This window comes from Adiantum capillus-veneris, chromosome 9, assembly GCF_014529385.1.
Source record: "Adiantum capillus-veneris isolate H3 chromosome 9, ASM1452938v2, whole genome shotgun sequence".
NCBI classification, from domain to species: domain Eukaryota; kingdom Viridiplantae; phylum Streptophyta; class Polypodiopsida; order Polypodiales; family Pteridaceae; genus Adiantum; species Adiantum capillus-veneris.
This window is the reverse complement of record NC_140939.1, coordinates 26,979,018-27,123,196: the sequence shown is the minus strand read 5'-3', so window position 1 is coordinate 27,123,196 and position 144,179 is coordinate 26,979,018. Positions and strand designations below refer to the sequence as shown.

Below are 144,179 nucleotides of genomic sequence, written 5' to 3'. Positions count from 1 at the left end.
GCAACGTATGAGTTGGCAGTGGAAGTAGCCCGCCTTAAACACAAGAAGTTGCACATGAAAGCAAGAGTCAACGAGTCAGAGGAATCGAATTCAGTTCGACTAACCCTAGTGACTGCAACAGCTATTCATAGATCCCAAAGGAATCAGAAGAGCAGCAAGACCTACTGAGCCATCTGTGAGGGTCGTGTGTGAGGTTTTTTGAAGCCAAGCACTGGGGGCTGGGTTACCCAGTGTGAGGTGGATTAGGTTGCTGGAGTTCCCCTCTACACGCATCCTCTTCGGCGACTTTTATCACATAGGATGTATGACTTTGTGTAGACACTGGATTGCATCTTATGCATCAGGCCGTTGAGGCATTGTTTAGGGTTCAATCTTGAGACAAATACAGGTTCTGTCATTGCCCAGACAGGAGATAGTGCATGCTTACAGGATAGCATATTACAGAGATTTTCAAATTTGTCACTGGTCAGCTATTTATGATTGTTTTTTGAGCTATCTTTTGGTTCCCAAAGCTCAGTTTACAGGGGAGACCGCTGAGTCGCATCACTACCGACCTCGAGAGTTTATCCGTGCATCTGGTGCAGCAAGGGCATGCACCTGTTAGAAATCCAGAGCAAGGGAGAGGACAACGAAGGAAAAACCAAGAGTACCACTGCTATAATTGTGCGAAAGACGGCCATGGCATGTACTAATGCCCACATCCAAGAAGGAAAAACTTCAATAGAGGAGGAAGGCAGAATCATATTTCTCCAGCAAGGGCAAGACCACCGCCACACCCAGGCAACCAATCCCACCTATTCAAACCCCACCACCATCCGTGCAACCACAGCTAGCCCCACCAATTTAATTCCCACAACCACCGATGCAACCACTGCCATAATCACCACTTACACTCATCCTACGCCCACCACCAATAGGTACCCGCACACCAAGTGTCATCGGTCTTGCAAAAGAGGTCAAGATGAGGATAACAGAAGAAGGATCAAGCGAGAAGTTTGTTCAAAGGACTGAAGCAGTGGAACAAGAGGTTAAAGAATCAAAAGATGTTACCAGAGTACACCTCTAACCTTGGATGAAATAGGCACCAAAGCATTCAATCGACAGCATTGGGTAGTAAGGGTAAGAAGGTGTAAAGTGTTGATTAGGCCTCGTCAGAGAAAGAGGAATGCAAAGAGCATGGAAGATACAAGAGAAGAGGAAGACCAGCTTGCTAGCAAGGCTTTGCACCAGCATGGACTAAGAATAGTGTAGCGAGCTGAACGAATCTTGCATCAAGAAAGTTTCACCAGAGGACCATAACAAAGAGGTAAGTATGACTAAAGGTTTAGAGTTGGATATTGTTTCAAAGTCTTGGCAGTCGGGCAAGACTTTATTGTGTAGTGTCATAGACTTAGAGATGGGTAATGTCGCTAGTCTACTGAAAGGTGTTATGAACTTGGAGATGGATAATGCCTCCAAGGGTGTTCAAAGTAAGTTTGATGATCAACATGTTGCCAACCTTTTAAGGATGTTCCAAACTCCTCCACAACATAGCATTGTGTTTGCATGGGATGCATCAGACCTATGGTTATGGTTAACCGCTAGAACATACAGAGGTAAGATCAGCATGGAGATAAAAGTTAAGGAGCCATGGATAGACAAATGGTTTATAGGGTGCAAGAATGAAGGCCTCATTCCCAATTTGGTGCAATTTTTTACAAATAGTGCATCCTCTCTTTGGAGAGAGGTAAGAGGATTACGCTTGTGTTTAAGCCGCAAGGTAGGTGGCTTACTATCAACATCAAAAAAGACAGCTGGACATGTTTGAGCACATCGAAGAGGAGCATGATATGCAGGATGGATTTTCCAGTCGTGGCAGTAAGCAAGATTCTAAAGACAACTGGAGCTCACCACACCAACAAGGTGTCCATATATGGTGGATTCTTGGCACATTCTTCAGAATCATAATTTTTAGTTCTGTCTTTGCAGGAGCCAAGATGCTCATTTCTCCTCTCGCTGCTTATGGTTACAAATCTGGTCCCATTTGGAATGCAAATTTTATTGTTCAGACACTGCAGATAATGATCATATTCTTCACTTGGGACCCAAGAGGACATTGGCAAAAAGTTCTAGAAGCCATGGGCTTCCAATTTTATCAACCCGCACTATTCCAAGGAATAGGGTATCACCCGGACCTGTTGCAGATTCATGAAATCCTAGAAATCTCACCAACGGCCAAATGGAATGGCTAGTTCAGAAGGCAACTCGATATTAGCTCCTACAAATCAACTGAAGAAGGATCAAAGTCAGGGCTAGAGACATGAATGCCTCTAGCCAAAAAGGGCAGGGCTCATGATAGCCGATTTTTGGAAATCAAGAAAAAAAAAGAAAAAAAGGTTTATCTTTCCTCTGCCTGAAGCACGACAACACCACCAGAAGGCTCAACAAATCCCCGGTCAATTGGTGAGCCGCAAATTCTCTCTCTCTTTTCCCTGCCCCCACCACGGCTCATGCGGCCCAGCTCTCGTGGCACCCCTAGCCATAGCGCGTCACTATCCATCATTGGTCCTGGCTTTTGGATCCGCGGCTGCAATAACCAACCCCAAGTAGGGGAGAGCACATTACCAAGAAAAAACAATAAAAAAATAGTTTTTAACATTCACCACCCCCTATATGCTTAACCACCGGTGGGCTGCCACCAATGGGCTGCCACCAATTTGGCCACACCTCTCTCCATGATCGCCAGAAGACAGAGGCCTCTCTCTGTCTCCTCCTCGGCTCCGCCAACTCTCTCTCTCACTTACTTACCATGCCTCTGCATCGCCTGGCCCAATGGGCGCATAAAAAGAACACACTGCACACTGTCTATATTCCACCGACTGGCCGCCATGCATGGACAAGATTTCCCTCTCTCTCTTGCATTATTTATACATAGACACTTTCGTATTTTTTTTATCATCTCTCTCTCACCTCCTCGCTTGTCTTTCTTCCATTGGCGGGCCTCCATACGTCACCCCTCCCTCTTCCCTCTCGTCCACACCCCCTTGATTTCACTCTCCCCTCGCTCTCTCTCCCTCTTGTTTTCTTCCCACTAGTGGGCCGCCATCATTCTCTCTCTTCTTCACTATCTCTCTCTCTCACCATCTCTCTCTCCATCCATCAGCTTACTCTCTCCCTCTTTCAGTAAGTGGCCCCACAGGCATGGAATAGAATATCTTACTCTCTCTCTCTCTCTCTCTCTCTCTCTCTCTCTCTCTCTCTCTCTCTCTCTCTCTCTCTCTCTCTCTCTCTCTCTCTCTCTCTCTCTCTCTCTCTCTCTCTCTCTCTCATTTTCCCTACAGAACTCCCTCTCTCTCCCTCTTCCCCTCTCTCCCCTCTCGGCCATCTACAACTCCCTCACTCTCTGTGGAGACCACAGCCCATGGGGGTGCAAGAAACTCTCTCTCCCTCTACAACCACACACACACACACCCTTACACTCTCACCCACCACCCCTCACCCCTTCAATCTCTCCCTGGCCCGCTGCTCGTCCTCACCCCCTCCCCATCCCGTTGACCTTACCCCCCCTTCCCTCGCTCTCTGTCGGCAATAAGCTGGCCCGTCGAGCTCTCTCTCTCTCTCTCTCTTTCTCTCTCCCACTCCCGGTTCAAGCCCGAAGGCACATTGCGCAGCGTTCTCTCTCTCTCTCGCGTATCCACACACACCCTCACATCCCCTCCCCCTCACACTCTCAACTCTCCCTCTCGCTTTCTGTGTAGCCGCCGAGCGCAGTGCATCTCAAGCGTTCTCTCTCTCTCTCTCTCTCTCTCTCTCTCTCTCTCTCTCTCTCTCTCTCTCTCTCTCTCTCTCTCTCTCTCTCTCTCTCTCTCTCTCTCTCTCTCATTCACACAACACATGCTCACACCACCCCCCTCACCCCCGAGCCCGCCCTCTGAGTCAGACCACTGTCTCGCGAGCCCATCTCACTCTCGCTCTCGCTCTCGCGCGTGCTTTCAGTTGGTGCAGGCACCGTGTAGTAGAAACAGTGCCGCTCTCACGTGTTATACACACACGCAGTACATCCACCACACACACCTACCCCATGCCCCTCCACCCCCTCTCATAGCCTCACGCGCACACTCTCCCACCCCTCACGTCTATGTGCCAGAGCGTTATTAAAAAAAAACATATATATATTATATATGTAATTACACCCTTTCCATCATTCCCACGTACCCATTTTTGTTTACACACACCACCACACACTCACTTAACCCCACATACATACACCCATACATATACGCAGTCACAAGCACAGACACATACATACCCAACTACACGGCATGTGCACCCACACAATCAAATAACATGCACGGATATACGCATACACTGAAAAATAAAAAACACGAAGGACATCAATGTCATCAAAAAAAAGAAGGAGAGGCCAAGTCGCACGCTCCCGACACCGAAACAAGAAAAGACGCCGAAGGCATGCCCTGGCCGACCCCGAAAATGACGAATGCGCTACATTGATGCACCAACTAAGGCCACCGTTTACCGGCATCGCATCCACAACTCCCTCTTCAGTAAAATCCGTAGGCTGTCATCATTTTTTCCTAGTTTTAAACCAAATCTTGTAAAAATATCCCAATTTGTAAATTATCACCTCTCTCTAGGTGATGGCCACAAAGGCCCACCTAGGAGTTTTCCTTTACAACAATTCCCAAGACAAAGCAAGGGTCAACCATCCAGGGCCCACTGCCTTGCTTTGTTTCCCCTGATTAGAACCCCTAATCTAATCAGATTACCCTAATCTAAAGCAGCCAACACCTATAAAAAGGCATTGAGAGGTCACTATCAGGGGGGGTATGCAATTTCATCAGAGGTCAGCACTTGGTAGTATTTTGGTGGGAGGGATTGGCAACATTTGCATCACGAGAGAGGGGACTTAGTGTAGCGACTTTCTTTGGGAACTTGCACTATGTAAAGAAGCTATGTCTACATTTCGACTCCAATGGTCGACAGACACACACTCATGTTAGCAAGGTCTCCGTGTTTGTGAGTCATCTCTAGAGAACTTACTAGTAGGCTCACTATCTCTCCCTCTATCTCTCTATCACCATGATTGCCACCTCACCGAAAATAAGGTTGTTGTAAATAGTGCAAGAAAATAGTTTTCCCTCACACCTCGAGGGTTTTCATCACCTGTCCTATTCTCTCTCTCTCTCTCTCTCTCTCTCTCTCTCTCTCTCTCTCTCTCTCTCTCTCTCTCTCTCTCTCTCTCTCTCTCTCTCTCTCTCTCTCTCTCTCTCTCTCTCTCTCTATGTGTAGAGTCTATGATATTTCCAATAACCGTTGTCTGCTTTCTAGCCGCTCAAAGCTAGGTGGTGCCCCCCCGTGTTCGCTTCCCCGTGGCCGGCTTGCGGTGTACATCGGCTCCTAGCGTTTTCGAGGCCATCGGGGTCCGTGTCGTGCTTTGCGCTCGTGACTGTCACTCCTGATTGTTGAGACAATTACCTATAATGCCAAAAGTTTGTAGGATAGGATTAAGGTGCTTTCCCCATCCTTGCAAATTTTCATGGCCACCCGTTTCTATCTCGTAGGTGTGGCGTTGCACAATCGTCGAATTTTTTCCATTGGGTTTGTTGAGGACGCAACGATAAAAAATTGGCTTTTGAGGCATCCATGATCGTTGATACGGTTAACGATAGCCATGATATGGTTAGCGATTAGGTTCTTTCTCGATCGGTCCAAAGTGTCATGGCAATCTATTACAGTCTCGAAGATTAGGCACTGCACAATTGTCAATTTTTTGGCATTGGGCTCACCTAGGGTCCAACGATAAAAGATTGACGTTTGTGCCATCCTTGATAGTTTAGAAGGCTAGCGATGGCCATGAGACTTTGCAAGGGTTGTGAGTAGGGTGCTTTTCCCACCCCTAAAAATTTTCATGGCCATCCGTTGATGTCTACATGTTCATGCTTTACACAATCGTCCATTTCTTGCCATTGGGCTCGCCAAGGGTCTAACAATAGAGAAAAATCGGCATTTGAGATCCTTGTGTAAAGTTTCATGGCCATCTATTGTAGTTTTGATGGTCAAGTGCTACACAACTGCCATTTTTTTTTCCATTGGCCTCGCTTAGGGCGTAATGGCAAAAAAATTTCATTCATGTCGCCCTGACGGGGTCGAGACGGTCTGGGATGGAAATGAAACTTTGCATAGGTAGTGAGTAGGGTTATTTTATCACCCCTACAAAGTTTCATGACGATCCATTACCATCTTGTCAGTGTGGCATTGCACAATGGCCCATGTTTTGTCCTTGGGCTCCAACTTCAAAAGATTGGCATTCGTGCAACCCCTGACCCTTGAGACGATTAGTGATGGCCATGAAACTTTGTAGGGGAGAGAAATAGGATTATTTTTCTACCCTCGCAAAGTTTCATGGACATCCATTGGCATCTCAATGATTTAGTGCTCCACAATTGCCCATTTTTTGCCATTCGGCTCATCAAGGACCCAACGATAGTAAATTAACGTTCGAGGTGCCCCTGACCGTCAAGATGGTTTAGTGATGTCCATGAAAATTTGTAGGGTTGGGGGGTAGAGTTATTTTTCTATCCTTGCAAAGTTTCATGTCCATCCGTTGTTGTCTCGATGGTCAAGTATTGTACGATTCCCAATTTTTTTCCATTGGGTCAACAACAAAAAATTGGCGTTCATGCCGTCCCAAACCATCAAGACAGTTAGCGATGGCCATGAAACTTTGCAAGGGTGGATGTTATGATTCTTTCCTTACCTCTATAAAGTTTCATGGCCATGCCTTACTGTCTCATTGGTGTGGCATTATACAATCACCCATTTTTTTCCATTGTGCTCGCTTAGGGCCCAATGACAAAAGATATGGCATTCAAGCCACCCGTGACAGTCAGAGGGTTAGTGATAAACATGAAACTTTGCAACAGTGGGGAGTAGGTTGCTTTCCTCATCCTCAAAAAGTTTCATGGCCATCCGTCACCATCTTGCAGGTGTGGCATTGCATAATCGCCCCTTCTTTCCCATTGGACTCGCAAAGCGCCCAATGACAAAAGATTGGTGTTCGCGGTGTCCTTGCCCATCTACATGGTTAGCAACGGCCATGAGACTTTTTATGGGTGGAGCATAGGGTGCTACAAAGATTGATGGCTATCTGTTACCATCTTGAGGGCGTGGAATCGCAAAATCACCCTTTTCTTTGCGTGAAGTATTCTCACACATTTCAAAGAACTTTCCAAGAAGCTAGATCCCAAGTTAGACAAGTTCATCTTCATTGGTTATGGTGCAGATGGAGAGATGGTAATATCGTCTCTAGCACCCGAAATCTATAAAGTTTATTCGCAACTCACAAGTGATATTCAATGAGTCTAAAATGCATAGACAGCCTGTTAAAGAGGTTGAATATCAAAAAGTCAAATTTGAGGATGTAGCCTCAACAAATTTGGGAAAACCAACTCAGTCTACTAGTGATATTCCTACCACTAGTAATGCTCCATAGAGAGCGAAATCCAGCAGTCAGGTAGCCAGGACATTTATGCGTGTATCTCGTGTCCCTAAGCGGTTTGAGCCAGGATTAGACTATGTGTTAGTCATTGACTGCGATGATCCCACGTGTTAAAAAGTAGCTATTCAAATGGAAGATAGCGTGAAGTGGGAGCAAGCTATGCAATTAGCGAATGAGACTTGGGAGTTGATAGAATTACCAAAGGGTAAATAGGCAGTGACTTGCAAATGGGTGTACAAGTAAATGGGTGTACAAGCAAATGTACACGACAGAAGATCCCGAGACTAAGTATAAGGCTAGATTGGTTTCTAAAGGCTTCAAGCAGAATAAAGGCATAGATTTCAACAAGATTTTTTCTCTAGTATTCAAGATGACTACACTACATCTGTGCTTGGTTTAATAGCCATTGAGGACATGGAATTGGACCAAATGGATGTTAAGACGGTGTTTCTTCGCGGGGATCTTAAAGAAGTTGTCTACATGAAGCATCCATAAGGTTTTGAGATAAGGCCTCAGAAGCCAACAAGGGAAGACTTGGTGTGTAGAATCAAGAAAGCCTTGTATTGTCTAAAGCAAGGTTCAAGGTAATGGTACATCAAGTTTGATAAGTACATTCAATCCCAAGGTTATGTACGGAGCCAAGAGGACCATTGCTTATACACAAAGAGGTTGAATGATGGTTCCCTCATCGTTCTCATCTTGTACGTGGATGATATGCTTATAGCTGGGAAGTCCAAAGATGAGATTGAATTTCTCAAGGATGTCTTAAGCAAGCAGTTTTTCATGAAAGATTTGGGTGATGCACATCATTTTCTTGGTATGTGTATCAAGAGAGATTGCAAGCGTGGAATACTTGAACGCCACATGAAGAGTATATTCACAAGGTCTTGCAATGTTTTAACATGCAAGGGGGAAAATGATTGAGTACCCCAATGGCTGTAGATGTAAAACTTAGCAAGAATGATTGTCCCAAATCCGATGCTGAAAAGGAAGAGATGGTAAAGGTGCCATATTCTTTGGCAGTTGGCAATCTCATGCTCACCATGGCTAGCACCTGTCCTGATATTGCATTTATAGTGGGAGTGGTCAGCAGATATATGGAAAATCTGGGCAGAAAGCATCGGGAAGTAGTGAAGATATCTTGAGATACATCAAGGGTTTAGTCATCTAGTTCTTACGCTTTGGGAACAATGATGCATCCATAGTTGAATACCCTGATTCGGATTATGCGAGTTGTGTGGACACTAGGAGATTTACATCTAGCTATGTGTTCTTGTTTGTTAACACGGCAGTCTCTTGGAGATCATGTCTCCTAGATTGCACTTCGTCTTCCACCACTGAGGCTGAGTATGTTGCAATTTCTAGTGCTAGCAAGGAAGTTGTATTGTTATCTCATCTAGTGGGAGACCTTGGTATGCACAAGACTCCAATGTCACATTGCGACAACCAGAGTGCAATTGCATTAACAAAGAACCCTGTGATTCAAAGCCAAAACACATGGAGGTCATGTATCATGTGATACGGGATATTTTGGCTAGTAAACGCATTGAGCTAGCCAAAGTTCACGCGGATGACAACCACCAGATGCTCTTATGAAGAGCTTAGTCATAGAGCGGTTTGCACATTCCATTGAGATGATGGACGTAGGGTGAAGCCTCATGATGCTTCACATTTGTATAGGTTTGTACTAACATAGGCCACATGGGCCACTATGGCCTTCAAGTGGGAGATTGTAAGGGTGCAAGCCATACTAGCCGAGCGCCAAGCACCACGCATCTTTTTATCTAACCTTATTCTTTAATTCATAAAGCAATAAAGAGTAGTGGTGTATTATCCACTATAGCTCCACCCACACTGAGCGTACACTCTCTAGGACAACGCACTCCTACACTCACACTCGCACACATTCGCTCTGCCTCACAAAAGATAAGACACTTTGGTGCCAATGTCGTTGCTTACTAGTGAAGTCGCTGACTGCAAAGTGTAAGCTATGTGTAGCAGGTAGCCGAGAGCATGTGGACTCAAATGAGCTCCAAATGGGGCATGGTTGGGCTCATTTGAAAGCTATGACAAAGGACTATTAGAGGCAAACAAAAATTGCAATAGATTGAGGTTATGATGGGCTTAAAATTGAAGTGCAAAACAAGGTTTATAGCTCACCCACACAATAATCAATCCAAATTTATTATGCAAAAGAACCTAAAATGCAATGCAAGAGTTATGAGTGGCTCCCAATTCAAGAAAAGAGAGGATTTGAATGGACGAGCTCAGGGGTGAATGATGCATCTACACAAGCCTACATGATCCACACCTAGACTAATGGAGATAGTCTAGTTTTAAGCTTTGATACCACATCTAAAGTAGAGGGATTATGGAGGGTAGATTAGGGTTGCATTCATGATAATAAGGAGAATCATGTGTATCCAAGCTAAGCACAATTAGAAGACTCAATACACAAATAAAATGCGTACAGAATGGACTAATTATTCAACTAGCAAAGAAAGTACATAGTGAACCATTATATAGGCATTTAGAGAGAGCTTTGGATGGCATGAAGGATGATAGAATGAGTAGGGATCAGCCCAAATGGCCTCTATGTCATGCATGCTCCTCTATGTGTGTGTGTGCGTGTGTGCATCGTGGAACGTCAATGAAAGCATCAATTAAAATTGGTAGGCCACCTCCACACAGTAACTACTGAGGCCCCAAAGGTGGGCAAGTGTTGCTTTTAGTGGATCCAAGTTGTGAGCATCAATGGGAGGACCTATGTGATAGGAAAGACCCGTCAGCTCTTGAGGCAGGACATTGGTGGTTATGGGCTTGGGAGAGCCACCCCCTGGTGCGATTGCAATGGGACTCGAGGAGTGGTTTTGGCGAGATACTTTTACTCCATCCGATCACGTGAGGACTCCATTTGTTTAGTACATAGCATGGCTGAGACGTCACATACTAGAAGCACAGAGAGATGTAGCAAACCATTGGTAGGAGGAGGATCTGAAGTGAGTTCTTGGAAGATTTCTGGGGACTCCTGTGGGACAATAGACAGCTAGGGGAGTCATGATGTTCTAGTGGTCGATTGCCCAATAAGCTAGTCTAAGTGGGAGGTGAGTGGGAGTTCGTTGATTCGCAATGGTCACTCAATGGTATGTACCACATGTGGCCATACAATTGAGGCACAACACCGCTATCAGTGGGACTAGCCCATGACACAATAAGTTTGGCCTCAAATTCTTTGACCAATGCCCCCACATTTGCTAGTACACTTGGGGTGCTACAACATGGTCCACCCTCATGTGCCCGATACTTCATTTTGAGATTATTACAATGTAATGGGTCCTATTTATAGCTCCCAGGATTTACTGCAGTAACTGCCTATGGTAATTACTACTGGTGGGACTGATCCGATGTTCGGCCTTCTAAGGGACAGTTCCCACCAGCAGGATAGTCCTCGCCTTTAGTTCCCGCCTGCAGGATAGTCCTTGCCTTCTACATCCTTTCCTCCTTTCTTGAATTTTGGTATAACTCCAAAATTTCAGAAAAAACTCCACCACCTGAGTCTGATTTGGTGTTGAGGAAACCATCTGGTGTTCAGGTTGATCCAAACCCTAAACCCTAAACCCTTCTGGTTGCTGATTTGGCCGATGTTCCTCGTGGTAATACTCTTTTGGTATTTCTAGCTTTATACCATACTTCATGCTTGGTGAGTGCTTGACACCCCTATAGTTGTAATTCCAAGGGTGCCCAGCCAAAGAAATGCCAGTGCCTTACTGGGAAAATCCACTGCCTGATTTTGAGATGGAACTACCCAGTATCCTTCCACTATACCCGCTTCCTCTTGCCCTTCTTTTGTGTTGGTTCCTCAGAAGTCCCAGTGCCAGCATTGTCCTTCTGGATAAGTCTGTAAATGGCCTCCTGCTCAAGCTGATCCAAACTTTCAATGGACATCTCAAATTCATAAGGCGTGAGAGGATTGTAGGTTTTGATGTCGGGATCATACAGAGTGGGTTCTGGCCAATTTATGACAATGCAAGGCTGTGTGGATCCATCCCTGCGGAAGAGGCTGATTTGTTTTAATTCTTGCTTCAAAGAGAATCTCAACCATCTCTTTGTACTGTGGCCCCAGTCCTGGTTTAGTAGTGATATCCTTTTCAAGGATCTTGGAAGACTCCACAGTCAGTTGAAGCGACTGATTTGTGATCTTCGTTAAGCCACAAAGTTGGATCTTCCACTGTCCCATACACCCTTTGCATTCTCCTTGTAGTTCCATGACATCATTCACTTTGAGAGGTCATTGATCAATGATTTCCACGTTTTCCATTCCACAGTGGCTCGCTCATACCAGCCCTGAAGTTCATCACTGATACGGAAGTAGGTGAGCCGATCCATTGGTTCTGGATGCTGAGGATACAAAGCTCGGAAAAATTTGGGTAGTTCAGATTCTTTAGTAGGCAATGCATACAGGAGAACTAGTGAATTGGGCACAAATTCCAAAAAATTAAGAGCAGCTTGGTTCTCTTGCAGCATCATCTTCCTAGTAACTCGCAATAGCTGAAAGAGTCTTCGGAGAGCAGTTGCATGTTCTCCTAATTTCATGTGATTCCGAGGTCCTTTACTGCTGGAAGTATGATCTTCAATGATAGCCTGCACCCTCTAGTCCAAAACTCTTCAAGCAATTTGCATCTGAAGTAAAATTTCTTTCATTTGATTTCTAACTTCCTTCATGCACTTGTAGGTAGACCGGTTTCCAAGCAGTAGATCTAGTTCAAGAGCTAAAGAGTGCCGATCTGCAATGGATTGTTGCTGCTAGTGTGGATTGACTAACTTATCATCAAAAGTCAGCGCCCACTCAGGTACCCTCTTTAGCAGACAGCTGGATTCTGCTGAGATGCACATGCAATTGGCACAATTCTTGATCATAGAAGGCAACTGATTTTCAATGCTGAATCATTTCTCTGGCTCCAACATATAGCCTTTGAAAGCATTCCAGATCTAAGATAAGAGTATCATCCTCCAAATAGATCCTAGTAATAGGAGCTTGCTGATGTTTCAATCTCTTGTTCAACAGCGCGTTGTAATCTACCCTCTTCATTCTCAGCATAGTCTAAAATCTGTCAGCATTTCTCACAGCTTCTACCTTGTCTTTAGTTAACTGCCTATTCTCTATTTTGAGCTTGGGCAGCTTTGCTTGTAGCTCCTTAATTGTCATGACTGACTGGTTTTCAGCAATACTATGCCTCAAGGATTGTGCCTCGATATCCTGCTTCAGTTTCTGGACTTGCTACTTAGTGCTTCCCAGTTCATCTTTTAGCTTAGACACTTCATCAGTGGAAGCTGATGCATCCATCATTTGTCCCAAAGCATTGACAATTGTGTTCCATGATGACTGGATAAGCACCAAGAAACCATCTACTACTGTTGCCGGGTCAAAGTGGATTGGCTCATAAACCGTAACAGGAGCCATGTATGGTAATGTTGTGAAGTCAGGTTTCTGAAGAATTAGTTGTCCATTGAGACGGTGATTCTGTAACTGCTGCAGCTGTCCTTTTTGGCTAAGGATAAATCCAATTTACTGAAAGGAATTTTTTTGGCTGGACTATCAGGTTCTAAACCCTTTCCCTTGTCAGCGTGAACTGCTATCTACTCAGGACTACTGGTCGTTTCTTGCTGGTCTTTTCCAGGACTGGTATATGCTGGAGTCTGCTCTTCTTGATGGCCCTTCCTAGCACTGGTCTGTGTTGGAGTCTGTTCTTCAGGTGTGGCTGATGTCTGGCATGCTGAAAGTTTCTGAGGAGGCAAAGACTTAACCTGACTCTCTAGTTGCTTTAATAAAGAAGTGCTTTTGGCCAATGTAATTCTTGGTTTCTTGGAACCACTGGCTTCCACTTGAGAGGCCTTCCTCTTTTGTCCAGCTGGGGCCAACTGATTACCTGGAGTCTCTGGAATTGGCTTCTGACTCCAAGCCATCCGTACCTGTTAATGAACATCTAGAGCATTTGTCCAATATAAAAATTTACAGACATACCAAGCTTTGAATACATTCTGAGATTTCAGCTTGGCAGTCTGCTGAAGCACATTATGAGATAAGATCTGACATAAGTTGATTTTAGCTGTAGCATCTAATCGTTTTTCAAGCATCATAGCAAACAGCTTTTCTGACACATAAGTGGGATTATTCTTCAGGCTAACAGCCTCAACAACAAACATGTAGAATGAGGGGACGTTCAATCCTGCTACTGGAACCCCTTGTGCACTAGCCTTTCGTTTTTTCTTGGTTGCTTCATGTTCTTTCAGAACCAAAATTATCTGTTCTGCAGACATTGTGGTCGGCTTTGGCTCATTGGGCATTTTGAAAGCATAAGCAATATCGTCAGAAGTTGTTGTGACTTTTACATCGTTGACAACAGCACTGCCATCCTCGGCATTGAAAGAATTAAGAACCTGCTTGATTATGGCCGTGTCAAAATCTATTCTTGTAGCTTGTACCACCACATACAAGTCACATATTCGCAGCAGCGCTTCGGCGTGCTCAATGAACACGTACCTTTGTATCTTGCTATGCAGGATAAGTGGTAGAGAAGCTTTAAGAGAGGTGATGATTGCCGAAGTTTCATCTATGGTATCCTGCATCTTCTTCGATATTTTCCTTCTACCCATACAGTGTGAAGACGATAAGTCTGTAGAGGAAGAAGACTTACTTGGATAGTCAAAGCCATAGCCTAGGCGTGTCGGGTAGGGACAGGCAGTGATCGACAGATTCGTCAGTCGAGGAAGTTTGTGGTTGTAGTGAAGAAGCCTCAGAGCTTGGGGATGGCGAGTGTGTAACAACAGACAGGAATCGCGCAGAATATTTGTGAGGAAGAATACCGACGCCTTACTGTTATATGCGTTCGCGCCATAAAAGCTCCACTACTTACCATTCCTAGAGTTTTGTGCACCGTCAGCGACGTTGCACACATGTATTGGCTAATACTCCCCATGTTCTCTTTAATGATTATCATATGCATTCCCACTGGCCCTTTTCCCCATAAAATCTGGTACTCGCTCTTACACTTTACTAACTCTGCTACTGGCACCACTTTAACACGCTGAGAGTTTTCGGTCTCACCATGACTGGTTCTGGTACTGGTTGTACATGAAAAAGGTTTAGAATGGCTGTTTATGAAATTCCCTGGCCATCAGTACCCAAAATACTAGTATCTTCTTCTCTGGGAGTCTCTTTCTCATTAGAATAATATAGCTTGATCTTGGCCCCATTATAAACACCTGGTACCAGTAATCCAGATAAATCCTTCAACCTTACTGTGTTGTTGGAAAACACCCAGTTGACCTTATACGGACCGGCCCAAGCTATCTTTAAATTTGGTTTCTTAGGGCCCAATTTGGATTGATAAAGCAAGACCAAGTCGCCCTTCTGGAACTCCTTTACTTTGATTCTCATACCATGCCATTGTTTGCTTCTTTGCTGAACAATTTCCTCTTCCAACATAGCTTGCTGTCTTAACTCATCTAACTGTGCTAATTCCTTCAGTCTATTTTTAAGATTGTGATTGAAATCCAATCCATACTCAACCACCATCCTGAGACTAGGAATCATGAATTCCATAGGCACTACAGCTTCAATACCATACACCATTCTGAACGGTGTCAGTCCAGTGGCGACTTTATAAGTTGTCTTGTAGGCCCATAGAGTAGTCTGGAGCTTAAGGTCCCACTGATGTGGCTCCTTCTGCACAATCTTGGTGAGAATGGTCTTGATGGTTTTATTACTGCTCTTTGCTTGCCCATTACACCTGGGATAATATGGTCTTGACTTCCTGTGCTTCACTGAGAGCATTTCCATCAAAATATCCATAGTATCATTAATAAAATGTGTCCCCTGATCAGACACAATCTCCACATGGCATCCATAACGGCAGATAATATTTTCAAATAAGAATACAGCAATGGACTTCGCGGTGTCATCTGGAAGAGCCTTGGCCTCTACCCATTTTGTGATATAACAAGTGGCCATCAATGTATACCGGTTCTTCCTTGGAGTGATTTTCTTGAATGGACCCATGAAGTCCAGACCCCATTTCATAAATACGCCCGATGGTTGAACTGGAGTAAGTGGTCATATCAACTGTTGTTGGTCTACCCATCCTTTGGCATATATCACATGTTTTGCAAAAACTTCTAACATCAGATATTAGAGTTTGCCACCACAATCCAGCCTGCAAAATCTTCTTGTAAGTAATATCAGTGGAGAAATATCCTCCAAAATCCCCATCGTGTGCTTCAGAAATAACTTACATTCTTCCTTCCATTGGCACACACCTTCGAAGAACCCCATCTACTCCCAGTCTATAGAGCAATCCTCCTATGATGGTGAACTGCAGCCTCTTAATAATTAGAGCCTTCTTCTGATTCTGAGTCCAGTTTTCAAGGAATCCTTTTTTGAAAAGGAACTGATATATATCATACCATTCTGGATCTGTGTTTTCCTCAATTGTTACCTGAAACAGCTTTGTGTCCACTGGCTCATCTCTCAAGGATACTTTAGAGTAGCCATCAGTACTTCTGGACAGGGAATCAACACCACAATGGGATTTACGGGCTTGTGAAATATGCGGAATTCAAACTCCATCAAGAAAAACATCATCCATCTGATCAATCTTCCTTGAATAATAACTTTGTTAATAAAAAATAATAATGCCCGATGATCCACATAAAAATGAAATAGCTTGCCCAACAAATAATGGTGAAACTTGGTAGCACTGAAAACATTCCCAAGGCTTCTCTCTTCGTAGTAGTATACCCTTGTTCAGCCTGACTAAATCGCCTCTACTGGCAAAATATAATGGATAGTCAATCCGCCCTTCTGGTTGAGCTAGTATTGCTCCCATTGCCAGTCCTGAAGCATCGACATGCACATGAAAAATAACATGCCAATCCGGTTGTCGAAGTACTGGCTTACTGATAATGGGATTCTTTAAACAGTGAAAACCCTCCTCACATTCAACACTCCAAATGAACTTGTTGTTTTTCTTTGTGAGCTCATATAAGGGTAATGCCTTGGAAGCAAACATATGAACAAATCTTCTATAAAAATTGAGATATCCCAAGAATGAACTTAACTCTGATGCTGTGTGGGATGCCTTGGCCTACTGGACACACTAGATCTTATCATTGGCCATCTCTATGCCATTCCTTGACACTATATGTCCCAGTAGTTGTCCCTTCCAGACCAAGAAAATAGATTTGAATGGGTTCAAACAGATCCACTTTTCCTTACAACGCTGAAAAACTATTTCCAGAAAGAGAAAATGCTTCTTCTCAATTGAATATATAGTGAAAGTCATCCATAAATATGGCGATAAATCGGTGGAGGAATTCACTGAATATTTCCATCATACATCTTTGGAAGGTTGCTGGAGCATTGCAAAGACCAAATGGCATAACCATATACATGAATGCTCCCCATTCAGTAATAAAAGTAGTTTTACTCCAATCTTCAGGAGCGATCTGTAGCTGATTATAACCACTATAGCCATCCATAAAGCTATACATCTCATGGCCTGCAATCTCATCGAGAAGCATATCCGTAAAAGGTAATGGAAAAGGATCCTTGATGGTTTGAGCATTCAACTTCCGATAATCCACACAAACTCTGAGCTTTCCATTTTTCTTGGGCACTACCACAATAGGAAACAACGAGTCACTACTGGTGACTTCAGTGATAAATCCACCCTTCAGAAGGTTGTCGATTTCTTATTTGACCTTCTTAGCATAATTTGGATTCATTATGTACCGTTGTAGTCGCATTGGTCTGGCATCCGGTTTCAAAGGTATTCTATGTTGACAGACCTCTGGATCGACTCCTTTTAGATCAGTATGTTCCCATGTGAATACGTCTTTGTACTTCTGGAACATGAGTCAGGATATTTCTTTCATTCCTGGGTTCAGATACTTGTTAACTTTGATCAATCTAGGATTTTCCTCAGAACCCAGGTTCCATTCTTCGATTTCTTGATCATCTACAAGCAACCAATTAGGCCCACCTCCCTTCCTTTTGGTTGACTCCTCAGCATAATCCTAGGATGGACCTCTTAGTTTTGGACTGTCATTATGGACTTCAGTAACTTTTGCAGAGTGTACTTGTTCAGAGGTTGTTGGTGTATTGGAATCTGAGAAATCTCTTTTAGAGTCAACTGGTTTCTCTGGCCATCCAGTTAGCTAAACTGGTCATTCTCCAGAATTCAGTTCAAATTAACTCTTATCTTCTGGTTGCAGTGCCTTCCTCCAGCTCCTAGTGTTGTTTGTTTGGATTTGAATTCTTCTACTGGTGCCCTGTATTATCAGAGTCTAATTGGCATAGTCGTGAACAGCCAGTGCCGTTCGCAACCATGGGCGCCCCAGTAGCATCCCATATGCGCCTTGCACATCCAGTACTAGGAAGCTGGTCTTGAGCTTTTCTTTTCCCACCTATATCTGCATACTTTCAATCATCCCAGTTGCCTGCACAACTTTGTGATCGGCCATTTGAACTTTGAAGGGTGTTGGTTTCAAGTTTGTGATACCCATTCTTTGTTGAAGGTGTGCCCCCATGATGTTTACTCCTGCCCCTCCATCCAATATGACACCGGATAGTGGCTCCCACTGTTTTCTAACTTTGTAATATACCTGGATCACTAGCACTTCATCATCTCTGACAGCTGCTAAGTCAACTGCTCTAGCATCTGCTTCAGCTTTCCTTCGCTGTCTGATGAATTTTGTTGCTTTAGGCAAAGTTTTTCTGATGTCGTCTAATTCAACTGTCAGCTTTTGAATTCTTTTACAGATCTTAACATGAATTTCTTCTCTCTCTTGATCAGAGTTATTATTAGAGCTTGAGGAATTTGGACTATCTGTACATTGTCACTCCTCTGTTTTGGTACCTATTGTGCCCCCTTCAGTGTTTTCCATTGCAGTTATATCCGATTTAATGTTCCCTAGTTCTTCCACCAGTCCCTGAATTGTAGCCAACATAGTCTCAGGAGTCCCAGAGCCTGATTGATCTGGTTGTGTATTCTCAGAAGACTGGGCTGGTATCTTTTGAATGACCCGAGCATTAGAACTTTCTGGCTACTCTAGTAGCTTCTTGGCTAGATCTTCTATGATCTTAGCTGCCAGTTCTCTCTGCTCCTGCTATGCATAGACTACCTTGTCTTTGCCCTTTGCCTTCCATACCTCTCTCTGCTGAGCCAATTTGCTAGTTTCAAAACTAACTGGTTTTGCTGGCTCATCTGGGTTTTTGTCAATGACTACCCCTTTTCTGCATGTAACTGCTCCTAATGGAACTGGCTTTGGGGCTTTCGCCTCAGTAGCCGCAGTGCTAGGTGCTTCTGAGAACTGAGCCGCAAAATGCCCATACTTACCACAAGTATAACAGTTAAGGCTTCGATTTTGAAAGTTACCACGACCCCGGCCAGTACCTCTCTGGTATGTGTTGCGCCCAGTACCAGTACCACTGGATAACTGATTTCTCCTCTTAGGGTACACTGGTTATCTCTACTCTGGCTGGTTCAGCATTGGTAAATGCCACTACAGACAAACCCTTTCCCTTCTTGAAGTGATGAATGCAAATGCCACAATTGTTCCATTAACGACCATATGCTTTGCAATAGGTATAGTCTGGGCATTCATTGGAAACATGATCTTTAGATTTGCACCTTGAGCACCAAGTTTCCTTGTCCGAACTAGTTGTTTGGTCTAGCTGATTTCAACAATCTGCCGGGCCATTTCATTAATCTTTATGGACCAAGACCCCTTCTTGGCCTTGTCTGACCAAGACCCCTTCTTTTCATCTGAACTGCTTTCAGAGCTGTTGGAGGTCTCACTAGAATCAGAATTCTCGGGAAAAACTGCTATTGTTGGACCTCCTCTTCTTGTGAATTCTCTCCTTCTTAGCCTATTGTTCAAGCTTCAGAGCTCGTTGCACCAAATCACTAAATTTCTTTGTCGGTGCATGCACCTCCTGTTCTCTGAGCTTCTTACTGCGGAACCCATATAAGAACCATGCACGTAACTGCTTTTCTGATGGTGGTTCCTGCAACTGCCTGGTTAACTCCTTGATCTTTTCAAGAACATAACTTCTCACTGACAATTTCCCTTGCTTTATCTTATCTAGCTTGCAGAGGATGTCTTCATCAGCCCTCTTGTCTGAATATTCCACTCTAAAATCCTTGAGCAATTTGTTGTATAATTTGAGTTGGCAAGCCGGATAATGGTAATACCATTTTCTTGCTACATCTTTCAGTGTCTGAGGAAAATATTCTCCCAGTCATCTTCAAATCAGCATACTATTCAAAAGCTTGGATATGAACATCTGGATCATCTTTCTTTCCTCCTTTGAACACTGGGAAAGAGATTTTCAATGAAGAAGTATAATCATGGCTGTCAGCATTGTCTCTGCTTCTTGTGACCTTGGGAGCCTAACTTCGTCTTGAAGACTTCCTGTAGTGGTTTGTGTCAGCATCCCAGTCAACGTCTTCTTCAGTTTAAGTTTCTGCCTCTTCTCTGACTTTTTTGCTGGAAATGTGACGACTACCCTTGCTTCGCTTGGCCCCAACGTCCTTGTGTGTAGACTGAGAACTCCTGATTTTGCGTTCTTCCCGCTCAGCCCTTCTCCTCCGAGAATGATTGGAGTGCTGAGAGTCCTTGGCCTCATCAGCATGACTGTGCTCCTCTCGAGCCTCAGTCTCAGTCACCGGGTCCTTCTTAGGATCATCAGACTCTCTTTTTGATTCCTTAGGAATAGGGTCAACGCGGTTGGAATCAATGCCTAACCGGGTTGATGGTTTGTGACCACGACTGGTTTTGGGCGCCATCAATACAATTGAAAAATTCTAACTAGGAGATAAGAGTTTTCTGGTCGAAGAGCGAACAACTCTAACCACCGTGATCGCCAAAATGGAATTGGAGCTAGTCTCTTCAGATAGTTGATTCCAGTGTTAGAATTTAAAGCTACTGGTTATGTCGTCGGTTCAGCTAGTGAGACTGAAACAGAGAATTGAATGGACTGAAATAGATAACTGATTGGAACGTTATACTGAAACGAGACATACTGGAAGACTGCAAAGAGTATTTGGAGATTCATATTAATAGCTCATGAATAACCAGTACAGTGTGTAATGGGTTTAAGCTCAAATGATTATAGAGGCAATGATTACAGAGTGAAGCTAGAGGTAAAGAGCTCGTAAACCCGAAAATGCTTAGAAAGCTAAAGCCGAAAGACAAGCAGCTTAGCCAAGAAGCGAGGAGGCTCAGAACAACTTAGAAGCCCAATTACATTGTAATGGGTCCTATTTATAGCTCCCAAGAGTTACTGCAGTAACTTCCTGTGGTAATTATTGCTGGTGTGACTGATCCGATGTTCGGCCTTCTAAGGGACAGTTCTTGCCTGCAGGATCGTCCTCGCCTTCTACAAATCTCAAGAGCACACAACATGGTAAGTTGTATAAGTGAGGGTGCTAATATAAAGATAAGGCTTTCCCTAGAGTGATGGGCATATTTACAAGCTGAGGGAAAATAATCTCCTAAAAAAGGCAAAGAGTAGCCCAACGGTCCTAAATTGTGTGTTCACATACATCAATACCATAACATGGTAACAATGCCAAGGCATAAGTTGGTTGCTTGAGAGGGTTTGAAAAGAGAGAGAAAAATTGATCAAACTCAATCACATACAATTGGCATGAAATGAAAATGTGTCTCTTACTTTTAATGCTACAATGAACACAGTTGCATATGTGTGAAAACGGTTACAATCGTGTACATGCCTTATTAGGAAGCCGAGGCCTTTGATGTGGCATTGTCGTGTATTTTATCACTTAAGAACGTGCCTGTTTTGGTTTAACATTGTATATAGGGAAGGTGCATCATGGTCGCATACTCGTTTCACCTAGAAACTTCAATACAAGTGAACGAAGTAAAGAAAAAAAAGCAATTGATATACACAAGTAGCAGTGTGGTCATAAGAGGTCATCAAAAGTGGAAACATATGATTTTAACCAGGAAATTGAGCTCAAGAAAATTTTCCACAAATCTAGGGATTTTTCCCATCTCATTTGGGCTTTTTATGATCAATAGGATCAATTTTGGGTGAAAATGGCCCAAAAAAAAGGTTAAAAAATCATCCATACTTTGTCAAGATTGACTCAAAATGCCAGCTCACTCATAGTGGCATGGTTGTAAGCAAGGGGGCTACTTGCTTATGGTTGAATCTCAACATTTTCCTGAAACTGTTTGACATATTTTTTGTTGAACCCAATACGAAATACGTTAGGGAAAATGTCCAAAATCTTTTTAAAGGTTTTACTACAAAGCTTATAAGACATGGATCAAGAAGAGAAACAAGGTATGCGCTTTGATGCAAATATGATACAAATATTTCATGCACATAAGAGTACTTGATGGGATGCTAGAGATGGAAGTGCTATGGATGATACTAAGAATGAGGTTATACTTCTGAAAGAGGCTTATGTATGTCCAATTTTTTACGACAATCAAATTAAACAAACTTCTTTTCATGGTGCTTGTGGTGGCATAGATATATAAAAAATTTATATGCATGAAACAAAGAGTGCAATAGTGCTTCAAAATTAGGGTAAGTCATTGACATAAATTTGGATATACATGAGAGTTTGATTGTAATATAATGGGAATTGCCATTTGGAGAAATATTTCTTCTTGGACCATCTTTTTAAGGAGCCAAATGAACCATGTTTGACGCTATGGTCTTCTATTGTTGGTGGAGATTCTGAAGATACCATTGTGTGCAAAAAAGAGAGAAGCAAAGCATTGCTTGATAAGATGGCAAGGTGGATTTTTTAATAAGGATACTTTTGGGGATATTTATGATGTGCATGAGTCAAATTTTATTTTTGCTACCATGTCTCATTACTTTAATCAAAATATTGAGGGATATATGAATGGTGATATGTTTACCAAAGATGATGGTACTATCTTAAACATGTGGAATGACAAGATACCTTTGGAACAAGCAAGCAAGTTTTCCAAAGGTCATGTTTACGGATTCAAATGTTATAGAATCCAAATTCAATGGAATGCATGAAGATTTGGTGCAAGCCTGTCTCCATCAGGTTTTGATTAATGATGCTGATTTTTCTTCACATGCTTGTAATTGATATATTATGACCATTTGGTCCAAGTGGATGAACACTTATGAATTTGGGTATAGTGGGTATCACAATGATTTCTCTATTTTGTAGAGAAAGGCTCACAAACCCTTTGTGTGAAAAAATTCATCAGGGTGAATATCAAAGATGTGACACATGCCAAAGGATGTGTAAGTTTAGAGGGAGTTAATGTCGTATCATGGCACACACATAATGCAAAATGCAAATCTTCGCCTCAATGATTTTTGATAAGTGGAAGCAAATTCTATAATGTCCGTAGTGTGAATTTTCCAGAGTTGTAGACGAGTACATACCTTATCGAAGGTTGAGGCCCTAGATGTGGCACCGTTGCATGCTTGTCAGTTTAGAACAACCTTAATTTGGGTTAATAATGTACATATGGCAAGTGAATCATGATATCATCCTTGTTTCGCCTAGAAAATTCAATGCGAAGAAACATCGTCCAAAATTAGCAATTGGCGTACACAACTGTCAATGGTACAATTAGAGGTCATGAAAAGTGGGAAAAATAAATATGTCCACCATAAAATTTGATGCAATTAGAGGTCATGAAAGAGGGAAAAAGCAATATGTCCACCATAAAATTTGATGTCAAGGGAGTTATTTCACAAATGTAGGATTTATTCACAACTCATATTGGCTTCCTAAACTTAAAAGGATAATTTTTTAGAAAAAATGGCCAAAAAAGAAAGGCCGTTAAATGGTGAAAAATTACTCATTTTGGATCCAACATGGCTCAAAATTCCACATCACCCACGGTGACTTGATTGTAACGATGGGGGATGCTTGATTATGGCTGGATGTCAGTATTTTTTCCCTCTTCCAGAAGAGTTGCATACACTTCACCTTTGTGCATTGATGTAGTCCCCCTTGCTTCGACCTTATATTCAAGTGTATGAGGGATCCAATGAGGGTTTTATCTCTTCAAAAAGGTGTGCATGCTTGTATATGGAGGTGCTTAAGCTTACATGAAATCACCTAGACGAAGAATTGAGAAAAGAAGCTAGAGTTTTCTACATGGCAAACAAGCATTGTACAAGTGTGATTGGGATTAGGGCTACATGAAATCATCACATACACGACTTTGAGTTTTTTTCCGCATTGTGTATGGGTGAAGCATCTATGACCGAGCTGAAGTTTTTCTTCTTTGATTTTCACATTTGAATAAGTAGTTTTTGTCATCAATTAAGCTGTGAACTCTCATCATCATGGCCCTTTCGCCTTCCTAGCCCTACCGCAAACTCTTGGACCGGCTTGCTTTAAGCTCTTTAGATATTTAAACGTTAGCTGCAAGAGAAAGATGGGAATGGTCGAAGCTGCAATTTAATGGAAGCTTGAATGTGATCAAAAGCCAAGCACCCAAGTAGGGTCTAGAGATGCATCATGAAGCAAATATGTTGCATTCCATGTTTGGAACCACTTCTTGACGTCTTGTATCTATCATTAGGAAGAGAATGGGGTCTAAGGGGGCATCTTTATTTGGCAATCTAAGGGAGTAAAACCTTTAGTATTAAGAAAGCAATCAAAAGATAGCTTTTGAATTCAAGCAGGCAACATGGTTAGTTTAATTGAATACGAATTTCCCCCCAAAATGAAATTTAAAAGCTAATGAATAAAACCATATCATGACACTAATGCAAACCCCTCAAGTTCAACTCCATAAAGAAGTACATGTATTTTTCTTGTAAAATCTAGTTCTATCATGAAAACAATCCTTGAAGAAAACATAAATGGTGCTTTATTAATGCTAATAATGGCTATCTCCTACATAGCTCTACTTTAGAAAACATGAATGAATTGTTAATGATTCCTCTAGGGAATGGCTAAGGATATTACACCCAACACTTAAGAGGTGTGACTATCTTTGTGTGTGTGTGTGTGTGTGTGTGTGTGTGTGTGTGTGAGAGAGAGAGAGAGAGAGAGAGAGAGAGAGAGAGAGAGAACACTCACATGCAAGGTTTCTCTTTTATAGGCCAATGAGACTCCTCATTTCATCACCTCCAGACTACCTACCTTTCCATATCCTGGATCAGCTTTTCACTTTTCATCTCTTCCACACACATCACTTTCCGCATCCTCCAGCCCATTCATTTTTCATAAGAGATCTCACATTTTCTGGCAAGGTTTCTAACCTTTTTTCATTCTTTTTCAAAGAAATCTTCAATACATAATAGATTTAGTTTGCTAGACGATGCCTCCAAGAAATTGCTACGGACATTACACCCAGCACGAATGTGACGATTGAGAAGGGGTGGGGAGGAAAGTTTCTGTTTTATAAGCAAGTGATTCTCTTCATTTCATCTCTTCTATAATGATTTGACTTTCCATATCCTTGAACAACTTTTCAACTTTCCACACAAGTTTAACCGTTTTCCATATGAAATCTTCAATCAAATCTTCATTTAACATGCTTAAACATATGCATATGTATTTTATATGTGAATGTGCTAAATAAGTCAAACCAAGGTTGATCGAAAGGCATGGATTGATTGCTTTCTTGACCAAACAGGAAATGATTGCACTGTATTGCTCGACACAAGAAGTCTTGTTATCCCTACACATGGAAAGGGATCGAACACCATCTTAATCAATGGATTGGTGGTAGGATCTTCCCTAATCTGGAGCAAAGTAGTCTCGAGGATGGTCATCAATAACTTGTATGTACATTGAAGTCCGGGAGCTTGACATGAAGCTATCCCCTTTCTACCACAAGTTTTCAAATGTACTGTTGGGCTCTCTTCCTAGGTTCAAGATGACGAAGAGGAAATTCACGTCATTGCGATTGATTGGATATTCCTTTAATGAGCATAGCTACACACACACACACACACACACACACACACACACACACACACAGAGAGAGTATTTTAATGTCATTGGAAAGTATCCCAAAAGACCTTAAAGATCTATCTGATGAGGAGGGTTGAACTCAAGACCTGTTATGAGAGAGAGAGAGAGAGAGAGAGAGAGAGAGAGAGAGAGAGAGTCTACATTCTCTCTTGATGTTATTCATGGCTTTAGCAAGAGTTTAAGAAAGAATATATCTTTCCAAAATCTATCAAACTCTGGACTCCAAAAATGCCATTTAATCCTCTTCGCTGGGTGCAACTGCTACAACTTGCGATGTAGTACCCCTTCCCCTAAAACTAGGGAACTCTTGTAAAAGTTCAGAGTACAAAAAAGTAGAATCATCTGATGTCATCTTTTAGGGAGAATTGAACCATCACATCCTTTTTATGTATGTTCATACAACTCTGTACATGACTCATGACACCCTTGCTTGCTGTTGCTGCTATAACACATTCGACTCCAAACTCGGACGTCTCCTTCAAGACCTTGCCTCTTAGAAAGTTTCTTTAGGCCTCAGAGCTACATGGTATAATTGCAGCAGCGACTGATCTTCCTTCATCATTCAAGAAGTTGAATGTTGAAGCCGCATTGCGCTGGCCCAAAAAAACATAAATCAGCCAAGCACACAACACATGGACACTAAAATATTTAGGTGTTAAGGGTTGTGTTTACAGAATCAATAGCCTCCAACTTGATTTTATTGGAATCCAAAAAGTCTTCGACTTCCTTGCCAAAAAATTGCACACTTCTTCCACAACCAACAAGCAATAGGTCTAAAAAGACAAGCACAAATCAAAGGACAAAAGTTACATTTGCCTAATTGAGCCGACAAAAGACATAACAATGTATCATATTCACACGTGGAAACACAGACAAACCACCCCAAACAGATATTGATATTGAAGGCTACAGCATATAAAAAAACAAGGCGATTAAGAGATGATGGAACTGCCGAAGGAGAGATGGCGATCAACAAAACTATCGTGCAAGAAAGCACCAGAGACGAAGAGACTCTATTCACAGGAATTCCTCTGATATAGCATGAGAAGGCCCCATAGAAGAAGAAAAACAAGCTTTGAGAGCAGACCCAAAGACCCCTTTCGCAATGTGGCAAACTCCGGAGAGGAGAGACGGGACGTGGGTTTGAATGATTACAGCGTAGGCTTTAAGTTTAGATTTTCGACATGTAAAGCGAGGACAAAAGCTTTTGCAGATTCAGCAAGAAGGTCCATTCATGCATCTGCTGTGCAAGCTGTTAGGCTAGGCAAGGGTATGGTGAACGACAGCTGCATGTTTTTGGATGACTTGCGCTCCAGTGTTTCTATTCAAAAAGATAGGTGCATCATCATATCCTTGCGAAAAGCGAGCATCTGATTTCATTCTCCCTAACAAAGTAATTTCCACGCGATAATCAAGGCCACATTCTTGTAGTAAAACATCGAATCGTTACATTAGCAACTGCTTCTGACAGTGCCAACAATGCATTCAGAGCAATAATGCAGAGAAAGTAGCTCTGCCATGAAGAAATCAACGCACTAGTAAGTTGTAACAGTGTAAAACTTTAGAGCAATCAAAATAGAGTGCAAAGCTCTGAGCTGAGAGCTCAGCTAAGTAAACGCTAAAATTCATGTTTATTGTCGAAGGGAATGTTTGAGAAGGCAAAGCAATCAGCACCATCTTGTGGAGACTACAAAATCATCAAACTGACCAAGCATCCAGGACCGAACACCCACCTTATATCCAGTTCCCCACTATAGGCCCTTATTTTATAGGGTGCCCTCATTTATTATTGACGGGTCGCGGGCGTCACACACACACAGAGAGAGAGAGAGAGAGAGAGAGAGAGAGAGAGAGAGAGAGAGAGAGAGAGAGAGAGAGAGAGAGAGAGAGAGATGAAATGTAATATTAACGTCTTCAAAAGGCCAAAATGACCTATGAGACCAAATGGTTACATGTGGTGAATCTAATACCAGGTCTGGGTACAAAAAGTACAAAGAACTGAAAAGAAAATAGTGGGTAGGGGTGGGGTGAAAGCTGATACAAGGGGAATACAAAGGGTGAGCTGATACAATGGAGCTCTTTGATATTCGAGGCATCATATACATATACATGAGTATCCAAAAGGCTATATAGATTTAATGTCCTCCAAGGTAGGCACTCTGTCAGGACGGCTCCTATGTCGCGCCAGTATGGTATGGATCCTCTGTCGCAGTCTGCGTCGATGTCAAGAGGGCCCCCTCATCCGTAGGCGACGGGACCGCCCCAACTCTATCGCCCGATCAAGCAGTATGCCTCTGGTGTTGTTATGTTGTTGGGGCTGCTCGGACTCCTTTGTCTGTGACTGAAAGCAATTTGTAATCTTCCGCTGTTGATGGATCTCTCTCATTCTGCCCCTCTTCAAGAGGTCCTCTCTGTGTTTGCATCTCTGAGGCATCTCTGATCCTGGTATCTCATGACTCTAGAAAGTGGCCCAAAATTCTCTCTGAATAGACAGTGAAAGTAGCCTCGTATCTCATAGTATACTGGGCACTGACATATGTAATGTAGCTCTGTCTCTGGCTCTATCTGGCACACCTGACAAATCCTGGACTCAACGGGTACTCCTCTAAATCTGCATGTCTCGATCTCTAGCTGATGTGAGGATGTGCGTATCTGACCAATAGCACATCGTATCCCGTGGGATAGATGAGTGTCCATGTATCCTGGTCTGATCACAAAACCATCCTTCGTGAGTTGGAGAAGATGCTCTCTATAGAAAGTCATCTTCGTACCTAGCTCATGTGTAGGTTGTATCCATGTCCTCTTCGTATCCAGCTGAATCAAGTCTTGTCTGATGAGCCTGGTAATCTCTGCCCTAGTGAGGGAGATGGAGGGTGCATCCAAAGAGTACTGAAATGGGGGTAGCCGATCCATCCTAAAGCCATGTAACTGAAACCAAGATGCCATCCCTGCATACCAACATGATCTATCTCCCTGCAATGCCAGCTGTTGCGAAGACTCTAGTGCTAATCGAGCATATCTGTCTGTAGGGAGAGCCCAAGTACTATGCGTAAATGAAACTGATCGAGTGAGTGCCTCCACTACCAATGGAGGAGCAGCGAGCTCCGCCCTAATAATGTCACGTGAAACTGAGGCCTTGGCCCTAATCATCCGAGAAAATCATAGACACCAAGGGCTTCTCCATACATCAGTACTGCCAGCTCTGCTATGATGATCAACTGAGGGGCCCCATATCTCCACTCCATACAGCATGGGCGAAGTGACCAAAGTGTCAAAGAGCCAAAGCTTTGTCCAAGGTTCCTAGAACTGAACTTGCGAACATATCCTCTCAAGTCTCCCCAATGCTGCATAGGCTCTGGTCAATCGCGTATCTGTTGCACGCCTCAAGGAAAATACTAGACCACTGAAAACTGCCCCAAGATAAGTGTATGTATCTGCATACTCCACAGTCTCTCGACCATATGTAAAAGTGGGGGCGGACCTCCTTACCCACTGTGCCGTGGTGTTAAACACCATTACCTTGGTCTTACCAAGGTTCACACACAATCCACTGTCCCGTGCAAATACATGCAATGCATCCAAATGACGTTGCATCCCCTCTTGAGAATCTGAGATCAACACAATATCATCAGCATATAATAGCAACGGAATCCATGTCCCTGCAAGCTGAGCACCTCTATCACCCTCTGCCTGTACATAATCTGAAAACTCATCTATATATACCCCAAAGAGAGTCGGAGATAGGGGACAACCCTGCTTCACCCCAATGGTGGAGTGAACCATGTCGGACATGCCTTGAGTAGTGCGTACCTGTCCTACCACTGTCCTGTATAAAGCTAAGATCCCCCATATCAACTCTGTGGGCACCCCCATGTCTTGCAATCTACGTACGAGTCTGGCTCGTAGCACTGTATCAAAGGCTTTGCGGAAATCCACAAAGCTACAATATATCCTCCTGCCATGGTGACTACCTCCTCAATAATGGCTCTGAGTGTCAAAATCTGGTCAAGAGTAGAGAAACCTCTCCTAAACGCTGCTTGTCCTGCTGCCCATATGCCCTCTCTCTCTGCCCATCCACTCAACTCATGCTCAAGAATTGATGCATATAGCCTAGCCAGAGTGTGACCAACCATGATGGTTCGGTAATTCCCGGGAAGCATAGGATCTCCCGACTTGAAGATAGGCACAATAGTGGACATACTCCGAGTCTCAGGGAAACCCTCCTACATGGATCTATTAAACATCATAGCAAGAGGCTCTGCAAGCATATCTCGGGCATGGATAAAGTGCTTTGCTACCAGACCATCATGATCCTGTGCTCTTCTTGTCTTCATCTTGTCAATGGCTTTCCTTACCCTCCTAGAAGTAAAGAAAGTACATGTTTCTGGGCATGCCTCTGGAGGGTTAGGCAAAGGTGGCTGCCCCGATGCTGTATAGAGAGATGTAGCATATTCCCCCCATGTATCTGTGTAAGTGATGGCTGGCGGTGGAGAGTGCTCATTGAAAAGCCTAGAGTTCTAACTCATAAACAGTTGATACAGATCACGCTCTAGTTGAGATAGGTAAGCCCTCTTCTTTCGTCGCACTAGGCGGCGAAAGATAATCCATGCCTGTCTATGTGTAGTGGAACACATGAGCACCTCTCTCTGTAATCTGATCCTCGGGGGGGGGGGGGGGGCTTTCCAGGCATGTTTTAGTACAGTTTGACAATGTACAACAGATGCGATCATTGCGATGACCCAAGCCTCCCACGTACCCTACATCCATGGAGGTGAGAGGTCACGTCTACGAGGGTGACCACGACATCGACGGAGGCTCCATTAGAGGATCAGGACCATTCTAGCACAACATGAGAGACGTCCAGTACGACTATTTACAGAGGTGGACATTGACGATGCTCTTCAGCGACGACCGATGCAATACTTTCTCAGACAACGACCGATGCCGGGCATCCTTGAGCATTGATGATGATGATGACGATTTTAGTTTTTCACAGTACTTCATTTTTATTTTGTAGCAAGACATTGTAGTAGATCCACCAAGATTGTATTAGTTTGGTCTCGTATGTCATTTTGGCCTTGTGAAGACGTTTAATATAACAATTCGTTTTCATCTCTCTCTCTCTCTCTCTCTCTCTCTCTCTCTCTCTCTCTCTCTCTCTCTCTCTCTCTCTCTCTCTCTCTCTCTCTCTCTCTCTCTCTCTCTCTCTCTCTCTCTCTCGGAAAAAGTGAGGGCTGTATATTATTGAGTACAATATAATCCCCAGCGGATGCCAAAAAGCCTATCACGTGGGGTGTACAAGCTGAATGTAAGGAGGAGAGCCACTATAGTGACAACTCGACTAGAACAATCTTATGGTGGTCGGTGTGATGAGTGGAGGAGAAACCACCAAGGAGGGGCATAATGCCACGTAATCTGGCCACCTATAAGTGTGAAGAAGAGTGGGGATCGAGCCCAACGCCGAAGGAAGGCAAATCGGCGTGCCTCGGCTGCTCGAGATGTACCTGAGGATGAATCCCACTGCCAAATCAGGGTATGAATGATGTCCAGCCAAATGGCACTGAGGGTATCCTGAAGGAGCTGTGGAGCCGCACTTGGAATGTGGAGACAACGAGCTCTCCAAACATTCCATAGTGTAATACTAGTGATGACTGAAAAAACTTCATCACGTGTCTGAGAATCCCCCTACCAAGCAATCTGCGGTAGCATAGCCAAAGTACCTCGCCGATAACCAGTCGATGTGAGCATAAAGGCTGGATCTATGTCTGAGCCCTCGTAGAAAAGATGGAGGCCAGGCATCGGCATCAACCATGAGACAGATCCCCAAGTAAGAAATCCATGTTGAACACCTGCTCTGCTAAGTAGAAAGCAAACTGCAAGCCACAGTACATGGGAAGCTGAGCATGACCAAAGACGGTGTGCAGGTGACTCAAGTAGTCGCAAAGGACAGCGAGTACATAACGGATCATGACCCATAGTAGCTAGCCGAGTCCCAACTAGAAGTCCCGCATGTGCAATCATCCACATGAAAAAAGAAATACGACGAGCCGCATGTAAATCCCAGATGGTGGACCAAAACTGCTGCAAATAGGCATGGGAGAGGCCTGAATGTAGCCAGAAACGCATAACGTCTTCAAAAGGCCAAAGTGACCTATGAGACCAGAAAGTTACAATGTGGTGGATCTGATACAAAGTCAGAGTCATAGTAACAAGATGACAACAATGACAAAATTGAAATGACAAATGTCACAATAAAATACTATGGAATCCTAAACTACTAGGTGTGAACAACAGCTAGCTGGGATAGCTAGATCACAAGAGATCCAGCATCGATCGTTGGCGGATCTCATCAATCTCCTCCATGGTCAGTAGTCTGACCGGGCATCGTGCCGGGCGTCGTGCATGTCGAGCCAAAGTGATCCGAATCCTCTGATGCAGCCTCCGCCGATGCTGTGTAGTCCTCCGCAGTCGTGGGCGTCTCGATCTCCCAGCTCATCGCTCGGTCGATCAGTGTGCCTCTGGTGTGAGACGACGAGCTTTGCTGTGGTAATAGCTCCTCCGGGTGTCCAGTGGCAGCTCTAAAGCTCTAAAGCTCTAGAGAGAGAGAGAGAGAGAGAGAGAGAGAGAGAGAGAGAGAGAGAGAGAGAGAGAGAGAGAGAGAGAGATGGCGCAGCGGAATTCTGCACCGAGAAGCGTTAGCCCCAAGACTAGAGCCCCTTTCGATATTTCTTTATTTTTGCTCATGACAAAGTAGCACTCCCGAGGGTCCTCTTCTCTCAAACTCTACGTCCAGATGTTTTTCTTTGTCTTCAGAGAGTTCTCACAGTTCTTCGTTCTTTAGTTCCAGAGAGGATGAGAAAAGGCGTAAGAAGCGGAGAAAAGCAAGGAATGCACATTTCTAAAAAAGTCTAGAAGGCATGGGAGGCCGTCTAGCAGTTCAGAGGAAGAGAGCTCGTCCTCATCTGACAGTGAACAGATGAGCAAGAAGACCAAGGAGTTCAATGAAGGGGGTCAGGCCAATCAGGTTTGAGACGTTCTCAAGCTATCAAGATGCCCATCGAGCCCTTGACTATATACAACGGTTTGACGTCGCCTTCTCGAGAAGTCGGTTCACGAATGCTCCAAGGTGCGAAAGGCGGCATCTTACTTGAAAGGAACTGCACAAACATGGTGGTCTACTCTCTTGTTACGCAGAGAAGCACCTACGACGTGGGTAAAATTTAAGAAAATTTTCACGTCAACTTGGATATCAGACGAATATGAAAGAGATGTCATCACGGCTTGCCATCGTTTGAGAATGACAAAGAAAGATACATTGGATGACTACTGCCAGAGGTTTTGGAATACTTATTTGCCAGTGTCTTCGTTTTGGAAGATTACTTCGAGAAACAAGATTGAGCAGTTCTGTTGTGGTTTGCCAAAAGAGATTTGAGAGTATTGTCTGGAACAGAAATCTGACTCTATTCAATGACTTATGGGACATGCTAAGCAAGGATTTGAAATGCATGCCGGTTCATTGACTTATTTTGTGAATTCTCCCAGGGACAGGTGTTAGGGAGTGAGGGCTGTTTTGTGGCTGTGCCCGGCAAGTGTGAGGCTAGGTTTCTCATGTCGGGTTGTGTCTAGGCATGTTTAGCTCAGGTTTTGGCTTTGTTCCATGGCCATTTGTGCTCCTGCAGGCTGGGAATATTATTCCCCAGCCTTGTGATATTTTTCCCCTGTGCCCCATGGGCATTTGAAGCCACTTTCCACCCTATCCCTAGTTTTTCCCATTTATCATGGTTGTGGGGGACTGAGGACTAGGTTGGGCAGCCAAGAGTTGGCCCTATGTAGGCACAGGGGGGTCACCTCAGTCATGCAGTGCAGTATAGCCCAAAGGGAGGACGCCCTCCCTTGGGTGCCCTAAGGGGACTTGGTGTAGAGGCAAGGCAGCCAGCATTTTTGGCTTGGATCAGCCCAATGTTTTTGCTCAGCAGTTCAACCTCAACGTTTTTCATGGGCAGCAGATGCAGTACTCGGAGATCATCTCTACGTTGCAGTAGCACCTAACGGCAGCCTTTCACAAGCCTTGTACCCATGCGATAGTAGGTTTCCTTGACCAAGATCTAGATCCACATCTAGCTCTACCCAGGAGGAGATGCACCAAATCTATGCTCTCGGAGCATGTTGGCGGTGATGCACAGGTTAAGGCCGTCTTGTGTGAAGGAGAAATTGGCATTGTCAATAGCAGTGGCAGTTGTGTGTACCTCAGGTCTATCCATTGGGCATGTCACTTCTATGCCGGACCACCCTTGGTCACTTGTATGAGCAGATTGTTATCAGCATAGACAGCCTTTCGCAGATCTCTCTCTCTCTCTCTCTCTCTCTCTCTCTCTCTCTCTCTCTCTCTCTCTCTCTCTCTCTCTCTCTCTCTCTCTCTCTCTCTACCTCAGTGATCTCTCTTCTACACAGGTGTGCCTTGTTCGTGTGTTTGGCGTTGCAGGTGTTCTAGATCAGAGTCGAGGTACTCACCAAATCACGAGCCAGTTCTTGTCTTCATTGCATCTTCCGTTGATACCTTTGACATGGTATCAGAGCACTATGGTGATACAACCACCTGGATGCTTGGCTGTGGCTGATCTAGTGCGGTTTTGGACATGATTGAGAGAGAAGAAGCTTATTGTCTTTTGCTTGATTTTCTCCAGGTTTGGGGCAAATTTTGTTATGTGGAGGCTTTGGATACTCGCTACCACTTCCCAATCTTTACCCTTGATTACCCCCACCTCTCTTCATCGAGGGGAACCCGATGGAGGCTACAGGATGTGTAGCAATGCTGGATTGCTTTGGATTTCCCAAATGGAGTCATGCTATCGTGCCTTCCCGCAAGGGGAGCAAGCATGCGGTTGTTGGATCTAGAGAGGGAGCTATTCATTTCCAGCTTCTTCAAAAGGAAGTGCTTGGACAGTTGTAGGATCTTCTTCAACACTTATGGAGCAACTTCTATGGCTGTGTTTTCTTCGAGGAGATGGATTGGCAGATTGGCTGTGCCTTTTGCAAATGCACGCCTTTCTTGGGATTGTCGATGGAGCTACCTATCCGATGGGTACCACGTTGCGGATTCAGTTGCACTCTTGTACCAAATTGTGGATTATGGATGACAGAGAGGGATCACTTCCCTTCTTGAAGAAGAGGATGTTCCATGTTTTTTCATTTTCCATCTAAGGATGGAAGTTCCAGTTCTAGCTTCAGTGACTCTTGTTCTTCCGATATAGAGTAGTTCAGGTGCATGTTACAGTGCACGTGTTGGAGTTGGCTTTGACACACAGAGGGGGATACTTTTATCTCCAGAACCACTCGGAGCATGTGGTGCCAGCATAGTAACAGGGGACACCCTTTTTCGGGCTTCCCGTCCCCACTTTTCCGTCCCCACTTGCCGTCCCGCTCTCTTTTTTACACTAAAAATCCATTTCAGCCCCGTCCCCCGTTCCCCCGTCCCGGAATGCGTCCCTTGTGACTATGGGTGCCAGACCCTTAGTCAACAATGACAACAGTTCGAGGACGTTTTTTTGGAGTGCGGACTTTTTCCTTTCTCCATGTTCTCTCCTTCCCCAGTGGTAGTGTGGCCCTACAAATTTGGTCACTTCTTTGTCCTTTTGTGAGCTTGTTAGTACCAATTGTGGGACAGTTTACAACTACTTGTGAGCTTGTCAGTACCAATTGTGAGACAGTTTACGACTCCTTGTGAGGTTCTCAGTACCAGTCTCAGGATAGATTTTCTTGATGATCGACAACAGATTTGTCGTGATCCTTTGGAAGACCAGTTTGCAGGTAGTGTCGGCAATCGGTGGGGACATCTCGTTCGTACTTCCACAGTCAGCAACATTTGGATGCTTCTTCCATACATCCCTTGGAGAGCTCCAACCTTGGGCGCAGCCCTTCTTCAGGTGTGAAGATTTGGCCACGGCTGCCTAGTATAGCAGGTTCTTCCCTTGCAGTTTGTTTTGCCCAGCTTTCTAGCATGATACAAATCAGCCGCAGCGTTCCTCACGGGCTTGTTCGTCGAGCCGGTTCCTTTACTCTTACTTTAAGTATTGGAGTCTTGTTGTGTATTGGATATTGATTGCACAATTCAGTGGTGGGTATACTCTCTACAGCACAAGTACAAAGGACAGTTTTTGTTGAAGATTTTTAAGGAAGCAAGTTACAATAGTTGGAGTATATGTGCTCTTTCGAGTCTGTATGCAATTTGGCATATTGTATTGGATAATACAGACAGGGTTGATCTTGGCAAATGCAGAGAAGTGGTGGACATTTGGTTTGATCTCATGGAGTTTGCTTTAGTAGCTAGGTTCTCTTTTTGGACCTCAACGGTTTCTTTGGCAAACATGATCCTTAGGTGACGATCTTTCAGGTCTTCCAATTCTTAGCAGTCCGAGTTTACCAATGGTGTAATTCTATTTGAGTCTCGAGTTCCATGAGATTCAGGTGTTTCTATTCACTTATAGAGCAAGCAGTTTTACTCCAGGTTGTCTCAGATTTCTTTCTGGTGGTACTTATTCTCTTTTCCCAGGATTGAGCGGGAGAGGGACTTCCTATCTTTGGGGGAGTTCTCAGCTTCAGCTCTTGAGCTTTCAATGACAATGTTTGCTCTGTTCCAACGTGGGTTGAGTCACTAGTTGCCTCAGAGCATACTTTTGAGGATACTTCTCTTTGAGAGGGGGACTTCCAAGTTAATATCTTCAATCGACTTCCGGTGCTCCATACAGCGGAGTACCATGCATGGTGTCTTCCAGACCTTGGTTTCCCTTGCCCATTTCTTGCGGCTTTGGATGGTGTGCTTGAGCCCATAGTGCAAATAGTATCTTGGCAGATTTTCTTCCTTGGCCATTTTGTGGTTGCCTCGTCTTCGGATTTGTGGTGTGACGGTTGCTCTTCTCAGTGCGTCTGAGCAATAGTTCCTATGCTTCGTCTTCTATAATGATCCCTGATGATTGTACCATACATGACACACCTACTTCTCTTATCCTTAGATTAGCATGTTACCTTTCGTACTAGTGGATAGTGGTCCTTCTCGGACTAAAAACCAGTTACAATTAGCTCGAGCAAAATTTTCCAGTGGGGAGACCGTTTTCTTGGTTCTCCCAGATTTGGTTCCAGGTTTCCCACGTATATTATACTTCCTTTCATATTCACCTTCCCTTGGGTGATGCAGTTACACAGGCAGAGACTGTTGGAGAGTTATGGTAGTTATCCATGGTTCAAGTGTTCTCCCTTCAGAGGGGGATGTGGAGCCAACTTGGGAGTAAGTTTGTGCACACTACTACCATACAATTCTTGTGGTTCCTTGTGCAGCGGACAGGATTGACAATCTATTTGGTGGCTTTCGATAGCACCTTGTTCTTCTCTTGCAGAGCTTGGGTGCAGGGTCTCGATCTTGCCGTGTTAGTTGCAGACTCAGTATTGATGTGTGTTGGATGTTTATTCCCGATTCACTTTGAGAGTTGGGTGATATTCTCTCGGGTGGTGTTCCAGACAGTTGAAGATCAGTTACAGTTTCACTCTCAGATCATCATTCTATATGATGGTTCGTGCAGTTCTTTGGTTCTTCGTCATCGGACATATAGTTCCTTAGTAGCCTCGGTTGTCCCTTTCCTTGGACTTCTATAACAGCTTGGAGTTTTTGACATGTTGTATATGACCGAAGGGACAGATTTCCGACTCTTTCCTTGAGGGTGGAGCACTTTAGAGTTGGGAAATGATCCGGATACCAGTCTTTTATGCCTTTATCCTCAGTTTTGATGCATACTCTTCAAGCCATGAACAACAATACGTTCTGCAGATGCTGGTTGTGCAACTTGTGAGTCAGTTGGTGAGAGGAGATTCTTGATAGAGTTGAATTTACTTTCAGCACACAACATGATACTTCTCCGATGTCTTTCAGGGGTAGTGTCCGAGGACGTGGACTCGAGTTATTGGTTTCTTTCTGATGTTTTTTGTTTTATTTTTGGGACCCTCTTTTTGAAGTTGCAAATGGCCGGACATTGTATGACCAGTGTGAAACAATAGTTTCACCCGCAGATGGGAAGTTGGTCGGCACTAAAATTCGAGTAGTAAAAGGGTGTCTAGGCTGAGTTCAAAGTCATTTAGGTCCCCTTGCCGCACTTAATAAGTTGGTGGATACTAGGAAATTAACTCAATCGAGGCACACTCCCAAGGTAGGGTCACCCAGAGAAAATCACCCGAGAACTGGGCTACATTGTTTTTTGGACGTGGTCCAAGTGGTGAAAGATGGTCATATGACAAGTGAGAGTCCAATGAAAACATTTCCTATTCTTGTGTACCTTTTAAGTACCGAAAAATGCATTTCATTGCTTCCCAATGTGGTTTGCCAGGATTAGAAATAAATCTACTGACAACTCCTACTGCATGAGAAATGTCAGACTGTGTGGCAACCATGGCATACATCAAATGCATAAGGTGTACCCTTCATAGACTTTGCAGCTACACCTTTTAGGCAATCAGCTTCGCTAAGCTTTGAATGTGGCAGTAAAGGCACACCAAGAGGCTTAGCATCAACCATATTAAACCTTTTAAGTACTTTGCCAATGTACTTGTCTTGAGAGAGAAATAACAAGCGTTTCTCTATATCCCTTCTAATCCGCATGCCCAAAATGTGTTCAGTTGCCCCCAAATCTTCATTTAGAAAGCTAAATTCAGCTGCTTTTGGAGAGCATTGACAGTACTCTTATGCTTGCCTACAATCAGCATATCATCCAGATATAAGACTAGCACAATAAGGCTTCCATCCTTAGCCTTTTTCGTGTACAAGAAGTGATCCGAATGGCTACGTTTAAACCCATGGTTGAGCATAAAGGTGTCAAACTTTTTGTACCACTGTCTTGGGGCTTGTTTCAGCTCATACAAGCTACGTTTTAGTCTACATACCAAATGCTCTTTCCTTGGAATGACAAAACCTTCCGGCTGTTCCATGTACAACTCCTCATCCAAGTCACCATGAAGAAAAGCATTGTTTACATCCATTTGATCCATTTCTAAATCAAGGAGAGCAACAAGAGCAAACAAAACACGGAGGGTAGTTATCTTCACCACCGGTGAGAAGACTTCTTGGAAGTCTATACCTTCCTTCTGTTTGTAACCCTTGACAACCAACCGTGCTTTGTACTTGGCCTTCCCACTGATACATTTCACTTTGCAAACCCATTTCTTAGGGATAGCTTTCCTACCCTTAGGCAAAGGTACAAGCTCCCATGTATCATTTGCATACAGAGAATTCATCTCGTTTTGCATAGCAAGCTCCCACTTACTCTTTTTCTCACATGATTGTGCCTCTTTGTACGTCAAAGTCTCATTTTCATCTGTCAACAAAATGCATCCAAAGATGGTTGTAACCTCAGTGGTTGCCTTCAAACACGTGTAGACCTTACCCAATGGTCCATGTTTTGTGGCAATGGGCCTACATCCTCAGGAATGACCACCATCATTAGGTGGCTGATTTTCAGCATTTCCTTGTTAATGTAATCTGTTTTCATCATGTCCGACCCCATCCTATGCATCCATTGGCTGTCCATGATCTTCTAACAATAGCACAACGGGTTGCTGTTGATTTTCAACATCAATAGGCACAAAATATTCAGCTAATGGCTGATTTATGGCTGGCTATTCGTTGATACTTGACCTTCTTTTTGTCAAGATCACTTTGTGTAGCATTATTTAGCAACTTGACCCATCAAACACTACATCTCGGTTGCATACTATCTTCCTGCTTTGAGGTAACCGGATTTTGTAACCCATCTCTCCCTCATCTCCATATCCCATGACGATGCCCTTAATGGATTTCATGTCAAGTTTGGTCCGCAATTCTACAGGTACAAAGGCCTCATGGGCCAAAGACACGTAAATGGTCATATGAAGCAGGTTTGCCAGACCAAACCTCCATGAATTCCATTATCCAAAGCACGATTCGGAGAGCGATTGCATACATGAATTGCAGTTTTAAGAGCCTCTCCCTAAAACTCCTATCTGACTCTCTCACAAAGTGTGAGATTACATCGTTCAACCACGCCATTTGATGCAGGGTTATAAGGAGCCGTCAACTCCCTCTTAATGCCATGCATCTCACAAAACTTATTGAACTCATTAGAGGCATAGTCTTCCCCATTATCCATTCCAATTGCTTTCAATTTAAGCCCCTTTTGTGTGGTAACAAAAGCATGAAACTGTTTGAAAACATCCAACACTTCATTTTTGCCCTTTAATACATACACCCATGACTTTCTACTGAAATCATCAATGAAAGTAGCAAAGTACCGTACACTCCCATATGAACTAACATGCATAGTGCATACATCAGAGTGTACCAAGTCAAGAGCATTAGACTTCTGAACGACACCAAAGTAATAAGAAGACTATACATGTTTTCCATAAATGCAATCATTACAAAAGTCGAGACCAGGGCCTTTTACACCAAATCTCCCTAAAGAGGAGAGAACCTGAAGGCCTTTCTAGCTCATATGGCCAAGTCTTTTGTGCCAAAGTTCCATTTGAGAATGGACTTCCGCTATAATGCTTTGCAATACAAATAATACAAAGTCCCCTTCTTGCTGCCTTTTACAATCAGCATTGAGCCCTTGTGTACTTTCCAAGGTCCACCACCAAAAGTAGTGAAGTAATTCTTGCATCCAGCTGCCCCACAGATATCAAACTTTTTTTAATGCCAGGGACATAACGTACATCCTGCAAAATCAGCTCTTAGCCATTTTCAAGAGCCAAATGAATGGTGCCAACACCCCTGTTGTTGCCCAAGTAGACCTTGCCTAGGCAACTTGCAGTGTATGAAAAAAACGACTCCAAAGAGGGAGTAACATGAAAAGAGGCACTGCTGGCCACTATCAAGATTGGGACAGCCATCAAAAGCTGAAAGCAACACGTCAATCACTTTCCTTTTTGTGATGTGCATATCACATGTTGTTGCCATAACATCTCCATCAATGCATGAGGCCACAACAAGCACTTCTTCGGTGTCAGCAAGCTCTTCAATGACCACACTAGATGCTACATTTGCTTTAGCAACTTCTTTTGAGGAAGAGTTGTCATCATCTTTCTTATCATCCTTTACTTTCTTTCCCTGCTGCTTCTTTCTTTCTTGCTCTTTCTTGTAATAGCCGCAATCGGGCTTTTTGTGCCCTTTGAGCCGACACTGATGGCAAGTCACATCCTGCGGTTTTCCCTTGCTTCTACTCCTGCTTTTGCCTTTATTGGCTGCATTTCCACTCTTTTCGGATCTGTCTCTAACTTGATACGTTGAGCCACTGCTTTCATTACTAGACTTTTTCCTAATTTCTTTATTCATGATAGAGCCTCGTACACCATCAAAGGTTAAAGCAGGGTTGTTGCTAAGTGAAACAACCAAAAATTCCTAGCTATCAAGCAAAGTCACCAACAAGAAAATAGCCTTCAATTTATCATTGAAGTCTGGCAGACCTAAATCCTACAACCGACTCAAGATACCTATGAAAGCACTCAAATACTCAAATGTTGGCTTAGACTCATCTAACTCCATGTTCACAAGTTAACGCATAAGATGAACTTGATTCACAGGAGTTGTATTTTCATAAGCATCCTTTAGCTTATTCCATATAGTATAAGCCGTATCAAGACGCTTAATATCTGTAAGTACATCATCAGACACAACCATTTTAATGTACACAATGGCCTTCTTATTGAGTCTAGCCCAATCCTCATATGGCATATTTATAGGCTTAGTTTCCAAGAGCGCATCATCACAATCCTTGAGAAACTTCATTACATGATCCCTTCAATAAATACTTAATACACGATCCCTTCAATAAATAATGGGCAATTTTTGCAGAATTTCAACAAATTTTGCAAAATTCCCAAATTTTCTGGGTTCAAATTTACACGAATGTCAATGAAATTGACTTGGGCGAGTGCAATTTCATCTAAACATGAAAAGCCCCATTTTCTATGAAGCTTTTTTGCACAAAATCTGCAATTTACGACGCAAAATCTATTATCGTCAAAGGATAACACCGAGGCTGAAATTTCCCGTGTGAATTGAGTCCTGTCTCGACTCGGATGATAGGGAGTGGGCTGATTTGATGCAAAGACCAGCTGCGTGTGCAGCTTTTGGCTTTGCTTGCTGCTGCGGGTGCGTAGAAGTGCGCGAAACGGTTGCTCTGATACAAGTTTGAAGGTGGGGCTAGCAACAGGATAAGACAACGCTGGCAGTTTGCTACACACACACACACACACACACACACACACACACACACACACACACAGAGAGAGAGAGAGAGAGAGAGAGAGAGAGAGACGGGTTGCGTGTATCAATTGTTGATACACTTAAAAAATCAAAGTGTATTATTATGTATGGTGTTGTGAGTACAAGGGTGTGTTCCCACCCAGTGTGGTAGCGGAGTGAGTTAGTGTACATAAAATAAGAGGAGAGGGCCTTTACAAACCCAACAAGGAGTGGCTGATAAGTCCAACGAAGATTCTTTGAGGAAAAAAAACTTTGAGAGGTTCTTCGAGTACTTGGTGGTTCTATTTGCGTTCTTGGTGGTTCTTCTTGGGTTTTTTAGGTTCTTCCCTTGAGTTCACGAAGCCCAAGCGCACACAGAGCGTTGATACCAAGGTAAGGTGTAGCAAAAGTGTTTGAGGATTGTACTCCGCACAAACACACGGTTACTTTACTTCATTTGAAAGGAGAAACTGAATTGAACACAATGAACGAGAGAGAGAAAAGAGAGACGACACAGCATGTCGGGTCACCACCACCCTCAACGGCTCCCTTGCTCTATTGCCAAAGCAAGTACTTTCTTTATTACTTGCACCAAATGCTTGTACAATGATGCTGATGTTGAGATGCTGACGGGAAATAGGTGTAGACGCTTGGTACTGCTAGGATGCTGATGGGTACTTGGTGTAGATACTTGGTACTGATGGGTACTTGCTATCGATGCTTGTTACACGAGGCTAAGGGCTAACATCCTAAAACGCTAGGAACTGATGGCTTGGATCTGCAACTTGGCTGGCGATAGGAGACTGAATTCTGGTATGCTGAAAACGCTGACGATTTGTTGTTGAAAACGATGGTGTTGAAGATAAAAAAAGCTGATGGGCTGAGCGCTGCCTGAAGGCTGAAAACGCTGGTGTGGAGGCTTGAAGACTCTCGTGTTGTGTGTGCTACTGCGGGTGCTGAGGGTACTTGATATTGCGGTTACTGCTTCTTCTGCTTCTGATGAGCATGCGGCGGTGTGTGCAAGTCATAGAGCACGCGAGGAAGTGCAGTGTGTGTGCAGAGAGCAGTGACGAAGGCCAGCAGGTGAGGAAGCGCTAGCAGAACGATGGAGCAAAGAGAGAGAGAGAGCGCTCATTTTCTTTGAAGCGGATAAGTGAGCGAGTTTGTAAAACTCACTATCCCTTTATTATTGTATAAGGACCAATTTAATAAGTTAGTGGCCAAGTTCAATGTGAACTTGGCCAAAGGTTAGTAACCTTTAAAATATACATTAAAAGGGGGCCATTTGGGCCTTTAACCCAACAACCTCCCACTTAAAGGCATAAATGGCGCCTTTAAGCTACGTGACTCCCACCATCTCTATGCATAGATGATGTTGTGCTTTGGGTAAGCACTTAGTGAGAGCATCGGCTGGATTTTGTGATGTCTGGACCTTAACCAATGTAATAAGGCCATCCTCAAGCACTTCTCGTATGAAGTGATACCGCACATCAATATGCTTTGTGCGTGCATGAAACATGGCGTTCTTTGCCGGACATATGGCACTCTGGCTATCACAACCAAGCATAGGTGCCTTGGCAGGCAAGCCAAACTCACTGCATAGGCGTGCTAACCAAATAGCTTCTTTGGAAGCCTCATTGGCTGAAATATATCCAGCCTCTGTAGTAGACAATGCAACAATCTTTTGCAATCCAGAACACCATGAAATAGCACCTCCTGCAAGAGTAAATACATAGCCACTTGTGGATTTCCATGTATCCACATCACCAGCCATGTCAGAGTCACAAAATCCCTTCAACTCCATTGGTCCTTTACCATAGTAGAGGCATTTGTTTTTAGTCCCTTTCAAGTACCTCATAATGGACTTCACTGCATCCCAATGCAACCTGCCTGGATTAGCCATAAACCGGCTCACAACTCCCACTGCCTGGGCTATGTCAAGCCTAGTAGCAACCATAGCATACATAAGTGAACCACAAGCTGAAGCATAAGGCACACTTTGCATGTCATTGGCTTCTTCCTTTGACTTCGGACACTCATCCTTGGAGATTTTAACATATGGTTGTAATGGCACACCAAGAGGCTTTGCTTCAGCCATGTTCAATCTGTCGAGAACCTTTTCAATGTACTTTTCTTGCGACAAATACAATAGACGCTTGTCTCTTTGCCATGTAACACGCACTCCAAGTATCTGTTCAGCTACCCCAAGGTCTTTCATTGAAAACGCAGATTTCAGCTGCCCTTTAAGAGCATCTACAGTGCTTCTTTTCTTTGTAGCTATCAACATATTGTCTACATAGAGCACAAGAATGATCGGGCTGTCATCCTCATCACGTTTGGTATACAAACAATGGTCTGCATGGCTTCTTTTGTAACCATGTTTAAGCATAAAGCGATCAAACTTCTTGTACCACTGTCTACATGATTGTTTCAACCCATACAAGCTTCTATTGAGCATACATACCAAATGTTCCTTGCCAGGGATAACAAAACCCTCGGGTTGCTTCATGTAAAGCTCTTCTTCCACATCACCATGCAAGAAAGTAGTATGTACATCCATTTGGCCCATTTCCAAATCAAGGGCAGCCACAACGGCAAACGATATAAGCAACGTGGTCATCTTCACAACATGAGAGAACACTTCCTGAAAGTCTATGCCCTTCGTTTGAACATATCCCTTTGCCACAAGCCTTGCCTTATACTTGGGTTTTGCATCAACAGTTCTGATTTTATACACCCATTTGTTAGGAATAGCCTTCCTTCCATTGGGCAATTCAACCAAATCCCAAGTATGATTAGCATGCAAAGCTTTAATCTCTTCCTGCATAGAAAGCTCCCACTTGTCGCTGTGCTCACATGTCTTTACCTCTTTATACGTAAGAGGCTCTCCCTCATCTATCAACATAATGTAATGCAAAGAGGGGTCATATCGACTCACAGGCCGTCTTTGACGAGTAGACCGCCTCACCCAATGATCCACATTATCCGGCAATGGGTTTACATCAGGTGGCACTACAAAATCATCAACAATGGGTTGCTGTACATCATTTTCAGCACCATTTTCAGCATTGTTTCTTGGCTGCAATATGCCCTTCAATAGCCTCAATTTGTTGTCCAACATCATCTGGCTCAAACACCACTGGATCATCTACATTTTCAGCCGTTTGTGGTGCATCCTGAGGGTCAAAAATAGGCCTAATAGGTGGCTGGTCATGCTAAAATTTCACCCTTTTATGGTCATGCTTTGAGGCACAATTGTTTTGAAGCAGCCTTGCCTCATTAAAAACAACATCCCGGCTGCATACAACCCTTTTCAGCTGAGGTAACCAAATCTTGTAGTCCATTTCACCTTCTTCACCATATCCCATGTAGAGGCCTTTAATGGACTTCACATCTAGTTTACTCCTCAACTCAGGTCTAACATGCACAAAAGCTTCGCAACCAAAAATGCGTAAGTGATCATATGAAGCAGGCTTGCCAGATCAAACCTCTTCAGGGATGTCACCTTTCAAAGACATATGGGGGGATCGATTGCATATATGCATTGCAGTTTTCAAAGCTTCTCCCCAAAATCCATGAGAGAGATTAGCTGTGGACAACATGCATCTCACCCTCTCACAAAAAATGTCCTATTGAATCTTTCAGCCACACCATTAGAAGAGGGGTTGTATGGCACAATAAGCTCCCTCTTAATGCCGAGATTTTCATAAAACTTGTTAAATTCGGCACTTGTGTACTCCCCCCCATTGTCTGTACGCAAGCATTTTAGCTTTCTACCTGTTTGGGTGGTCACAAATGCATGAACTCTCTTAAACGCAGAAAAGGCTTCATCCTTAGACTTAAGCAAATAAACCCAAATTTTCCTAGAATGATCATCAACAAAGGAGACAAAATAACATGCACCACCCATAGACTTAGTAGGCATGCTACATACATCAGAATATACAAGATCAAGCACAAAGGTTTAAGAGAGACACCAGAGCAATAAGAACGCTTTACTTGCTTGCCATATTGACATTCATTACAAAAGTCAAGCTTTGTGCCTTCAGCATCAAGCTTGTTCAAAGTACAAAGCTTAGAAACGCCCTTTTGGCTCATATGGCCAAGCCTCTTATTCCACAACTCCATGTGAGAGTTAATTTTAGCCAATGCAATAAACTTGCCCAACACGGCCTTTCCATGAATGCAATAAAGTGTCTCTTTCTTTGTGCCCTTTACAATCAGCCTTGAGCCTTTGGTCATTTTCCATGACCCTCTCTCAAACAAGATGCCGTAACCATGCATATCCATCTGACCAACAGAAAGCAGACTCTTCTTGATTCCCGGCACATATCTAACATCATGCAAGACAATCTCATTTGTGCCATCTATGGAGAGATGCACAGTGCCAATACCCTCAATGGAACATGCATGATTGTTTCCAAGGTATACATGGCCACGCTTGCCTGCATCAAAAGTAGAGAAACACTCCTTGATAGGAGTCACATGAAATGAAGCACCGGAATCAACAATCCAAGTCTGGGACAATGCATCATTGACAGTCAACAAAGCATCAATAAGATCAATCTTAGTGATCTACATGTCCTGTGAATGAACATTAACAGCGGCATCATAATCATAAGCATCATCATCTGACAAAGTGGCACACAAGATGTCCTCTACATCTGACAGCTCCTCAATCACGACACTAGAAGACACATTGGCCTTCTCTTTGTCCTTGGAGCTATCCTGTGCATCTGCCTTGACTTCCTTCTTCTCTTTCTTATTGTCTCCGCCATTCTTTTTCCTTTCTAACTCAGCTTTATAGTACCTGCAATCGGGTTTCTTGTGACCTTTCCTGCCACACTGATAGCAAGTCACATCACCTTTGCCTTTGCTGGCATTTCCCCTTTCTTTACTCTTACTCTTACTCCTTTGTGCATAAGCATTCTTCTTTTCTGTCCGGCCTCTAACCATGTTCGCAGAGCTGCCTCCCTCTCCACTTGCTTTCCTCCTGATTTCTTCATTTAAGATAGAACCCCTAACACCATCAAAGGTCAAATTGGGGTTATTGGACAAAGAAACCACCAAAGTTTCCCATGACTCAGGTAAGGTCATAAGCAACAAGATAGCTTTCAACTTATCACCAAAAGGGGGCAAGCCAGAATCCTGTAACTGCGACAAAGTACCTGCGAATAATGACAAGTGCTCTGTCGCGCTCTTGGACTCATCTAGTTGCATGCCAACAAGTTTTCGCATCAAGTGCACCTGGCAGGCCTTGTATTTTCATACATTCCCTTTAACTTCTCCCACACATCAAACGCAGTCGTGAGATCTTTTACATCTATGACAGTCTTATCCGTCATGGCCATTTTAATGTATGTAACGGCCTTTCTGTTCATGCTTCATCCGTCATATTCTGTGGCTTCACCTGTTCAAGTGCCCCTTCGCAATCCTTAAGAAATAGGATTCCTTGAATCATGCCGTTCCAAAGATCAAAACCTGTTCCTCGAACCTCCTAATCTCGAGGAGGTTCTTCACATTCGAAGAAGATGAGGCCATAGTTGCATGAAATAAGAGGGATAATACGCTGAATTTTTGGGCAAAATGCGCAAAGATTGGAGTATAGCGTCACAGAGATATGCACTACAGCTCCAAATGGTCACAGGAGCAATTTGGGGCAAAATAGGTCAATTCGGACACAAAATTCAATTTCTGAAATTTATGCGCAGGAAATTTCAGCGAGCGAATTTGTGCTCGAAAAAAACAAATTTAGTTGTTTTTAGCCTCAAAAGATATACATAAAGCTAAGACACAGCCTTAAGAAGCATGTAAGCGCAAAAGCCCCAATTTGTAGCATCAAAATTGCATGAAATTGAGCCGCAAATGGTCATACATCGACAAAATTTGTCAAATGTACGTAGATTGCATCAATTTGCACTTTCCCCAATGTAATCGCACCATAAAAACACTTGCAAAAACCTGCGCAAATCTAAAATTTGCTTAAAACACCTGTTCTAGGGCTTGTTTTTCGGCAATTTCAGTGTTTCCAGGTGGCGGGGACTCAGCAAAAGTATTCCCACACCTTAATACATCATTTGCAAAACCTGTATTTTGCTGTCATAACCTGTAATTTCCTGTTTTTGACCTAATTTCAGCTTGTCTTGGGTCAATTTGGGTTGCCTGGAGCTCTCTAGTGTCCGGGGACGAGTCCTTTGGCGACGAAATTGCAAAATCTCACGTGAAAGTTGCCCTTCTTGGCTGAAATTCAGTGTTTGCAGGTTTAGGGGCAAACCCTAATCGGGCTCTGATACCAATTGATAAGCGCGCGGCGGTGTGTGCAAGTGATAGAGCACGCGAGAAAGTGCAGTGTGTGTGCAGAGAGGGGTGGCGAAGGCCAGCAGGTGAGGAAGCCCTAGCAGAACGATGGAGCAAAGAGAGAGCACTCGTTTTCTTTGAAGGGGATAAGTGAGTGAGTTTGTAAAACTCACTATCCCTTTATTATTGTATAAGGACCAATTTAATAAGTTAGTGGCCAAGTTCAATGTGAACCTTTAAACTATACATTAAAACGGGGCCATTTGGGCCTTTAACCCAACAGCTTCTTCCCCCCTCAGGAGAGATCCCTAGGTCACATATATACTCAAATAAATGTTGGGTCGAGCAGTCATAAAATCAGCTCCACGACCTTGATGAAAATGGCTAAAAAGGCACTTATTGATAAAATGACTGAAGGGATTGTTTCTATGCCTAATATGCTGAAATGGTTGTATTGTGCAAGAGAGGGTATGCAATCATGACTATGACTTGCCTGGACATACACATCCTACTAGAGGCTCACAAGGGTGTCAGGCTAGGTTCTAAGCTAAACTAGGACTGACGCTAGACTATAGCAAAAGCTTGTCCATGTGGCACAAGTGCAATGCACACGTGACAAGGGTGGAGATCCCGATGGACAACGGTCGAGTGCAGGTTACACCTCTTCTTTTGGCTCAGGAGCAATTTCATGGAGTAGCAAGAAACATCCGCCAGTTGCCTTATCTTCCACAAAGGCAGGCTGTTTGCAGTGCTACATGTGAGTCACTGTGATTACGAAGGCTACTTTCAAGATGGGATTTCCCCAGCAGATGACCATGACGTACTTTGACAACCAAAGTTGTATAGCCATTGCGAGGAATCCAATGTTCCATGCCTTGACCAAGCATATAGAGACATAGTACCATTTCGTTCCTGAGAAGACCAAGGATGGCTCTATTCGACTAGAGTACATTCCGTCGTCAGATAACCTTGCGAATATCTTCACCAAACCTCTTCCATAGGCGACATTATCCTCTCATGCCAGCTCCCTTGGACTTGTTTCCCATCCAAGTGCTAAGAGGGGGTGTTAAGAGTTCAGATTCCTATCCGGTGGTGGCTCCACTATCTTCCAAGAGCAGATTAGGGGTGAGGATTGTTTTGTGGTTGTGCCCGACCGTACCTGTGATAGACGTACCTTTCTCGGCAATGCACTCTACAATGTTGTCCACCTGGTAGGATGGCATGAGGCGGGACACCCCTGTTCCTAAGGTTTCTTGGGATTAGAGTCCTGAGTCTTTTGCAGTTCTGCTACTAAATATGTGTGTCAGGTCACTTTAGTGAGTTTACATATTTATTAACATTTTAGGCCATTTATCAAGATCCTGGGATTCTAAGCAGGTAGGGCAATTATGTGAATTCCCTATATATGCAACCCCACCCCCTCCCCCACCACCACTTCTGGCATGTTGTTCAGTGCAGAGTTCCAGCATTTTAGGGCACTCTCTCCCTCTAGCGTTTTGGTGTGTGCTGCCCACCCTCTCTCTCTAGCGTTTTTCCCCGGAGATCTCTCTTTCTCTTGCTAGCGCTCCCTCTCCCTGCCTTGTAGACACCCTACACGCTATGCCATTGCCTGCAAGTTGTTCCTATGCCCATACGGTGGCCGGTTCGTGCCTACACCTTGAGTACGAGGAGATCTATCGCAATAGATCCGAGATCCATTGGCTACTTGGTCCCAAGAGGAGGTTTGCTTGCCGTTGTAGACGAGATCATCACCCGATTCACCCTTTTCCGTTGCAAAGTGGCGTATATAAGGACTGCAAAAAATGAACCACTAGGGAGGTGCCACTCTCACTCTTTTGCGTCCACCCGCTCTCACATCCAAGGCAAGGGCAGATTGTAGTGATAAGTAGTACTCAAGGTTAAGTCTCAAGAGGCTAATGACCATATTGCTTTAGGTAATTGTTGTGGAGTCCCCGAAGCATGGAGCTACGCATGAGCCCCATGTCTGCTCAATAGTAGACCAATTTCTCTGATTGAGAAGTGCTCAAGCGATTGCAGATCTTTTTGTGCATCAAAGAGTGTGAGCTCCAATTAAGCTCACATGCACTAGCTGAGCAGTCCTACGAGCAAACATCGTAATACAATGGTCGATACTCAATACTACAGGAAACTTAAAAACAGGTCCTAGGAATGATTAATCACCGATCATTGTACCTTACCCTAGAGAGAATGCAAAGAGCAAGGCACCGATAGCTTTAAAAGACCAATCCTTCCATGAAACTTGCCACCCTAACAAAGGAAGCTTGCAAGCCTTCTTCGTCAATTCAACAACCCCCACAAAAGATGGCCCAAGATTGTTTATGTGGCTCATAAACTCACAATCTATCACAAGTTGCTCATCCTGTAAATAAATCTTGTTGATGTAATGTGTACGCAGAGGCATCAAAAAATGAATCGGGCATCTTGTAGAGACGATGGAAAAATGCAACCACCCCATTCATGAACAACCATCGACTCTCTATAGTACCCAAGATCTCACATTGCATGCAAAGGAGATGTCAACACAAGGATTACAATAATAAAAAGTTTATAGCAAAAGAACATCAACAAGACAGAGTGGTTGCGAGTTCTCACGACTCCTCTTTGTCAGCATGGTACATGACGAGATGTGGTTTTTCATCTACATAAGCACATGAAAAACAAGGCCCAATGACCTGTAGGAGAACATAAACGGGGAGTCGGACTGAAGACCCATTATGAGACATTGCACCTCCTACCTTAAGCTATCATCATGGACACTCCTCTGTATACATCTAGTACGCTCCTCTTGACCATGGTGCAGCAACATCCACGTGGAATTCATGTCACTTTGAAGTCTCTAAACTTGCTCAATGTGATGTTATTTTGAGGATAAAGTGGTGATCCCATGAAATACGCTTAGGCTTTTCATCAAAGACAATATCACACAGCTTGTTATCATTTGAGAAGAAGGCGTTAGTCCTTTTCTCCATCTTATCTCTCACAGCTATATTGAGGAGCCGAAGCGGCAATCATCTATGTCAACCTTAGAGCATTGATCCTTTTCTCCCTCTCATCTCTCACATTCAAGCAAGGAGATAGCTATATTAAGGAGCCAAAGCGGCAATCATCTATGTAACCTTATATCAATGAACTTGGGTATTTTTGTTAGGTATGGTAAGTTGCTTGAAAATTTTAATCGCTTGTTTCTCCAATATGAATTTACCTCCTACACTTCTGGATGGCACATAATCTGTAAGTTTCCTTACCATTTGAACAAGGCTCATGAAGAGGAGCTTCAGCACTATCTAGGTGAGCTGTTCGATAGGAGCTTATGTGTCAAAGTGTAAGACCTTTGTTGCTCCTACTCTATTTGTTGGTAAGAAAGATGACTCATCGATGTTGTGTGGATTACAAGGCTCTCAACAAGATGACCATCGAGAGCTGATTCCCTATGCCTTGCATTGACTACATTCTTAAGTGTCTCCATGGGACTATAAAGTTTTCAAATATTGACTAGAAAAGTGGCTACCACCATGTACGAATTCCAAAGCGAGACATCTACAAGACGGCTTTTCGGACCAAGCATGGTCATTATGAGTTAATTGTCATGCCATTTGGTCTTCTTCATGAGGGAGCATGACTAGAAAAGTGGCTACCACCATGTACGAATTGCAAAGCGAGACATCTACGAGACGGCTTTTCGGACCAAGCATGGTCATTAGGAGTTAATTGTCATGCCATTTGGTCTTCTTCATGATGGAGCATGACGCCAGCGTTATAAGCCACCTGTTTGGCTCTTACCTCCTTCCATCATATTGGCATAGCCTTCGAAGCCTGTGTTTTTTGGAGATCCCCCCTCCCCCCCAAACCAACAAAAAAAAAGAACATTTAGGCTTGTAATAGTTAAGCTATGGTGATGCTCTCATAAAATGGCTAAAATCTGAATTATTGGACCGTTCACAAACATGAGCATTGACAAGTTAATTGCATACCTGGAGCTGGTCTCAGCAACTGGAAAATAGAAAGACTGCAACCAAAAGACGAAAAGTTAGCAATAAAAAATCAGGTTGGCAAGATGTTAAAAGCCTGCAGATGAATTTCAGTAAACAATTGGTCCATGAAGTCCAAACCACATGTTATCATTCAGCCACTGGCACCTAACGCATTAATCATGTCGACAAGTACTTGACGAGAGTTCTCCCTATAGATTTTAAACACTAATCGTCTTTGTAGACGAGGTTGAAAGAAAGAACCCTCAAGCTACATGGTCAGAAAAGGCAATTTAATAAGATAATAAAAAATAGTCAGCTGGGAAAACATGCAAGTACCAAAGAATATCGGTTTTCTGCTTGTAGATCAAAGATGAGTTGGGGTAATAGAGAATAGCCTTGGAGAGCCGCTCGCTGCTGCTGCCCGTACCCCCCCTCGCCCTTGCCGCCCCCGCGCCCCCCCCCCCAACCCACCCACCCACCCCCGCAATTCCCTCACTTTGCTCACCCGTCCCCTTCTCCCTCTTCGTGTCGTCAACCGCCCTACTCATTCGCTTCATCTCGCATTCAGTGACGCCCACGACCACCTTGTCAGCAGCAGACACAGATGGAGGATTCTCCTCCGCCTCACAAGGACTCCACTGCAGCCCCCTCGCCTGAACCCGCAGAACCCACCATCCGACTTGCTCTTTCGCCGACAAAGCAAGAGAGCTTAGAGGCAAAGGTGGCGCGCCTTCAGGCCACCTCTATTATCTGCAAGATTCTCGGCACCAGACCTAGCAAGGGGGAGGTACACAATCTCCTTCAGGCCAACCTTCTCGTAGATGTCACGATTGTGACTATGTTGCAGTATTACATACACTCCTAGTGGCAGATACACAAAGTGCCATGCCAAGGAGAACCCCTATGCTTGGATGGTCATGACCCTTCGCTCAAGAGACGTGTCTCTTCACCAAAAGCCACACTCCTTCGATGACTAGTCACAACCCTTCGCTCTACGGGTGCGACTCTTCGCCCAATGGTTGCAGCTCTTCGCCGAAAGGATGTGTCTTTACGTCTAAAGTCGTGTCTCTTCACCATCAGTTGTGTCTTTTTATTTGTCTCTCTGTCTCCTATATAAGGAGTCCTTGTATCAACATTTAATCAATCAAACAAAGAGTCTTTTGAGTCTTGTTTCTGAGTTCAGTTCAAGTTTCTTAAGTCTTAATCATGAGTTTAAGTACTTAATTAAGGATTAGTACCTAGAATACTTACAGTGGTATCAGAGCCAAAAAAATTCCGAGACCCGAAGGTTGTACCTCTCACCCTTGCCGCAACACTCTACCCTCTCCCGGAGTTGCATGGAAGCAGCAGAAAGATGGAATACACACGGCCAAGTATGAGGTAATCCGAAACCCTCTATTCTAAACACATAAATAAAGAGAAGGAGATGCGTGTATGCGGCATACCTGCTAAAATTCTCGGCGTATGCCTCTTCATTGAATGGTGTCTCTTTGTTTCCTATATAAGGAGCCCTTGTATCAGCATTCAATCAATCAAACACAGAGTCTTCTGAGTCTTGTTTCTGAGTTCAGTTTAAGTTTCTTAAGTCGTAATCATGAGTTTAAGTACTTAATTACGGAGTAGTACCTAGAATCCTTACAGCAGAGGTGGGTAAGATCCTTATGTTCAGCTTCTCGGACGAGGCTACTATTAGATAGAGTTTGAGACTCCTCAGATGGCGTCCAAGGTCATTGCGATGAGCCCCCTAGCCATCCGTGCAATTCGAGCACACTTTCAATAGTGGCACCACGCTCTCGTCCCAACTACCAACGTTCTTGTCAAGGAGGCAGACCTGCCCGTCTCAGTCTGCTTCCCCGGCCTGAGGAGGGAGTACCTTCCGCTCCTTTCCAGAATAGGCTCAGTCATTGGGACTGTCCTGGAGACACCTCGCACGGCAGCCTCCGTAGCTACCAAGGCGGCCGGCATTCCCATAGTATGTGTTCTCGTTTGGGACACCCATACCCTCCCGAAGGTCCTCCTACTACCTCGGGTGAGCGGTGGTTGGTTCCGGCAGGACCTTCCTCCACTGCTAGGAGATCTCTTGGCAGCGCTTTTGCCACGAGTCGCTTGGCGAGAGAGGGACAGCCTTTCTTGAGACCCTCTCTTCTAGTGGAGACTTCCCCCTTTGCAGTAGTTCCTCGTGGTCTGACGAGTTTCGACATTCGACGTCGTTGGGATTTCTTTGCCTATGACTTTACACGGTTTCTCGGTGACCCCTCACTAGACCTTGACGCAGCTTGCTTCAAAGTTCATGTATTGTTCCTTGCAACTAGGGGGATAGAGGCCTTGGACTCAACGGTTGGCTTCTCTTTTCCCCTATGCGGCAGGGACAAGTCTGAGTGGACTCTTGACTCAGTGTTGGAGTGGCTGCAGGCACAGGCCCTAGAGTTCTCTCATCACATGGAGACCTAGGGGTTACAGATTTGGTTCAGACTCTGTGGCCTTTGGCCAAGTTTTCTGTGACGCCTCCAGACTCAGCAGGATGTAGACACATTGTGGTTCACTTCTTTGCTGACACGCAGAACCCGCCATGTTATGCACACATACATGAGGACTCATCAATAGAGGAGGTTGCTTTGTGTACGGCTCGTTCTACTTGGGCTTGGACTTGACACTCTTTGAAGTCATGCTTATCTCTGGGACGCTCGGATGCAGATTACTCCCCATCCAAGCCTGCCTCGGCTAGCTGCGGCTGCAGCATCAATTCTCTCTCGCTCCCCATGAGGATCGTCTCATGGAACATGCAGGGATTAGGTGGGCCGCAGTTTCAGCATCAGAGAGGTCGCTTGCGTCAGGAGCTTCAGAGATGCCTTCTGGGTGGTGAGATTGACATTCTTATGCTATAGAAGCATCATCTTTGTGAGGGTCGCATTCAACGGTGTGGTCAGATTTTGTGTGGTCGCAATGAGACGTTTTGGTCAGCTGCATTTGGACATGGAGGCATCCAGGGAGGGGTATGTATGACTATTGCGGATTCTCTGCAACAGCAGGCCATTGTGGGCAGAGGGATTATCGTGCCAGGCAGGGCTCAGTGGATCACTATGCAGGTTCAGGGTTGCCTCGTGGGCTTCCTGAACATCTACGCGCCCAATGTGGCGAGTGCACATGCAGAGTATTGGTCTCAGATTGTTCAATATCTGCCGCAAGCAGAGCAATGGTGCATTGGGGGTGACTTCCACATGTTGGAGTACCCCTCTGACAGGATTGTAGGTAGCTATACTACTGTGGATAGAGTTGTGTTGGCAGCTTGGGAGAGGTTTTGTATGACTCTGCGGGTTTCAAAAGTGTGGCAGCATTCTAGCTTTGTGAGGCCCCCAGACAGCCTGGCCTTCTCTCGTTCGGATCGCAGAGTGGGAGGAGTGAATCTATCTCGGATAGATCGCTTCTACACTAATGATCACTTCTGTGACTTGGGTGGGACAGTTTGCATTCCGGCTGGGACTTCCTTTTCGGACCATGCACAAGTGATCCTCACAGTGACAGATAGACAGAGACGGGGGAGCACGATGCTATGCATCCCAAAGAGGGTCTTGCTGGACTCTGCGCTCAGAGAGCGAGTGGAGGCTCTTTGGACAAAGGGTTTAGACATGCACGACTCTCCTGCTGACAGAGTGGCCTCTGGACTTGCTCAGCTTAGCCGGCAGTTTCTCCAGGAGTCTACGGCCCGCCTGGCTGCAGCGCGAGAGGAGGAGCAGCGTCTCCGACGATGCATTGCTTCGTTGCAGAGGATGCAGGAGCAGCATCCAGACAGTCCCTGGTTGGAGGAGCAATTGCAGCAGGCTCGCCAGGAGCTTGCCAGTACAGAGGAGAGACGTTTGCTTTACATCGACAGGCAGCGCAGTGGACCTTGGTGGGTGACAGAGTGACAGGGGCTTTCTCTAAGACAACGGGGACCCGACATGCGCATGCCAGGGTTAGCCAGTTGAGGAGGCCTGACGGGTCTGTTGCTTCAAAGCCAAAGGACATGCGTGCAGTTGCTACTGACTTTTACCGTGACCTACTGTCTGCAGAGCCTCAGTAAAAGCGTTAGGATGCATGCAGAGAGCAGGTGTGGGCACAGATGCCTTGTCTTGTGACTGAGGAGATGTGCCAGAGGCTTGAGCTGCCTCTTCAGCTAGAGGAGCTACACGCGGCCCTTAGAGCACTTCCCCGTGGTAGCTGTCCAGGTGAGGATGGTTTGACTCCGAGCTTTTTCTTGGAGTACTGGGAATTGCTTGGCTCAGATCTCTGCAGTGCTTTTTAGTACATCCTGCACACAGGAGAGATGCCTGCTAGCATGAGTGAGGGCTTGATTTACCTCATTCCCAAGGAGCGTGGCTCCTAGGATGAGATTCGACAGTGGCGGTGTTAATGTGCAAACAAGAAGGAAAACGAGAACCTCTACAGCCTTGCACACACCACACCATCGGAAGGAAACACCATAAAGCTGCGGAAAACACCTATGTTGAACACCTGTAAAGTCCGGCAGGAAACAACCCTAACCCGAACCATGATTAAAATTGATAAAAACCAAGACCATAAAGATGAAGCCCGTGTCGTGTAGACCTCCGTAGAGTATCCATATGCTTGTCCAACAACAGACGAGAGAGTTACAAGCTTTTGAAGTTGAGGTATCTCTCCAAAGCTCCAAAAAAGCTAGTCTTTGTTAGCAAAAAGAGTGTGCAAAGAATTGCAGCTATTAAAAGGGGATTTTTATGATTCTTATCCCAAGGGATTTTCTCTCTCCTCTTAGCCAACATCATTTCCCCCTTTGAGCACCTTTTAATTGGTTCATTTTAGGCCTTTTTTGGGTGAAAAATGAGCTCTCGGCCACTTTTTGACCAAGGCAAGTAAGGAAGGGAGATGTCCATGGACCAACAAGGTGGCCAGGCACCTGGGCAACAGTGGGAACTGAAAAAGGGCGCCCCCTCTCTCCCCCAACACCCACGAGCCCTCATTAGCAAGGCAAGGAGGCTTCATTTGCTCCTTTGATACACCCTTAGGGGGTACCGACTCCCCCCCTTATACCCTCCAATTTCCACTTGCTCCCCCCCATGTGGGATTACTCCATTGCCACTTGGCATCATCCTCCCACCTCCCCACTTAAGCCAATAAATTTTCTGTTTTGCTCCCCACACCGAGAAATCTTGGCGGAGGCGTGGCGGGTGACTCCGAGCACCGAATGCGATGTTGTAAATCCCGGCTCAGAGCTTATCACTTCGGCTATTTCCAGAAATCCTCGGTCACACCTTTTCTAATTAAATCCATCAAATCAGCCCACTTGCCCTTCCTCGTTGCATCCACACCCACTTTCTAAGTAAAGAACCGCCCACTTCCAATGCATGTAACTTATGATGTATGAGTCCGATTCACGGGCTATCAAGCATGATTGAAAGTACTCATTCAAAACCACCTTTTAAGAGTTCGACCAACCCAAAACTCTTGCAAAGGACTAAGCAGAACCAAGCCTTTATACATAAATTTTACAAGAGCACTCTGAAAACTCAAAGCATTATGTACATCTATGTACTTGAGGCTAGTGAGCAAGATTTTTAGCATGGATTAGGGACTTTATCTTCATCCAAAAAATGACTGACACAGCTTGCCAAACCCCCCTAGCCTGCTTGATCATTCATGACAAGCAGAGGTGTCTAGGGTGAACATTGTTGCATCTCAGTAGTGGCACCAAAACGATGACAGAAGAAAGCCAAGACACAAAACCTATATAGCTTGGCCTCTCTGCCAGTTTCGGATCACAAACGTATCACTCAAACACGTACAACCACAATTCCAAAGACTGCATTGAGCTATCAATTCGAGCCCTTGCCCAAGTGCTTTAACTTATAAGGAATCTTCATAAAGTTGGGCGATAAGGCAGCTAGGAATTCCTTCAAGTACAAAGGTGTAGTACAATTTTATCCTTGTTGCAGACTATCCAAGGCATCTATCAATAAGATCCTTGCTACTAACTCCCCTCTTCCGCCAGCTGGTGTAATGCTCCCTCGATGGTGAAATAGGCAAGCACACACTCATGTATGAAGCCACGAGGTCCTGTGCAGCTTGAGATTGAGGATAGATGTCAACTCCTATGCGACGGTCCCGTAGCTAGCATGCAGCTCTCGACTCTCCTTGGCAACACCAAGTGGCCTTGCTCTCAAGCACCCGACGGCCACAATCCTTTGATGTCGTGCCCACCTGCTCTTTTCCAAGACCAACCCCTGGCTTTTTCCTCTTGCTCATGGCGAGCTCTTTGCTTCTTGGCTTTCCAGCTTGATAGGCCTTGTTACAAGCACAGGCAATTAGCGCCCACCCTCTGAATCTATGCTCTCAGTAATCTCCATTTACATAATTGCCCCCATGCTCCAAGCTGACATCCCCTGCATATGGAGGCTCCCCAACCCTTAACGCTCTCCTTCAAAGCCTTGTCTGATTTCTTGGTAGCGCCAGCCCTTGGGACCCCATCTCTGCTTGGCCTTCACTCGCCTTCAAGACCTGCCCACAGGTGTCCCTATCTGCAGGGCCCTCAGTCTCTCCTGCAGTAATTGCCACTCCTTCAGTTGATCATCCGAGGTAGGCTGCCTGCGATCTCAAGGCTTTTTCTGAGCGCTACTTTCTCAGTTGGCCGCCCTCCCCCTGATGGAAGCTCCCTCTTTATGTGCTGAGCATCGCGACCCCTCTAAGCGCACACCCTCCTCCCTCTTCAATCAACTCCCCCTTCAAGGTTTTGCAGCGCACTGATATCCAGTTGCCCTCCTCCCTTGCTTTCGTTTAGGCTGGCCTCAAGAGCCCCTTCTCTAAATCCCCTCCTCCTGCTTGCCGTCTCTCTGGCGCTTCTCCAAGCCTGGGCCGACGGCTCCACGTGAAGTCCCATCCTCCTAATCATTCCAGACAGCCCCGATTTTTTAATCCTTAACTGCCTCAAAAAAATTCAGTCAAGGGTGGGTTCCCACTGAGACCATACAGCTACCATTTGATCCGATGCTTGCGTTCCTCGTCGTGGCCACGTTGAGCTTGGATCTCACTATCCCTGACCCGTGACTTGACAAGCCCATCGTGTTTATTTTATTGGCTCTACCCCAAGCAGTGCACAATGCTTATGAAGCCTGGTGATGTAACCTCATTCATCATGATCTGAGGACGCTCGACCCTCAGTCACCTCTGTAAGAAGATTGGGCATAAACAACGGATATGAACATCGAGGTAGACATCTCCCAAAGAAGCCTTCTATAGAGACTAAAGACCCTTGCCAAGCTTAAAGTGCTTCCATTCTTTGCCAACTTGGTCAAACGGCGAGCTATTGACCATAGCCAGGAGCACACATCCAAAAACTGGCATTGGCTAGCACTGTACAAGCAACCATAGCTCATTCAAAAGTGGAAAAAAACAAGCACACCATATATACATGGGCTGGTAAACTTTGAACCAAAAAAATCCTATCAGCGGTCCATCACCATCCTCAACTCATGTAACAAAATTCTTGCCAAGGCTCTGAGTTTGAGGATACAGCCACTTATGGAGAGCATTACACATGGAACACAAACAGGTTTTGTAGTATCCTTGACAACATCTTTACATTTTGGGAGGCTTCTGCCCTCGCGCGTCTCCGTGGTGAGGATCTGGTGATACTTCTTCTCGATTTTGAGAAGGCCTACAATAGAGTTGACTGGGACTTTTTAGAGGGCACTCTTCGCAAGATGGGCTTCTCAGATGCTTGGATCAGCGGTGTGTCAGCTCTTTACAGACGGGTACACAGTCAGGTACTTTTGTCAAGAGGTAGAGGTGATCATTTCATGCTCACACGTTCGGTCAGACAGGGCTGCCCTTTTGCCCCCTTCATCTTTCTGTTCTATGCTGAGGCGATGAGCAGGTTTTTGGTTTCATAGCAGGTTGATCTACGTGGCTTAGCGCTCCCTATTCGGGGAGATGAGCTACTGGATGCTGAGTTTACAGACGACTCAACCTTGTACTTGGATGGCCCGTAGCCCAACCTTCACAGGTGTGAGAAGGCTCTTGAGACCTTTTGTTGTGCATCAGGCACACTGATCAACTCGAGAAAGACAGTGGCTTTCTCGGTTAGTAGTGCTCCTACGCCTGATTGGCTGCCAGGTGAGGGTTTCAGATGGATTCCCCCAGGGATTGCAGTTCGATACTTGGGCTGTCAGGTTGGCTTGGACTTGTCTCCGAAGCAACAGATTGCTTCCCTCGTCCTGTCCATTAGGAGGAAGTTGTTACATTGGAGCTCCGCACGACTTTCTTTGGTAGGCAAAGTTGTAGTGGCCAACCAGGTGTTGTTGGCTACTATGTGGTACATCACTTCTTGTTGGATCTTTTCGAGATCCTGCATCAGCCAGGTAGAGAGACTGATCAGGAACTTCCTTTGGTCAGGGCATGACACTCAAATAGCCCGGGCCAAAGTGGCATGGCAGGTCATCATTCTTCCTTGTTCTCAGGGAGGGTTGGGGATCATAGACCCAGTACAGCAGAGCAGAGCCCTTCTAGGGACGTTTGTCGTCAGAGGACTTCTGCCAGGGAAGGAGCCCCGAAAGGAGTTTTTGCTTCAGCGACTTAGTACTAGAGTGTCTTAGGCTGGAGGCCCCTAGCGACCTTCGACCAGATTTTTCACAAAGATGCGCAGAGTTGGCCTGAGCAGGAGACTGGAGGACCGCTTCGCCGTGAGTCTGCTTCGCTCCTGGGAGCAGCTGCGAAGAGGCCTGGAGCAACGTCAACCTACTTGCACGGAGGAGCGCCTGAGACAGCCCCTTGTTCAGAACCCCATGGAGCACTCAAAGAGGCCACTTGGTTGGTAGTAGGCCTCATGTTTCCTGGGGTCCCATGGCAGAGGGTCCAGCACGCTCTTTAGGTGACTGGCTACAGTTCTCATGCTTATCGGAGGAGCTTCAGGGCATCCAGCTTCAAGGCATGAGAGGGGCGCAGAGCATGTGTCAAGACATCACAGAGGCAGTACCAGCTGAGTGGCTCACACCTCTCGACTCAACAGTGCCCAGATGGATGGGGCCTTCACTCGACTGGAGGTTCTCATCACAGTTCGGGCTTGCTAAGAGACTGTACCCTCCCTGTTCTTCGAGCTACAGGGTGAGGGACGCTTACATCGAGTTTCAGTAGAGGCCCCAGAAGTGGCAAGAGTGATGTTTTCAGAGGATCCGAGGTGTGGGCGTCTGCGGGGGGACTTGTGTCGTAGATCCTGACCCAGCAGCTCTTGAGACTGGCCACTGGAGGCTGTGGGCTTGGTAGAGCTATCCACTAGCACGAGCGCAGTGGGATCTTGGAGAGTGGTTTTGGAGGGACCCTTTCTCCTCACCAGACCATCCAGGTGTCCCTTTCTTTCTGTACACTATTCGACTAGGACGTCACATACTAGCAGCACGGAGAGAGGCTCGTCCTGCTGCAACACTTCATTGGCAGGAGGAGGGTCTCACAGCTGAGTTCTTGTCAACTTTTTGGGAAAGGATGTGGGACTCCAGGCAACCGAGGCGAGTCACTTTGTGATGATAGTGATACAGGGGTCTCGGCCTACACTCCAGCCTGCTACAAAGCTTACTAATGGTGCAGAGAGAGACCAGTGTTGGGAGCTCATCTGCGGCCTGACACTCTAGTTCATCTGGCAGGCCCGCTGCTTCCGCATCTTTGAGGCTCGCCCTCTACCACCAGCAGAGACAATTCGGGATCTTTGGCTAGAGCTGATCCATACTCTCAGAGGACAATTCGAGAGACTCCAAGGAAGCTCCGACCGCGTGCAGGAGGGTAGAGAGGCTTTCCTTCGACTCTGGCATCCAGCGCCTTTCTTCACCATGGTCCAGGGTGTGCTTAGATGGCACTACCGTCCACCTGTGTGGCTTTTCCCTCCTCCCATCTCTTTATTTAGCCTCACTATACATATGTTGTTTTTTCATTGCGAGAGTCGCCCCCTCAAGATTGTTGTAGGCCTCTCTTGTAGAGGTGGTTGTAGCCCTATGGGCAGTTTCATTAACTAATAGAAGGATCTTTTTCTCGGAAAAGGATATCCAGCCCACAAAAGCACCATGGTAGACGAGCATCAAGTTCATATTGAAATAGGATTGAAAAGAAGGAAATGAAATGAAATGAAATGTTATATTAACGTCTTCAAAAGGCCAAAGTGACCTATCAGACCAGAAAGTTACAATGTGGTGGATCTGATACAAAGACAAAGTAACAAGATGACAAAATGACAAAATAAAATACTATGGAATCCTAAACTGCTAGGTGTGAACGAAGCCGCTAGCTGGGATAGCTAGATCACAAGAGATCCAACATCGGTCGCTGGTGGATCTCATCAATCTCCTCCACGGTTAGTAGTCTGACTGGGCGTCGTCCATGTCGGGCCAAAGTGATCCGAATCCTCTGATGCAGCCTCCGTCGATGCTGTGTAGTCCTCCGAAGTCGTGGGCGTCTGGATCTCCCCAGCTCGGTCGCTTGGTCGATCAGTGTGCCTCTGCTGTGAGGCGACGAGCTCTGCTGTGGTAGTAGCTCCTCCGGGTGTCCAGTGGCAGCTCTAAAGAAGTCTGTAATCTGTCTCTGAGACTGGCTAGCCTCTCCTCTCATCAAGCTATCTCTGTGTCTGCGCAGCTCGAGCAAAAACAAACCCAGGCATCTCTGATCCTCGTACCGCATGATTCTGGAGAGTGCTCCAAAGCCCTTTCTAAACAGGCAATGGAAGCAGCCTTGTATCTCGTAGTAGACGGGGCAGTGGCATGTGTAGTGCAACTCTGTCTCAGACTCGATTCACACAAGGAGCATGTCTTGGAAAAGACTCAGGCAAAGCAAAAAAAAGCAGCTAATCGTCACCGTCGTGAAGTGGTATTTTCACTTGGTGATTGGGTGCTTCTACGCTTTGAAAAGGCAAGGTTAAAGAAGATGAAGGGCAAGGAAAGACTGTTTCCAAAGCTCAACATGCGTTACTATGGGCCTTTTCAAGTGTGCGACATAATCAGTGATGTTGCATATAGGCTGAAATTGCCTGAGAGTTGGAAGATTCACAATGGGTTTTATGTGAGTCTTCTCAGACCCTATGTGGGTGATGTGCCAGAAGATATGCCAATTGAAGATCAGCCGGAAGTCGAGGAACTTGACGAGATCTTGGTCCCCGAACAGATTTTGGCACACAAAGAAAGGAAAGTGAAAAGCAAGGTTGCTAGGCGTTACTTGGTAAAGTTCAGAAACTATCCACCAATGAATGCTAAGTGGATGGAAGAAGGCGAACTTGCAGAGTCACCAACTGTGTTATCACTTTACCTTGAAGCCTTCGATTTGCAACCTACCTTGACCCTTGAGTTTCAAAGCTACATGGATTGTCACTGTGACAATGGCTTCTGAAAGAAATGATGTACATGGTATTTAAAGTGAGCTCAAATGAAATACCTGTTACATGAATGTTAGAGCTGTACAGATTGTCAGTTTGGCAATTGCTCTTATGGAATGAGTGTGCTTGGTGCTATAGAAGTGAGTATTTCTTGTCAGTTTGTCAAGAATACAGTAATTGCTTCTATTAAAGAGTACATGTGTAACTGCATTCTTAAACTGTCGGTTTGGGTATGCTCGAAAGTGTTACAGGATCCAACGTGTACTATAAGACAGTGGCAAAATGTGTAGCTACCATTTTGTCATTGGAAAGTTAGTGACTCAAAGCAATGGCAAAGTGCGAAGCTACCACTATGTCATTGGGACAGGGTTCACACACAGGCAATACATGTGTCGACGAGGTGTTGAATACACCAGGGTTGACAATGAGCATGTATGTGTCGTACATGTGTCGACAGGTGTTGAATACATCAGTGTTGACTGTGAGCATGTACGACATAGATGCAAACGAGGACGTTTGAGATTTCAAGAGGGGGGTATGTCACCAACGTGTGACTACTATCTATCCTTTTTGTTGATTTCTTTCTTATTATTTATTTACTTTCACTTTTTGGAAACACCCCTTGGGAAATCTAACTGCCCTGCATTGCATAGCTACTGTGGAACTGTCCAGAGGGAGTCCACGCCTGAGGGCAAGAGAGAACTAAGGTTGGACAAAGACTATGGTTAGCCAAAGTGGGGTCATTGACTAGCCAAAGTGGAATCCTTTGCTACAGAGGCTACATTTCAGTTTTGGGTGTGGCTGCAGTGTACAAAGGGAGTCAGATGACCTAGAAAGATGCAATGGCAGCATCTCCTAAAATTTAGGGAACTGCTATTTTGGGACGTGAAAATGTGTTTGCGTCATTACCTCCGGAATGACAAGGGGAACATTTTCTTACTCTGCCGTGAAGTCAACTGGGCAACCGGTTGGGAGAATTTTAGGCGGCAACCCTGAAACGGGAAAATGCTTGTAAATGCGCCAAGTGGCACATTCTGGTGCACTTTCCTCATGCAAGAGTAGGTGGCGCTGAATTTTAAGCTGGGAGAGGATCATTTTCAGATTTTGTCACAGGTTAAGAGCTATGGAGTGCTTCCTTTCCCTCCTATGTACAGTGCGGTGCCAGGAGTGATGCCCTGCACGCTACGCACTGCCCTCTCTCTCCCCTATGGCAGTATGTTATGCCCCTCTAGTGGGCTTTTCAATTGACCAATGTACAATTGTGTGGGTTCATGCGCGATTGCTGAGGCAAGAGCCTCTTGCACAGGTACTGGATTAGCTAGCGGCTAATCCCCCACAAGTACAGGTGAATTTGGAGAGGTTTCACGCCAGAAACCTCGTCCGATTCAAAGGGCAAGTAGCCCTACAGGTGCGGGAGCTCGAGGACTTGCTACAGATGCGACCGGCACACGAAACGGAGCCCGAAACAATAAATTACAGCCTGCTGTGTATTTCTGCATGTTTAGGGTTTTGGCCCTAAACGGTCCCTAATATCCCCAGGAGGTTCGGGGACGCGAGGGGACCGCTGTACAGTACAGGTGATCTGGCGCATTTTCGGGGCTGAAAACAGAGAATTCAGCGTGCTGCAGATTCTCGCCAGGTTTTGCAAAGTGCTCGTATGCATCGGGAAAGTCATTCAATGCGTGGGAATACTGACTGTGAAGGGTCCTAGTACAATTATGCTGCCGAAATCGGGCCGGAACAGTTGAAATTCAGCCAAGCTTGTGCGGGGCAGCTTGTAGGGAACTACAGCGTTTATTCCCTCTTTTAAACAATAAAGAAATACTGAAAGGGGCGCCTAAGTTAGGGGCCAATCTGGTGTCGGTCTTCTCATACAGGTGCATTCTAGCAGCTTGTATCCCTTTCCCCTTTGTTGTGTCTTGAAAGTGTCTTGAAAGTACAGGTAAAGTGGGCGACAAATTAAATGGGTGAAAGCAAATAAGGTTGAAGTCTAAGGTCTACCGCCCTTTTTGAAAGTATAGGCCGGTTCCATGGTTCCATCCCCGGGATTAAATCACTTTTTCCCATAGAAGTAAGCCTTGGTCAGTTTGGGCTCGAAGACACGGGGGATCATAGACCAGACACAGGGAATTGCAATTATGGCTGACAGACCGGATGATGTGACTAAAGAGGTTTCTTCTTCACAGGGTCAGCAGACACATGAAGTGGGTGAGTCTTCAAGACCACCACAGACGGATGATGATATATTCAGGACCCAGTTGGCTACTGCTGTGGCTATGTTCACACAAGTAATGAAGAACCCGAGGTTTTTAGCCTTTCTGCAACCTCCTCTTCCGTCTCAGCAAGTTGGGTCACTGGATCATATTCAAAAGCCTGTTAAGGCTCGAGCACAAGTGATTCATACTGCACAGTCAATGGAAACACCTGTACACTTGACAGAGAACATGCAGTCTCCACAACCTGTGCCTAAGGTGAAAGACCAGGTGGCTGAGATGCCAGTCTTTCAAGCTGTACCAGTTCAGCCCGCCACCTTTCAGCAGCCTATAGCTGGTTCTAATGGGCAGGGAAGCAACCTACAGGCTATGCAACAAGTCTTCCCACCACCTTCAGTACACCCTGGCTATTTTGGAGGTGGATCTGTATTCCAGAGCATGGCTGGTCATGCACCTGGAAATCAGTTTTACACGCCAGGAACAATGTTCGGGGGTGCTCAAACAATGATGCCTAACCCCATGTATGGTGTCACGGACATGCTACCAGGGTTTCAAAGCACTCAGGGCCAATTTGGGATGCCACCGACAAATTTTGGTATGGCTGGAATTACAAATCAGCAATCAAATATGGCATTTCCAGGTCAACTTAATTGCGGTCAGGGAACACAAATGAACCTTAACAATGTTCCCATGTTTCAGTCACTTCCATATGACAATTTAACGCCGCTGGAGAGGCCAACTCTGTACAAAGGAGGTGGCAAAGGTATGATATTCACGACCTTTACAGGGTTTGATGACAGAAAGAAAGCTCTCTCATTCCTCCAACAGTTTGACAAGGCCTTATGCAGGGGGAAATTTTACAGAGGCTTCAAAGGTCCGCAAGGCAGCCACTTTCTTGACAGGAAATGCGGGACAATGGTGGACAACTTTATTGCTGCAAGGGCAAGCTCCGTCCACATGGATTTACTCCAAGCAGAGTTTTGCAGCAGCATGGTTATCTGATGACTTTGAAGCAGATGTCATGACAGAATGGCACCAACTTAATGCTGCTACTTGCAAGAATCTGGATGATTACAATCGGAAGTTTTGGAAAGCTCTACTTCCAGTAACTTCCTATAGGTTTGTGCCATTGACAGAACAGATTGAAAAATATTGTTGTGGCCTACCCAAAGGATTGAGAAAGTACTGCACGAAGACCAAAGTCACTACTTTGACGCAGCTCATCGAGGTAGCAAACACTGGCAATGGTTTGCTCAAGGGAGAAGATTGTGAATTCAATACTGGCGTCAAGGAAGGATCAGCCAAGAAAAATTCAGCGAAGAAGTATGTTCCCAAGGAGGCTCCGAAAGTGACTCAGGAGCCAGCCAACGCAGGGAAAGACAAAGCTACGACTGAATCAGTAAAGGGACCAACGAAGAAATGGAAAAGACGTTTTCCTCGCAAGTCGGAAGAGCAAAAGAAGGTCCTGAGGTCAGAGAACAAATGCTTCATCTGTGAGCAACCTGGCCACATTGCTTACAATTGTCCTACAAAGAAAATGCCAGTTCATTCTGCAAACAAGGAGGACATGAAAGGAAAGAAGCCCATGGCTGGTCTAGTGCCAGATATGGTGGGCAACAAGCCAAATTCAGATGCAAGTGAGCTTTGTAGAGCATGGGGAAAGGTCAGGGATCAAACAGTGCTTATGTTCTTTGATCCAGGTGCCAAAGCCAATTTCATTTCCCCAGAATTGGCTTCAAAGTTGGGAATCAGACCTGAAGAGATGGGGTATACAAGAGAGGCAGGTTTGGCATGTCCTGGCCATACAGAGGCCGTGACACCCATCATCGGAAAGTTGCGCCTACATATCCAGTCCTATGTAGATGCTGAAGAATTTTACATCATGCCACTAGACGGATGTGATGTGTTGTTAGGTATTCCTTGGTTGTTTCGTGTACAAGGAATCATGGATGCCTACAAGAAAAAGATCATTGTACAGAGCAGGGGAAAGACTCACATTCTGGATGTAAAGCTTAAAGGGGAGTCTATTCCCACTGTATCAGCTTCTGCTATTACTTCTGTAATGAAAAAGCATCTTTCTGCGTACTTGGTTTTTGCACGTGAAGTGTCAGATTGTGATGAATCAAATTTATCTGTGTTAGATAAAGAAAGGTCAATGTTTTTACAACAATATAGTGATTGTTTTTCCGATTCATTACCGTCTCAATTACCGCCAGAGAGACCCGAGGACCATGCGATAGATTTGGTGCCAGGCAGTAGCCCACCAAATAAGCCTCCGTACAGGGTTAGTGCGGCTCAGCAAAAAGAGATAATGGGCCAAGTACAAGAGCTGTTAGAAAAGGGGCTGATTCAGCCCAATTCATCTCCATTCTGTTCTCCAGTGTTGTTGGTGCAGAAAAAGGATGGCTCATGGCGTATGTGCATTGACTACCGTGCACTGAACAAGAATACCATCAAGAATAGGTTCCCTATACCTAGAATTGATGATATTCTGGATAAATTAGTAGGAGCAGCTATGTTTAGCAGGATAGTTCTAAACAGTGGGTACCATTAGATCCGCATTAGATCAGAGGATGTGCACAAGATTGCTTTTAGAACAACGTTTGGCCTTTACGAATTTTTAGTGATGCCCTTTGGTCTCACAAATGCTCCTGCTACGTTCAATACGATGATGGACAGAATTTTCCGTCCACACCAGCAGTTTGTTGGTACATTCTTTGATGACATGATAGTCTACTCAAAGAATAAAGAGGAGCATAGGCATCACTTGGCCATTGTGTTCAAAGAGCTACGCAGTCATACATTGCTCATCAATGCAAAGAAAAGTGAATTTTTTCTGGAAGAGATTCATTTTCTCGGACACATTGTCTCAAAGGATGGTGTTAGAATGGATCCTGCTAAAGTTGAAGCGATCAAGTCATGGCCAGATTTGAAGACGGTGCACGATGTCCGAAGTTTCTTGGGACTATGCTCCTATTACAGAAGGTTTATCCAAAATTTCGTTGAGATTGCTTCACCTTTACATGCTCTTCAAAAGAAGGCAGTCACCTTTAGATGGACACAGAAAGAGATTTCAGCTTTTAATCTCTTAAAGGAAAAGATGACTTCAGATCCAGTCATTGTGTTGCCAGATCTTAGGAAGTCATTTGTGGTCCAGTGTGATGCCTGTGGTAGTAGCATCGGTGCAGTGCTAATGCAAGATGGCAGGGTAGTAGCCTATGAGAGCAGAATTTTGCAAGGGCCAGAGATGACCATGCAGGTCTATGAGAAAGAGTTACTGGTTGTGATTCATGCGCTCTTAAGTTGGAAACACTACTCGCTAGGTGCAGATTTCATTGTCCAAACGGACCATCAAACCTTGCGATACTTCTTGACACAGACAAAGTTATCTGAGAAGCATATGCGATAGGCAAATATCTTGTCCATGTTCCATTTTCAGATTGTGCATGTGGAAGGCAAGAAGAACGTTGTGGCTGATGCCTTGTCAAGGAAGCCACAAATTTCAGCTGTGTCAATTCCTTATCATCATGAACTTGATGATATGAGAGAACAGTATGCAAATGATGAAGATTTTGCAAGGGTCTTCGAGCAACTAATAGATGGACAACGTCATGAACACTATCTTCTCAAAGATGGGTTCATGATGATGCATGGCAGATTGTGTCACAAAGCCATTGCGACGCAAAGTTATGGAAGAGAGTCATATCCCACCGTATGCAGGGCATCGTGGTATCGATGCTACAGTTAAAGCGGTTGAGACATTCTTCTATTGGCCTACATTGAGAAGAGATGTGGATGCCTTTGTGCGAGAATGCCTAATTTGCCAGAAGGTCAAGTTTGACACGCAAAAGGCACCAGGGTTATTGCAACCACTACCTATTCCAGATAAACCATGGGAAAGTATTGCTATGGATTTTATCTTTGATCTTCCGAGAACGCAGACAGGAAATGATGGTATTTGGACCATCATTTGCAGATTCAGCAAGCAGGCTCATTTTATTCCTGTCAGGAAGAAGATAAAGCCAGATCAGATGGCACGCTTGTTTATCAGCAATATTTTCAAGTATCATGGCATGCCACAGTCGATTGTTAGCGACCGTGATCCACGCATGACAAGTTTGTTCTGGAGAGGCTTGTTTGAGAATATGGGCACAATGCTCAAATTCTCTTCGTCATTTCATCCTCAAACAGATGGGAAGTCAGAAGAGGCAAATTCTACAGTCCTAGATCTGCTAAAGTGCTACGTGTCATAGCATAAAGGAAAGTGGGAGCAGTATGTGCCATTGGTGGAGTATGCATACAATAATACAGTGCATTCATCAACTGGCAAGGCACCTTTTGAGATAGTTGAAGGCGGCAAGAAGGTTCCTCCCATACTGCATACAAAGGACAGGATATTTGAAGCAGATAAGTATGTTCAGGACATGGATGAAATGTACAAGAAGATCAAAGTGGCCTTGGAAAAGACTCAGGCAAAGCAAAAGAAAGCAGCTAATCGTCACCGTCGTGAAGTGGTATTTTCACTTGGTGATTGGGTGCTTCTACGCTTTGAAAAGGCAAGGTTAAAGAAGATGAAGGGCAAGGAAAGACTGTTTCCAAAGCTCAACATGCGTTACTATGGGCCTTTTCAAGTGTGCGACATAATCAATGATGTTGCATATAGGCTGAAATTGCCTGAGAGTTGGAAGATTCACAATGGGTTTCATGTGAGTCTTCTCAGACCCTATGTGGGTGATGTGCCAGAAGATATGCCAATTGAAGATCAGCCGGAAGTCGAGGAACTTGACGAGATCTTGGTCCCCGAACAGATTTTGGCACACAAAGAAAGGAAAGTGAAAGGCAAGGTTGCTAGGCGTTACTTGGTAAAGTTCAGAAACTATCCACCAATGAATGCTAAGTGGATGAAAGAAGGCGAACTTGCAGAGTCACCAACTATGTTATCACTTTACCTTGAAGCCTTCGATTTGCAACCTACCTTGACCCCTTGAGTTTCAAAGCTACATGGATTGTCACTGTGACAATGGCTTCTGAAAGAAATGATGTACATGGTATTTAAAGTGAGCTCAAATGAAATACCTGTTACATGAATGTTAGAGCTGTACAGATTGTCAATTTGGCAATTGCTCTTATGGAATGAGTGTGCTTGGTGCTATAGAAGTGAGTATTTCTTGTCAGTTTGTCAAGAATACAGTAATTGCTTCTATTAAAGAGTACATGTGTAACTGTATTCTTAAACTGTCGGTTTGGGTATGCTCGAAAGTGTTACAGGATCCAACGTGTACTATAAGACAGTGGCAAAATGTGTAGCTACCATTTTGTCATTGGAAAGTTAGTGACTCAAAGCAATGGCAAAGTGCGAAGCTACCACTATGTCATTGGGACAGGGTTCACACGCAGGCAATACATGTGTCGACGAGGTGTTGAATACACCAGGGTTGACAATGAGCATGTATGTGTCGTACATGTGTCGACAGGTGTTGAATACATCAGTGTTGACTGTGAGCATGTACGACATAGATGCAAACGAGGACGTTTGAGATTTCAAGAGGGGGGTATGTCACCAACGTGTGACTACTATCTATCCTTTTTGTTGATTTCTTTCTTATTATTTATTTACTTTCACTTTTTGGAAACACCCCTCGGGAAATCTAACTGCCCTGCATTGCATAGCTACTGTGGAACTGTCCAGAGGGAGTCCACGCCTGAGGGCAAGAGAGAACTAAGGTTGGACAAAGACTATGGTTAGCCAAAGTGGGGTCATTGACTAGCCAAAGTGGAATCCTTTGCTACAGAGGCTACATTTCAGTTTTGGGTGTGGCTGCAGTGTACAAAGGGAGTCAGATAACCTAGAAAGATACAATGGCAGCATCTCCTAAAATTTAGGGAACTGCTATTTTGGGACGTGAAAATGTGTTTGCGTCATTACCTCCGGAATGACAAGGGGAACATTTTCTTACTCTGCCGTGAAGTCAACTGGGCAACCGGTTGGGAGAATTTTAGGCGGCAACCCCGAAACGGGAAAATGCTTGTAAATGCGCCAAGTGGCACATTCTGGTGCACTTTCCTCATGCAAGAGTAGGTGGCGCTGAATTTTAAGCTGGGAGAGGATCATTTTCAGATTTTGTCACAGGTTAAGAGCTATGGAGTGCTTCCTTTCCCTCCTATGTACAGTGCGGTGCCAGGAGTGATGCCCTGCACGCTACGCACTGCCCTCTCTCTCCCCTATGGCAGTATGTTATGCCCCTCTAGTGGGCTTTTCAATTGACCAATGTACAATTGTGTGGGTTCATACGCGATTGCTAAGGCAAGAGCCTCTTGCACAGGTACTCGATTAGCTAGCGGCTAATCCCCCACAAGTACAGGTGAATTTGGAGAGGTTTCACGCCAGAAACCTCGTCCGATTCAAAGGGCAAGTAGCCCTACAGGTGCGGGAGCTCGAGGACTTGCTACAGATGCGACCGGCACGCAAAACGGAGCCCGAAACAGTAAATTACAGCCTGCTGTGTATTTCTGCAGGTTTAGGGTTTTGGCCCTAAACGGTCCCTAATACCCCCAGGAGGTTCGGGGACGCGAGGGGACCGCTGGACAGGTGATCTGGCGCATTTTCGGGGCTGAAAACAGAGAATTCAGCGTGCTGCAGATTCTTGCCAAGTTTTGCAAAGTGCCCGTATGCGTCGGGAAAGTCATTCAATGCGTGGGAATACTGACTGTGAAGGGTCCTAGTACAATTATGCTGTCGAAATTGGGCCGGAACAGTTGAAATTCAGCCAAGCTTGTGCGGGGCAGCTTGTAGGGAACCACAGCGTTTATTCCCTCTTTTAAACAATAAGGAAATACCGAAAGGGGCGCCTAAGTTAGGGGCCAATCTAGTGTCGGCATTCTCATACAGGTGCATTCTAGCAACTTGTATCCCGTTCCCCTTTGCTGTGTCTTGAAAGTACAGGTAAAGTGGACGACAAGTTAAATGGGTGAAAGCAAATAAGGTTGAAGTCTAAGGTCTACCTCCCTTTTTGAAAGTATAGGCCGGTTTCAATGTGCATATATGGCCAATAGCACATCATATCCCATGAGACAAGTGGATGTCCATGTATCTGGGCCTCGTCACAAAACCAGAGAGAGAGAGAGAGAGAGAGAGAGAGAGAGAGAGAGAGAGAGAGGAGTTCTATAAAGTGTTGGGCAGTTCCAAACTGTAAAGTGCTCGTTGTTGTTATAGCTCGCCATCCCCCTGCCGCCGCTTCTCACTCCCTTCTTCTCCCTCTTCCCAGGTGCCCCCCGCCCCCCCCCCCCCCCCCCCCCCCCCCCCCCCTCCCCCTCCCTCCCTCCCTCCCTCCCTCCAACATTGGCATTCGCACCCCACCTTCCCCCATGCTCCCAATTTCTATCCTCCACATTAGTAATTTGAAAAAGGCCCACCTACAGGCAATGGTGGGCAAGGGTACAACGGCGGGCTTGCACTGCAAGTAGAACACCAGAGAGAGCCCCAGTTACATTTATTTTTTTTGCAAGAAAAAGATCCTTCCATTAGTTAAGAAAATTGCCCGAAGGGCTACAACCTGTCCTTGCTAGAGAGGGTTACTTCAAAAGGTGGGGAGACTCCCAATAGAAAGGTAAACTATGCAGAATGATGGCTAAATCAAGATATGGGAGGAGGAAACAACCACATTCGTTGGTGGTACTGCCATCTAGGCGCGCCATGAACCATGGTGAAGAAGGGCTCTGGTCGCCAAAGTCGCAAGAAGGCCTCATGGCGCTCCCACATGCGATCGGAGTTGCCCTTAAGTCTCTCACACTCGCCCTTGAGTGTATGGATCAGCTCTAGCCATCTCCACCAGTGGGACGGGTCGAGCCTCGAAGACGCGGAAACATCGAGCTCTCCAGATGAACCACAGTGTGAAGCTACTCTCAGCAACACTCTCTATCTCTGCTTCAGTCCTAAGGTACAAGCTCTATCACGGGCTAAAGTATAGGCCGTCCCTCCTATATCACAAGTGTCCTGCTTAATAAAGCCATCTCAAAGCGAAGTGTTGGGCTCGTGAGAGTGGACCAAGCTGTAGCACCCCAAGCGTACTAGCTAGCTGTAGAAAGCGTAGGCATCTGCCAAAGAGTCCGAAGCCAAACCGGTCTCAAGTGGATGGTCACATGCGACACATACCATAGAGTGGCCACTGTGCACCAACTGACTCCCAACTACAATAGCTTGATGGGAACTAGCTACAAGAAGATGGTGACTCTCCTTGCCTATCTGCTGTCCCACAAGCACCCCAAAAGTCTGCCAAGAGCTCGATCGTGAGAGCCGCCTCCTACCAATAATCCACTGCAGCAAGACGAGCCTATTTTCGCATTGTCAGTAAGTGGCATCCCAGTCATCGGACTGTGTATTAGAAAAAGGGAGTCCCCAAGTCAGGGTGGTCTCGTACGGTCACGTACGTTTTGTCAACGTACGAAGACGTACGGTACTCATCGAACTAGAAAATTTTATGTCGTACGACATGGTTACGTACGTTCAAAAATAAAAACACGCAATTCTTAACCCTAGATTTTACACTTAGGACAAATAGACAATTGATTATCACATTGGACAAGAATGCAACTTGCAAGTGCCAAGTGCCGACACTCAAGAGTTGAGAATCAAGACAATGAAACACAATGGGTATGAACTGCGATTCGCATTACATATGTCATAAGTCAAAAAGCTAAGTTGAGATTTGATAATCGAGATGATACAAAAAGTAGGCCTTTTAAGCCTCAATCGTGCTTGAGAGCTATGGAGGAATGCTTCATGGAAGAATGGAGAGCTTGAGAGCTTGAGAATGACTCATGAGCTTGAGCCTTGAGTTGGAACATAATGGAGAAGAAGAGAAAGAGGGCATCCTTATATAGATTTAGAGTGTACACACTTGCCCTTGAGGCTTGACCACAAGAGAGAGTTAGATAAGAGAGAGAGAGAGGAGCCTAGGCCCTAATGGAATCCAAGGTAAAGGACCAAAGCAATGAGAGAGAGGGAGAGGGAGAGAGAGGAGCTAATGGAATCCAAAGCAATGTGAGAGGGAGAGGGAGAGAGAGGAGCTAATGGAATCCAAAGAAATGCTCAAAGGCATGTGGGAGGTGAGGGGGGGGATCCTAGGAGGGATCCTATGCCAAAAAGTCACGTAAATTCCTTGCAGTCAAAGAGCAGTCAACGTTTTTTAAGCCAGTCAAACGGACTAAAAACTGGCCGGACGGAACGGACGGGACCGGACGAGCCGTACGACAAACGAGAACAACCCTGCCCCGAGTGATCAGCTGGAACAAAAGGATCCGGCCCCTTGGGTCCCGCTGCACTCGCACCAGAGGGCGGCTTTCCCAAGCCCGTAACTGCCAATGTCTTGACTCAAGAGCTTTCGGTCAAGGTCTATCACACCAGTCCTCCCACTAATGCCACAACTCGGATCCGTTGAAAGCAACACTCGGTTACCTCTCATGTCTCGGTAATGACTCTATGGAGGTGACCCTCTCTCTAAACCTCAAAGAACATGCAAGAACATGTGTCTTAGCAAGCCCTAGCTGCAATTAGGACCTCCAGTCGCGTGAAAGCCCCATCCAGTAGGGAGCTACTGGCTGAAGAAGGTGTGCCACTCTGCTGGTATAGCCTCTATGATATCCTCACGCATGCTCTGCACCCCCCTCATGTCCTGCAGCGGAAGTCTCTGAATCTCCTCAGGAAGTGCTGTAAACTACAGCCAATCCCCAAAAGTGCAGGCTGGATCCTTTGCCATGGGACCCCAAGATGCATGAGGTCGGCTACCAACCGTGTGACCTCACTGTGTGCTAACCAAATGGTTCAATGTAAGTGGCTGCCTAAAGCGCTCCTCAATGCATGTGGGCTGGCGCTACTCAAGGACACTCCGTAGCTGCTCCCAAGACCGAAGCAGGTTCAAAGCAGAACGGTCCTCCCATCTCTTGCTCAGGCCCACTATGCGCAACTCTCTCAAACTCCAACGAATGGCAGGGATCCATAGGCCGCTCGTCTCTGGGACAAGGGCACGAATCCGGTGAAGCACGCCTCCTCCCATGGAAGGAGACCTCCCACAATGAGCTTTCGAAGGAGGGCTCTACTCTACTGTGATCGGTCGATGATCCCCAAACCCTCCCTGAGAGCAAGGTAGAGTAATGACCATAGAAAGTTCCTGATCAACTTCTCCAACTCGTTGATGCAAGAACTCCAGAAAATCCTCCTTGAGAGCAAGGTAGAGTAATGACCATAGAAAGTTCCTGATCAACCTCTCCAACTCGTTGATGCAAGAACTCCAGAAAATCCAGCAAGACGTGATGTTTCACACAGTACCTAGAGGCACCTGGTTGGCCACTACAACCCTGCCAACAAGAGAAATGATGGAGCAATTTCCTCCCGATGGAGAGGAGAGGAGCAATCTGCTGCTATGGTGCCAGATCCAAACCAACCTCATAACCCACATATGGAATTGGCATTCCTAAAGGGATCCACCTAAAGCCCTCTCCATGCGACCAATTGGGCGTGGGAGCACTACGAACCCAGAAATCCATTGTCTTCCGCCAGTTAATCAATGCTCCCAATGCACAACAAAACACCTCGAGAGACTGCTCACACCTGTGCAAGTTGGCCTGCTGACTTTCCAGAAACATGCCCCAAGTCAACAACAAACTCAACGTCCAAAAGCTCATCTCCCTGAATAGAACGCTATAGTCCACGCAAACCAATCTCTTGTGAGGTAAAAAATCTGCTCATCACCTCAACATATAAAAGGAACACGAAGGGAAAAGAGGGCGCCTTGTCGTACAGACCATGTGAGCTTGAAATGTTCCCATCTTCCCCCCACCAACAGCACCTGACCATGCGCACACCTGTAGAGAGATGACACTCCCCTTTTCCATGCATCTGAAAAGCCCATCTGATGCGCTCCAAGACTATCCCAATCTCAGAACCAACCCTGGATAAAAGTAGGAGGTACTCTCTCCTCAAGCTGGGAAAGCAGACCGAAATGAGCAAATCTCCTTCCTCGACAAGAACTTTATAAGCTGGGTCGAAACCATGGTACCACTATAGAAAATGAGCATTGACTGTTCAGATGGCCAACGGGCTCATCAAATGCCTTTAAAGCCATCTCGGGAGTCTCATACTCGATCTGGTGGTAACCACGTGTGGTTACTTCCTCCTCGTGCTCCCCTTCACACCCTCGCCGGAGCTGCAATTTGTGGCCACAGCACACTCCTCGCCCCTTGCAATCCTCTGCTTGCAGCAACCTCCGCTCCCTGAGTTCCCAACAACCGGTCCGCTACCCCCTCCTCTCATCCCCATCCCTCTCCTCCCGCTCACCCCCCCCTTTCCCGTTACCCCCCTTTCCACCCCCGCCCCCTCCTCCTACCCTTGCCTCACTCCCCTTCGGTCTCACTGCCGCCGCTTACTTCTTCCCACCTCGTCGTCGGGAGTTTACCCCTCACACCGCCTCGTCTTCAACTTCTTCTCCCGGTGTGGACATAGCAAGCACGGATAACAGCCTCTGCTTCATCTCAGAGGGACTTAGACGAACCCCCCTCGCCCGACACCGCAGAGCCTACCATCCGACTTGATCTCTCACCGACGGAGCAAGCCAGCCTTACAACAGAGGTGGAGCACCTCAAGGCCACCTCTGTTATCTCCAAGATTATCGGCACCCGCTCTAGTAGATTGAGATGTACGATTGCCTCCAAGCCCGCCTTCTATCGGAGATGGGAAAGATCATCGATGAGCACTCTCTCAGGCGGGCCTACTACGAGATCGAGTTTGAGACTCTCAAGATGGCGACCGAGGTCATTGCGAGATGAGCCCTCTGGCCATTCAAGGAGTCACAGCCCATTTTCGACACTGGTGCCATGGTTTCAACCCAGCTTCTAATGTTCTTGACAGGGAAGCAGATTTGCCCATTTTGGTATGCTTTCCCGACCTAAGGAGAGAGTACATCCCGCTGTTGTCCAAGATTGGTTCCGAGATTGGAACAGACCTGGAGATACCACAGATGGCAGCTTTAGTCGCTGCCAAGGCAGCAAGTATACCTAAGGTACGTGTTTTGGTTTGGGACACCCACTCTCCCAAAGGTAGTCCTACTGCCTAGGTTGAGTCATGGATGGTTCCGCCCCGGAGTCCTCACGCCTATCTCGCGGTCACTCAGATGCGGATTTACTACACATCCAAGACAGCCTCGAAGATTATTGCAGCACGTAGAGAAGCTCATCCTGCTGTAGCACTTCACTGGCAAGAGGAGGGTCTCACATCCGAATTCTTGTTAGGTTTCTGGGAGCGGTTATGGGACAGCAAGCAGCCGAGGTTACTATGTTTCAGTGGCTAGTTGCCCACAGAGCTGCAACAGTTGGGAGTTGGTTAGTACACAGCGGCTTCTTGGCAGCATGTGCAGCTTGCGGCCATTCTCTGGAGAGTCAGGGTCACAAATTGTGGGACTACCCAATGGCACACAAGGTTTGACTTCGGGTTCTTCGGCTGATGCCAACCCTTTCCACAGCTCGCCAGTACACTTGGGGCCGACAGCTTGGTCCATTCTCACGGGCCCTGCGCTCCATTTTGAGTTGGCTTCCACCAGCAAGATGATAGTGATTCAAGGGGGTTGACCTAGAGTCCAACTTGCCACAGAGCTCAGCCCCCAGAAGTGTTGTAGTGATAGAGACTGGTGTTGGGAGCTCCTCTACGGCCTGACACTTGTTCATTTGAGGGCCCGCTACTTTCGCCTTGTCCCACCAGCAGAGACTGTTCGTGACTTTTGGCTGGAGCTGATTCATACACTCACGGGTCAGTTTTAGAGACTTCACGGTAGCTCCGACCGCATGCGGGAGCGCCGAGAGGCTTTCTTGCGACTCTGGCGCCCAAGGCCTTTCTTCACCATGGTCCAGTGTGTGCCTAGATGGCACTACGGGCCACCAGTGTGGCTATTTCCTCCTCCCATCTCATGATGTAGCCCTCATTGTACATACTTTGTTTTTTCACTGGGAGACAGGGCCAAAAAGTACCCTTGACCAAATTATCTAGTGGACCTAGCTTACCTTTCAATTCTTTCAATGTGCCTTGTGACCTGTTGGTAGCCCCGCTGGCCTCCCCCATCCCCTATCCCCTAGCACCTCAATCATCGGAATTCTCTGATGAACCATCCGTTGATTCCCTTGCTTCATCGGAGCCCCCGGATGCACTATCATCTGATTCCCTGTCTTCTTTGGAATCCTCTAATGAACTTGCATCTGGTTCCCTTGGGTCGTCAGAACCCTCGGGTGCACTATCACCTAGATTCTGATTCCCTTGCTCCTCCGGAATCCTCTAATGAACTTTCTCTTGGAGTTTAGGCGTCTCTCTATATTCGTCCAGTTAGTCCCAGTTTCTCCCAACCAGTTTCTCCCAAAGAGAGGTGTTAGGGAGTGGGCTGCTTTGTGGCTGTACCCGGCCAAATGAGTAGCTCGTGCATATTGCACAGCTTGCATGTTCCCATAAGAGTGAGTCAAACTGTCTCCCATTCAAGCTGATTATAGTGGAGGCCAACTTTAGGGACGTTAAGAGTAAACAACAATGATTCCCTTGTTGGGAAAAAAGGAATGATAGGAAGGAGTGTCTTATCTTTTAGTGCTCAAGCAGATTATGTGTAACAAACTTGGACACTCCAAGTCAAGATTCTACTGTGACACAGCAGAGATTCACTTCAAAACAGTTCACAAAATTGACACGGCCCCGCGTAGTTCCGTGCCCAGAGGTATTGGCCCCAAAGACTGGCGCCCCTTTCGGTATTTCTTTTTGTATTGATCCATGTTCAAAGTACAAGAAAGCGGGTAGGTGCTCACTCTTAGACTCTGCGTCCAGATGCCCTGAGAAGTGAGGCCCTGCCCACTTATTTATTGTTACAAGGGATGCCCAAAAGCAGAGCCCCAAAATCAAAAGCAGTAAGTGAAAAGCTTCTCAAGTTAAAGCAATTATCCCAAAGCTGCTAATTCAGCCAGCGTAGATTCAGCCATGCTTTTTTTTTCCTGCAAATTCCATACGCAATGCCACGTCAACAATTCCGCGTTTTGCGCTGCAAAATCTGGAAATCCGTACAACAGTCCGTACAACTTGCCATGTCAGTCTGTCCGCGCTTGTCCGGGGTTTGCTGCCACATCACCATTTTGTGACATACCCGCCTCTTGAAAGCATTGTAATCGCTCTCGATTACCTCTACAAAACAGACAGAGGCCATAAACTGTCTTAGCAGACACTGACTGTTAGTACCGACGCACTAGGAACAACACATCTAGCACATGTACCAATCGACAATCACATCACAAGACATCACATGACAAATCACATTCACAATCATTCCAAATCTCAGACCATGATTAATCGGCAATGTATTTAGCAATCGCATCTAGATCCAATTGGGACCTCAAAGATGCTCGATTAACTAATTCATATTGCAATCATATCTATAGGGATTTATCAGACCGAAATGCTGCAGTCATTTCATCTATCAATTCTTGCACTCGAACAAGTCAAGTACAAATCAATCAGTATCATATTCATTTTCGGGAATTCCATTTCATAAAGTCATCCAACAGAATACTGTCAGCTCAACAATATCCCTAAAACCCAAAGGACATCAGTGACTATATATATAAAAATCGGGGCAATATGTTGACAAAGGAGTGGAGTGACTCCCCTCTTGTGCAAACCCACTGCAATAGACTCGCTCATGCTGAAATCGGGGTTCTATCGGAGTAGACTATGCTAAACCGAATGCTTCAAGGTAAAGTTCCACGATCTCATGAGTATCTGCTAAGTCGTCCTCCTCCATCCACTTTGCATCCAATGCAGGATAGTTTTAACCAAGAACTGTCTAATCACTTTACCTTTAATCTTTCTATCTTTATGTGCCAATATCTGCTCTGGAACGAGTATCTTCTCGTTTTCCTCCACTTCACGTTGCTCATCTGGCTCCCCGTCATCGAGCACATCGCCTTTAAAAGGCTTCAAGACACTCACATGAAAAGCATTGTGAATTCTCCAAGTATCGGAGAGCTTCAGTCTAAAGGAGACATCATTTATCTTTTCTTTTAAGGTCATCTCATACTAAGCTTTGGAAAAAGCCGCTCCTTACCCTTTTTCTTTCTCAGGCGTGCCTTCTCAAAACATAAGAGCACCCAATCGTCTTCCTTTAATTTCAAATCACGACGGTATCGATCTGCTGCCTTCTTGTGTTCAGAGATTTTGCTAAAGCCTCCCAGACCTTGGCAATAGCAGAGTCCAAGTCCCTCGTGTACTGGTCGGCTTCCAAAATCTTATCTTTTGTGCTTAGGAAGGGTGGAACCTTCGTAGCATCTGCAATAATCTCAAATGGCTCCTTCCCCGTCGAAGAGTGGATCGTGTTATTGTAGGCAAATTCCACCAAGGGAAAAAAAGTTTCCCATTGAGTCTTCTTATCAGAAATGTAAGACTTCAATAAATCCAGTACGACTGAATTTGCAATCTCAGATTGCCCATCTGTCTACGGGTGGAACGATCACGAAAACTTCAACCGTATGCCAATGCCACATCTCATTATCTTAGCATATTATTATTTAGGACGTAATGTGTTGACAATTCACGAATGGGGATATTTTACGGCTAATCCATACGTTAATTGGAATAGACTTCACGGAATGGAAGCGAAAGAAATTCACATCATGTGGATTGCCTGGAGTAATCATCAACGGAAGTCATGAAGTAAAGGTAATTTCCCAAGGACGGAGTTTGCATGGGTCCACAAACATCTAGGCAATGAACAGTCTCGCTAAATGGTCTGGCTTGATTGTTTTCTTCACTGGAATGAAATGAGCTTGCTTGCTAAATCTGTCAATAACAGTCCAGATACCATCGTTCCCACTCTGTGTCTTCGACAGATCAAAAATGAAATCCATTGCAATACTTTCCCACAGGTGGGAATGAATAAAGGCTGTAACAATCCCTGTGCTTTATGCCTGTCAAACTTGACCTTCTGGCATACCAAGCAACTGCGTACAAAATCGTCCACGTTCTTCTTGAGTCTCGGCCAAATAAAGTATCGCTCCACACCTTTCAAGGTGGTGTCAATGCCGCGGTGACCCGTAAATGGTCGACAATGGCATTCAGTTAGAACCTTTTCCCTCAACAGTTTTGTAACGTACAACATCGTTTTCTTCATCAAGTAGGCATCCCGTATAGAATATCCCGCTACTACCTCCCCATTCTGTATTCAAAAAATCTGGATCTGTGGCGTACAGATTGACCATGTCCTCGAAGCTTCTCTAATGAATCACGGAAATAGCCAAGACCAACGGCTTCCGGGACAAAGCATCTGCCACCAAGTTCTTTTGTCCCTACACATGGACAATCTGGAAGTGAAACTGTGACAAGGTGTTAGCCCACCGCGTCTGCTTTTCCGATAGCTGCTTCTGTGACAAGAAGTAGCAAAAACTCTGATGATCAGTGAAGCCGTAAAATCGGCTCCGAGTAGGTAATGTCGCCACTGAGTAAGAGCATGGATAACCGCCAAAAGCTCTTTCTCATAAATTTGTGTTGTCAATTCCGGCCTTGAAAACAATCGGCTCTCATAGGCAATGACATGGCCTTCTTGCATTAAGACTGCACCCAGACTACGACCACAAGCATCACAATATACTTGGAACGACTTTTGCAAATCCGGCAAAGTCAAAACTGGTCCCGTTGTCAATTTCTCTTTCAAAGTCTGAAGGGCAATCACCTTTGTAAGTCCCCACGAGAAAGGGACTCCTTTCTGTGTCAAGATATGCAAAGGGGAAGCAACCTCTGCAAACTTTCTAATGAACCGCCAGTAGTAAGAACATAAGCCCAAGAAGCTTCTAACTTCATGGACATTCTTCAATTCGGCCCAATCACGTATAGTATCTCTTGGCCGGGTCCATCTGTACTCCTACTGCTGAGACGATGTGTCCCAAAAAGTGTATCTCCGGTAAGAAAAATTCACTCTTCTTGGCATTGATTACTAACTTGTGATCTCCCAATGCTTGAAAGACCAGTAGCAGATGATGTCTATGTTCTGCCTCATCCTTGGAGAAGACTATAATGTCATCAACAAAATTGTCACCAAAAGATCTATACTCTCAGAAAGTTAATCCATCATTTGGTTAAAAGTCGTTGGAGCATTGGTAAGGCCAAATGGCATCACCAAAAATTCATTATAAACCGAAGCTCGTCTGAAAAGCTGTCTTGTAGACATCTCCCAACGCGATTCGGATCTGATGATATCTGCTTCCAAGTATCAGATCAATAGTATGATCCTTAGGACGAGCTTGTGGCAACTCGCCTGGCAGGCCCTCAAAAAAGCAATCCGCAAGCGTGTGGAGAAAAATCTTGGCGTTTTTTTTTCAAGTTCAAAACATATTCGACCTTCAATCATCATTCAGTTCTCTCCAGAAAATCGAGTAGAGAAACTGAATTTCATCAAGTACAATCTCTTTGCCCTTCATTTGTCAAAGTCACTTTCTCAGCCCGATAGTCAACCACGGCGTTGTTCTTATGGTACCAAGGGATTTCGAGGAGGACGTCACAACCTTCCTAAGGGCATTCCGTAGAAGTCCTCGTGCCCTAAATATCCCTGACATTGCAAACGAAGTTTGCTAATAATCGGTGTAATGGCAACATCCCGTCCGGGTGCCGCTAGAACTGCCTCCGCCTATGGCTTTAGCCTACCGGGAGTAATTCCAAGTCGAGCCACCAATTCAAGAAGTTGGCCTTGGCTCCTCCATCAAAGAAAAATGAGGGCTTCTTGATCTTTCACTTTGCCCTAAGTGTGGCAAAGTTTTGTACTTTCGTTCATCTGATTCGGCTCGGGCCCACGCAATGTGGTACCAGTTTTGCTTTCATCTGCCTTTTCTGCCAGTTTCCTTTGTTGCTCTAGAACTCTCTGACTTGTCTTCAGTCTGTTCTTACTATCCCTTTTTGGGGCACTTTGCGGAGATATGTCCAAATTCCCCGCAACCAAAACTAGATAGCCCTTTCTCTAACAGTCAATTGGGGACGTGTATCTTTCTTTTCTTTGTCCTGGGAACTCTTTCTCTTTCTACTTTCATTGTGAGAGGTCTGTTAGTTCTCTGAGTCAAGATCTCATCAGTGGGTAAGTCAAATTTCCCGAATGCATCGCAAAACTCCGTTTCGCATGACCCATTAATTCTTGAATAGAATTCGACTTTTGTTCCAGGCAACAGTCTTGGATCTCTGTAGGGAGTCAGTAGCAAAACCGCTCAATCTGTTTCTTAAAAGAGACCTTCATAAATGAAGAGGTTGGTAAAAAAGAGTTCCAAAATCTCTCGCAATAAGCGTCCAAAGAATCTCCCTTGGTCATCCGAAGATGATTCCAAGCGGTTCGTATATCTCGTTCGTACTCCCGAGTCAGCCAAGAAGAAAATAAAGAGCCTTTTGAATTTCAACCATATAACTGGAGCTTCCTTCCTCAGATGAAGAGTGGACCACCATGTTCGAGCATCTCGGAAGCCAGAAAAGAATTCAAATCAATTGTCCACCAACAAACTTGGACACTCCAAGTCAAGATTCTACCGCAACACAGCAGAGATTCACTTCAAAACAATTCACAAAATTGACACGGCCCGGCGTAGTTCCGTGCCCAAAGGTATTGGCCCCATAGACTAGCGCCCCTTTCGGTATTTCTTTTTGTATTAATCTGTGTTCGAAGTACAAGAGAGCGGGTAGGTGCTCACTCTCAGACTCTGCGTCCAGATGCGCTAAGAAGCGAGGCCCTGCCCACTTATTTATTGTTACAAAGGTGCCCAAAAGCAGAGCCCCAGGTTAGCCAGGCAAGAGTGCACACAGACATCCTAGGAACGCTCGCTGCTGCTGTTTCCTCTTCGCTGCACCATCCCCCCCCCCCCCCCCCCCCCCCCCCCCCACCAGCGCTGCCCGCTTGTCCTCTTTGCCCCCCCGCCAACCCTCGCTGCCCTGCTCGTCCGCGCGTTGCCCCACCCCTGCTGTAGCAGTTCGCGTCACTGTCGCTACAGCCCCGCCCGCTGCCGACCCCCTGCTGCAACCGCTCCCGCCATTGCCGCCCCCGCCTACTGCTGCCAGCGCTCCCGCATTAGCCACCCCCGCCCGTTGCCCCCTCCCCCGGCCCGCCTTGCATCCTGCAAGTCCTCCTACAGCACTGAGTCCTTTTTGGGGCAATGCTTTGCGTGCCAAGTTGCAGATTCTGCCCGCCGCCCTCTTCTTACGCCACAGCAGTAGACACAGATGGAGGCACCAGCTTTGCCACAGAGGGACTCGCCCGAAGCCCCCTCGCCCGACCCCGCTAAGCCCACCATTCGACTTGCTCCTTCACCGAGAGAGCAAGCGAGCCTTGCCGCAGAGGTAGAGCGTTTGCAGGCGACTTCGGTCATCTGCAAGATTCTGTGCACCCAACCTAGGAGAGGAGAGCTGCGTGACCTTCTCTAGGCCCGCCTTCTCGCAGAGGTGGGCAAGATCTTGGATGTTCAGATTCTCGGACGGGGTTACTATCAGATCGAGTTTGAGACCTCCGAGATGGCGTCCAAGGTCATCGCCATGAGTCCACTAACCATCCGAGCAGCACGTGCCCACTTTCGACAGTGGAGACATGGTTTTGACCTGGCTTCGGATGTTCTAGTAGAGGAGGCAGACATCCCCATCTCGGTCTACTTTCCGGGTTTACAGAGGGAGTACTTACCACTTCTATCCAGGATCGGCTCAGCCATTGGGACTGTCCTGGAGACACCTCGTACGGCAGCATCAATAGCTGCCAAGGCGACTGGCATCCCCTCAGTTCGAGTTTTGGTCAGAGACACCCACACGCTCCCGAAGGTTATTCTTTTGCCTCGGGTGAGTGGGGGTTGGTTTAGACAGAGTGTGGAGTATTCGGGCCTTCCGAACCAATGCTTCATTTGTCGACAGATGGGCCATCTAACGAAGGCCAGTCCACGGAGGAGGCCTCAACTTCCACCACAGCCTCAGCCCCAGCCTGCCAGGCTGGCCCGCAACCGCAGACAGAGACACAACGCACTCATGTTGAGCCACCTTCCGAGCCTGGGGCTCCAGCGGAGGAGGGATGGCAGCACGCCCGTGGTAGACGACGACAAGGGTCACAGCGTCAGCCTGGCACTCAAAGTGGCCCTCAGGCGCCTACTCAACAGCAGTGGGTTCCCACGGGGAACCGCTTTGGTCCTCTAGAGCAGGAGGAGGTCTCTGCTCCAGCTCGCACCCCAGCTACATCCTCGACGGCCTCTCCCCCCCCCCAGAGCTCCCTCCCTCATCCTCATCCTCCCCCCCGCCTTCTGCTCCTGTCGCCTCTTCACCTAGCCCCTCTACCTCTGTCGCCCCCTCCTGCCCCTCTTCTCCACCGCTTCCCCCAGCTCCTTCTCCCCCTCCCCCTACTTCAGTTCCACAGTCGACCCAAGGGGCAGGGCCTTCTCCGGCGGCTAGGAGATCTCTTGGCACGCCTTTGCCACGAGTCGCCTAGCGAGAGAGGGTCAGCCTTTCTTACAACCCCCTCTGCAGGTACAGACATCTTCCCTTGCAGCTATCCCTCCGGGTCTGACGAGCATTGCTCGGACTTCTTCGACGACGGCTTCACTCGTTTTCTCGGCGATCCCACAACAGACCATTAGGCGGCCTGCTTCAGGGTCCATGCTCTTTTCCTTGCCGCTAGGGGGACAGAGGCCTTGGACTCAGCAGTTGGTTTCTCCTTCCCCCTTTGCGGTAGGGCCGAGACAGAGTGGACTCTCGACTCAGTGTTGGGATGGTTGCATACACAGGTCCTAGAGTTCTCTCACCAAATGGGAGAACTAGGAGTTACAGACATGCTACAGACTATGTGGCCATTGGCCAAGTTTGCAGTGACACCCCCAGACTCGGAAGGATCTAGGCACATTGTGGTTTACTTCTTTGCTGACACGCAGTGTTTGCCATGCTATCTGTACATTCATGAGGACTCCTGGACAAAGAAGGTTGCTTTACGCACGGCTCACTCTGCTTGGGCTTGGGCTAGGCACTCACTGCAGTCACGCCTACCTAGAGGACGCTGGGATGCGGATTACTCCCCATCCAAGCCAGCCTCGAAGATATCCCGTTTAGCTACTGCGGCAGCATCTGTTCTCTCTTGCTCCCCATGAGGATCGTCTCATGGAACGTGCAGGGACTAGGTGGGCCCCAGTTTCAACGTCAGTGGGGCCGATTGCGTCAGGAGCTTCAGCGCTGCCTTGTGGGAGGAGAGATTCATCTCCTTATGCTTCAAGAGCACTATCTGTGTGAGAGCTGCATTCGGCGATGTGGTCAGCTTTCGCGTGGACGATATGATACTATTTGGTCAGCTGCTTTTGGACCTCGAGGCATTTAGGGTGGGGTATGTATGACTATTGCGGACTCATTGCAGCAGGCCATTGTGGGCAGAGGGATCATTGTGCCAGGCAGGGCTCAGTGGATTACTATGCAGGTTCAGGGTGGCCTTGTGGGTTTCCTGAACATCTATGCGCCCAATGTGGCGAGTGCTCGTGCAGAGTTTTGGTCACGGATTGTGGAGTCTCTGCCACAGGCAGATCATTGGTGCATAGGAGGGGACTTCAACATGTTGGAGGACCCTTCTGACAGGATTGGTGGCAACCATGCTATGGTGCATGGAGTCGAGTTGGCAGATTTGGAGACGTTTTGTATGACTCTAAAGGTCTTAGATACATGGCAACACTCTGGTTTTGTGAGGCCCCCAGACAGTCTTGCCTTCTCTCGATCGGACCGCAGAGTGGGAGGAGTGAATCTATCGCGGATAGATCGCTTCTACACTAGTGACCACTTCAGTGACTTGGGAGGATCAGTGGGCATCCTGGCAGGGACCTCCTTGGACCATGCACCAGTGATCCTCACAATGGTAGACAGGCAGAGGAGTGGGAGCAGGATGCTCCGCATCCCAGAGAGGGTCTTGTTGGACTCAGCACCCAGAGAGAGGGTAGAGGCTCTATGGACAGAGGGCATGGACACACAGGATTCTCCTGCTGACAGAGTGGCCTCGGGCCTAGCTCAGATCAGCCATTTGTTTCTTCAAGAATCTCTGGCTCGCCGGGCTGCAACGAGAGAGGCGGAGCAGCGTCTCAGACGGGGCATTGCTTCACTACAGAGGATGCAGGAGCAGCATCCAGACAGTCCTTGGTTGGAGGAGAAGGTACAACAGGCTCGACAGGAGCTTGCTAGCACAGAGGAGAGGCAACATGAGTTTGCTTTCCACCGACAGGTATCTCAGTGGACTCAGGTGGGTGACACAGTGACTGGTGCTTTCTTTGAGACAGTGGGACCTCGGCACTCGCATGCCAAGGTCAGTCAGTTCAGGAGGCCCGACGGGTCAGTTGCTTGTGAGCCCGAGGATATGCGTGCAGTTGCTACTGACTTCTACCGCGAGCTACTGTCTGCAGAGCCCCAATCAGAGCGGGAGGATGCATGCAAGGAGCAAGTTTGGGCACAGATGCCTTGTCTTGTGACTGAGGAGATGTGTCAAAGGCTGGAGATGCCACTTCAGCTTGAGGAGCTGCACACGGCTCTTAGGACCCTCCCCCGTGGCAGCTCTCCAAGTGAGGATGGGTTGACCCCTACCTTTTTCTTGGAGTACTGGGACCTGCTTGGCCCAGATCTCTATAGTGCTTTTCAGTACATTTTGCACACAGGAGTGTTGCCTGACAGCATGAGTGAGGGCCTGATTTACCTCATTCCCAAGGAGGGTGGCTCCTTGGATGAGATTCGACAGTGGCGCCCCATCACCATCCTCAACTCAGCCTACAAAATTCTTGCCAAGGCTCTGAGTTTGAGGATTCAGCCACTTTTAGAGAGCCTTATACATGGGACCCAGACAGGTTTTGTCAAGGAACGCAGTATCCTTGACAACATCTTTACTTTTTGGGAGGCTTCTGCCCTGGCACGGCTCCGTGGTGAGGACCTCGTGATTCTTCTTCTCAATTTTCAGAAGACATACGATGGAGTTGACTGGGACTTTCTAGAGGGCACTCTACGCAGGATGGGCTTCTCAAATGCTTGGATCAGAGGGGTGTCAGCCTTGTACAGACAGGCTCACAGTCAGGTACTTTTGGCAGGAGGTAGAGGCGATCGCTTCATGCTTACACGCTTGGTCAGACAGGGCTGTCCTCTTGCCCCCTTTCTCTTTCTGTTCTATGTGTAGGCGATGAGCAGATTTTTGGTGTCACAGCAGGTTGGTCTACGGGGCTTAGCACTCCCTATTCCAAGGACTGCAGTTCGGTACTTGGGTTGTCAGGTTGGTTTGGACTTGTCTCCCGAGCAGGAGATTGCTCCCCTTCTCCTGTCTATCAGGAGAAAGTTGTTACATTGGAGCTCAGCACGACTTTCGTTGGCTGGCAGAGTAGTAGTTGCCGACCAGGTGTTGTTTGCGACTATGTGGTACATCCCTTCCTGCTAGATCTTCTCGATTTCTTGTATCAGCCAGGTAGAGAGGCTGATCAGGAACTTCCTTTGGTCAGGATGTGACACTCAGATAGCCCGAGCCAAGGTGGCTTGGCAGGTCATCACGCTTCCTTGTTCTCAGGGAGGGCTTGGGATCATTGATCCAGCACAGCAGAGCAGAGCCCTTCTTGGGAAGTTCATCGTCAGAGGACTTCTTCCAGGTTAGGAGCCCTGGAAGGAGCTCTTGCCAGGGTGCCTCAGTCCATAGTTACAGGGGGCGGGGGGGACGGGCCATGGGACCGGGGGACGGCCGTAACCGGGCCGGGGACGGAAGGGGACGCCTTGGGACGGTCGGATCTCTGGCCGGACAGGCAGGTCGCAGGGGGACGGACGGGGACGGACCGGATCGGACGGGGTCGGACGGGGACGGCCGGGAACGGCAGCTTTCAGGCGGGGTTGAAGTAGCCGTTTATGACCGTTTTAAACGGCTGTTTGCAGCCCAACTGCCATATTTTGGGGGGCCTTGGCCCTTGGGAGGCTATAAAAGCCCCCTTGGGCCTCTTAATACTTATTCCAATTTCCCTCAAGCTCAAGCTCTCCTCTCTACTCAATGCTCAAGCCTCATAGCCTCATTGCTCAAGGCTCAAGCATGACCATTGACTACTCTACACTCTACCCTTGAAAGTTGAGTCTCCACTCTCAAGTCTCTCCCTCTTCTACCCACTTTGAAGCTCTCCTCTACTCTCTCTCAACACAAGCTCTCCTCTTTAACTCCTCTAACTTCTAAGCTCTACTCTCTCGAGTCTCTCCACCATCATGTCATCTCAAGCCAACTCCACTTCTCAAGACGGTTCTTCTCGAAGGAGGCCCGCCGTGCAAATGTGGTCGTGGTGGGATGAAGTCGACTTTAGCACGCGTGGCAAAGGTGGCGGTGCAAGACCATGGACATGCAAGCTATGCCCATACAAGAGAACAGGTGGTTCAAACAAAGTGCTAGCCCATCTTCTTCATGAACCCGGTCACGAGGTGAATTTTTGCCCTCATGTAGCTCCCGAGAAGAGGTTGGATCTTCTTGAGAAGCTCACGGTGTATGAGGTTGCGGAAGCGGCCAAGAGGGGCCATTTGTTTCCGTTGATCCCTCTGCCACGGCGACACCGCGAGAGCAAAGGGAAGCCAACCTTGACGACATCTCTCGAAGCTTCAAGAGCCATGCATCTACACCGTCCTCTTCCGTTCCGCATCGCCAAAGCACTCTCAACGAAAATTGGAATCCTAAATTGAAGGAAGAGGTGGATAGTTCGGTTGCCCGATTCTTCTTCGACGACCACATTGCCTTCCATGCTTCGCGGTGAGTTTCCCTTGACATATGCATATTGCAATCTTCCATTTTGTATTCATAATCGGTTATAACTTCTCGACTCTCCATACTAACACAACATGCTCAATGTTGTGTGGATAGGTCTCCATACTTTCGAACCATGGTTACGAAAATAGGGGAATATGGCTCCTCTTGTGTGCCACCTTCATCAGAGAGGCTTCGCACCATCCTCCTTGACAAAGAGAAGCTTGCCGTGGAGCAAGCGGCCCAAGCAACAAAGGATTTGTGGGAGACCAATGGCGTCTCTCTCCTTGTAGATGGATGGAGCGACACCCGCAAGCGGTCCATCCACGGGGTGGTGGCCTACTCTCGGGGGGAGATGTACTTTGTGGAGTCACATCATGCATCCGATAGTGGCAAGGCCGCCGAGATGCTTGCTGCGGAGTGGACAAGCACCATAGAGATCACCGGCCCGGAGAATGTCCTTTGTATGGTTGCAGATGGAGAGGCGTCAAATAAGGCAACCGGAGCTATCATTAAGGGCATGTATCCCGGCATCCACGTCACATTTTACATGGCGCATTGCCTCAATAACCTCCTCAAGGACATAGGGAACTTGTCATGGATTTCACCCACCATTGGTGACGCCTCTCGAATTGTCTCCTTTGTGCTCAACCATCAAAAAGTGCCCCATGAATTCTCAAAGAGGAGCCACTTGTCCTTGCTCAAATATTCAGAGACAAGATTTGCATTCAATTGGCTTATGCTAGGCCGCTTGTCTACATGTGGCGGAGCCTTAAGGGGCCTCTTTCTCAATGATGAGTTCCAGGCCATGCCGGAGTCTACATCAGCAGTGGGATTGAAATGCCAAGAATGGGCCGACGACGCCGCTTGGTGGGAGGAGGTGAAGACTCTTGACGCCATGGTCAAGCCTATTCTACACCTACTTCGAGTGGTGGATGGCTTGCAGCCATGCATTGGCAAAGTCTACGAAGCCATGGATCGGATGATAGAGGCATTTGAGAAGCTTGTGCCGGACCCTATTCAGTATGCGGAGATTCATGGCTTGTGTGAGTCGAGGTGGAATGGATACTACTCTCCACTTCATGCGGCAGCTTATGTGCTTGACCCTGAGTTTCAGGGAAGGCGTCAAGAGACCGACAAGGAGGTGAGCAAAGGATGGCGGCTTGCATTGAAGCGCCTTGAGCCTAGCAGTGACATTAGGCGCAAGATTAGAGACGAGCTACTCAACTACAGGCAAAAGAAGGGCTCCTATGGATGTGTAGATGCATAGCTTGATCGCAACAAGATTGGCTCCGTTTTGTGGTGGGACTATGGAGGAGATGGCCCACATTTGCAGAGCTTGGCTGTTTGTGTCCTTAGCCACGCATGTACCACTAGTTGCTTGGAGCAACTATGGAGTGTGTACAGCGCTAACTTGCGCATGCTTGCCAAGAGCGTCACACACAAGGCAGATCCTTTCACTGAGTGGGAGATGGCACAAGAGAATCCATCTATGGCCGATACTCTTTTGGAGGAGCTAGAGGAGGACTTTGAGCCTCACTGCGAGCCTCCCGAGCCCTCATACGTCGCTGATGACCTCGACTACGACGCCGATATGGAGATTCAGCAGGTGAGCACTTCTTGAGTTTGATGATCATTGATCACTCGACTTTCGAGTCTAGACTCTTGAGTCTACCACTCTACCTACTACATAGCCCTTTGTACTTTTTGTTATCCTTGAGGCCTCAGGCTTGTCCTAAGTCCTTCAGGCTTTTTGACTCTTGAGTCCTTGTGGCATGCACTTCTCATTTTGTATCCATCGATCATCGATGTTTTATTAGCACATTTCCGCCTATGACTCGTGTTCTTTGGTCTATTTAGTGTAAATTTATCGTCAAAGTGATGCTCTATCTGTGCGGCATGTGTGTAGGTCAAAAAATGCCAAAAAACTCTCTTTTTTTCCGTTCCGACCCCCGTCCCCGTTTCCTGACTTTTGCCGTCCCGTCCCCGACCCCGACCCCGACCCCGACCCCGACCCCGACGCACCGTCCCATGTAACTATGCCTCAGTCAGGAGGCCCTTGGCAACCTTCGACCAAATGGATCTTTACAGAGATGCGTAGAGTTGGTTTGAGCAGGAGACTGGAGGATCGCTTCGCTGTGAGCTTGCTTCGATCTTCGGAGCTCTTGTGGCGAGGCCTGGAGCAGAGACAACCTACTTGCACGGAGGAGCGCCTACGACAGCCCCTTGTCTAGAACCCCATGGTTAGTGTAACAGACTTGGACACTCCAAGTCAAGAATCAACCGCGACAGCATCAAATAACCACTTCAAAACAATTCACAGATCACAATAGATTTGCACTGGCCTGGCGGAGTTCCGTGCCTAGAGATATTGGCCCCAAAGACTGGCGCCCCTTTCGGTATTTCTTTTTATATTAATCAGATCAAAGTACAAGAGTATGGCTAGGGTTTCACTCTCAGACTCTGCGTCCAGATGCTCTCAGAAGTGAAGCACTCTCCACATATTTAAAGGTACAAGGGATGCGCAAAAGCAGACCCAAAAGCTTTTAAAATTGAAAAGCATCAGTTCTCTCTCTCTCTTTCTGAGAGAGTATCTTTTTTTTAACCAAAAAAAGCAAGTTCTCTCTCTTCTCTTGGCGTGGAGCCCAAAAAGCAAGCCAAAAGCTGTCAGCGTGTTTTGTGGCGCAAAATCCAGAAATGCGTACAGCTGCCCCTGCTGCCACGTTGATGAGCGTGTGGCAGTGTGTGCAAGTGAAAGAGCACGCGAGGAAGTGCAGTGTGTGTGCAGAGAGGGGAGGCGAAGGCAAGCAGGAGAGGAAGCGTTAGCAGAAGAGAGAGGGGTCACGTTTTTGCGAAAAACTCAATAAGTGAGTTTTGGGTTTTCCCACTTTTATTATAAGTGACCTTTAAAAAATGTGTCCAGGTTCAATATGAACCTCGACAAAGTATAAAAATGTACAAAAAGGGGTTATTTAGGTCTTTAACCCAACAACCTTCCACTTAAAGGCATAAATGGCGCCTTTAAGCTACGTGACTCCCACCATCTCTCTGCATAGATGATGTTGTGCTTTGGGTAAGCACTTAGTGAGAGCATCGGCTGGATTTTGTGATGTATGGCCCTTAACCAATGTAATAAGGCCATCCTTAATCACCTCTCGCATGAAGTGATACCGCACATCAATATGCTTTGTGCGTGCATGAAACATGGCGTTCTTTGCCACACATATAGCACTCTGGCTATCACAACCAAGCATAGGTGCCTTGGCAGGCAAGCCAAACTCACTGCAAAGGCGTGCTAACCAAATAGCTTCTTTGGAAGCCTCAGTGGCTGAAATATATTCAGCCTCTGTAGTAGACAATGCAACAATCTTTTGCAATCTAGAACACCATGAAACAACACCTCCTGCAAGACTAATACATAGCCACTTGTGGATTTCCGTGTATCTACATCACCAGCCATGTCAGAGTCACAAAATCCTTTCAATTCCATTGGTCCTTTACCATAGCAGAGGCATTTGTTTTTAGCCCCTTTCAAGTACCTCATAATGGACTTTACTGCATCCCAATGCAATCTGCCTGGATTAGCCGTGAATCGGCTGACAACTCCCACTGCATGGGCTATGCCAACCATAGCATACATAAGTGAACCACAAGCTGAAGCATAAGGCACACTTTGCATGTCATTGGCTTCTTCCTTTGACTTGGGACAATCATCCTTGGAGATCTTGACATATGGCTGTAATGGCACACCAAGAGGCTTTGCTTCAGCCATGTTAAATATGTCCAGCACCTTTTCAATGTACTTTTCTTGCGACAAATACAATAGGCGCTTGTCTCTTTGCCGTGTAACACGCACTCCAAGTATATGTTCAGCTGCCCCAAGGTCTTTCATTGAAAACGCAGATTTCAGCTGTCCTTTAAGAGCATCTACAGTGCTTCTTTTCTTTGCAACTATCAACATATCGGCTACATAGAGCACAAGAATGATCGGGCTGCCATCCTCGTCACGTTTGGTATACAAACAATGGTCTGCATGGCTTCTTTTGTAACCATGTTTAAGCATGAAGCAATCAAACTTCTTGTACCACTATCTACATGATTGTTTCAGCCCATACAAGCTTCTATTGAGCATACATACCAAATGTTCCTTGCCAAGGATGACAAAACCCTCGGGTTGCTTCATGTAAAGCTCTTCTTCCACATCACCTTGCAAGAAAGCGGTATGTACATCCATTTGGTCCATTTCCAAATCAAGAGCGGCCACAATGGCAAACAATACACACAAAGTGGTCATCTTCACAACAGGAGAGAACACTTCCTAAAAGTCTATGCCCTTAGTTTGAACATATCCCTTTGCCACAAGCCTCGTCTTATACTTGGGTTTTGCATCAACAGTTTTGATTTTATAGACCCATTTGTTAGGAATAGCCTTCCTTCCATTAGGCAATTCAACCAAATCCCAAGTATGATTAGCATGCAAAGCTTTAATCTCTTCCTGCATAGCAAGCTCCCACTTGTCGCTGTGCTCACATGTCTTTGTCTCTTTATACGTAAGAGTATCTCCCTCATCTATCATGCGACATAGTACGCATGCGACATACATCAGAATGTACAAGATCAAGCACACGAGCTTTACAAGAGACACCAGAGTAATAAGGACGCTTTACTTGCTTGCCATATTGACATTCATTACAAAAGTCAAGCTTTGTGCCTTTAGCATCAAGCTTGTTCAAAGTACAAAGCTTAGAAAGGCCCTTTTGGCTCATATGGCCAAGCCTCTTGTTCCACAACTCCATGTGAGAATTAATTTCAGCCAATGCAATAAACTTGCCCAACACGGCCTTTCCATGCATGCAGTAAAGTGTCCCTTTCTTTGTGCCCTTTACAATCAGCCTTGAGTCTTTAGTCATTTTCCACAACCCTCTCTCAAACAAGATGTTGTAACCATGCATATCCATCTGACCAACAGAAAGCAGACTCTTCTTGATTCCCGGCACATATCGAACATTATGCAAGACAAGCTCATTTGTGCCATCTATGGAGAGATGCACAGTGCCAATACCCTCAATGGAACATGCATGATTGTTTCCAAGGTATACATGGCCACGCTTGCCTGCATCAAAAGTAGAGAAACACTCCTTGATAGGAGTCACATGAAATGAAGCACCGGAATCAACAATCCAAGTCTGGGACAATGCATCATTGACAGTCAACAAAGCATCAATAAGATCACTCTTAGTGATCTACATGTCCTGTGAATGAACATTAACAGCGGCATCATAATCATAAGCATCATCATCTGACAAAGTGGCACACAAGATGTCCTCTACATCTGACAGCTCCTCAATCACGACACTAGAAGCCACATTGGCCTTCTCTTTGTCCTTTGAGCTATCCTGTGCATCTGCCTTGACTTCCTTCTTCTCTTTCTTTTTGTCTCCGCCATTCTTTTTCCTTTCTAACTCAGCTTTATAGTACCTGCAATCAGGTTTCTTATGACCTTTCCTGCCACATTGATAGCAAGTCACATCACCCTTGCCTTTGCTTGCATTTCCTCTTTCTTTACTCTTACTCTTACTCCTTTGTGCACAAGCATTCTTCTTTTCTGTCCTGCGTCTAACCATGTTGGCAGAGCTGCCTCCCTCTCCACTTGCTTTCCTCCTTATTTCTTCATTCAAGATAGAACCCCTAACACCATCAAAGGTCAAATTGGGGTTATTGGACAACGAAACCACCAAAGTTTCCCATGACTCAGGTAAGGTCATAAGCAAGAAGATACCTTCAGCTTATCATCAAAAGGCGGCAAGCCAAAATTCTGTACCTGCGACAAAGTACCTGCGAATAATGACAAGTGCTTTGTCGCGCTCTTGGACTCATCTAGTTGCATGCCAACAAGTTTTCGTAACAAGTGCACCTGGTTGACAGGCGTTGTATTTTCATACATTCCCTTCAACTTCTCCCAGACATCAAAAGCAGTCGTGAGACCTTTCACATCAATGACGGTCGCATCTGTCATGGCCATTTTAATATATGTAACGGCTTTCCTGTTCATGCTAACCCATGCTTCATCTGTCATATTCTGCGCCTTCACCTGGTCAAGTGCCCCTTTGCAATCCTTAAGAAATAGGATTCCTTGAGTCCTGTCTTTCTAAAGATCAAAACCTGTACCATCGAACCTCCTAATCTCGAAGAGGTTCTTCATATCCGAAGAAGATGAGGCCATAGTTGCACGAAATAAGAGGGATAATACGCTGAATTTTTGGACAAAATGCGCAAAAATCGGGGTATAGCCTCACAAAGATGTGCACTACAGCTCCAAATGGTCACAAGAGCGATTTGGTACAAAATAGGACGATTTGGGCACAACATTCAGTTTCTGAAATTTACGCGCAGGAAATTTCAGCGAGCGAATTTGTGCTCGAAAACAACAAAATTAGTTGTTTTTAACCTCAGAAGACATACATAAGGCTAATACACAACGTTTAGAAGCATGTAAGCACAAAAGCCCAATTTGCAGCATCAAAATTGCATGAAATTGAACCACAAATGGTCATACATCGACAAATTTGTCAAATGTACGTAGATTGAATCAATTTGCACTTTCCCGAATGTAATCGTACCATAAAAACACTTGCAAAAACCCGCGTAAATCTGAAATTTGCTTAAAACACCTGTTTTAGGGCTTGTTTTTCAGCAATTTCAGTGTTTTCGGGTAGCGGAGACTTAGCAAAAGTATTCCCACACCTTAATACATCATTTGCGAAACCTGTATTTTGCTGTCATAACATGTAATTTCCTGTTTTTGACCTAATTTCAGCCTGTTTTGGGTCAATTTGGATTGCCGAGAGCTCTCTAGTGTCCGGGGACGAGTCCTTTGGCGACCAAATTGCAAAATCTCGCGTGAAAGTTGACCTTCTTGGCTGAAATTCAGCGTTTGCAGGTTTGGGGCAAACCATAATCGAGGCTCTGATACCAGTTGATGAGCGCGCGGCGGTGTGTGCAAGTGAAAGAGAACGCGAGGAAGTGCAGTGTGTGTGCAGAGAGGGGAGGCGAAGGCAAGCAGGAGAGGAAGCGCTAGCAGAAGATAGAGGGCTCACGTTTTTGGGGAAAACTCAATAAGTGAGATTTGGGTTTTCCCACTTTTATTATAAGTGACCTTTAAAAAATGTGTCCATGGACAAAGTTTAAAAATGTACAAAAAAAGGTTATTTAAGACTTTAGCCCAACACACGTGGCACCCCGGCAGAATTAAGGTTTGCTGTCAAAAATTAGGGTTTTTGGTAGTTTTTTAGGGTTTGCAGGGATTTTAGGGTTTGAGCCTGAAATTAGGGTTTCAGCTCTTCGTAGCCACGTCATCAATTTGTGACATACCCCCCTCTTGAAAGCATTGTAATCGACCGCGATTACGCCTCCAAAACCGACAAAATCCATAAACCGTCTTAACAAACACCGACTGTTAGTACCTACGTACTAGGAACACACATCTAGCACATGTACAAAATCGACAGTCACATCACACGACATCACAGGACATCACCAGACATCACAGGACATCACATGACATTCAACATTCATTCGGATCTTAGACAATGATTTATCGGCAATGTAACTAGCAATCACATCTAGGTCCAATCGGGACCTCATCGATGTGCGATTGACTAACCCCTATTGCAACCATGTCTATTCGAGATCAATCAGACCAAAATGCTGCAGTCATTTCGTCTATCCGTTCCAGCACTCACAAGAAGTCAAGAACAAATCAGTATCATTATCAGGAATTCCATTTCATAAAGTCATACAGCAGAATACTGTCAGCTCTCAGTATCCCTGAAGCTCAAAGAGACATCAGTGACTCTAGTATCTAAATCAAGGCATTTGTTGACAAGGAGTGGAGTGACTCCCCTCTTGTGCATCCCACTGCACCAGATCTCCGGCCAAGCTGAATTCTGGGTTCTATTTGGAGTAGACTATGGTAAACCAAAGCATCGAGGTAAAGTTTCACAATCTGAGAAGTATCTACTAGGTCCTCCTCCTCCATCTACTTCGCATCAAGTGCAGGATAATTCTTGAACTTAACTAAGAACCGCCTTCGGACTTTACCCTTATTCTTCGTATCCTTATGTGCCAAAATCTGTTCAGGAACAAGGATCTCCTCGTTTTCGTCCACTTCGGGTTGCTCATCAGGCTCCCCATCATCAGGCACATCACCTATAAAAGGTCTCAAGAGACTCACATGAAATGCATTGTGAATCCTCCAAGTATCTGGCAGTTTCAATCGGAAGGAGACATCATTTATCTTTTCAGTAATCTAGAAAGGGCCATAGTATTGCATACTAAGCTTTGGAAAAAGCCTCTCCTTTCCCTTTTTCTTTCGTAGGCGTGCCTTCTCAAAACGTAAGAGCACCCAATCATCCTCCTTCAATTTCATGTCGCGCCGATGGCGATCCGCTGCCTTCTTCTGTCGTTCTTGAGACTTCTGCAAAGTCTCGCGAACCTTGGAGAAATCCATATCCAGATCTCACGTATATTCATCCTCTTCAAAGATCTTATCTTTCGTGCTTAAGAAAGGTAGAACCTTCGCAGCACCTTCAACAATCTCAAATGGGGCCTTCCCCGTCGACGAGTGTATCGTGTTATTGTAGGCAAATTCCACCAAAGGTAAATATCTTTCCCATTGAGTCTTCTAATCTGAGATATAAGACTTCAATAAATCTAAAACCACTGAATTGGCAATCTTGGAACGATGATGAGAACTGCAACCGCGTGCCAATGTTCTCCCAAATTGCCTTCCAAAACAAACTCGTAAATCTGGGGTCTCTGTCGGAGACAATCGTCTCAAGCATGCCATGTAATCTGAAAACCTGGGCCACAAACAGTCTCGTTAAGTGAACCGGCTTGACTGTTTTCTTCATTGGAATGAAATGAGCCTGTTTGCTAAAACTGTCAATAACAATCCAGATACCATCATGACCACTCTATGTTCTGGGGAGATCAAACATGAAATCCATCGCTATACTTTCCCAGGGGCGGGTGGGTATGGGTAAAGGCTGTAACAAACCATGTACCTTATGCCTGTCAAACTTGACCTTCTGGCATACCAAGCAACTGCACACAAACTCATCCAAAAGAAGTATCTCTCTACCCCTTTCATGGTGGTAGCAATGCCGCGGTGACCCGTAAAAGGTGGACAGTGGCATTCAGTCATAACCTTTTCCCTCAACGCCTGTGTAACGCACAACATAGTCTTTTTCATCAAGTAGCCTTCCCGAAGGGAATATCCGGCTACTGTCTCCCCATCCCGTATCCGTGTGAAAATATCTGCAAAATCTGTATCTGTGGCATACTGATCCACCATATCCTCGAAGCTCCTATGATGTATCGCGGAAATGGCCAGAACCAACGGTTTCCGAGACAAAGCATCTGCCACCACATTCTTCTGTCCTTGAACATGGACAACCTGGAAGTGCAACTGTGACAATATGTTCGCCCACCGCATCTGCTTTTCCGAAAGTTGCTTCTATGACAAGAAGTAGCGCAAACTCTGATGGTCTGTGAAGATAGTAAAATCCGCTCTGAGTAGGTAATGCCGCCACTGAGTAAGAGCATGGATAACCGCCAAAAGCTCTTTCTCATAAATCTGTGTTGTCATCTCAAGCCTAGAGAACAAACGGCTCTCGTAAGCTATGACATGGCCTTCTTGCATCAAGACCGCACCCAGACTACGACCACAAGCATCACAATATACTTCAAATGACTTCTGCAAGTCCGGCAAAGTCAAAATAGGTCCCGTAGTCAATTTCTCTTTCAATGTCCGAAAGGCAGTCACCTCTGTGGGTCCCCACGAGAAAGGTACTCCTTTCTGAGTCAAGGTATGCAAAGGGGAAGCAACCTCTGCAAACTTTCGTATGAACCACTTGTAGTACGAACACAGTCCCAAGAAGCTTCTAACTTCATGGACATTCCTCAAGTCGGGCCAATCACGGATAGTCTCTATCTTGGCCAGATCCATTTGCACTCCTGCTGCTGACACAATGTGTCCAAAAAAGTGTATCTCTGGTAGGAAAAATTCACTTTTCTTTGCATTAATCACTAACTTGTGATCTCGTAATGCCTGAAAGACCTGAAGCAGATGATCTCTGTGTTCTGCCTCATTCTTGGAGAAAACAATGATGTCGTCCAAGAAAGTGCCAACAAATAGCATGTACTCTCGAAAAATCCTATCTATCATCCGGTTAAATGTCGCAGGAGCATTGGTTAAGCCAAAAGGCATCACCAAAAACTCAAATAACCCAAAAGTCGTCCGAAAAGTTGTCTTGTGGACGTCTCCCGACGCGATCCTGATCTGATGATATCCACTCTTCAAGTCAATCCTGCTAAAGCACGAGGATCCCTGTAACCTATCGAGTATATCATCGATCCTAGGGATCGGAAATCTGTTCTTGATGGTGATTTTGTTGAGAGCTCTATAATCGATGCACATTCTCCAAGATCCTTCTTTCTTCAAAACCAACAACACTGGAGAGCAATACGGTGAAGTACTAGGCTGGACAAGACCCTTTTCCAAGAGGTCTTTCACTTGGTTCATAATGTCTTCATTCTGTGCTCGGCTCACACGGTAGGGTGGCCGGTTCGGTGGTGTACTACCAGGTATCAAATCAATGGTATGATCTTCAGGACGAGCAGGTGGTAACTCTCCTGGTAGGCCTTCTGAGAAGGAATCGGCATGAGAGTGTAGAAAATCTTGGCGTTCTTTATCAAGTTTAGACATATTTGTCCTAACATCATCACTCAACTCTTTCATGAAGATCGAGTAAACCAACAGACTGGATTTCATTAATTTTGAAATGGCCGAAGCCGATACAATAGGGACACTCGCCCTTCAGTTTAATATCAAGTACAATTGTTCCTTTTCTGTAGTCAAAGTCGCTTTTTTCGCCCGATAATCGACCACGGCATTGTTCTTGTGGTACCAGGGAATCCCTCAGAGAACATCACAACCCTCCAAAGGCATTATGAAGAAGTCCTCATGCCCCAAATACCCCTGACAATGCAACCGAAGTTTGCCAATGACAGATGTAATGGCTACGTCCCTACCGGGTGCCGCTAGAACTGCCTCTGCAAGTGGTCCCATCCGATAGGGAGTAATCTCGAGCCGCGCTGCCAATTCCGGTGAAATAAAGTTGGCCTTGGCTCCTCGATCAAAGAAAATCAGGGCCTCTTGATCTTTCACTTTGCCCCAAGCTCGGCAAAGTTCTGTACTCTCATCCATGGTGTCGGGATCAGTACCAACACAATCTGGAACCAGTCCTGTTTTCATCTTGCCTTTTCGTACACGGTCCTCAACTACTCTTGAACTCCCAGGCCTTTCGTCATCCTTGTCATTCTGTTCCTTCTGTGCCTTTTTAAGGCACTTCGCGGAGATATGTCCAGTTTCCCCGCATCCAAAGCACTTCCCCTCCCTGATGAAGCGAGTCCGTTCCTGAGGAGTAAGCCTGGGTCGTGCATCCTTTTTCTATGGGTTGCTCTTTCTTTTTCTACTTTCATTCCCAGAAGTCTGCCCGGTTCGTTGTGTCGTGACCTCATCTGTGGGGTAGGTCAGACTGCCAGAGTGAATTGCAAAGCCCCGCTTCGCATGACTCATCTAGAAGCTGACTTCTGTTCCAAGCAGTGGTCTCGGATCTCTGTAGGTAGACCCAAGGTAAACCGCTCAGTCTGTTCTCTGAATGAGATCTTCTTGAATGAAGAGGCGGGTAGAAAAGAGCTCCAGAATCTTTCACAGTAAGAATTTATTGTATCGCTCTTGGTCATCCGGAGATGGTTCCAAGCAACTCGTATATCTCGCTCAAACTCTTGAGTCAACCAAGAAGAAATAAAAAGCCTCTTGAATTTCAGCCATGTAACCGGCACAGTCTTGCTTAAGAGAAGCGTGGACCACCAAGTACGAGCATTCCCCTTAAAATAAGAGGCAGCTCTCCGAATCTTGCAGTGCTCTGAATAGCGACCTCCCGCGAAAGCGATGTCAAACTGCTGTATAAAAGACAAAGCCTTCGAAGCATCGGAGTATCCCGAAAAAGTATCAAACTTAAGTGCTTGGCCACCTTTCTTTAACTCTCGGACTTTCTTGCTTTTATCTTCGAGAAAGTCATACTGGTTGGCTTTGTAAAAATTCTTCTTGTTCGCATAAAAGTTTCCGTTGTCAGAGTTTGAACTGTCCGTAGACGACTCCTCTATAGAAGTGTCACTCACTGGGCGAGACTTAGACTTCCTTGCCTTTTTCTTGCCCTTTCCGAAGCGTTGTTTCTTGCTTCGCTTTTTGCTTTTCCTGTCTTCTTTGCTCAAGTATGAAGAGCTAGAAGAACTGTCAGAAGAAGAAGAAGAAGAACTGGGTAGGCCTTCAAACTTGACGCACTTCTTCAGTTTCTTTGCTTTGTCGAATGTCGACCGACAACCCAAATATCCCGGGAAGTCAGTGCCTTTCTTCTGCTTTTTGCCGTGCTTTTTGTCCTTCTTTTGCACGTCGAAAAGCTAAGCAATCCGTGCATCAACCACGTTCTCCAGTTCCTTCTCCGTATATTTCTTGAAGGATGAAGGTTTTTTGAGAGCGGGTTTCGGGAGTGGTGTTGTGGTTCTCTGCCACTCCATCTGTACCTCTTTCAAAGAGGTCTGGTCCATATGTTTTGCCATCTTTGGGTCCTTGGCAAAATTGAGCATCATCTTTGTTGCATCATCAATCAATTTTCAACGCTCCATCTCTTGCTGCTCCGCTGGAGTAGGCTTGGGCGGGCCATACTCCGTGCTGGAATCTTCATTGTGATCCCTGCCCGCATCTCCAGATGCAGAGGGAGTCGACTAATCATTGCCTGAAGCCATAGGTGCCGCAGAAAAAAAAAATCGGGGATCGGATTTCCCGTAGAAGAGAAATCGGCCGTGCTCTGATACCACTGTAACAGACTTGGACACTCCAAGTCAAGAATCAACCGCGACAGCATCAAATAACCACTTCAAAACAATTCACAGATCACAATAGATTTGTACTGGCCCGTCGGAGTTCCGTGCCTAGAGATATTGGCCCCAAAGACTGGTGCCCCTTTCGGTATTTCTTTTTATATTAATCAGATCAAAGTACAAGAGTGTGGCTAGGGTCTCACTCTCAGACTCTGCGTCCAAATGCTCTGAGAAGTGAAGTCCTCTCCACATATTTAAAGGTACAAGGGATGCCCAAAAGCAGAGCCCCAAAAGCTTTTAAAATTGAAAAGCATCAGTTCTCTCTCTCTCTTTCCGAGAGAGTATCTTTTTTTTAACAAAGAAAAGCAAGTTCTCTCTCTTCTCTTGGCGTAGAGCCCAAAAAGCAAGCCAAAAGCTGTCAGCGCGTTTTGCTGCGCAAAATCCGGAAATCCATACAACTGCCACATGGCACCCCGGCAGAATTAGGGTTTTCTGTCAGAAATTAGGGTTTCTGGTAGTTTTTTAGGGTTTGCAGGGATTTTAGGGTTTGAGCCTCAAATTAGGGTTTCAGCTCCTCCTAGCCACGTCATCACTTTGTGACAAATAGGACTCAGAGCGGCCACTTGGTTGGTAGTCGGCCTCATGTTTCCTGGGGTCCCATGGCAATAGGTCCAGCGCGCTCTCTAGGTGACTAGCTAGAGTTCACAGGTACAAGGGTTCCAGCTACAGGGCATGAGAGGGGTGCAGAGCATGTGTCAGGACATCGCAGAGTCAGTTCCAGCTGAGTGGCTCACGCCTCTCGAGCCAGTAGCACCCCGGTGGATAGGAGCCTTCACACAACTGGAGGTTCTCATCTCAGTCAGGGCCTACTCAGAGACTGTCCCAGCCCTGTTCTTCGAGCAGCAGGGTGGGGGACGACTACAGCGAGTTAAAGTAGAGGCCCCGCAGGTAGCAGAGTGCTATTTTCAGAGGATCCGAGTAGTGGGCATCTATGGGAGGACTTGCGTCATAGACCCTGACCTAGCAGCTCTTGAGAGTGGACACTGGAGGCTGTGGGCTTGGGAGTGTTGTCCACTGGCACGAGTACAGTGGGATCCTGGTGAGTGGCTATGGAGGGACCCCTTCTCTTCTGCACATTACCCAAGAGTCCCGTTCTTTAAGTACACTGTTCTACTGGGACGTCATATACTAGCAGCACAGAGAGAGAGGTCCGCCCCGCTGCAGCACGGCATTGGCAGGAGGAGGGTCTCACAGTCGAGTTCTTGGCAGCCTTTTGGGAGAGGCTGTGGGACTCCAGACAGCCGAGGCGAGTCACCTTGTTTCAATGGCTGGTCGCACACAGAGCTAAAGCAATAGGGAGCTGGCTAGTGCATAGTGGTCTCTCGGCCGCATGTGCAGCTTGTGACCATTTGGTGGAGAGTCAGTGTCACTGTCTTTGGGACTGTCCCTCGGCCCAGCAGGTGTGGCTACGAGTTCTTCGGCTGATGCCTGCTCTCTCCACGGCTCGACAGTACACTTGGGGGGCAACGGCTTGGTCCACCCTCACGGGCCTGGCACTTCAGTTTGAGCTATCTTCCACCAGCACGATGATAATGATGCAGGGGGGGCGACCTACACTCCAGCCTGCTCTACAGAGCTTACTCCACAGGAGTGGTGCAGTGAGAGAGAGGAGTGTTAGGAGCTCATCAGTGGCCTGACACTTTGGTTCATCTGGCGGACCCGCTGTTTCCGCATCTATGAGGCTCGCCCTGTGCCACCAGCAGAGACTGTTTGTGACTTTTGGCTAGATCCATACTCTCAGAGGACAGCTTGAGGGACTACAGGGCAGCTCCGACCGCATGAGGGAGCGCCGCGAGGCTTTCCGTCGACTCTGGCGCCCTGGGCCTTTCTACACTATAGTCCAAGGTGTGCTCAGATGGCACTACCGTCCACCTGTGTGGCTCTTCCCTCCTCCCATCTCTTGATTTAGCCTCACTGTATATATGTTGTTTTTTCATTGGGAGAGTCTTCCCATCGTGTTTGTTGTAGCCCTCTCTTGCAGAGGTGGTTGTAGCCCTATGGGCAGTTTTCATTAACTAATAGAAGAATCTTTTTCTCGGGGGGGAAAAAAAAGCAGAGCCCCAAAATCAAAAGCAGTAAGTGAAAAGCTTCTCAAGTTAAAGCAATTATCCCACAAGCTGCTTATTTAGCCAGCATAGATTCAGCCATGCTTTTTTTTTCTGCAAATTCCGTACGCAGTGCCACGTTGTTACCATATACATGTGGTAGTGATGTGTGTGAATACACTAGGACCGCCGAGGCATTTTTTCCCTCTTTAGGAGGTTTTTCCCCCCGTGCATTGTATATACGCCCATCACTCTAGGGCTATCTATCTTTCCATTGCACAGTAAGTAAGACACTCTCAGTTGTGTGCCTTGAGCTTCCTTCGTCTTCTCCAAGCTGTGTGCGTTTCTCTGCAACCCTAATTCCAACAATTGGTATCAGAGCAGGTGCCGTCCTCCCGGGCTTAGTCGCCAGCAGCTCCAGCACACGCCTGCTCACTTTCTCCAATTTCTGTGAGCTTTGGCGAGCGTTCGCATGTAGACAAAAATTTCAAGCAAGCCCGAAGAGCTCAATTTGCTCAAATTTTTTATTCGGGCTCATTTCGACCTCCGTTTCCACTACAGACAGGTCTGCAAAGGCAATTTCGTCATTTTGTGCAAAATTTCTGTCAATGCCGTTTTCTGCATAACAGGTCCTATACAGTCTATTGCAGGTTGTGCTATATAGCACGTGCTAGTCTCACTCAGTTTCTCCTCATTTCGGTCAGTTTTCACATTAGGTGCATGCATTTTCCATGGCTGACAACAACATAGATATGTTCAAAATGTTTGCTGCTGAGGACAGATTGGTTGGGGACAATTACCCTATGTGGGCTTAAATGATGTCACAAGACGGGTACCACATGCCAATAGAAAAGAACAGACTGAACAGACTTTTAGCACTTCAATAACAACTGAACTGAGAGACAGAGAGACGACACGCGATGCAGAGTGGCAAAATTCCACCCCAGAGTATTGGCCCCAAACCTTGGCACCCCTATCGGTATTTCTTTATATTACTGCTGATTCGCAAAGTACAACAGCCGGGGAGCACCTCCTCTGCAATCTGCGCGCTGAAGAGTGCAAGAGAGGGCCCCCAAGGCTCATATTTAAAGTCCCAAAGCCTAAAAGCATCAAAGATGAAAAGCTGACCCCAAAAAATCACTTTCCTAAAATTTCAGGATTTTTCTAAAAATCCGCTGCGAATTCCGGAACATCTGTACAGGTGCCACGTCATCATATTTTGATGTGCAAAGTCTTTTGAGTGTGTTCTGCTTTATTTTTAATGCCTTTATGTCACTTGGGCCCCATCGGTCGGAGTCCCGTGGGAACTCTTTTTTAAGAATAGGCCACTCGTCAAGACTTTGTAAGTCTATTGTCCTTCTTCTACTGCTTCTTCTTTTGTTACTTGTTCTTCTTAGGGTTTAGGCCCCTCGGCCAACATCTGCAAGTTGGCTCCATTCTTTAGGCTTTGACACGTCAGCAGTTTGTTACACATGATGCAACATGTACTTGTGTCAAAGGGCGTCCGGAATATAGTGCAGGGCATCGATGTATGTCATGGTTCTTAGGATATAGGCGATGTTGAGGATGTTGCAGGTCTTGCTGCAAGAATTGCTGCTATCAGAGTTGTTTTGCCTACGGCAGAACAAGCTCGTTGGGATGTAAAGGATGCGCAGGCTCATGCATTGATTGCGTTGTCTGTGAAGCGCACCATTACTCCTCACATTCGTTCAACGAAATCTACAAAACAGGCTTGGGATATTCTAGCAAGTCTTTATGCAAGCCGCAATGAGGCTAAAATTGCTTTGTTGCATAAAGAGCTAGAATTGAAGATTATGCATGAGGAGGATGATATGGACACTTTCCTTGCTGGTGTCAAGGATACCAATGAGCAACTTTTTCTGCAGGTGAAGTCATTTCAGACAGTCTCCTTGTGTAAACTGTTCTTGATGCCTTGCCAGATTCTTACCAGACTTTTGCTAGTACTTGGAGACTTATGACCCAAGGAAATCCTGAAGAAGTCAAGTTTGATGCATTATGCACATTCTTTCCAGAAAAAACAAGACTAGGCAGCGTGCAGTTGAACGGGCTTTTATTGCTTCTCAAAGAAAGGGTGGTAACACCAATGCAGCCACTTCTTATGGTTCTGCTGCGAGTGGTAAAAATTTTATTCCAAATACTTCTGCTGGCAGCAATTTGTCTGGAAATTTTGGCGATAAGGGCAAAAAGAAGATGCGTTGCCATTATTGTAAAGCTAATGATCACTTGATCAAGCAGTGTCCTAAGTTGAAGGCCAAAGAGGCTAAGAAGAAAGAAGGTGGTTCCATTGCAAATGTTGGTTCCACTACAAATGCAACCATTGTTGAGTCTTCTGTGAAAGGAGACTGTGATGTTGATGTTGATGCAGAATGGGCTTTTAGTGCAGAGTGTACTTACAATCCTGTTGTCAATGATGCATGCATGTCAGTTGCTGCAGATTCACATGTGTGGTATTTTGACAGTGGTGCTACAAAGCACATTATCTCACACAGTGAATTGTTCACCTCTCGAGTCTGTCCCTCATGGGAATTCAATCACTTATGCCAACAATGCCTCTTATCCGGTTTAGGGAGTTGGAAAGATTGTGCTTATTGTTGCAAATGGCAGTTCTTTCACACTTGTTGATGCTCTTTATGTACCTGGGATCAATAAGAATCTTTTGTCTGTCTTTGCACTTGCTAGACTTGGACTTGTAGTCCAATTTGTGGATGACAGATGTACAGTTCATGATCTTAGTTTTGGTGATGAAATTGTTGCATCTGGCCTTTTGTGTTGTAGGCTGTATAAGCTCACTTTGTATGACAAGTGTGGACAAAATTTTGCAAATGCAGTTGTACATTCAAGGGCTGTTTCAGATGCAAAACTATGGCATGCACGTTTTGGGCATCTGAATTTTGCCAGTTTGCTACGTTTGCAGAAATCTGATATGGTTGCTTCTTTGCCGCCTCTTGAAGCACCTATCAAACATGTTTCTGAAGGCTGTATTTTGGGTAAGATGCAGCGTTCGAAGTTTCCAAAGGATGGTTCAGTTAGGGCCACATGCAGGTTGCAGCTTGTGCAAGTGATGTTTGTGGACCCATGCAAACTCCGTCCTTGGGCAATTACCTTTACTTCGTGACTTTCATTGATGATTACTCCAGGCATGCAAGGGTATTTCCGCTTAAAGCGAAGTCCGAAGTTTTTATGTGCTTCAAACAATTTCTGGCTATGGCTAAAATGTCTCGAAATGTACTATGGGCACCCTCCGTTCCGATCAATGGGGGAGTATATATCTCGTGAATTTAATGCATTTCTTGCTAGTCGTGGGATAAAACATTGCCTTATACGCCTCAGCAAAATGGTGTAACTGAGAGGGAAAACAAGTCACTTACGGAAATGGCACGATGTATGGTCAAAAGTCAAGCTTTGTCGTATTCTTTTTGGCTTGAGGCCATCGTGTGTGTCACTCGTGTACTTAACAGGTGTCCTACGAAAGCTTTGCAATCTATTACTCCATATGAAGCATGGCATGATAGAAAGCCTTCTGTTGAGCACATGCGTGTTTTTGGGTGTTTGGCTTATGCTTTGGCGCCACAAACACAACGCAGAAAATTGGATGATAAGGCTGTCAAATGTATTTTTGTTGGTTATAGTGCTGAAAGCAAAGGTTAAAGGTTGTATCATCTGCAAACAAAGCGTATTTTGGTTTCACGGGATGTAGTGTTTGTGGAAGATTCTGTTCAGCCTTGTTGTCATGCACTAAAGACAGTAATCTAAGCTCACAGGACATTTATGACACTTTGTTGCCTCTTTTCAGTGGTGCAAGTTCGAATGTCAATTCAAATGAGGCAAATGTACAGCCTATGGGGATTTTCGAAAATGTTACATATCAGCCTATTACTGATGCAGATGTACATGATGTACTTGATGAGGAAAGGGCTGAAAATGAGCAGGCTAGAGGTTTGCCAAAATGGCTGGTGCATACATTGCGTGACAGTAAATTGGATGCACCTTTGTCTAGTCATACTCGTTCAGGCTCTGGCCATGCATCTTATGCATCAGATTGTTATGCTTTGGCTGTGTCTAGCTTAGATGATGTTGAGGAACCTCTGTCTTTTGATGAAGCACAGAATTCAGAAAATTGGATGGCTGCAGTGCAATCAGAATATGATGCACTTATAGAAAATGACACATGGACTTATGTGATTTGCCTCCTGGCAAAAAGGCCATTGGTACAAAGTGGGTTTAAAAGTTGAAACGCAAGCCGGATGGTGAGGTTGATCGCCATAAGGCTCGACTTGTTGCAAAAGGCTATGCACAGCAAAAAGCCATAGATTATGAAGAAACTTTTGCTCCCACTTGTCATATGACTACCTATTGGTTTTCTATGTGCATTGGCAACCCACTTTGGTTGGGATGTACATCAATCAGACATCGTTACTGCTTTCTTGAATGGTGACATATTTGAGGAAGTTTATGTAACGCAACCTCACGGTTTTGTCAAGAAAGGAGAAGAGGACAAGGTGTGCAGATGTAACAAGGCTTTGTGTGGGTTGAAGCAATCTCCTCGTGCTTGGTATGAGAAAGCTGACACTCATTTGGTCAAACGAGGCTTCGTAACAGTCAAACAGAAAGCACATTGTATGCAAAGCGTGAGGGTGATGTACTTCTCATTGTGGTTCTTTATGTAGATGACTTGCTGATCACTGGACCAAATGAGAGACATATTGTTGAATTTAAGACTGATTTGAATGCTACTTTCAAGATGAAAGATTTGGGGTTCTTGCATCATTATTTTGGCATACAATTTAAGCAGTGTGATGGTGGTATTGCCTTGTGTCAGAAAAGTTACATAGAGACATTGCTATGTAAGTTTGGACTTGAGGATTGCAAACCTATTGCCACTCCCATGGAAATAAATTTGAAGTTGAGTCTACATGATGCTGGCGATCCTGCTGATGTCACTCTTTACCAACTTGTTGTTGGCTGCCTCATTTATGTATGCAACACGAGGCCAGATATTCAATTTGCAATCTCACAGGTTAGCAAATTTATGCATAGCCGAGGGTCAAAGCATTGGCAGGCTGTCAAGAGGATTCCGCTACCTTAGTGGCACTTTGCATCTTGGCTTTATCCCAAGGGGGGATCATTGCCACTAGACTTACATGCTTTTTCGGACTCAGATTGGTCTGGTTGTTTTGACACGCGAGCGTCCACAAGTGGTTTTTGTTTCATGCTTGGCAATTTATGTATGTCATGGTTGAGCAAGAAGCAACCTATTGTGGCCACTTCGAGTTGTGAGGCTGAGTACAAGGCAGCTTCACAGCTACGGTTGAGTGTGTATGGCTCAGACGCCTTATGGCTGATTTGGGTGTTGGACACTGCCAACACTATTTACACTGACAGTCAGAGCACATTGGCAGTTGCGAGGAACAAAGCACATCGAGGTGCATTACCACTATGTCAGGGAGAGGCTCTCAGCAGGAGAGATCAGCTTGGCTTATGTGCCAACACAGGACAACTTTACAGATCTTTCGCAAAGGCATTGTCTCATGAGAAGCTCGAAGCTTTCCGCAAAGCTTTGGGCTTACTCCCCTTTGTGGATTGATCATGTCCTTAGGACATGGCACTCCCTTTACTCATGTGCCAGCTCTCATTCACCGCATCACTCCAAGGGGGATTTGTTACCATATACATGTGGTAGTGATGTGTGTGAACACAGTAGGACCGCTAGGGCATTTTTTCCCTCTTTAGGAGGTTTTTTCCCCCGTGCATTGTATATACACCCATCACTCTATGGCTATCTATCTTTCCATTGCACACTAAGTAACACGCTCTCAATTGTGTGCCCTGAGCTTCCTTCGTCTTCTCCAAGCTGTGTGCATTTCTCTGCAACCCTAATTCCAACACACGTCAGCAGTTCCACGTTTTGCACCGCAAAATCCGGAAATCCGTACGGCAATCCATACAACCTGCCACGTCAGCCTGTCGCTCGGCGCTTGTCTGGGGTCTACTGCCACGTCACCACTTTGTGACATTATGGCTCTTTTACACGTCTAAGGGTGTAATCAAACTTCGATAGTGTCCTGAAAAACTCGTCCTTTCATGTTTTTTGGTATTTCTTTGAGGCATTTAGCATTCAAAAGAAGTAAACACTTGATCATCGTCTTTGCACGCTCCTAGTGATTTATCCTGAAGTTCATTATAGCTCATCAAATTGTTGCATCACGCAAGGAGACAATCTTCCTTCTAAGACTAGACACTTTTAGCGCTCACTCTTATAAGCAAGCTAAAGCAAGTACCAAAAAAGTTTCAACCCTTTCCTTCTAAGTTTGACGTCAGCCCAAGCAATCAAAACACTCACTCTGTATATCAAAGAAACTTTTAGTTTCACCTTCTCACGTGACAGCATGCTTCATCCACTATATTTGAGAGTCAATAATTAAATGTGATTGGAAAATTGAAAACCAAAGCTGTAGGTGTAAACACAAAAATTGCTCATATGATTCTAAACGAAGAATGATCTTTGTCGATACTTTAAGGAGTATGTACATTGTCGAGGACCATTCCAAGCCAAAAAATAGTGATCAATAATTCAAATGATACCAATCAGGTGACTTTTGTTCAGACAAGTGAATACAGAGTGTCATAATGCACCTTTCCGGGGTGATTTCTTTGAAAGTTCTGGGGGTCCAGCTAAGAATCAAGTTCCTATGACACATGACAGATCCTTCATGAAACACATTGTTGATATGAAAACCCGTATCGTTGTATCTGCAAAAGAAACGGAAGTCAAAAGGAGCTTTATTAATTCTTCACATCGTATATTGAGCAAATTTATATCACGAACTGTTGTGCTACTCATCTAGCCAGATGGGGTGTACACAGCAAACATATTTTGCTCCATACATGATGGTGATCCCCAGGTACCTTACTCATCAGTTATACCAGGCTCTACGCACTTCAGTTGTGACAGCCTCTCCACATACCCAACCTATAGGAAACCTCTGGCCCAATACAGCTGGTGCGATGATGAGTGCAAAGATACAAGAGGTTGCTTCAAAGGGAGGTTGCCTCTTTATCCACCACACAAAGGCAGAAATAATTTAGTTTCAGATGCCTATTAGTGAAAAGAAACGAGCTTTTGAAGCCTAGCCGGACAGGGCATTCTACCAGATATTTTAGAGAAATATTTCAGTGACGCTTGGAGACTACTCCAAGAGCACAATACACAAGTATAGATCAATTCCCTTGATACATGGGGCCAGTATGCAGCTGATCTTTACACAATAAAAAGGCAGCCTCCTATACCAGATCTGCCAAACTTCAAAGTCTTGCTCTCACCTCATGACCCTCTACAGTCTTCACAAAGACGCTTGGAGACTTGGAGACTACTCCAAGAAAAGATCTTAGTGAGGCTTGGAGAGTCGAGACTACTCCGAGAAGAGATCTTAGCGAGGCTTGGAGAGTCAAGACTACTCCAAGAGCACAATACCCAAGTACAGATCAATTCTCTTGATGCATGGGGCCAGTACGCAGCTGATCTTTACACAGTAAAAGGGCAGCCTCCTATACCAGATCCACCAAAGTCTTGCTCTCACCCTCTACAATCTTCACGAAGAGTATCGTACATCATGCTATGGATCGACTAAGTATAGGTAAGGCACAAGACCATGATGGATTAGTTGTTGAATATCTTATACATGCTAGAGTTATGCTTTTGGCACATATGCAGGCAGCGGTGAGCAGATGGCTTTTACTTCGTGAGAGATGTGCAAAGACTATAGAGAGGAGAGAATGATACAATGAATGAGGGTTCTGGGAGTGGTATAGAGAGAGAGATACTGACACTAGATGGGGTCCCAAACCCCCAATATTTGCTTTAGATTGCACAAGTGCTGATACAATGGTCCTAGATGTCGAGATGCTGATGGAATCTTGCTAATGATGCTTGGATTTGCGAGGCTAAGGACTGAAAACTGAATACGCTAGAGATGTTGAGTGGGATCTACAAGCTCGACGAGGCTATGGGCTGATTTGCTATGGCCGATGTCACAACTCTCTGACGTGGCTGCCCAGTACTCACACACACCCTCTTGCACAGGACTTTTCCCCCCGCTGGATTGCTGACGTGGCTGCCCACGGCACACTCTGGTTAGGGCTGCTGGCTGAAATGCCCACTGCAGCAGTGACACGTGGCAGTGCACCGTACAGACAGGCCCGCAGATGGCGAAAGGCAGCGTACGGACAGGGCTGTATGTGGCAGAGTTGTACGGCATCGTTTTTTTTACGCTAGCGCTGGCTGCTTTTTGGCTACGTAAACTTACACTGGCAGTTTTTGGGATTGCTTTATTTTATTGAAAGCTTAAGAAAGAGAAAGAACTCCTTTGCTTTATTTTGGGGGCTCAAGAGCGCTTGTGAGAGAGAGCTTTTAAGAAATTTACAGCTTTTGATTTTTAAAGCTTTTGGGGCTCTGCTTTTTGGGCATCCCTTGTATTCTTTAAATAAGCAGGCAGGGCCTCACAACTCAGGGCATCTGGATGCAGAGTTCGAGTGTGAGTGCCTACCCGCACTCTTGTACTTTGAACACGGATTAATATAAAAAGAAATACCAAAAGGGGCGCCAGTCTTTGGGGCCAATATCTCTAGGCACGGAACTCCGCCGGGGCAGTGTCAAATCAATTGTGAACTGTGAACTGTTTGAAGTGATTATTTGTGGTGTCATAGTGGATTCTTGACTTGGAGTGTCCAAGTCTGTTACAGTGGTATTAGAGCACGGCCGATTTCTCTTCTACGAGAAATCCGATCCCTAAATCTTTTTTCCGCGGCACCTATGGCTTCAAGCAAAGATCAGTCGACTCCCTCTGCATCCGAAGATGCGGGAAGGGATCACAACGAAGATTCAAGCGAGGAGTATGGCCCGCCTCGGCCTACTCAGGCGGAGCGTCAAGAGATGGAGCGTCGACAATTGATCGGCGATGCAACAAACATGATGCTTAATTTTGCCAAGGACCCAAAATTGGCAAAATATATGAGCAAGACTTCTTTTAAGGAGGTGCACATACAGTGGCAGAAGACCACAAAACCACCCTGAAAACCCGCTCTCAAGAAACCTCCTACTCCTAAGAAGTATACAGAGAAAGAATTAGAAGAGGTGGTTGATGCACGAATTGCTCAGCTTTTTGACGCGCTGAACAAAGTTAAAAAGCACGACAAAAAGCAAAAGAAAGGCACTGACTTCTCGGGTTATTTGGGTCGTCGGTCTACTTTTGAAAAGGCAAGAAATCAGAAGAAGCGTGTTCGATTTGAAGGAGTACCCAGTTCTTCTTCTTCTTCTTCTTCTTCTTCTTCTGACAGTTCTTCTAGCTCATCTAATTCGAGCGAAGAAGACAGAAAAGGCAAAAAGCGCAGCGAGAAGCAACGCTTCGGAAAGGGCAAGAAAAAGGCAAAGAAGTCTAAATCTCGCCTCGTGATTGACAGTTCTACAGAGGACTCATCTACAGACAACTTGGACTCTGATGACAGTAACTTTTACGCAAAGAAGAATAATTTTTACAAAGCCAACCAGTATGACTTTCTAGAAGAAAAAAGCAAGAAAGTACGAGAGTTTAAGGAAGGTGGACAGTCAATTAAATTTGACACGTTTTCTGGTTATAGAGATGCTTTGAAGGCTTTATCTTTTGTACAGCAGTTTGGCATTGCTTACGCGGGAGGGCGTTACTCAGAGCCCTCTTAAGATTCGGAGAGCTGCCTCTTACTTTAAGGGGAATGCTTGAACTTAATGGTCCACGCTTCTAAATGGCTAAAATTCAAAAGGCTTTTTATTTCTTCATGGCTGACTTGAGAGTATGAAGGCGATATACAAACTGCTTGGAACCATCTTCGAATGACCAAGAAGCATACAGTGGATGCTTATTGCGAGAGATTCTGGAGCTCTTTTCTACCCGCCTCTTCATTTAAGAAGATCTCGTTCAAGGAACAGATTGAGCGATTTACCTTGGGTCTACCTACAGAGATCCGAGACCATTGCTTGAAACAAAAGTCAGCTTCCATTCAAGAGTTGATGAGTCATGCGAAACGGGGTTTTGCCATTCACTCTGGCAGTCTGACCTACCCCACCGATAAGATCATGACGCAAAGAGCCGAACAGACTTCGACAAATGAAAGTAGAAAGAGGAAGAGCAATTCAGAAAAGAAGGATGCACGACCCAAGCTCACTCCTCAGGAGAGAGCTCGCTACATCAGGGAAGGGAAGTGCTTTGGATGCGGGGAAACTGGACATATCTCCGCGAAGTGCCCTAAAAAGGCACAGAAAGAATAGAACGACAAGGACGACGAGAGGCCTGAGAGTTCGAGAGCAGCTGAGGAATGTGGAAGAAAAGGCAAGATGAAAATAGGAATGGTTCCAGATTGCGTGGGTACCTATGCCAGCACGTTGGACGAGAGTACAGAACTTTGTCGATCTTGGGGCAAAGTGAAAGACCTAGATGCCCTGATCTTCTTTGATGGAAGAGCCAAGGCCGACTTCATTTCATCGGAATTGGCGGCGCGGCTTGAGATCATTCCCCATCGGATGGGACCACTTGCGCAGGCAGTTCTAGCGGCACCCGACAGGGACGTAGCCATTACACCTGTCATTGGCAAACTTCGGTTGCATTGTCAGGGGAATTTGGGGCATGAAGACTTTTACATAATGCCTTTGGAAGGTTGTGATGTCCTCTTGGGAATTCCCTGGTACCACAAGAACAATGCCGTGGTCAACTATCGGGCGAGGAAAGTGACATTGACCACAGAGAAGGGCAGAACCATTGTACTTGACATTAAACTTAAGGGCGAGTCTGTCCCTGTTGTATCGACTTCGGCCATTTCAAAGTTAATGAAATCCAGTCTGTCTGTTTACTTGATCTTTTTGAAAGAGTTGAGTGATGAGGATAGGACAAATATGTCTGAACTTGATAAAGAACGCCAAGATTTTCTCCACTCTCATGCCGATTGCTTCTCAGAGGGCCTGCCAGGCGAGTTACCACCTGCTCGTCCTGAAGATCATAGCATTCATCTGATTCCTGGAAGCACACCACCGAACCGGCCACCTTATCATGTGAGCCGAGCACAGAACGAAGAGATTATGAACCAAGTGAAAGACCTCTTGGAAAAGGGTCTTGTCCGGCCTAGTTTTTCACCGTATTCCTCTCCAATGTTGTTGGTTTTGAAGAAAGACGGATCTTGGAGAATGTGCATCGATTATAGAGCTCTCAACAAAATCATCATCAAGAACCGATTTCCGATTCCTAGGATCAATGATATACTATACAGATTACAGGGATACTCGTGTTTTAGCAAGATTGATTTGAACAGTGGATATCATCAGATCACAATCGCGCCGAAAGACGTCTACAAGAAAGCCTTTCGGACGACTTTTGGGTTATTTGAGTTTTTGGTGATGCCTTTTGGCCTAACCAATGCTCCTACGACATTTAATTGGATGATGGAAAGGAATTTTCGAGTACAGGCTATTTGTTGGCACTCTCTTTGACGATATCATTGTTTTCTCCAAGAATGAGGCAGAACATAGAGATCATCTGCTTCAGGTCTTTCAAGCATTACGAGATCACAAGTTAGTGATTAATGCGAAGAAAAGTGAACTTTTCCTACTACAGATACACTCGGAAAAGCAGATGCGGTGGGCAAACATCTTGTCACAGTTTCATTTCCAGATTGTCCATGTTCAGGGACAGAAGAATTTGGTGGCAAATGCTTTGTCTCGGAAGACGTTGGTTCTGGCTATTTCCGCGATACATCATAGGAGCTTCGAGGATATGGTCGATCAGTATGCCACGGATGCAGATTTTGCAGACGTTTTCACACGGATACGGGATGGGGAAATAGTAGCAGGATATTCCATTCGATATGGCTACTTGATGAGGAAAACCATGTTGTGCGTTACACAGCCGTTGAGAGAAAAGGTTATATGACTGAATGCCACTGTCCACCATTTACGGGTCACCACCGCATTGCTACCACAATGAAAGGGGTAGAGAGATACTTCTTTTGGCCGAGACTCAAGAAGGATGTGGACGAGTTTGTGCACAGGTGCTTGGTATGCCAGAAGGTCAAGTTTGACAGGCATAAAGCACAGGGATTGTTACAGCCTTTGCCCATACCCACCCGCCCCTGGGAAAGTATTGCAATGGATTTCATTTTTGATCTCCCGAGAACACAGAGTGGTCACGATGGTATCTGGACTATTATTGACAGATTTAGCAAGCATGCTCATTTCATTCCAGTGAAGAAAACAGTCAAGCCGGATCACTTAGCGAGACTGTTTGTGGCCCAGATTTCAGATTACATGGCATGCCCGAGACGATTGTCTCCGTCAGGGACCCCAAATTTACGAGTTTGTTTTGGAAGGCAATTTGGGAGAACATTGGCATGCGGTTGCAGTTCTCGTCATCGTTCCACCCGCAGACTGACGGGCAATCTAAGATTGCCAATTCAGTGGTTTTAGATTTATTGAAGTCTTATATCTCGGATCAGAAGACTCAATGGGAAAAGTATCTATCTTTGGTGGAATTTGCCTACAACAACACGATACACTCTTCGACGGGGAAGGCGCCACTTAAGATTGTTGAAGGTGCTACGAAGGTTCCACCCTTCCTAAGCACAAAAGACAAGATTTTTGAAGCTGATGAGTATACGTGCGACTTAGACACGGCTTTTACCAAGGTCCACGAGGGTTTACAGAAATCTCAGGAAAGATAGAAAAAGGCAGTGGATCGCCATCGTCGCGATTTGAAATTGAAGGAGGATGATTGGGTGCTCTTACGTTTTGAGAAGGCATGCCTGAGAAAGAAAAAGGGAAAGGAGAGGCTTTTTCCAAAGCTTAGTATGCCATACTACGGACCTTTCCAGATCTCTGAAAAGATCAATGATATCTCCTTTCGACTGAAACTGCCAGACACTTGGAGGATTCACAATGCATTTCATGTGAGACTCTTGAAACCTTTTAAAGGTGATGTGCCCGAAGATGGGGAGCCTGATGAGCAACCCAAAGTGGAAGAAAACAAGGAGATCCTTGTTCCTGAACAGATTTTGGCACATAAGGACACAAAGAATAAGGGTAAAGTAAGAAGGCGGTTCTTGGTTAAATTCAAGAACTATCCTGCATTGGCTGCGAAGTGGATGGAGGAGGAGGACCTAGCAGACACTCCTCAGATTGTGAACCTTTATTTTGAAGCTTTTGGTTTCGCATAGTCTACTTCAAATGGAACCCCGAATTCAACTTGGCCGGAGATCAAGTGCAGTGGGTTGCACAAGAGGGGAGTTACTCCGCTCCTTTGTCAACAAATGCCTCAAATTTTTAGAATACTAGAGTCACTGATGTCTCTTTGAGCTTCAAGGATACTGAGAGCTGACAGTATTCTGCTATATGACTTTATGAAATGAAATTCAAGCCCTCCTCCAAAGGCCCTTCTCTCGGTGGCGAGAGAAGTCTATGCTATTGATTGCACAAATCTGGTACAAATGCTGATGCAAATTCAAGTGATGCTACATTGAAGTCGACGATGCTAAGGCTGAAAACTGAATGCTGTGAGTCGGTTCCTGCTGCACCAAGTTGAGGCTGTCCCGTGTACTTGATGCCTTGCTGAAAACGCTGCTTTAGGGCTGAGAAAAACACTGATGTAGATTGCCTAATCTGCTGCAAATCTTGGCTGAAAAACGCTGGTTTAATGCTGTCCAAAACGCTGTCTTGCTGTCCTTGAAAACGCTGATGTGCTGGCTACAAAAACGCTACCATGCAGGGGCTAGAAACGCTGTGGTTCAATGCTGAAAAACGATGTTGTTGATGGCTGAAAAACGCTGGGTTCCCATGCTGAAAACGGTAAGGTTTCTGGGCTGAAAACGCCAGGGGTTCCTTGGGGTAATCTTGCTTGAGAAGGTGCTCCAGAGGGCCTGCTGCACTGGGTGCCTGTTGCTCTCCTTCCTCCTGCCAGAAATGCTAGCGCTAGGGTTTCCTTATACATTAACTCACTGAATTTGCCCTACCCAGTTTCCCAACAAAAGTCACTTAATAAATAAGTGAAAAATGTCAAAAATAGGGATAATAGGTTCTATGCACTGGAAAATGCTCCTGATGGATCTGATGGTAATGCTGATGATCATGCTGTGTGCAACCAGAGGATATGCATCTTCAGTGTCTGGACATGCACGGTCTGCGAACAGACTCACAAAAGTGCCAGATCACTTCCTAAGCTAGCCTAACTGACTGAACTGAACCCATGTCGTGAAGTAGCTTGTCCACGTGCACATAAGGTTAGATGTGTCACGTGACATACAGCAAGATCCTGATTCTCATCAGCATCTCAACATCTAGATCCATTGTATCAGTATTTGTGCAATCTAAAGCAAATACAGCGATAGAGAAGGTGGCCCTTGGAGGGGGGTTGGGACCCCATCCGGTGTTAGTCTTCTTTCTCTCTCTTTCACTCACCAAACCTTCACTCACAATATCATTCTTTCTTCTCTCTCTAGTCTTTGGACATATCTCATGAAGTAAAAGGAACTCTCATTCTGTAAAAGGAATCTCAAGTACACACTCAACACTCATCTAGAATTATCACCATAAACCACTTCCGCTACACATTACACCACCATTAGTCAAAACACATTGAAGATGTCTGTGGCGATGTCCACTAAAGGACAATACTCCACAAGCGTAGCCGCAGTCTAGGAAATCCCAGCTACTGAGGGATCTTCATAGTGAGATGTCGTCACAGTCAATGCAAAAAATTGGTGTGCTCCGCCTTTGTAGAGGAGAGGTATTGCTCCAATAGATAGACCTCTAGCTTAGCACGAAAACCACTCTTGAGATGAACCCACCAGTTGTAAAATAAGTGTCAATAGGCTTGTAAAAGTCACACCCAGTATAATGCCAACAAAAAAATACATGGTGTTTGTAATCACACGCTAGAGAAAAGAGGAAGGAGCCGCAACCCAGTGTAGCCAAACGGCTGAATCCATCAAAAGTCCAAAAGCTAGACTAAGCAGTCTGCATTGAAAATGTCCTCCATAACAAGGAAAGCCAGACTCAACGGTCTACGTTGTAGAAGCTTATTAGAGTTCCATCCAGAGCTACTTCATATCTCTTGGCATTCTTCTACGGCCGTAGGCTAGTGATTTTCTCAGGCTGGCGACCGGCTACACAGCATCGACGGAGACTACAGTAGAGGATTCGAGCCATACTCTCCCGACATCCAAAGTGCAGATGAGGATGGATTCTAGTAGTAGTAGTATTTTTTTTGTACCCAGACATGGTATCAGATTCACTATTTTGTATCAAATTGGTCTCATAGGTCATTTTGGCCTTTTGAAGACGTTAATATAACATTTCATCATCTCTCTCTCTCTCTCTCTCTCTCTCTCTCTCTCTCTCTCTCTCTCTCTCTCTCTCTCTCTCTCTCTCTCTCTCTCTCTCTCTTTTGGCAAGAAAAAGGGTTGTATTCTGTGTACATAAAAGACATCTAGAGATGCTCAATGGCCTATTACCCAAAGGAAGCACAAGAGCGAGGTAACAATGTGTAGGCCGTGTAAATATCAAGGTGGTCTGAACGATGAGTGTAAAATGAACCACTAGGGGGAGAGGGGGTGTGCATAATGCCATGTGATGTGGGCAAGATCCCGACTGAAAAGAATTGACGAGCTCGCCCATGTGTGAAGAAAGATGCATCGACGCTGCTTCGCTGCCTTGAATGAGCTGGCTGAAGAATCCCACTGACTACAAAAGTACGCAACAGCTCAGTCCAAATGTGTCAAGTGCAACGCAAGGGTTTAAGGATTATAGCTTAGATCTAGTACTTCGCACAAACATAAGGTTACTTTAATTGAGAGAGCTGAGAACAATGAGAAAAGGCGCACACACACACACACACAGACGACACCGCACGTCGGGTCCCAACAACCCTCAACGGCCCGCTTAGTCTGTTGCCAAAGCAAGTACTTGCTTTGATTACTTGCACAAATGCTGATACAACGGCTAAATGTTGAATGTTGATGCTGAGTACTTAATGTTGATACTTCATGCAAAAACGCTAGGTTGGAGCTGATGCTGACGCTAAGGATCTGCAAATGATAGGGCTGATACGATGCTATAGGCTGAAAACGCTGATGCTATATGCTGAAAAACATGAGGCTGAATACTAAGTACCGAAGATTCTTCGCAAAAACATCCTTTCAGGCTTGATGGTACTACATGCTGGATGTTGAAACATTGGACTATGGGCTGAATTGATGCTAATCTGTTGATGATGTTGGGGTGTTGGCGATGGAAACGCTAGGTGTTGAGGTGTTGTGGGTGTTGATGCCCTTGCGGGTACTCGGTTTTGATCTGATGCTGGAATGGTGAGCCAAGGGCTCTCTTATATAGGATCTTAGCCATTTGCCCTACCTACTTTTTATAAATGTCATGTCAAAGTCACTTATTAATAAATGAATTAAATGCCTGTTCATATGCATATATGCTTAAGTGGTTGTATTGTGCAAGTGAGGGTAATGCAACGATGACCTGCATGATCATGCATGTTCCTATAGAGGCTCACAAAATGCCAAGCTAGATCCTAAGCTGACTAAGATTGATGCTCACATGTAGCAATACTTTGTCCACGTGGCTCAAGCGCAACGCACACGTGCCATCTGTCAAAGGTGGCAACGAAAGATGCTATGAAGACAACAATTGGCTAGTGATCCGGTGGACACCTCCACTCCGATCTAGAACACCTCCAATGCCAAACACATGAACAAGGCACCTATGGAGAAGAGAGATCATTGAGGTAGAAATAGACAAGACATCTCAGAATGTGAGAGAGAGAGAGAGAGAGAGAGAGAGAGAGAGAGAGATCTAGGAAAGGCTCTCCATGCTGATAACAATCTGCTCATACAAGTGACCAAGGGTGGTCCGGCATAGAACTCATAGGCCAACTGGATAGACCCGAGGTACACACAACTGAGACTGCTATTGACACTGCCAACTGCTACTGCACACGAGACCACTAACACAGTCTCCTCATGGGCACCCAACCCTAAAGTGCTCCTCCTCCTGACACCAACCCAGATCTAGAGAGAGAGATCGGCAAAACTCAAGGCTAGCCATTGCATGGCTGCCCTCTAGGTGGCTGACTATCTCTATTCTCTTAAGCTCGCACCATCGTGGAGATGCTCTGCCTAAGCTTGAGGTGGAACACACGAGGATGTCATGCGGCGGAAACGTAAGGCTGGTTTGTTGCCCATCATCACCATCAATGCGTTGTTCTCATGCTGGTGAATCCCAAATGGCAAAAACGATGGACTGCCATGTTGAAAAATGCCAACCTAGCTGCCCTTTCTCTGTCCATGGCGACACCCTAGGGCTGCCCCAGAAGGGCCCCCTGCACCCTAAAGGCTTGTGCACAATTGCTTCCCCTAGGTACCTTGCCCCCTCCTATATACCACCAGGCAAGCTGGTCGGCCAAGTATCAGCCAGCCCTCACGACCCTGTATGACAAGGGTTCAATTAGCTTAGGAGGTGTTCTGGCACAGTTGTGGGTCTGTTCGCAGACCGTGCATGTCCAGACACTTAGAGTAGTTGCATTCCCTTTGGTTGCACACAACATGATCATCAGATTACTGTCAGTACCCATCAGGAGCATTTTACAGTGCATAGAACCCACTTTCCCTATTTTAGCCATTTTTCACTTATTATTATTAAGTGACTTTGTTGGGAAACTGGGTAGGGCAATTTGGCTAAGGAAATATATAAGAAAGCTAGCGCTAGCACTTTCTGGCAGAAGAGGCAGCAGAGACTCAGTGTCTGGCAGTGCACCTTCTCAACAAGACCCCCGACGGAACAACTTAGCGTTTTTTCAGCCATCAAGAAGCCTAGAGTTTTGCAGATTGCAGATGTAAGGTGCAACGGAATGAATGTTGTATTTTCTCAAGATTAGTGATCTTTATTGCTCAAGGTTCCTTTTAGTTCTTAGGGAAAGAGAGAGCTTTCTGTCTTATGGAGAGTGCTATGATCACGAACAAAGTGAGTGGATATTGTGCGTGCAAGTGAATGAGACTGAGAGAAGGAGAGAGAAGAGATACGACACCGAGAGGTTATAAAACCCTCCTCCAAAGGCCCCACTCTCGTCGGCGAGAGTGGTCTACTTTGATTGCACAAAGGTGTACAATGCGTATGCAATGGACTGATGCACTGGGACTATGCCGATGACGATGACGATGGTGACGACGACGACTTGATGGCTGAAATCTGTGATCTTCTAATCGCTGATTTTCGGGGCTGTTTCGGTGGCTGAAAATGACTGTTTTGACTGCGTTTTTATGGCTGAAAATGGGGAGACATCTGCAACCAACTTGGGGGCTGATCTGCTACGGTGTCTGAGGTTGAAAACTATGTGTATCTGATGCGGTATGGCTAAGAATCAAAATCGTTGAGGTTCCTTGCTGCTGGCCAAAAACGCCAGGCAGTTCTGCATCTGAAATCCAAAAACGCTGGTATGCTTGATTTGCAGATCTGCTAGCGTTAGTAGATTGCTGAAAACGTTGGGAAATTTAGCAAGGCTGGCATTAGCAAAACGCTAAGTCGCGGGAAAACACCTGGGTGATGGCTCTGCTGCTAGAGAAGGAAAGCGCTAGGGAGATCTGGGGTATGGCAAGGTTGGGAGTCCAAAAACGCCAAGGTTCTGAGGTGCTGCTGAGAAGTTGCCTGTTGAGCGGGAAGCTCCTGCTGCCTCTTCTGCCAAAAAGTGCTAACTTGGGTTTGCTTATATATTAACTTAGCAAAATTGCCTTACCTACTTTTGTTGGAAAGTCACTTAAAAATAATAAGTGAAAATACCAATAAATAGGAAAATAGGCTAAATGCACTGGAAAATCCCCCTAACTGATGCTAATGGATTCTGATGGGAATTCCGATGATCATGCTGTGTGCAACCGGAGGATATGCATCTATGCTAAGTGACTGGGCATGCACGGTCTACGAATAGACTCACAAAAGTGCCAGATCATTGCTAATCTAGACTTGATTGAACTGACTGAACCCTGTTGTGGTGTAGCTTGTCCACGAACACATAGGGTTGGGATGTGTCACGTGACAGCAGATTAGCTTGCCGTTAGCAGATTGCAACAGACTCCCTAGCGTTTTTGCAGCACACAACAGATAGGCCTAGTGTTTTTGCAACTTGCAGATTACCTTCAACGTTTTGCAGATTCCCGTCGACAGAACCATCTAGTGCATCAGCGTTTTCAGTTTTCAGGAGTCACACTCCGTACCGCAACCCCCAAACCTCGCAGATCTCACCTTTCCGCAGCAGAACCTCGCCGCACGGTCAGATCAGCCAGCGTTTGCAGATTCAGCCCACTATTCGCAGATTTCAGCATCTGCGTTTTCAGTGCATCGTCGTCGCGTCGTCGTTACCGACAGAGAGTCAAAATTCAGCAGATGCAAAATTTGCAGATTTCAGCCCCTAGCATTTTCAGTTTTCAGCCCGTCTCGTCGTCGACGTAGTCGGCAAGTCCATTGCATTTAGACCATTGTACGAGAATTGTGCAATCAATAGCATAGACCTCTCTCGTCATAGAGAGTGGGGCCCTTGGAGGAGGGTTTGACAACATTCTGGTGTCGTATTCTTCTCTCTCTATCTCTCAGTCTCAGCACCTTCATTCACAGTGTCATTCACTTTGTTTGTGATCATTTGCACTCTCTCATTAAAGGAACGGAAGGCTCTCCCTTCCGTAAGTAAAAGGAACCCTTGAGCACAGTTCGGAGCACTCATCTTGAGCAAAGTTCAACATTCACTTCCGCTACACCTAATTGGTATCAAAGCTTTGGCAGTGTTCTGTATCACTCAAGGAAAGAACCAAAAGAATTTTCTTTTGCTTGTTGCGGCCAAGTCCACTTGGGCGTGTCGATTCCTAATCGTGTTTTTGAAGAGTGACAGGAAACCCAAGAAAGAAGGGCTTGTCCAGCCTCCCCTTGTTTCTCTTTTCACTCATTGAGAGCGGACCATGTACTTAGCGGCCGGCCAATCGATGTGAGGTGGGAAAAAGCAACCTTGGTGTGAGCGCAAGGCCGCTAAGGGGTGCGCCTACAAGAAAGAGAAGAGCTCGGGTAAGAGAAAATCCTTCTCTAACACAGATTGCAAACTTAAGAAGAACCTCAAGAACTCAAGACCCTCAAGAACCCAAGAACTGCAAGAACCCAAGTTTCTCGTGAACTTAAGAACCTAAGACTTCAATGTAAGGTCATCACTCGAAGCGGAATGGATACTTTGCATGGAGGTGATGAGCATGGAAGTGGCGAAGAAGAATTTTCCCCACCAGGAGGTTTTTCTGACCCTCCCCCTTCCCCATCTACGCCACGGTTTGCACCAAATCCGATGGAGCCTTTGGTCAAAGTCGATGATGCTGATGCTACAACAAGAGACGCAACGCGCTACCTTGGAGCGCGAGCGCGACGAACGACGGTTAGCCTTTGAGTGTGAGCGTGAGCAAGAGCGCTTGGCGTCCAAAGAAAGATGAGCAGCCTTGGAGTTAGAGCGTGAGGCGCAGAGAGACCAACACATGCAAGAGTTGGTCCTACAAGTACTTACCTCGAAACCCAAGCCGGTCAAAGATTTTGGCAGTTCAGCAGAGACTCGAACTCCAACAACCCCGTCACACAGATCACGTTCAGTAAGTATGACGGAAAGATAGATGCTAGTGTTATTCATTCTTGGTTGCATCAATTTAATGCTTATTTTGCGACAACTAAGAAGACAGGGAATAGCAAGGTTTTGACGGCAGCCATGAACCTTGCTGGTGATGCCATTAATTGGTACCACGCATGGCAAGAAACACAGTTGGCCACGCACCTAGTGGAAGCCGATGAAGACGTGCCCCTTTCCTTCAATTGGGCCGACTTCCAAGACAAGCTCAAGGCGCGGTTTATGCCACCTCAGTACCTAGCACGATTGAAGGACGATTGGCGCACTCTCAAGCAAAATGGTTTGCCTGTTATATTTACCTCTAATCATGTTTTGTAGCTCGGCACTCAATTACGCAAATCGGATGATGAGCACAAGGAGGCTTTCATTTTCGGGTTGGACGACTATATCAGGTTTGATGTCGAAGTCCTCGACCCCGTAGATCTCAACAAGGCAGTAGCGATTGCTCTCACGCAGGAGATGAAGCACAATAAAGGAAAGCCAAAGGAGACCAAGACTTTTCAAAGTACCTCTCAGACTCCTCAGAACGGTAAGAATGGTAACTCTTCTAACCAATCTTCCTCTAGTCTCTCGAAAAAGAACTCACACAATGAATCTAACGGTAAAGCTAACACAATTGCTAAACCTAAGCTAACTCCATATGAAAAAGCAGCACAAGGAATTTTAGGAGGGGATATCACGTCAGAAGAACAAGTCATTTATTCTAGGGAAGGTCGACGTTATCATTGTCACATCAAGGGTCATATAAAGAAAACATGTCCTAAGATTGAATCTAACGAATCTAAAGAACCCACAGATACCACATCCTTTGTTAATGCCATAAATGAGAACACTAGCATGACCCAAGTTTCTCATGATCCTCCCATTGATGAGTCTCTCATTAAGTGTTATGGTCATGTGAAGGGTCAACGTTTTGTCATATTGTTTGATCCAGGCAAGTATGCATGATGTGATAAGTGACTTATTGTCGAAAGAGCCCGCTTGGAGGTTAGCAAGACATCTCCTTTCGAGGTGTCGAGCTTCGCTCCCGGTATGGACTCTCTCATTACACGCGAGTGCCTTGATGTGTTATTCACGGTTCAACAAGTGTCCTTCCGCAGAAAATTTATAGTATCTCCTCTCTCATGATGTGATATGCTTTTAAGCATTCGATGGTTTCGTGAGCATAACCCTCTCATTGATTGGGCAACCAATACTTTCACTTTCAATGCCAAAAGTGACTCCCCCATTGTCATTCGTGGGAGAAGTTGTTCATTCTTCATCTCTCATTTTTTATGTGCAGACGAAGCTTGAAAAGAATCAGGAGAAGGAGACTCTCTCAGTCTTGTCTTCTCCAAAGCACTACACACATGATTTGCATGATACAGATGTGATTATTCATAAGCATGATGATTTGCATGATAAAATTGTGATTGTTCACAAGGATGATGGGTTTAGTTGGTGCTTTTTCTAGTGAAGCTAACCTCATTGCAGATTCGATCAATCACGCAGAACTGATCTTGGCTCTCGCGTCAAGGTCCAAAAAACCCTCTCAGGAAGTATTATGTGTTCGTATGATTAGTCAGCACGCATTATTCGAGTGTTTCATTCGTGAAGGTTTCTTGTATTTTCGTCACCATCTTTACGTGTTCCCTTTCCACAAGCATGCCGTATTGTACGATGCACATGATTCACTCATGGATGAGCACGGATGTATGCGAGACTCTCTTGAAAAGAAGAACAGTTTGCATTCAAGGAATTCACATTCCATGTTTCTTCCTTGGCATGACACAGTATCTGAAAGAGCACAAGAAAATTTTTCCATCAAGCATTAGCATTTTCATTGTGATTTGCCACAGTTGATAGATTTAGATAAGAAAGTCAAGATTCGAACTCACTGTTTGCGTGTATTTGGTGAACAGTTTGACACTCCGTCACTTTGTTCATCTGCATTGCATGCACAATTTTCCAAAAGAATAGTAATTTTCCAATCACTCTACATGGAATGGGTATGTTCATGATTTTGTGTTGGAAGTGGTTTCAGGAATTTTCCTCCTCGGAGATTCTTGAAGAAGGTGGACCTACGTCCATAGACAAAGTTGGACCATTGAAACAGCCTCAGATGACTTTGTGTCGCTTTCGGCGCGGCCCAAAGAAGCAAGCGTTGCAAACCTTTATGAAGTTCAAGTATCGCACCACCCACGCATCACAGTGGGCCGGCGAAGAGTCCTTCCCAAGATTCGAGACATTGTTGGCGATCTCCCTCGACGCCATACAGTTTGGTACCAGTACCTCACTTTAAAAGGAGGAGATATCATGTGCACATCTAACCCTATCTGCATGTGGACAAGCCACTTCATGACAAGGGTTCAGTTAGCTTAGGAAGTGTTCTGGCACCTTGTGAGTCTATTCGCAGACAGTACATGTCAAATTTGGCTAAGGAAATATACAAGAAAGCTAGCGCTAGCACTTTCTCGCAGAAGAGGCAGCAGAGACTCACTATCTGGCAGTGCACCTTCTCAGCAAGACCCCCGACGGAAAAACTTAGCGTTTTTTCAGCCATCAAGAAGCCTAGCGTTTCAGCAATTGCAGATCAGCTTGGCGTTAGCAGATTGCAGCAGACTCCCTAGTGTTTTTGCAGCACACAACAGATCGGCCTAGCGTTTCTGCAACTTGTAGATTACCTTCAACGTTTTGCAGATTCCCGGCGACAGAACCTGCTAAGCGTTTTCAGTTTTCAGCAGTCAGACTCCGTACAGCAGCCCCCAAACCTCGCAGATCTCACCTTTCCGCAGCAAAACCTCGTCGCACGGTCAGATCAGCCAACGTTTGCAGATTCAGCCCGCTGCCCGCAGATTTCAGCATCTGCGTTTTCAGTGCATCGTCGTCGCGTCGTCGTTACCGACATAGCGTCGGAAATCAGCAAATACAAGATTTGCAGATTTCAGCCCATAGCGTTTTCAGTTTTCAGCCCGTCTCATCGTCGTTGTCGTCGTCGTCATCAAGTCCATTGCATTTAGACCATTGTACGAGGATTGTGCGATCAATAGCATAGACCTCTCTCGCCATAGAGAGTGGGGCCCTTGGAGGAGGGTTTGACAACATTCTGGTGTTGTATTCTTCTCTCTCTATCTCTCAGTCTCAGCACCTTCATTCACAGTGTCATTCACTTTGTTTGTGATCATTTGCACTCTCTCATTAAAGGAACGGAAGGCTCTCCCTTCCATAAGTAAAGGAACCCTTGAGCACAGTTCCGAGCACTCATCTTGAGCAAAGTTCAACATTCACTTCCGCTGCACCTAACACCAGAAGCCCAGAAGGGCTAGGGAGAAAATATGGCAAGGCTAGGGAAAAGTTCCCCCAGCTTGCAGGAGCCTGGTGGCCATGTAACAAAGACCAAAGCCCGAGCTAAACATGGCTAAATACTACCCGACATGAGAAACCTACCTCACACTGGCCGGGCACAGCCACAAAACAGTCCTCGCTCCCGAGGAAGCTAGAGTGAGCAATTTGCAATTGTAAAGAGAGGGTTTCGTGGACGAGGATATCTGCAACAAGGCTCCACAGTAGAAAAGTATCCTACAGCAAATACGATCCGACTGCTACCCCCGAAAGACGTCCGAGAAGTAAAATGCTGTCTACTGAAAGTGAATCCAGCTCTATCAAAAATCTCTTCAAGCCAACCGACTCACAAGTCGCACAACCAGCATCTGCAGAAAGTATTGTTGTTGACCACTCCAAGAGAACGCATCAAAACTGAGGGTGAAGGCATAAACTATTGGTATCCGAATCGTTTCCCAACTCTAAAGTGCTCCACTCTCGAGGAAAGAATCCGAAATCTACATCTCTGGTCATATACCACATGCCAGAATCTCCAAGCTACGGGAAGTCCAAAGAATGGGACAATCAAAGCTATTGAGAAATCAACTGTCTAATGACGAAAACAAAGAATGGCACCAACCACCATATAGAATGATGAATTGCAAACTACATCTGAAGGAACTTCATCGGAACTCAGATTGAAAATTGCTATTGATCTTTATCTTTCTAGAACATCACCAGAGAGAATATAACCCCACTCTCAAAGTGAATCGGGAATAATCATCCAGCAAGGAACACACATCAATACTTAGACTGCAGCTAACACAGCAAGATCAAGAGACCCTGCAACCAAGCTCTACAAGAGAAGAACAAGGTGCTCTAAAAAGCCACCAACTAGACTGTCAACCTTGTCCGTTGCACATGGAACCACTGGTACTGAAAGGAAGTAGTCTGCGAAAACTGACTTCCAAGTTGGCTCTACATCCCCCTCTAAAGAACACCCGAACCATGGACAATTGTCATAACTATCCAACAGTCTCTGCCTGTGTAACTAGATAACCAAAGGGAGGTGAATCCGAAAGGAAGGATGTCACAATTGTGACTATGTTAACAGCAATACATCTACTCCTAGTTGCAGATACGCGAAGTGCCATGCCAAGGAGGACCCCTGCGCTTGGATGGTCACACCCCTTAGCCCAAGAGACGTGCCTCTTCACCAAAAGCCACACTCCTTCGACGACTGGTCACACCCCTTCGCTCTATGGGTGCAACTCTTCGCCTAATGGTTGCAGCTCTTCGCCGAAAGGATGTGTCTTTACATATAAAGTCATGTCTCTTCACCAGGAGACATGTCTTTTCATTTGTGTCTCTTCGTCTCCTATATAAGGAGCCTATTGTACTCAGTTTCAAGCAGTCAATCAATCAATCAAACACAGAGTCTTCTGAGTCTTTCTTTGAGTTCAGTTCAGTTTCTTAAGTCTTAATCATGAGTTTAAGTACTTAATAAAAGATTAGTACCTAGAATCCTTACAGTGGTATCAGAGCAAATTTTTATCCTCCTCCCGTGGGTTATGCAAACCACTTAGCCTCTTCGCTCACCGTACCTCCCTCGATAACCCGCACGTGTGTTATATGGAAGAAGGAGAACGAATGAAATCCCCAAGACTTTTACCTCTTTTCCCCCCACACGTGTTAAATTACCACTTTCGGGCAACACTGGTGCAATGCAAGATGCTCTCTTAAAGTCTCGAAGGTTCGACATGGCAGTGATGGCGGTGCCCTATCCCGCGTGACGCGTGGAGGTACTCAAACTAGCCCCCCCATGTCCCTTTTACCCTCTCGGAGCCTCTCCAAGTGATGCACCCCTTTGAAAGGACACATCTTTTAAAACATGCCCTTTCACATGGAAATTACCTTTTTCTTTAAAAAAAAGTGACCCTGGACTTTTTTTTTTAAAACCTAACCATTGGGCACCCTCTCCTACCTCAAAAAACGGAAAAAAATAATATTTTTTTTTTTCAGCCCCCCTCTTTGACGCGCGAGCATATCAGTCCCCCCCCCCCCCCCCCCCCCCCCCCCCCCCCCCTTGGGTTGCGCGCAAGAAACCAACCCCCCATCCCTTCCTTGGGTGCGCCTCATCACCAGCCAGCCCCCCCCCCCCCCCCTCCTCTCCTTGCGCATCATGTGGGCTCGCTGTGTGCTCTCAAAGGCGGATTTGCATGGCTGTCCAGAAATTACAACAGCAAAATACTTCAATTTTCAGCACCGAATGATCTTCTTCTTTGCCACTTTTACCTCCCAGGAGTGATGGTTATCAATCTCCCTTTCTAATGCTTGAGTACTACATGCTTTTTCAGCCCCCTCTGTGGTGAACAGTTTTCATTCCCCTCAACAAGAAGGAACCCCTTTCATTGGCGTCCGAGCAAAGCCTTCCTTTTCATCAACGGTTCATGCTCAAGTATGGACTCTCGCCTCTCATTGTGGAAGCAGCGGGTAGCCGCCTTGGAACAAGACATCTCCTCACTTACAGTGAAATTGGAGGCTCTCCGGCAACAATTGCAACAACCTTTTGGTATCAAACAGTTTTCGACGATTTCTCAGCAATCTATGTTTCACCCTCAGCATGTTTCTTCAGAGACAACCCAACACAAACTCACTTTGCTTGAGCAACAACGTGCTCAGAAGCAACATTCTTTGCAGCATGACTGCTATAACAAGCCTCAACCTCAAAATGATCATCAGCAAAAGCAGCAACATGAAGCTTTCAGAAGATCTCCCCTTGAAGAGCATTCAACCTCTTCGAAGTGGGCTCACATAGTGGCACATATTTCCGACCCTAGTCAAGTACTCGGTCGTGAACGCCGCAACGTTGGACAAGTTCCCCCTGCAAGCCATGTCATGCTCCTCCTACTCTGGAAGCCTTAATACCCGCTGATAAAGCTGAAGATTCAAGAGATTTTGGTTCATGTGTGGCATCCCAAACGCACACAACTTCTTTGGTTGTGGTCCAGGCAAAAACAAAAGCCTTGTCACCGCCCTTCCAGAATGAAGTCTTTGTTTCTGATGAGATAACTGATGCTGTGGTGAATGATTTCTTCAAACTTGAAGATACTAATTCTTACCTTCAATGATACAAAGAATAAAACAGATACAGAATCTTGTAGCACGACTTCAGTTACTGCAATTGAATATTTGGACACAACTTGTTTCACAGATAAACCTTTACAGATGGATGTACCTCCAAATACTACTCTGCCTCAGTCTAGGACATCCCTTCAAGAGGATTTTATTGTTCTAGATAAGCTAATGGAATACCTCACAGATTTCCAACCAACGGTCATCACTCAACAGAAAACTCAAGTCAGTTTATGAATAATTTCACTCGAAGCAGATACAGATCCAATCTTTTATTGGACAAAGCTCAGAGTTACAAATAACTTTGACAAAGGCACTTATCAAGTTGAAAATATGATTAGTTTTCAGTTTGGCAAAATAGTCATGGTCAATAATAGTGCCATGACATGGGACTTGACAGAAAGAGCTTTGGATGCAGAAGCACAACAACAATACAATTCCTTCTCTCGGAGTTTCTACAACTACCCTGGGTTTTATTTAAAGAGGGAGGGAATGTCACGATGTGACTATGTTAACAGCAATACATCTACTCCTAGTTGCAGATCCGCGAAGTGCCATGCAAAGGAGGACCCCTGAGCTTGGATGGTCACACCCCTTCGCCCAAGAGACGTGCCTCTTCGCCAAAAGCCACACTCCTTCGATGACTGGTCACACCCCTTCGCTCTACGGGTGCGACTCTTCGCCCAATGGTTGCAGCTCTTCGCCGAAAGGATGTGTCTTTACATATAAAGTCATGTCTCTTCACCAGAACACGTGTCTTTTCATTTGTGTCTCTTCGTCTCCTATATAAGGAGTCTATTGTACTCAGTTTCAAGCAATCAATCAATCAATCAATCAATCAAACACAGAGTCTTCTGAGTCTTTCTTTGAGTTCAGTTCAGTTTCTTAAGTCTTAATCATGAGTTTAAGTACTTAATAAAGGATTAGTACCTAGAATCCTTACAAAGGATGATAATATAACTATGGAACCTGGAACCAAATCTGGGAGAACATTGTCTCCCCTCTTTGAAGAAGTATCCTCTAAAGTACATTCTGAGGTAATAACCGACTCAACCCCATGTCAGAACAGAGCAAACACTGTCATTGAAAGCTTCGGAGCTAAAGCTGAGAACTCCCCCCCAAGACAGGAAGTCCCCCCTCCCGCTCAACCCTAGGCAAAGAGAATGCGTACCACCAGAAAGAAATATAAAACAACTGGGAGCAACCATGCTTCCTTTGTATCTGAATAGCAAAACCTCAATCTCACCAAACTCGAGACTCAAAGAGAATCACACCATCCGTAAACTCAGACTCCTACGAAAAGGAAGACCTGAAAGGTCATCACCTGAGGATCGTGTTTGCCAAAGAAGTCGTTCAAGTCCAAAAAGTACCTAGCTACTCAAGCAAACTCCCTCAGATCAAACCAAATGTCCCTCACTCTCTGCATCTACCAAGATCAAACCAGTAAATACAATCTAATACAATATGCCAAACTGCATACAAACTCGGAAAAGCACATATACTCCCACTATTGTAACTTGCTTCCTTAAAATCTTCATCAAAATTGTCCTTTGCACTTGTGTTGAAAAGAAAATATCCCACATCAAAATTGTGCAATCAATATCCAATACACAACATGATACTCAAAGGGAGAGTAAAGGGAACGGCTCGAGGAACAAGCCTGTGAGAAACGCTAGGGTTAATCTGTAACATGCCAAAAAGTTGGGCAAAAAACTGAAAGAGAAGAACCTACAATACTAGCCAGCCGTGGCTAGATCTGTACCCGAAGGATTGCCCCCAAGGTTAGAGCTCCTCACTAACTGTTGATACTACCTGCAAACCCGTCATCCAAAGGATCTCGACAAATCTACTATCGATTATGAAGAAAACTGCCCCTAATAGGTTGCAAAGTTGTCCCAAAACTAGCGCTGACAAGCTCACAAGAGATCATAAAATGTCCCACAACTAGTGCTGACAAGCTCACAGGAGGGCAAAGAAGTGACCAAGTCCGTAGGCCACAGTATCGTCGGGAAATGAGAGAACATGGAGAAAGGAGAAGTCCACACTCGACCAAGGCCTCCTTGAACTCTCGTCATTGTTGGTTAAGGGTCTGGCACCACATGCTCCACCTCTAAACCTCAACCAAGGAAGTCGGATGATCAAACAAGAAGTTGTTCTGAAGATAGAAGTATCCCCTTCTGCCTATCAAAGCCAACTCCAACACATGCACAGTGACATGCACTTAAATTGTTGCATACCGGATAAACAAGAGTCGCCTAAAGCCGGAACTTTCATCATTGTCAGTCATGTCAATCATTTTTGCATGCTCATTCCTTGGCAGGTCACAGCCACAGCAAAAGCACTCGCATGTTTGTCCATCAAGCATTGGTACTGCCACAGTTGATAGTTTTAGGTTGAAAAGTCAAGTTTCGATCGCAATTTTGGCATTTACTTGTTAAAAGATGTGACATTAAATCATATTATTCTTCTGCATTCCATCCACAATCGTTTAGGAAGCATAGTCTTTTTTGACTCACTCGACAAGTAACACCTGTGTCTATGATCTTGTGTTTGAAGTGCTTTCAGGAAAATCCCCCAGAGGAGATTCTTGAAGAGGAACCCGAGATTGTAGACGAAGTTGAAGACATGGAGCGAAGCAGATTATTCTGCATCGTTGTCGGCACGGCCCAGAGAAGCAAGCATTGCAGACCTTCTTGAAGTTCAAGTATCGAGGGACCTACGCAACAGAGTGTGTCGGCAAAGAGTTCTTCGCAGACTCCCAAGAGTTGTTGGCGGACTATATGGAAGCCATACAGCTCAATACCAGTACCTCACCTTGAAAAGGGGGGGGGATGACACGTGCACATGTAACCCTATGTGCATGTGGACAAGCTGTACCTATTTCTAGGGTTTAGGAGAGCCTGGGAAGTGTTCTGGCAACCTTGGGAGTCTGTATGCAAGACGTGCATGTCCAAGCACTTAAGAGTAGCTACATACCCTCTCATTGCACAACCCATTAGCATTTAGCATCAGTACCCAACACCAAACATAGCATTTTCACCGCATGGAATCATTTTCCCAACTGCGCTTGAAGCACCTCTTACAAAACATTTTATTAATAGTGACTCTTCAAATTCCCAAATCGTGGGGTTTATTGGCAGCTTGCTCGACCCAGCTTCTGGCAGGTATAAATGCAACCCTTGGGACACCTGAGTCAAGCGGAGGATCAGAGAAGCAAAGCCTCTCAAGGACCAGTAGTACGAGCGTTTCAACAGCCTTGCATCAGCGTTTTCAGCCAGCAGCATCAGCATTTTTCAGCCATCATTGAGCCCTACCCTCACCATATTCAGCCCATCATCATCGGCATCATCAGCACTTTTGCATTAAGCCATAGCCTCACCGCACAAGCACCTCTAACAAGCATCGTCGTCGCCGTCGCCGTCGTCGTCACAGCAAGTACAGATTTCAGCCTAAGTCCAACGATTCAGTTTTCAACCCTCAAGCATCACTAGCGTTTCCACATTTCAAACCATTAGCCTCGTCATCTTCGTCAAGCATCTCAGCATTTACAACCATTGTACCAGACTTTGTGCAATCTAAAACAAATACCTCTCTAGCAATAGAGAGGGGGGCCCTTGGAGGGGGGTTTGGGACCCCATCTGGTGTCGATCTTCCCTCTCTCTCTCTCTCTCTCTCTCTCTCTCTCTCTCTCTCACACACACACACACACAACACTTTCACTCACAGTTTCCACTCTCTTTTGTTTTGGTCATTGCACAATCTCTCATTAAGTTAAGGGGGGCTCTCTCTCCCCTTCAATAAAAGGTACCTCGAGTACGCACTGATCACTCATCCTGAGCATTCACCATGATTCACCTCCGCTACACATTACACATGAGGGTGATAGCCGATGGTGCTGATAAAAAATGCCAATGGGGCTGATGAGGAAATGCTAGGGGAAGAGAGTATTGATGGGCCGGCTGCCCATAGGGTACTGGAGGTTGGGAGGACTAGTGACCCCTTGGGTCACCTTTACACCGTAGGAGACCTGGGTCGAATAATTCAAGGCATAGAAGGCACCCACGACGTGGTAAAAAGCTGGCTAAATGTCACTTGATGATAAGTTCAGACATTTATAAGAAGTGCTTCATATGTAGATACTACCTAGGCATGTTAGACAATGGGAACACTCCCTAGTGCCTACACGATCCTTTGGTAAACAGTAACCAGTGGTAAACAGTAACGATCCTCTGTAAGTAGCCATTATATAGCTTCTATACTCTGTGACAGTCTGTCTGGACTCTGTAGCAATGCATTATAAAATGCAGCCTGCCCAAGTCTGGATAGCCATACATTTTACAGCGTGCACAAAAGGCATGCTCTCTTCTAGGTAGCAGGCAGAGTCCCATGCTCTCTTTCTCCCTACCCTTGTCTGGATCGGAGATATGGTCAGAGGTTTCAGTCATAGAATTCTACGCCATGTCGAACCAATAACGGACCAGTGCAACATGACCAAAGCAAGAATCGTCCATGAGGTCTCCGGCGGAGTAAGGTTGCATAGGAGCATCCGAACTGAAGCGGTTAGGAGTCATAAGCCAAAGGAGAAGCAGGGTAGAAGCTCCACCAAAGAGAGGCAAGGCTAAGAAACCACCAAGAACCAATATATAGGAGAATGCCAAGCAAGCATCCACATGCCAAAAGAATACTCACGCCAAGTGGAACGTGTCTAAAATAAGTGTCTGACGTGCCGAGAGTAAGCACAGGTCTATCGTATAGAAAACCAATCAAGGAGCCGGACAAGGCAATCCCAAGTGGAGTTGTTTCTATGCAACGTTGATCTAATACTCCCCTTTCATAGATTCCAGGATGTTTTCTCAGGCTTCCTGTCTAGATATAAGGAGACAGGGCTCCAAGAAATGGCCTGTGTCTTTAGACGAGGAGAGGGCATGATCGAGAAAATTTGGTCGACCCAAACAATACCAAGGATGATACACAAACAAAAGTTACTTTATTTTCCTTTTGATAATGCCACTCATGGCATCCCAAAAAATGTGCTAAAAAGCATGTATCAAATCTCTCAAATGATGTGAAGACATCTGCACGAGCATACCAACCCTGTGAAGCGGAGCCGGCCACTTTCTTCAGCTAACTTATCCATCATCTTCATTTGTTCGTACAAGCTGATCCACCTCCTGCAACGAGCAGCCCCACCACCGTCAAATCTCTCTCTCTCTCTCTCTCTCTCTCTCTCTCTCTCTCTCTGTGCCTACTTTCCGACAGCCCCATTAGCGAGAGCAGCCTGCTGCCTGACGAGGCCTTGAAACCTCCACATTTGTCTTGGGATGCTGCTGCAAAGCTAGTAGTCGAACGACCGATAGAACGGCCTATGCTGTGTAAGCCCACCTACAAAATTTACAAGGTAGCTTACCTCTAAATTTTAACAAGTGATAGGGTAAAGGGGCAATAAAAAACCGCCCCCTCTAATGGGACCCTGGACTCCCCAAGTTTAAAATTGTAAAGGTCCAATATCGGGACACAAGTGGCCTTATGGTAAGGTGGTTAGCTCAACTCAACTTTAAATCACTCTCGTTGGATTTGGGTTCTAGCCTTGTTGGTTGCCATGTCCCATAATAACCCCCTCGTGTGGCTTTCCACTCACATCTATTTTTGTTACACAGAAAGTCTTCGACGGCGTTGCGCGTCGCCATATCGTTGGATTTGGGTTCAAGCCTTGTTGGTTGCCATGTCCCATAATAACCCCCTCGTGTGGCTTTCCACTCACATCTATTTTTGTTACACTAAAAGTCTTCGACGACGTTGCGCATCGCCATAGAAGCACCGTTCGTGGGCGAGATTTTTAATGTAGGTAGGCATTGATGAGCTCTTCCAATTGTGCTCATCCAACCTGAAAACGGTGGAGTATGCTGGCTGCAATTTGTGAAGCCCCTTAGGTGGCCGAAAGTTGGGGGTTTTACCCTAAAATCACGCGGCCTGCGAATGAAAAGGGCACATCAATCTAAGTTAGCTTTAACAAACATATTTCATTGAGCTTAAGGTTTCTTTTTCACAAAAGCTATCCTCTCCGGACCATCAAACCAAGGCCTTGTGACATGATAAAGCAACACATTGGTTGATGTTTGGATGAATCAAGGCCTATGAGAAAAATCATCTCATTTTGATGTTCTTTTTTGGAGTTTATGGAATTACAAGTCAAGAGACAATGGCAATGAGTTTTGCTCTCTGTTTTGCAAGTTCTTACATGAGTACATCATATTACTCAACCGATGTCTTGAAAGCCAAATAACAAATCATGTATGATATAAACATATTTGATAGCTTGTTGAACCAAATATTGTTTCTTAAGTTTTTTACAACCACCGAAGCTTTTAGCAGCAAGAGTGCTCATTACCATGCACTTATTTTGGCAAGTAAGCAACAACAAGGTGGAATCTTGGATGCATATTTAAGTTCCTGCACAGTTTCCCTCCCCATGATCAGCACATTGCAACAATAACTCCCATGGGGGCAGAGAGTATTGGTCACATTGTGGGTCACTTGGAAGGAATGTCTTGGAAGACAATCACATGTGACGTGAAAATACTGCAACATTTCACATTGATTGACCCCATAATCTACTTGCAGAAGACATGGATCTAGTGCCTCATATGTATGCCTCCCATGCCTCACCCAACTACTAGGGTTGCATCTTCAAAAAACTCTTGATTGTAGATCACTTTCTAGTGAGGAGCTCTAGCAAGATCACACCCCAAATGAGAGATACCCTATTTGAAAGTGCACCAAAGCTTTAGTAGTATTCTGAAGGCACATAGCCAAGTACCCCTACTAATGAGCTCACACTCAAATGAGTTTCCAATGCACTTATCAACCTCACCGTGCCAAAGTCAAACACTCTAGCCTCAAGAATTTTGTCAAGCAATGTGTTGTTGGACTTTATGTCCTTATGGATCGAGTATATGGAGCACTGTAAGGACATGGGTCCTACGGGCAAGGCCATCGGCACAGCCGAACAGTGTGTACGCTAGGGGGAGGCTATAAGATAGCACGGTTGGGTGGAGACTAGCACACGCATTACCACCGCCCTTTCACTGGTACCTGAGCTATTTTTGGGGAAGGGGAAAAACGGGTTGCATGTGTATGCGACGCGCTACTTCTCTCCCACGATTCGCAGACAGGGACAACGATGTCTCCGGTGTACAGCAAAAAGAAGACAGGACGAGTTTTTGTGAAGAATCAACGAAGGTATTCTTACAACGAACGCGACGTGAAGCACTACAATTTCCACAAGGCGAAGTTCGCATGCAATGCAAATCGTCGAGCATAAAAAACACAAAGACTTCGAGATTTACAAGGTACAAGTTGACGTTTTTTTCTCTCTTTATATTAGTGTGTGTTTACCATGGCCGGTGAGGATATCCCACCTAGGCACACTTTTGATTTTGAGCACCTATATCAAAATCAAGGCACCACGGGTGCTGCCGACACTAATATGCATGACGATGATGATCTAGGAGATTATGGCCTTGTCGATATGGCTGCTTTCAAGACTTTGAAAAATCGCCAAAGCGTACTTGAACGCAACCTCTCTGCACTCAATGCAAATTTACAAATCTCATTGAGCTACTTGTGAAATTTATGAATTCACAGACGGCTAAAGGAGCCACAAGTGGCACGATTCAAGGAAACCAAGCTCGCACGACTCAAGGAGTTCAAGAGCGTGATCGCAACAAGGATGCGGTCAATACGTTCTTACACAAATGGAGTGATATTCATAGGTTGAGACACACCCCGGATATAAAGACGGCAGTGGAAACAAGTCTATCTCTTAAAGGCATGGCCTATAAGTGGTGGATGACATTTCCAATACATGCTCGTCCTCCGTCTTGGGCTGCGTTTCAAGCTTCTTTCTCTAAAGAGTTTTTGGACTCCAATGAAGAAGATAAGAATTGGTTAGCATGGGATGCATGCCGCATGTCTTTCCTCTCTCTCACACAGTACCTTTCAAAGTATCGAAAAATCATATTAAAACTAGAAGGTCTAGATGAATTCCAAAAGATACGGGGTTTTAATAGGGGTCTTGACAAAGACTATCGTCTTCATGTCAAGACCCAACATCCAAAAACTTTGAAAGAATCCATCGATCATGCCCAAAGATATGATGATGACCAAGAGAGGAAGGGAAATGTTCCCTACTCTAAGAATAATTCTGCTAAGAGCCAATGGTGAGGTAGATCTCCCACATGTTCCAAGAGGAATAAGAGACAATCTACCTCTCCACGCCCACAAGAGGATAAGAAGCCTAAACAATCACGAGATACTTCACGTGGGTCTCTCAGCACTGCTGATTTTGAGCGTGCAAAGAAACATAATTTGTGTTTCAAATGTCTTTCGGACCAACATAACAAGATGGATTGTCCTCTTTTGCAAGGCAAAGAAAAGGCCATGCGCACGGTGCAACGCCTCACATTAGATTCATCTCCTAAATATTGTGTTGTAGAGGTTCTTCATATGGAAGAAAAGCACAAGTGTTGTGTGCTTGCTTCAATGTGTCAACCCACCTTTGGCCCCCATGATTTGATTCGCATGCATGGCACTATTAACAGACAACGTGTTTGTATTTTAGTGGATGATGGTGCAACTCATAACTTCCTGAACTATAAGCTAGTCAAGAAATTGAAGCTTACACAGACTCCCTGCTCCAACAAGTATGTGGTAGAACAGATGTCTCAAAATGATAAAGAAGTATGGGACACGGTAGTTCAAGGGGTTGAGCTTATTATTCAAGATCATATGATGACCCTTTACTTTCAAGATATGAACATGGACCGTGCTGATGTAGTTTTAGGACGAGAGTGGCTGCATAGTTTAGGAAACACATTGCAAACTAGTTATGAACAAAACTCTCTATCCTTTATGACCAATGGTAAACATGTGCTTTTTTTTGTGAGAAAAATATACCATCTGCACCTCTTATATGTACAACCGAGCTTCTATTTTATAGAAAGTAGATTTAATAGATGGAGTCTTTTTGTGTTATTGCTTGTCTCCAAGTTTTGTGAATTCTCAAGAGCAAGGTGCTGTGAAATCTAGTTATGGTATACAAAGTGCAATGAACTTTAATGATAAGCAAAGTGTTAACAATTCTCAAGAGCAAAGTGCTCTCAACTTTAATTCTATTGAGCAATGTGCAACTGTTGTAAAACAAACATTACAGGAATTACAAGATTCTCCATCCCAGCATAACTCTAGTTTACTTTCTCCTTTTGCGCGGAAAAAGCTGATTCACTTACTCACGGAGTATAGTGATGTATTCTCAAGTGATTTACCGCCGGGTTTACCCCCTACACGTGATGTGCAGCATGGCATAGATGTCCTGCTTGACACTAAACCGGTGAGTAAACCACCTTATCATATGAGTGCTAGTGAGGCCAAGGAGGTTGAGAGTCAGTTGATTGACTACCTCGCCCGTGGTTTCATTCGACCTAGCACTTCGCCTTGGGCATCACCAATTCTATTGGTAAAAAGAAAGATGGTACTATGCACATGTGTGTAGATTATCACGGATTGAACGCCATAACCATCAAGAACAAGTATCCTCTACCTCGAGTGGATGAGTTGTTTGATCAACTCCATGGGGAAAGATACTATACAAAGATATATCTTCATTCAGGTTACCACCAGGTGCGTATCCTTTTGCAAGATATCTCTAAAATTGTTTTTAGAACACGGTTCGATATGCCTTTTGGTTTAACCAATGCGCCAGCTACATTTATGACACTCATGGATAGTGTCTTACGTCCCTATCTTGGAAAATTTGTTGTGGTTTTCCTTGATGACATTCTCATTTACAATAAGACTGAAGATGAACACATAGAACACTTACGATTAGTGTTCGAACAGCTACGAGCTCATGCTCTGTACGCTAAGCAAAGCAAGTGCGATTTATTTAAAACAGAGATACATTACCTCGGTCATGTGATCTCTTATTCTGGCATCAATATGGACACTGACAAGGTCGCTGCCACTCTCCGATGGCCACATCCCAACACGGTTGAGGAGCTTCAAATCTTCTTAGGCATGGCTGGATTTTATTGACAGTATATCCGTGATTATGCCAAAATCGTTGTTCCTATGATTGATCAACTTAAAGAAAAAGGTAAGACCTTTTCTTGGGAAGAATCCCAAAAACGCAGTTTTGAACAGCTCAAGGTAGCTGTAGCCACTGCTCCCATCCTAGCAATCGTTGACCCACTTAAGCCGTTTGTGGTAGAGATTGATGCTAGTGATAAAGCAATTGGTGCGGTACTTCTCCAGGAGGGAACACCTATAGCCTTTGAGAGTAAAAAGTTAGATAGAGCTCAACAAAATTATTATGTCTATGAGAGAGAGCTCTATGCCATAATTTGCGCTTTACGAAAGTGGTAACACTATTTATATGGTGTCGAGTTTGAAGTAGTTTTTAACCATGAGAGTATAGAATGATTTACTGCTCAAACAGACTTGAAGGGCCGTAAAGCTAGATGGACAGAAATTATGATTGTAAGCTACGATGTCGCAAGGGGCGATATAATATAGTGGCGGATGCACTAAGTCGGATGCCTCAGATTAATTCACTTGCTTTCACGGAAATAAAGAGTGGATTTTTGGAGTCATTACGTGGCAAGTGTGCACAAGATCAATCATATGCTAAAGTGTGGAGTGTAGTTTTAAAATGGGATCCCTCACACTCACATGTCTCTGTATAGCCAGATCAACATGTCTCTGCACGCGCAGATAAAAACTCCCAACACACAGAGCTCCACCCCTACTCAGGAAGAGCTTAAGCGATGGAAGAATTTTTCCATTGATTATGGCTACTTACTCCACAAGGGTAGAGTATGTGTGCCAAAGGACTCAGACACTAGGCAGCAAAGCTTATTTGAGTGTCACGGTAGTCCAAGTGTTGGTCATCCAGGTATTTGTAAGACGTATGCCTTAGTTTGATGACAATTTTATTGGCCACGCTTACATCATGATGTTCAAGAGCACGTACTAAACTGCCAATAATGTCAATTAAATAGGCAGAGCACCTCAAGGTAGGTGGCCTTTTACATCCTTTAGAGATTCCACAAGGTAAGTGGGAGAGTATCTTTATGGACTTTGTAGTAGGACTACCTACTACAAAATCGTGGCCATGATGCCATATGAGTAATTGTAGACGGTCTAACAAAGATGGGTCGATTCATTCCCACTAAGACTACGGTTAAAACACCGAAATTAGCATGGCTATTTGTAGAGCATATATATAGACTCTACGGTCTTCCAGCTAGTATCATTAGTGACAGAGATCGAAAGTTTGATAATCACTTCTAGAGAGCTGTATTTCAAAAGTTGGAAACTAAACTTAATCTAAGTACGATTGATCATCCAGAAACAGATGGTCAAACCGAAAGAGTTAACCAAGTGCTAGAAGATATGCTATGAGCGTATGTTAGCAAGAAGCAAACCAATTGGGAAGACTATTTACCTATATTGGAATTTGCTTATAATAGTTCAAAGCATGT

General features: G+C 45.5%; 1 protein-coding gene and 1 pseudogene across 1 annotated transcript; one reads left to right on the top strand and one right to left on the bottom strand.

The window, feature by feature from the left end:
• Window positions 1-25,647: 25,647 nt before the first annotated feature.
• On the bottom strand, window positions 25,648-138,044 carry LOC147450264 (uncharacterized). The gene is made up of 6 exons (XM_086519541.1): window positions 137,889-138,044; window positions 137,733-137,810; window positions 112,124-112,240; window positions 52,075-52,109; window positions 26,197-26,297; window positions 25,648-26,117 (listed from the first exon to the last, which is right to left on the bottom strand). Exons 1-6 carry the CDS (start codon window positions 137,948-137,950, stop codon window positions 26,031-26,033), a joined length of 480 nt encoding a protein of 159 aa, XP_086375667.1. The 5' UTR covers window positions 137,951-138,044; the 3' UTR covers window positions 25,648-26,030.
• On the top strand, window positions 89,894-92,043 carry LOC147450265 (uncharacterized; annotated as a pseudogene).
• Window positions 138,045-144,179: the final 6,135 nt, after the last annotated feature.

Bases quoted from the DNA above. Each gene is read 5' to 3' on its own strand.
- LOC147450264 (XM_086519541.1), bottom strand. From the start codon at position 137,950: ATGTGGAGGTTTCAAGGCCTCGTCAGGCAGCAGGCTGCTCTCGCTAAT. The intron at 52,110-112,123 runs GTGCATTATGAC...TTTTGGTTGCAG, and splicing joins AAAGAAATCACCCCGGAAAG to TCTTTCTATTTTCCAGTTGC. The intron at 26,298-52,074 runs GTATGCAATTAA...TTGTCTTTTTAG, and splicing joins GTTGCTGAGACCAGCTCCAG to ACCTATTGCTTGTTGGTTGT.